At 40.8% G+C, this 144179-nt stretch overlaps 3 protein-coding genes across 5 annotated transcripts; 2 read left to right on the top strand and 1 right to left on the bottom strand.

Moving 5' to 3' along the window:
* Positions 1-33212: 33212 nt before the first annotated feature.
* On the bottom strand, positions 33213-71894 carry LOC129828689 (myomesin-2-like). The gene is made up of 36 exons (XM_055889826.1): positions 71484-71894; positions 69817-69928; positions 66910-66967; positions 66181-66335; positions 64201-64287; positions 62825-62913; positions 62290-62340; positions 61483-61647; positions 61201-61362; positions 60138-60279; positions 59646-59845; positions 59489-59542; positions 58364-58491; positions 57878-58061; positions 57428-57602; positions 55619-55740; positions 53952-54139; positions 53464-53590; positions 52979-53160; positions 52781-52895; positions 51955-52117; positions 51464-51570; positions 51051-51095; positions 50409-50545; positions 49794-49938; positions 49632-49694; positions 48915-48982; positions 48570-48683; positions 40460-40547; positions 40317-40355; positions 39680-39785; positions 38586-38749; positions 35894-35930; positions 35624-35646; positions 35473-35528; positions 33213-34353 (listed from the first exon to the last, which is right to left on the bottom strand). Exons 2-36 carry the CDS (start codon positions 69906-69908, stop codon positions 33892-33894), a joined length of 4293 nt encoding a protein of 1430 aa, XP_055745801.1. The 5' UTR covers positions 69909-69928; positions 71484-71894; the 3' UTR covers positions 33213-33891.
* A 2368-nt stretch (positions 71895-74262) lies between these two features.
* On the top strand, positions 74263-83529 carry LOC129828688 (ribonuclease T2-like). Its single transcript, XM_055889825.1, has 10 exons — positions 74263-74551; positions 79840-79923; positions 80234-80288; positions 80423-80472; positions 80628-80685; positions 80817-80881; positions 80995-81108; positions 81231-81276; positions 81858-81929; positions 82175-83529. Exons 2-10 carry the CDS (start codon positions 79847-79849, stop codon positions 82367-82369), a joined length of 732 nt encoding a protein of 243 aa, XP_055745800.1. The 5' UTR covers positions 74263-74551; positions 79840-79846; the 3' UTR covers positions 82370-83529.
* Positions 83530-83612: 83 nt separating this feature from the next.
* Positions 83613-140096, top strand: LOC129828687 (ribosomal protein S6 kinase alpha-2). Of its 3 annotated transcripts, none has more exons than XM_055889823.1 (21): positions 83613-84184; positions 106061-106177; positions 106473-106554; positions 107315-107395; positions 109281-109360; positions 112149-112255; positions 113422-113459; positions 113605-113747; positions 118974-119044; positions 119183-119271; positions 119981-120045; positions 120460-120562; positions 122217-122350; positions 126681-126806; positions 127185-127274; positions 130726-130884; positions 132491-132652; positions 132733-132809; positions 133854-133971; positions 134153-134290; positions 134765-140096. In XM_055889823.1, exons 1-21 carry the CDS (start codon positions 84101-84103, stop codon positions 134888-134890), a joined length of 2190 nt encoding a protein of 729 aa, XP_055745798.1. In that variant the 5' UTR covers positions 83613-84100; the 3' UTR covers positions 134891-140096. The 3 variants fall into 3 exon arrangements, with proteins under 3 accessions (XP_055745798.1, XP_055745799.1, XP_055745797.1); XM_055889822.1 differs by lacking the exon at positions 83613-84184 and adding an exon at positions 100346-100913; XM_055889824.1 differs by lacking the exons at positions 83613-84184; positions 126681-126806; positions 127185-127274; positions 130726-130884 and adding an exon at positions 100345-100913.
* Positions 140097-144179: the final 4083 nt, after the last annotated feature.

Genomic DNA, 144179 nt, shown 5'->3' with positions numbered 1-144179 from the left:
ATCAGAGGGCAGAGCGGGATTTCTTATAAGCGTCTGGATTAGAGTCCCGCTCCTTGAAAGCAGCAGCTCTAGCCTTTAGCTCAGTGCGGATGTTGCCTGTAATCCATGGCTTCTGGTTGGGGTATGTGCTTATGGTTACTGTGGGGACGACGTTGTCGATGCACTTATTGATGAAGTCATTGACAGATGTGGTGTACTCCTCAATGCCATTGGAGGATTCCCGGAACATATTCTAGTCTGTGCTAGCAAAACAGTCCTGGAGCTTAGCATCTGCTTCATCCGACCAATTTTTTATTGATCTAGTCACTGGTGCTTCCTGCTTTAATTTTTGCTTGTATGCAGGAATCAGGAGGATGGAATTATGGTCAGATTTGCCAAATGGAGGGTGAGGGAGAGCTTTGTATGCATCTCTGTGTGTGGAGTATAGGTGGACCAGAGTTCTTTTCCCTCTGGTTGCACATTTAACATGCTGATATAAATTTGGTAAAACTGATTTAAGTTTCCCTGCATTACAGTCCCCGGCTACTAGGAGCGTCGCCTCTGGGTGAGCGTTTTCTTGTTTGATTATCGCAGACTACAGCTCATTCAATGCTATATTGGTGCCAGCCTCTGACTGTGGTGGTATGTAAACAGCTACAAAGAATATAGATGAAAACTCTCTCGGTAGGTAATGTGGTCTGCAGCTATCATGAGAAACTCTACCTCAGGCGAGCAATAGCTCGAGGCCTCCATTAGATATTGTGCACCAGCCGTCATTTACAAAAATACATAGACCGCCGCCCCTTGTCTTACCAGACGACGCTGTTCTATCCTGCCGGTACATCGTATAACCAGCCAGCTGTATGTTGATATTGTTGTCGTTCAGCCATGACTCCGTGAAGCATAAGATGTTACAGTTTTTAATATCCCGTTGGTAGTTTATTCTTTCCAGTAACTCGTCCATTTTATTGTCCAAAGATTGCATGTTTGCTAGCAGAATTGAGTGAAGTGGGGGTTTATTCGATCGCCTCAGACTTCTCAGAAGGCAGATCACTGTGGTCGGGGCCTGTTCCCGAGGGGCCGTATATCCTCCGCCTCGGGCTCGTCAGAGTAGTGAAAGAAGAAAAAGGATTCTGCTAGTCCGTGGTGAGTAATCTCAGTCCTGATGTCTAAAAGTTATTTTCGGTCATAAGAGACGGTAGCGGCAACATTATGTACAAAAAGAGTAAAAGAATAAGTTACAAACAATGCAGATAAACGAACAAAAACACAATCGGTTGGGGGCACGTAAAACGTCTGCCTTCTGCTCCGGTGCCATCTTAAGGCAATGCATCCCAGTGCTAGAGGATTAACTACAGACTTGGGTTCGATCCTGGTCTGTATCACAACTGGCCGTGATCAGGAGTCCCATAGGGCGGCACACAATTGGCCCAGCATCGTCCGGGTTAGTGGAGGGTTTGGCCGGGGGGCTTTACTTGGCGCATCGCACTCTGGCAACTCCTTGTGGTGGGCCGGGCGACTGTAGACTGACCTCGGTCGTCAGTTGAACAATGTTTCCTCTGACACATTGGTGCGGCTGATTTCCGGGTTAAGCGGGTGGGTGTTAAGAAGCGTGGTTTGACTGGTCATGTTTCGGAGGTATGACTTGAACTTCGCCTCCCGAGCCCATTGGGGAGTTGCAATGAGACAAGATCGAAATTGTGGAGAAAAAGGGGTAAAATATATACAGTGGGGCAAAAAAGTATTTATTCAGCCACCAATTGTGCAAGTTCTCCCACTTAAAAAGATGAGAGAGGCCTGTAATTTTCATCATAGGTACACTTCAACTATGACAGACAAAATGAGAAGAAAGAATCCAGAAAATCACATTGTAGGATTTTTAATGAATTTATTTGCAAATGATGTTGGAAAATAAGTATTTGGTCAATAACAAAAGAATATCTCAATACTTTGTTATATACCCTTTGTTGGCAATGACAGAGGTCAAACGTTTTCTGTAAGTCTTCACAAGGTTTTCACACACTGTTGCTGGTATTTTGGCCCATTCCTCCATGCAGATCTCCTCTAGAGCAGTGATGTTTTGCTGGGCAACACGGACTTTCAACTCCATCCAAAGATTTTCTATGGGGTTGAGATCTGGAGACTGGCTAGGCCACTCCAGGACCTTGAAATGCTTCTTAAGAAGCCACTCCTTCGTTGCCCGGGCGGTGTGTTTGGGATCATTGTCATGCTGAAAGACCCAGCCACGTTTCATCTTCAATGCCCTTGCTGATGGAAGGAGGTTTTCACCCAAAATCTCACGATACATGGCCCCATTCATTCTTTCCTTTACACGGATCAGTCGTCCTGGTCCCTTTGCAGAAAAACAGTCCCAAGCATGATGTTTCCACCCCCATGCTTCACAGTAGGTATGGTGTTCTTTGGAAGCAACTCAGCATTCTTTGTCCTCCAAACATGACAAGTTGAGTTTTTACCAAAAAGTTATATTTTGGTTTCATCTGACCATATGACATTCTCCCAATCTTCTTCTGGATCATCCAAATGCTCTCTAGCAAACTTCAGACGGGCCTGGACATGTACTGGCTTAAGCAGGGGGACACGTCTGGCACTGCAGGATTTGTGTCCCTGGCGGCGTAGTGTGTTACTGATGGTAGGCTTTGTTACTTTGGTCCTAGCTCTCTGCAGGTCATTCACTAGGTCCCCCCGTGTGGTTCTGGGATTTTTGCTCACCGTTCTTGTGATCATTTTGACCCCACGGGGTGAGATCTTGCGTGGAGCCCCAGATCGAGGGAGATTATCAGTGGTCTTGTATGTCTTCCATTTCCTAATAATTGCTCCCACAGTTGATTTCTTCAAACCAAGCTGCTTACCTATTGCAGATTCAGTCTTCCCAGCCTGGTGCAGGTCTACAATTTTGTTTCTGGTGTCCTTTGACAGCTCTTTGGTCTTGGCCATAGTGGAGTTTGGAGTGTGACTGTTTGAGGTTGTGGACAGGTGTCTTTTATACTGATAACAAGTTCAAACAGGTGCCATTAATACAGGTAACGAGTGGAGGACAGAGGAGCCTCTTAAAGAAGAAGTTACAGGTCTTTGAGCGCCAGAAATCTTGCTTGTTTGTAGGTGACCAAATACTTATTTTCCACCATAATTTGCAAATAAATTCATTAAAAATCCTACAATGTGATTTTCTGGATTTCTTTTTCTCATTTTGTCTGTCAGAAAGAAATGAGGGGGAGGGGTGAGATCAGCAAATACCACCTACCAAACAGGTGCAATTTGTGAGCACGACGCTCCTGTGGTAAATCCTTTGATTCAGCAGCAAATTGTCTGTCAGAACCTGCATTAGATTTTCTGGGACCATGGCATTGTGGTTCTAATACTGTCCTATACATTCAAGGTGTGAAATCATATCCATAATCTATACACCAATGCCTGAACGTAAGCCAAAATGCAGGCCCCCCCCTCTCCCCCCCATGAATGTATTATGTTGCGCTGTTAGTTCAGTCCAAATCAGATAGTGAAAAAAAATCTAGGGAAACATATTGGAGACCACACAATGGGAGACCACACAATGGGAGACCACACAATGTTGACATCAGTCATGTGGATATAATACAAATGCTAATACATAATCTGTGTCCTTCCCAATACATTAGAATAGGATTTAAAAACAGGATGTTAGAGATTCACTACCGCATGAAAACCAATGACGACACAGACATTCTAATGATTTTGTCTCAAAATATCCTTTTGAGCACCAGGGAAGAAGTGAGAGAGGGAGGCCAATGTGCTTCAACTCTGCAATGAACAACTTTGTGGTGCATCAACTCTCCCCTTACAGAAAAACCACATGAATTTCACGTGTTATAAAACATGTTTTTATGTGATCACGCAATATTATGTGAAGTTAATGTGATAACAAGTGACATCATGTAAAGCAACATGTGATAACATGAAAATATCACGTGGAGTGTTCCAAAAACACGTTTTCACATTATTTCACATGTGAAATTTCACATGAAAGGGCAAGGGGGATACCTAGTCAGTTGTACAACTGAATGCCTTCAACTGAAAGGTGTCTTCCACATTTAACCCCTCTGAATCAGAGAGGTGTGGGGTGCTGCCTTAATCAACATCCACGTCTTCGGCGCCCGGGGAACAGTGGGTCAACTGCCTTGTTTTCAGGGGCAGAACGATAGATTTTTACCTTGTCAGCTCAGGGATCCAACGCTCTAACCACTAGAAATCATGTGATGTTCCACATGTGAAATCATGTGGTTTTTCTGTAAGGAGATCATTATACAGTGAAGTATATACTGTTAGGTTCATGGCTCAGACTTTCTCTGACCTTTCATCCAACACCAGCCATGATTGCATTTAGAGTGACTAAGTGTTATTCAATGGATTTCTATGGGCTAATATCAGTAAGGGCACATTCGGTGTTTATACTTACAGGGGTCCTACAATTCAAAGTCAAATAGCTAAATTATCCTTGGTATGGCCATCTTAAAATAAGTCCATATGTTAGCTTAGTAGAAACCCAGCTTGGCATAATTAGACCTTACAGGGTTAAGACCACCTAATTACCTTAATTGAATTCATGAAAGACCTGTCATTAGAATAGCACAATCGAAGCTGAATGTAACTTGATTTTCCCACCTCTTTTCCACAGCCTTTTAGGTCTACCTTAAAGACAGGCCAAAATATCAGTGTTTTGCATCTGTAGTCTGTATGCTATTGTATAATGGATGTTATTAAAAGCCTAATGCAACCAATTAACACGTGAGTCTTAGATTTTGCTAAAGGTAATATATTTAATGACAGGACTTAACAAATAACACTATTAACAGCAAATATCATATTATATAAATACAAATATGTATGTATGTTAAATTATGTCATCAAAACGCAATGCATGCCGTATGTTTCAACTTCTTTCTTAACTACAGTAGAATGCAGCACTTGTAAGAGTCATCTTGAGAGAGAGAGAGAGAGAGAGAGAGAGAGAGAGAGAGAGAGAGAGAGAGAGAGAGAGAGAGAGAGAGAGAGAGAGAGAGAGAGAGAGAGAGAGAGAGAGAGAGAGAGAGAGAGAGAGAGAGAGAGAGAGAGAGAGAGAGAGAGAGAGAGAGAGAGAGAGAGAGAACTCTTCCGTACTTCGGTACGACACACCTTGTATTTCCACATCACATCGACAGCTATTTTAAGGTATTGACCTTTGTTGATGTTTTTTCTGCCAAGTGCTCCAGGCTTCAGTTATTGAGGGCGGTCGCGTGTGTTTTGGAGAGGAAACAGGCTCTTGGGCATGAGTGTCTCTAGTAGTCTTCTTGGCCCCCCTTGTCCCCAACAGGGCCACGCTGCTGCTCCAGCTAGCGATCATGCATAAACATCGGCATACAGTAGCCCAGAGATGTTTGCATGCTCGGAAAGAAGAGGCTGTAGGAAAAACAAACCTACACTGCATGTCCTACCTTTCAAAGCCAAGTTGACCTACCAGTGGGTCAACTTGACGTGATGATAAATGTGTCTTAACAACTGCTTAACTGTCTGCAGCTTTGAAAATGAGCCAAGAGCAAGACCAATAGTTGTATTGTTATGCCTTTCAAGCCACCAAGATGTGCATAAACTTACCTCCAGAAGATGAGAATCTTGAGGGATTGTGAATGGGACTCTAAGGTGTTTACACAGGCAGCCTAGTTCTGATCTTTTTTTCACTAATTGACCAATCAGATCAGCTCTGAAAATTATCTGATGTTAAAATATCTTATGTGATTGGTCAAAAGAACCATTAGTGGAAAAAAGATCAGACTGGGCTTCCTGTGTAAAAAGTTTGTAGTGTTGTTTATGTGGAGGCGATGGTGGTGGCATGTACATGTATTGCCCTGAAAAAGCAAAGTGCCCAGTGGAGAATATTCCTGGACATATCACTGTTTAGACCAAGGCCCTGAACGCTTTTTTGGAATATAGAGATAAAGCACTAAACCGTAAGATGGAGGTTAATGAGTATGTTGGTGAGGAAGCCTGTACATTAGAAAGCACCTGTGAAAGTTGATGATGCCGCTTTTAACCTGTCGACATGAGGCAATATTAACAACACTTAACGATGGAATTTAGAAATGCCCAATTGTGCCTACCCTGCAGTGAATACTGAAGAAAATTACACCCAATGTTTGTACCTTCCTGTGTTGATGATAAAGGACACGGTACACTACAGAATATACTCTCCCAGGAATTTCAAGGAGACCTCGCAGTGATTCTCTGTCACATTCATCTCCAGCATGCTGGCTCAAAAAACCTTGGTGATCTGGAGGTTAATGCATTTTCTAAGCCAGGACTGTGTTGTTTTCACCTCCTTGTTGAGACACAACAGGGACACGGCCAAAGAAAGCAAGAATGATGATGTGTACAAACAACATGAGACCCTACTCTGAATGACACCCTTATTGATAATATTTTTACAAATTCTTTGAATAATGTGGCTAATACAGGTATACTTTATACTGACATTTCTGACCACATTCCAATTTTCCACTTCTCTTTGGCAACTGAAAATGAACCAATGGGAATGATTAGTAGCATTAAATGTAGAATATTTAACAAAAGTAATTGTGAGCGCTTAAAGATGTTGATTGATGATATTTCATGGGAAAATGTTCATAATCAGGCTGATGTGGAGTCTGCTTACCAGACTTTTCGCTTTCAACTCTGTATTTCACCACTGCTTTCCCTTAGTTAAACCATGTAAGAGACAAGCAGAAGGGTTCTGGAAACCTTGATTGTATAAAATCCTTAAATAATATAAAGTAAACTTGGAAAGTCATCAAGCAACTGTTGAGTAAGAAAACAGCATCTACAACTATTCCATTTAAATGTATTGTTGGAAATAAGACCTATAGGGATGCTGATGTTAGTTCATGTGAATTTAATAACTTTTTGTGAAATGTGGGTTCCTCTCTGTCAAAGACAATTTAGAAAACTGATTGAAATCCCTTGGATTACATGAAGGGACATTTCCCTTCTCTGCTTCAGTGTGATCCTTCTGATATTATGGAGGTGATGGAGGTAATTGGTAACTTCAAGATATCAGCAGCAGGTCATGATGACATTTGTGCCTCTTTGGTGAAATCAGTGTCTTCCTCGATCACTAAGCCTCTAACGTATATCTTCACCAAATCTATGTAAACTGGTATTGTTCCTAAAGATTAGAAAAGTTATCCCCCTCTATAAATCTGGGGATCCAAGATATTTTACAAATTATCGGACAATATCTGTAGTACCATGTTTTTCTAAAATCCTCAAAAAATTGGTGTATAAGAGAATGTTGAAATATTTAAATCAACACTGTATTCTATATGATCACCAATATGGTTTTCGTAAAAAATACTCCACAGATAGGACTCTTTTGTAACTTGTGGATAAAATATTTTCAGCCCTTAACAAAAATGAATACGCTCTTGGCATCTTTTTAGATTTATCCAAAGTGTTTGACACAGTTGATCATGTAATATTACTTTCTAAATTGCATTTTTACAGTTTTCATGATTATACATATAATTGGTTATATAATTAGGTTTATGAGAACAGATAGAGAACAATTTGTTTATGCAAACGACTGTGCATCTACCAGGGCCAAGATATCCTGTGGTCTCCTACAGGGTTTGATAAGTGGACCTTTGTTATTCCTAATCTATATAAATGACCTTGCTGCTGTGTCTTCTACTGTACTTCCCACTCTCTTTTCTGATGATACCAATTTGATTTTATCACACAAGAATATTGATTCACTAATTAATGAAGTCAACTCAGGCATGGACACATTTTCTGAATGGTTCCAGATAAACAAATAATCTTTAAGTGTTAAAAAATCGAACTTTATTGTATTCAATAGTAAAAATAAGAAATATTGTAAAAAGCCAGAATCTCAATTGGTGGGAATGAAATGGAACAAGTCACATCCACTAGATTCCTCTGAGTTCTAATTGATGAAAAGTTATCCTGGAAAGATCCTATTCATTTTGTCTGCAGCAAAGTGATGAAATCGGCTGGTGTCATCAGAAAGATTAGTGGTTTGGTTCATCAGGCTTTCTTCCTAACTCTTTACTATAGCTTAGTTTACCCATATCTCATTTACTGTAATATTGTCTGGGCCAGTACATGTGCCTCCTATCTACACAAATGACTTGTCATACAAAATACATGTGCTAACCCTTCAATGGATTCTACACAACACAAGACACTGTGATAACCTTCACACTCCCCACTGCCGCACCTCACATAGTCAATTCTTTAACATATACAAAGGTACCATGCTCTGGAATTCTTATCTTCACATTGCCAAAACCTCATCATCCCTCAATAACTTCAAGTGAAGACTGGGGGTCAACCTGATGAACCAAACTACTAAGTAATCTCCTCCATATAGCCCAACTGTCACACACTCACATCCACGCAAGCACACACACTTAAACAAAACATGGGGGGAAAAATGGAATGCTTAGCAAGATGGGAAAATTGTCTAATTCACATACTTATTAAGAGAACATCCCTGGTCATCCCTAATGCCTCTGGTATGGTGGACTCACTAAACACATGCTTAATTTGTAAATTAAGTCTGAGTGTTGGAGTGTGCCCCTGGCTATCTGTAAAAAAAAAAAAAAAAAAAATGTTGCCGTCTGGGTTGCTTAATACAAGGAATTTAAAATGATTTATACTTTTACTTTTACTTTTGATACTTAAGTGTATTTTAGCAATTACATTTACTTTTGATACTTAAGTATATTTAAAACCAAATACTTTTAGACTTTTACTGGGTAACTTTCACTTTTACTTGAGTCATTTTTATTAAGGTATCTTTACTTTTACTCAAGTTTTTCTCCTCTTTGTCTGCCTCTTCAGTCCAGAGTGCATTGTATGGTGCCAATGGATGGATGTTGGGATTGTCAGATTGTCAATCTGCAAATTGAACATGGTGAAATTGTAGACTCCTAAATTGATAGTGCAGTTTATTTGGCCGATTTTACAGCTAACTAGCTACTTCACATGCTGATATGAGTTTGGTATTATTGAGTGTGTAGCTATGTTTGATACCTAACTACCTAGCTATCTATCTAGCTAGCTAGCCAGCCAGCTCTTAGAGAGAACTTTGCATTGTAGGTTTTGTAGTCAACTTGAGCTGCAACAGATTTCCACAACAATTTTCACATTTTGCTACCAACCATATTATTTTACTTTTTATTGAATGTTTATTTAACTAAGCAAGTCAGCTAATATTTGTATTTAACTGGGCAAGTCAGTTAAGAACAAATTCTTATTTACAATGATGGCCTACCCTGGCCTAACCCTCCCCTAACCCGGACAATGCTGGGCCAATTGTGCACCGCCCTATGGGACTCCCGATCACGGCCAGTTGTGATACAGCTCGGGATCGAACCAGGGTCTGTAGTGACTCCTCAAGCACTGAGATGCAGTGCCTAAGACCGCTGCGCCACTCGGGACAAAATGAAACATTTGTTCACACAAAATATTGCTCTCACATGTTAGTGTTATTTAACACTGTAAATTATAGGAATTGGTGGTTTTGGGTAAATTTTTCCTTTAAGGCATGTAACAAACTTGAACTAAACTCAAACGAATCGTTGCTTTTAAGGCTATAGTATTTGAATGTAGAATAGAATTGCTGCAGCATGTTTGTATAGAGGAGGGAAAGAGGGAATAAATACATTAACAAACAGCAAAACGGGAATGTGTTCAAACTGTTCCAAAATGACTGGAAAGCAGGGGGAGCACAGGGGGACTGCGTGCCACATTGTGCCAGCCTGCCTGTCTCCTGATAAAGCCATTGTCTGTTTATCTTTTGGAATTAGTTCCAAAATGGGCCTGGCTGAGGTGACCAATACGCAGTCACAATACAAAACTTAACTCCATGCCCCGAGGGCTGCTGGGACAGGAATTCCTCCAGCTGCCACCACACAAGAGTTGACGCTGAGTGTGTGCCAGCCATTAAATGGATCCTAATGCTGGGCGTGCTCAGGGGGATGAAGATAACAGTAGCATGCTAAAAACAACAACAACATAGGCAATGGCTTTGTGAGAGCTAAACTGTGTGTGTGGATATTTCCCCTCATTATTGTGCAAATTTTCACACATTTTCTCCCTCCATTTTTTTATGTCAATACTTTCTGGTGCACATCTGAAATAGGCAGCAGCACATTTAAACCGATGGTGTGTTTGTGGATAAATATTACAGCTGAATGAGGAAAAGGTTTTAGTAAATCAAATCATTTTAATGCAACATGAAAACAATGCATTTAACCATGTTGTATATAATCAAATACGGTAAACATTTTTCTGTCCTTTTTTCATTTCTGTCCATGCCAAATCATTATAATTTTCTGGGACGCTCTACTACTAAGTGTGAATATACCTAGTGGCAAATCTTTCTGTCCAACCTGTGAGTGATCATTATCATTCATCTGTCAGTAATCCCATGTCAGAGGTCTTCATCACCACGACAGGCCGCCTATCGAATTCCAGTGGATAATGGGAAACCACCTCACACATGGTAAATAACTTGCTAACATCGGATAACATTCATACTCTATATTGGGAATCTCTGAAACTCACTTAGATAATTCCTTTAATGATACATCAGTAGCAATACAAGGATATAACATCTAAATAACAGACAGGAATGCCTATGGGCAGGTGTTGCTTTATATATGCTTTATGTTCAGAGACATATTCCTGTAAAGCTTAGAGAGGACCTCATGTCTAATGCTGTTGATATCACACCCTGATCTGTTTCACCTGTCTTTGTGCTTGTCTCCACCCCCCTCCAAGTGTCGCCCATCTTTCCCTTATCCCCAGTGTATTTATACCTGTGTTCTCTGTCGGTCTGTTGCCAGTTTGTTTTGTTTCATCAAGCCTACCAGTGGTTTTCCTGTGCACCTGTCTTGCTCTAGTTTTCCCGGTTTTGACCATTCTGCCTGCCCTGACCCTGAGCCTGCCATTCTGTACCTTTCAGACTCTGCTCTGCCTGGCCTTGACCTGTTTGCCTGCCACCATGTTTTTGTAATAAACCTTTGTTTCTTCAAAACTGTCTGCATCTGGGTCTTCTCCTGAGCCTTGACAGTACGAACTGGCCATGACGGACCCAGCAGACTCGAACCAGCTCCGCAACGCCATCTCCACCATTGGAAGGCACGAGGTGTTGCTCCGTGGTCTTATGGAAGGGTTCCAGACCTTGGCTGAACACCATGACCGTGCATTGAACACATTGCTGGAGCAATTCCGCAGGTTGTCTGTCAGGCAGCCTACCACGACGGTAACCTCCCAGCCCCCCAGTAACCCGGCTGTTAGCAGCGCCGCCACCCTTGTTTCCTGAAAACCCTGCTTACCTCCCCCCCGTTTTATCATCCCTTTCCCCATCTCCAAGATTATTAGCCCTTCTGCTGTTCGTTCCTTTTCATGTGTCTAGTATTAAACCTATGTCTCACAGCCCTTTGTCTCCTGTTTCAAGGCCCATCCCTCTCCCCCGTCTCAGACGGCCAACTGGCATACACGGTGAGGTGCCTCCTGAAGGTTTGACCGCAGGGCAGGGGATTCCAGTACCTGGTTGACTGGGAGGGTTATGGCCCGGAGGAGAGGTGCTGGGTCCCTGCTAGGGACATCCTGGACCCATGCCTCATTGCTGAGTTCCAACGCCGGCCCCCAAGGTCAACCAGGTATGCGCCCAGGTAGGACCCCAGGTTGCGCCCTTAGAGGGGGGGTACTGTCACACCCTGATCTGTTTCACCTGTCTTTGTGTTTGTCTCCACCACTTCCAGGTGTTGCCCATCTTTCCCATTATCCCCAGTGTATTTATACCTGTGTTTTCTGTTTGTCTGTTGCCAGTTCGTTTTGTTTCGTCAAGCCTACCAGCGTTATTCCCATGCTCCTGTCTTTCTCTAGTTTCTAGTTTTGACCATTCTGCCTGCCCTGACCCTGAGTCTGCCTGTCGTTCTGTACCTTGTCACACCACCCTGGATTACTGACCTCTGCCTGCCCTGACCCTGAGTCTGTCTGTCGTTATGTACCTTTCGGACTCTGCTCTGGATTACTGACCTCTGCCTGTCCTGACCCTGAGTCTGCCTGTCGTTATGTACCTTTCGGACTCTGCTCTGGATTACTGACCTCTGCCTGTCGTTTGCCTGCCCCCTGTTTTTGTAATAAACGTTTTTGTTACTTCGAAACTGTCTGCATCTGGGTATTCTCCTGAGTCTTGACAGTTGAAGTGTTGTGGTTGCAGGTTCAAGTGCTAACAGTCAGTATCTGGATAATATGTGTGCAATGCTTGATAATGTGTGTGATGCTAACAGAGGTCTATTTTCTGGGTGACCTGAATATAGACTGGTTTTCATCGGCCTGTCCGCTCAAGAGGTGGCTTCTTACTGTAACCGGTTCCTGTAATTTGTCTCAGGTTATCTATGAATGAGTGTTTACAAGAACTACATCATCCATGTGTATTGGTCACATTTTTACAAATGCTTCAGAACTACTAAGCTGACATATGGAATTGTTTTAAGATGGTTATACCATGGATCTTTTAGCTACTTGATTTTGAATTTTAGCACCCCTGTAGGTATAAAACAAATATCTATTGAATTTGGCCTTTACTACTATAGCCCATAGAAACACAATGCGTAACACATTCATAAATGGCAAAAACGTATGATTATTTTTTGCCATGTCTGTCCTATATCTAGGAGATATAAGAAAGCTCAGGAAACATTTGTCTTTTTTTGGACACATATTTAACCCTTTATTTTTTGGGGCACAAAACTACTTAGACACTTCCATTCATTTGTATGGGTTACCTTCAGACAAGTCCATGACAATTGTGGGCACCATGTTCATGAGTTTCATCTTTCCATAATAGTCATATCAGTTTGTAGGCCAAACTGTTCGGACGCTACAGATGTTTATGTGAGAAGAACAATTTTCGAGATGTCATGGTCTGACAAACACCGTTGTAGCTCAGCCAACTTTGAGACGCAGCCCATGCAGAAAACATAACTCTAGCTTAAACGGACGGATTTTGATTGGGATTTTTTTTATTATGACTTAAGGATTTATTAACAAACTGACTGTTAGAACTGTTAAGGATTGATGAGGAATTTAACCATGTTATAGTTGAGAGAGATCAAGCAAAAGGAGTGGCAAAGTAAATTGAGAAATGATGTGACTAACCTGAACAAAAAAAAGAAACTGTATGAAACTAAGAAATTATGGAAAGTGTAATGGAAAAAAGATTTGGAGTACATTAAATGAAATTATGGGCAGAAAGACATTCAAATCCTATTTCATTGAATCAGAAGGCTCATTCATCACAAAACCTTTTGATATTGCCAATTTTAATGGCTATTTGGTAGGTAAAGTGGGCAAACTCAGACATGAAATGCCAACAACATTGTGAGCTATCATATTCATGCATAAAAGACATAATAGTTAAAGAAAACATACATTTTGAATTCTGTAAAGTTATTATGGGAGAGGTGGAAAAATGATTGTTGTCCACCAATAATGAAAAAACACCTGGTATTGACAACTTGGAAAGCAACTGAGAATGGTAGCAAACTATATTGCCACTCCTGTTTGTCATATCGTTAATCTGAGCCTGGAGAAAAGTGTTTTTCCTCAGACCTGAAGAGAAGCTAAAGTAATTCCGCTACCCAAGAATGGTAAAGCGCCCTTGGCTGGTTCTAACAGCCTACCAATCAGCTTGTGTTTGACCAGATACATGCTCTTAGCAAACTTTGGGGAAAAGTTGTTTGACCAGATACAATGCTATTTCTCTGTGAACAATTTAACAAGACTTTCAGCGTGCTTGTAGAGAAGGGCATTCAACGTGTACTGCACTGACAAAAATGACTGATTGGCTGAAGTAAATTTATCAGAATAAGATTGTGTAAGCTGTATTGTTAGACTTGAGTGAAGCCGTTGATATTATTGATCATAATCTGTTATCGGAAAAATGTATGTCATGGTTTTACATCCTCTACAACGGGTTGGTCAAAACAAGCATTGTGATTGGTTGAGACACGTTATAAGCCATACTATAAAAACGGTTTAGCACGGAAGTAAACATTTTCTTAACGAGTCAGATAATAAGTTGCATGGACTCACTCTTTGTGATATAATAGTGTTTAGCATGATTTTTGAATGACTACATAATTTCTGTACCCCAAACATACAATTATCTGTATGGTCCCTCAGTCGAGCAGGGAATTTCAAACTCAAACACAAAGAGCAGGGAGGTTTTCCAATGCCTCTCAAAGAAGGGCAACTATTAATAGATGGGTAAAAATAAAAAAGCAGACAATGAATATCCTTTGAGCACGGTGAAGTGATTAATTTCACTTGGTGTATCAATACACCCAGTCAAACACAGATTCAACTACAAAGACCAGGGCCTGGTGGCATACTGTAAAACATCTTCATTGAATCCCTTAAGGGTTTACCTTAAGTAATGACTGTTGCATAGAGCCCCACAAACATTTATTTAGCTACGGGTATCATTTAAGGGTTTTACGTTAGTTTGAAGGCATTTACGGCAAAGAAAGAGTCTCTGGTTACCATGAAGATGATTTTATTCACTGAATGAATGTCTCCTCAAGAATTGGCATTTGTTTTGGGAGATTGCAGGACCTCGCCGCCCGGCCAAACTGAGCAATCGGAGGAGAAGGGCCTTGGTCAGGGAGGTGACCAAGAACCCGATGGTCATTGACAGAGTTCCAGAGTTCCTCTGTGGGGATGGGAGAACCTTCCAGAAGGACAACCATCTCTGCAGTACTCCACCAACCCAAGAAGACATGAGGCTGTAATCGCTGCCAACAGTGCTTCAATAAAGTACTGAGTAAAGGGTGTGAATGCTTATAACAATGTGAAATTTCAGTTTTTTTATTTTCAATAAATGTTTTTTTTAATCTAAAAACCTGTTTTTGCTTTGTCATTATGGGGTATTGTGTGTAGATTGATGCGGGAAAACAAATGATTTAATCAATTTTAGAATAAGGCTGTAGTGTAACAAAATATGGAAAAATTAAGGGATCTGAATAATTTCCGAATGCCCTGTGTATATATATATATATATATATATACTGTATATATATGTATATATGTATATATATGTATATATATACATATATATATACACAGTGCATTCGGAAAGTTATATATATATATATTCTGTAATGTTAATGTTTTAAATGTATGTAAATTGTAAAAAGTATTTTCGTCTGTAATGTGTTTTTTGTTATGTGTTGGACCCCAGGAAGACTAGCTGTCACCATTGGCGTTGGCTAATGGTGATCCTAATAAAAATCATAAGTGTAGTCACTCACAAACCTCACACAAACTCTTATCCCTCTGTTAGCCCTCTGAGCAAATGAAAAAGCATTAGCATGGAAAAGCCATCTCACACATTGCGGCTAAGCGTAGCCACTCACAAACCTAACACCTATTCATCATATCACATTGGCCCATTCCTCTTTGATCTCTGTAATGCCGTTTTACTTGAATCCTATAGAGACTACTGTCTCCAACCATTATTTTACGTGAAAAGCCTGCTAATAAACGCATCTGCTTAGTGTCTCAAGGTATATCCACAGCTGTTCTGCTCAGCATCCTGCCATGGTGGAGGGAGGCTTTTGTTTTGGATGTGTAAGTAGGACAACTGTGAACGGCTCATTTCAACACAGGTTTGACTGCCTTTTCCCCCCTCTGTGCTCCTGGCATATGAAAGGCTGCCTAGCTGATAGAGACGACGACCCACATTGTTTAATCCCCTGTATTGTGTAGCAGTGCTGGGAGGATTCGGAAAGCGGCAAAGCAGGGGAAACAATGGTGCAGGACATTCTCCATTGCTACACTCTTAGAAAAAAAGGTTCTATCTAGAACCTAAAAGGGTTCTTCGGCTATTTCCATAGGAGAGCCCTTTGAAGAACCCTTTTTGGTTCCAGGTAGAACCCTTTTGGGTCCAGGTAGAATAATTTTTAAAATCAAAATGAATTGGTCACATACACAGATTTGCAGATGTTATTGCAAGTGCAGCGAAATGCTTGTGTTTCTAGCTCCAACAGTGCAGTAATAATACCTAGCAATACAAAACAATACGCACATAATCCAAAAAAGCTATGTTCCCTTACTGATGTCACTTGTTAAATCCTCTTCAATCAGTGTAGATGAAGGGGAGGAGACAGGTTAAAGAAGTATTTTTATTTCTTGAAACAATTAAGACATATATTATGTATGTTTACCATTCAGAGGGTGAATGGGCAAGACAAAAGATGTTAAGTGCCTTTGAACGGGCTATGGTAGTAGGTGCCAGGTATCGCTTGTTTGAGTGTGTCAAGAATTGCAACACTACTGGGTTGTTTGAGTGTGTCAAGAAAAGTCCCCCACCCAAAGAACATCCAGCCAACTTGACACAACTGTGGAAAACATTGGAGTCATCATGGGCCAGCATCCCTGTGGAATGCTTTCGACACCTTGTAGAGTCCATGCCCTGACGAAATGAGGCTGTTCTGAGAGCAAAAGGGGGTGCAACTCAATATTAGGAAGGTGTTCCTAATGTTTTGTACACTCAGTGTATATATAATGGTGTGCATATACAGTACTACCTTTTTGTACTGAATTCAAGGTGTTATGTTTGGGGAAAATCCAATACAACACATTACTGAGTACCACACTCCATATTTTCAAGAATAGTGTTGGCTGCCTCATGTTATGGGTATGTTTGTAATCGTTAAGGACTGGAGAGTTTTTCAGGAATAAAAAGAAACAGAATAAAGCTAAGCACAGACTAAGTCCTAGAGGCAACATTACTTTAAAATGGCTGTCTAGCAATGATCAACAACCAACTTGACAGAGCTTGAAGAATTTTTGTAAGAATAGTGTGCAAGAAAACATTGTACAATTCAGGTGTCCAAAGCTCTTAGAGACTTAGACATATTTACAGCCGTAATCGCCGCCAAATATGATTCTAACATGTATTGACTCAAGGGTGTAGATGTGTGAGAAAAAACATATTTAATACATTTTGAATTCAGGCTGTAACACAGCAAAATGTGGAATAAGTCAAGGGGTATGAATACTTTCTGAAGGCATAATTGGCCTGGCCTACTCCAAAATTAAACACATTTTAGTATTCGCCTTTCAGTGTGTACTGTATTATTATGCATACTGGATGGACTGGTTACCTTATGCTCCAAACTTTATATCCATGAGTCTGGGAAAGAATGTATAGGTCTACTGTAGGTGATACTGTTGGTTCCTTGGTTGTGCAAGGTGGCTTACAGTTAGTCTACAATTATAGCGAATTTTTATTTGATTTTGAATAGCCTAGAAATAGGGAATTTGTTATATTTTCATAACTAATAGGCTGACACATTACCTTTAGCAACAGAATCTCACCCTCTTGAATTTCCATCTCCTTCTCTCTCTCCTTCATTCCTTTCTCAAGCATGCAGAGAGAGGGGCTTTCAACATTTTAATTAAATATGTTTAGTTGTGAAAATATATTACTATCGATGTCCCTAACAGATCTCACTTGGTTTCCCAAATTAAGCACTGGGTAGCTGCGGGAACAAGGTTGGAGAGCCCATGGCATACAGAGTTTGGGCAGAATATCACCTATCGCGCAGTGAGAGGCTGCATTCTCCTCAAACAGTGGTTGATGCATGGAGTAAAATAACCAGAGTAGCCTACCCAGCATGATTGAAAAACGAACAAGCGGGAAAGCGGCCTTCATTCGCTATTTGAGTGAATATGGCTGACATCTTTTTCCCCTGCTCCTGTCCAGTTGATAATGGAGCATTCTAAAACAAAACAAATTTTACATATTAGTAAAGACAAGATTCAATTGAGAATAGTCTGATGGGTAAAAATATGATCACCTGATGAGAGAACAGAATGTGCAGCCTGAGGCAAGTGTAACTGCGGTCCTCCTCCTCTTCAACCGAAAAGGAGGAGTAGTGAGGGAACCAAAATGCAGCGAATGTTGAAGACATAATTTATTAAACAAGACGGGAAAAAACACGAAACGAAATACACTTGGATAAACTAACAAAACAACAAACGGTGTAGACAGACCTGGACGACGAACTCACATAAACACGAAGAACGCACGAACAGGGAAAATAGCCTACACATAAAAATGACTAAATAACAAAACAAACCGAACAGTCCCGTATGGTGCGACAAACACAGACACAGGAGACAACCACCCACCACGAACACTGTGAAACAACCTACCTAAATATGACTCTCAATTAGAGGAACGCCAAACACCTGCCTCTAATTAAGAGCCATACCAGGCAACCCATAAACCAACATAGAAACAGAAAACATAGAATGCCCACCCAAACTCACGTCCTGACCAACTAACACATACAACAAACTAACAGAAATAGGTCAGGAATGTGACAGCAAGGAACAGAGAGCAAGCTTTTTTTGTGACTTTCTCAAATCATCAGTAGCCTTCAGTCGCACCATGCAGCCCATATTTGTTTTGATTTCTAAGACATTCTAATGTTCATGTCATTCACAACTAAAGTTGAGAAATAACTCTAAATCTAGGGTTTAGGACCTGTTTCAAATGCTAACTTTTATGCTCAACATAGCCGCTTCAAATGCGCACTCGCTCCAGAATGGGAAAAATATCCTTATTATTTTATTCAGCTAAGTTCAATTATATTATTCTTACTATAAAATCACATAATATAAAATAATGGCACAGGACTTATAAGTATATCTTGTCTGCTAAATGAACAAGCCTACAACCTATGGCATGGCGCATAGCCAGATAGTCTAACATACAGTAGGCCAACTCATATTCTGTTCTTCTGAAGTATATTTTCTTCATATCATAATTTCTTTAGACCTGCATGAATTCAATAATGGTTTTATTGTGATGGTGTATATTACATTGATTTATTCAACTTTTTTTAATATAGATGTTCCAAAGGTTCGCATCAGTGCCTTGTATGCATGGAGGCCTGGAGATGCTTAATGTGTTTATGTTAATTAACAGTCATATAACAGACTCTTATCCAGAGCAACTTAAAGTAGTCAGTGCATACATTTGAATTCATACTGGTCCCCCATAGGTATCAAACTCACAACCCTGGCGTTGCAAGTGCCATGCTCTACCAACTGAGCCACACAGGACCAATTACCGTAAGACCGGCAGGCTTTTGCAAAGCAATAACTGGCTGACCAAATTTCATGACTGCCACAGCCGTAGGGGTGAACAGGCCGTGGCTCAGGAGGCTGAGGTCCTTGATGATATTCTTGGCCTTCCTTTGACACCAGGTGCTGTGGATGTCCTGGACGGCAGGCAGTGTGCCACCAGTGATGCATTGGGTCACTGGAGAGCCCTGTGGTTGCAGATGGTGCAATTGCTATACCAGGCGGTGATACAGCCCAACAGGATACTCTCAATGTTGCATCTGTAAAAGGCCAAGGCAAATTTCTTCAGCCTCCTGAGGTTGAAGAGGCGCTATTGCATCTTCTTCACCACACTGTCTGTGTGAAGGGACCATTTCAGGTCGTCAGTGATGTGCACGCTGAGGAACTTTAAGCTTTTGACCCTCTCAGCTGCGGCCTCTTCAATGTGGGTGGGTGAGTGCTTGTTCTGCTGTCTCCTATAGTCCATGATTAGCTCCTTAGTTTTGTTGAGGGAGAGGATATTTTCCTGGGCTCTCACTTCCTCCCTGTAGACCACAGGTGTCAAACTCATTCCACGGAGGGCCGAGTGTCTGCGGGTTTTCGTTCCTCCCTTGTACTTGATTGATGAATTAACATCACTAATTAGTTAGGAACTCCCCACACCTGGTTGTCTAGGGCTTTATTGAAAGGAAAAACCAAAAACCTGCAGACACAAGGCCCTCCGTGGAATGAGTTTGACACCCCTGCTGTAGACTGTCTGGTCGTTAATCAGGCCTACCACTGTTGTGTTGTCAGCAAACTTGATAATTGAGTTGGCCACGCAGTCATGGGTGAACAGGGAGTACAGGAGGGGGGCTAAGCACGCTCCCCTGTGGGTCCCCCATGTTGAGAATCAGAGTGGCGAAGGTGTTATTACCCAATTTCACCACTTGGGGTTGGCCCGTCGGGAAGTCCAGGACCCAGTTCTGCCGGCAGCCTTGCGAGGCTTAACACGCTTGACTTCTTTGGGCTGCAAGCCCGAAGCCGGGCACAATATGACAACAGCCACTTCAAGTGCAGGGCGCGAAATTCAAAATATATTTTTTTGAAATATTTAACTTTCACACATTAACAAGTCCAATACAGCATATGAAAGATAAACATCTTGTGAATCCAGCCAACATGTCCAATTTTTTAAATGTTTTACAGCGAAAACACCACATATATTTATGTTAGCTCACCACCAAATACAAAAAAGGACAGACATTTTTCACAGCACAGGTAGCATGCACAAAGCCAACCTAACTAACCAAGAACCAACCAAACTAACCAAGAAACAACTTCATCAGATGACAGTCTTATAACATGTTGTACAATAAATCTATGTTTTGTTCGAAAAATTTGCATATTTGAGGTATAAATCAGTTTTACATTGCAGCTACCATCACAGCTACCGTCACAAATAGGACCGAAGCAGCCAGAGTAATTACAGACACCAACGTCAAATACCTAAATACTCATCATAAAACATTTATGAAAAATCGATGGTGTATAGCAAATTAAAGACAAACATCTTGTGAATCCAGCCAATATTTCCGATTTTTTAAGTGTTTTACAGCGAAAACACAATATAGAATTATATTAGCTTACTACAATAGCCTACCACACTACCGCATTCATTCATCAAGGCACGTTAGCGATAGCAATAGGCACGTTAGCGATAGCGAATAAACCAGCAAAAGATATATAATTTTTGACTAACCTTGATAAGCTTCATCAGATGACAGTCCTATAACATCAGGTTATACATACACTTATGTTTTGTTCGAAAATGTGCATATTTAGAGCTGAAATCAGTGGTTATACATTGTGCTAACGTAGCATCTTTTTCCCAGAATGTGCGGATATTTTTATGGCACTCAACTATTCTGACCAAATAACTATACATAAACGTTACTAAAAAATACATGTTGTATAGGAAATGATAGATACACTAGTTCTTAATGCAATCGCCGTGTTAGAATTCTAAAAATAACTTCATTACGTCATCCAGCTTAGGTATAGCGAGAGAGTACCCAAAATCTGGGCGCAAACGACTATTTCACATGTTCGACAGATATATGAAATAGCATCATAAAATGGGTCCTACTTTTGATGATCTTTCATCAGAATGTTGTACAAGGGGTCCTTTGTCGGGAACAATCGTTGTTTGGATTTAGAATGTCCTCTTCTCCAGTCAATTAGCACGGAAAGCTAGCAAAGTGGCGCGAAGCTCTCCTTCCTGAACAAAGGCACACAACGCAACACGCCTAACGTCCCGAAAAAATGCAATTATCTAATAAAACTATATTGAAAAAACATACTTTAAGATTATATTGTCACATGTATCAAATAAAATCAAAGTCGGAGATATTAGTCGTCTATAACGACAGCTTATCAGAAGGCAAAACCAGGTCCCTAAACGCGCTCTCCAGAAAAAAGGAAACTGGTGACACGTCATGCCGAGAGCTTTTATTTGACCCCAGATCAAGTTATACACTCCATTTCTTCTCTCACTGCCTGTCGACATCTAGTGGAAGACGTATGAAGTGCATGTATTCTAATAAATATCAAGGATATTTATAGGCAGGCCCTAGAACAGAGCATCGATTTCAGATTTTCCACTTCCTGTCAGGAAGTTTGCTGCAAAATGAGTTCTGTTTTACTCACAGATATAATTCAAACGGTTTTAGAAACTAGAGAGTGTTTTCTATCCAATAGTAATAATAATATGCATATTGTACGAGCAAGAATTGAGTACGAGGCCGTTTGAAATGGGCACCTTTTATCCGGCTACTCAATACTGCCCCTGCAGCCCAAACAGGTTAAGTGACTTACTCACATCGGCCATGGAGAATGAGAGCACACAGTCCTCGTGAGCGACGTAGACCTGTGTTGGCGGTTTAATATTGTTTTCCTTGTCCGGGAGCGATGCGTCAGTGTCCGCGACATGGCTGGCTTTCCTTTTTTACTCCGTGACTATCTGGACTCCCTGCCACATATGTCTCGTGTCTGAACCGTTGAATTGCGACTTCACTTTGTCCCTGTACTGTCGTTTTGCCTCTTTGATTGCCTTACGGAGGTCATAGCTGATCTGTTTGTACCCGTCCATGTTCCCAGTCACCTTGCCGTGGTTAAATGCGGTGGTTCGCACTTTCAGTTTTGCGCGAATGTTGCCATCTATCCACGTTTTTTGGTTTGGATACGTTCTAATCCTCACAGTGGGAACAACATCCTCTATGTACTTCCTGATGAACCCAGTCTTCGGGTCAGTGTATACATTGATACTATCCTAAGAGGCGACCCAGAACCTTTCCCAGTTTGCGTGATCAAAACAGTCTTGAAGCGTACATTCCAATTGGTCAGAACAATGTTGATCAGTCCTTACCACACGTGCTTCTTGTTTAAGTTTCTGCCTATAGGTGGGGAGGAGCAGAATGGAGGCATGATCTTATTTGCAATCCCTGAAGGGAGAGTAGCAATGATCCAGAGTTTGTTATGCGGGTATAGCACAGGAGATGTGTTGATAGAATCCTGGTAGCGTTTTCCTCAGATTCCCTTTACTAAAGTCCCGAGCTATAATAAATGTGGGCTCCGGATATGCGGTTTTCAGTTTGCACATACTGTAGTCCAGTGTAGTTCGTTGACCCATAAATGGTTCTACCTGGAACCAAAAAAGGTTATCCTATGGGGACAGCCGAAGAACCCTTTTGGAACCCTTTTTTCTAAGAGTGTAGACTTGTCTTCTTTCCTGCTGTAGATTGTCTCCTCTCGCACTGCTGCAATGTCTGTTCCACATGATGTTATGTTATTTGCTGGAGAGCAAAGTCTGCTTTTTTATCATACTGTATAAAGGATCATAAACAAATGCAAAGGCTGAGACTGAAGGACTTTATGATTCTCAACTTACATTTTAGTGAAACATAAGTACACATTAATCTGTTACATTGGTGCTAGAAAGTTATTTTTCTTTATGACCCCTCAACTGAAGGAGAATTTCCAGATTAATAGCAAATAATCCTCCTATCCAAAGCCTATATATTACCACCACAAGGGAAATAGGCCTAAATCTAATAGAGGAAATCCACTTTGGTGGTATGATATTGTTTAATGCAATTACCATCATACTTGAAAACAAAGCATAATTGGTTTCTTTCATCAATCTATTGAACTGCAACAGTTTAATCAGTTGGGCCTTAAAAGTGCTGTAGTTGCTGATTCTTGAATTACCCATCTGAAATATGCACACTCCCAAAAGCCTAAAACACTGTCTGAATATTGGCTTCATCAAATCCTGTAAGGTTCTTTATAATACAGGGTCAATATGATGGGCAGAGTGAATGAGCTGATGTAAACAAAGAGTAGAAGAAAACATGAAAATACAATTATTTAATATCAATTACAGTATGATGATGACTCGTTTATATTCCGCAGGGGATTAATTAGATATCACATTTAAATAACTACAGGGATATTAACGTCTTCAGGTGTAGCTATTGATCATCCAGGCATATTATTGTCTCACAAAGGATTCCTTTTGTTCGTGTCTTAAAATGTTATTTTGGCGGAGGTCCGCCTGTCTGAATTTGGAGAATAAATGTGTCAATGACTCGTGAATTGTTGATTCGATTTTTCTCCACCCTGCTGTGTTGAACACTTTAATCTGTTGCTTTCACTTCTCAAGTCTCGCCTTTGGAGACCTTGGGTAGGTCTATTACAATAAGACTTTAAATAATTACAAGAAAAGCATTTAGCAATTTGTAAAGTCAAAGAATTTCAATGTTTTTGAGGACATTTGTTCTTCTCATCTTTGGATCAGAGAAGTAGTTGTAGTGATTTAGCTAGAGAGGGTGAGTGTTACCTACCCCTTGACACTGATGGAACATGTCAGCAAAGTGCACTGGCCCCATCCCTGTAGGCGCTATGGTGCTGCCAAAGCTTGTTTGCAGTATGATGTTCAAACCATATTTGAACAATGTTTTGAGCAGACCTCATAAGTCTCTATAAAAAAAAGTCTGTGTGCATTCCCTTTGACTGTAGCCTAGTTTATCCCTGTTTTTTACTAGATGTAAAGGTTCAAGCCAAGAAAATACTTTTTAATCTGGCACTTTTTTTCTCCCTTTCTTTCTTTTTTCCCCCTCACCAGCCAAGATAACAACCCAATGAAGCTCACAGCAGGGACTGGCAGATGACTGTTAAAGGAATAAATAGGCTTACTGTGGCGCCCCTTCTGTTCGGTGGCAGAAAAGAGAGGTTAACGGGGAGGATGGGGCGACTGAACATCTCTGAGCAACAAAATAACAGCTGAGATAACTGCTCTCACTCCTACCTTTAAGGATACTGAACTTCTATGTCACTAGTAAGGAGGCGCACTTCTTTGACCACTTACTGTAGTTTCAGTTTCAGTATCATTTTCTCTTGTCTGCCAATTGTTCCCACCTGGGGGCGAAGATTAGATCTCCGGAATGTGGATTAACTTGCATCGGTTGTTCATCACACACCCCAACTACGGGAAGTTCAACTTTCTGGACAAACTCTCTACAGTAAGTGAACCGCAGAGAGTTTGATGGTGTGTTTGGACCTCATCTTCCTCTAAGGAGCCTCTTTTGCCCCTGCCCCACTGTGGATCATCTAATTTTTTCTCAAAGCCTCTGGAACTGTCTCTGTACGTTTCAGCTGGTGCTGATATTGGTATCCCTGACTGCTCAAGTCCTTGTTACCTCATTAAATTAGTGGTAAAGCTGCAGTATTCAACAATGGTATTGAGCAATGGCTGGGCACACCATAAATAGTGATTTTCCCTCTTATAAACACCCTCAAACTGTCCTTTACTTGGAGGTGAACTCAAATGGATGCTGGGGTTACTGTTATCGATACACTGCAGATAGCCCTGCAAATTAAATGATCAACAGAACAAAAAACATGGCCATTAGGCGTGTGTTTGCAGATGGTAAATCCCAGTCACCTGGTGTGTAGGCCTTTGTTCCTGGAGAGGAGGCACAGCGAGATTAGAAGTGCAGTAACCGTGGGAGACCGCTCTTTGCCAAGCCAGACATGATGTCAGCACGTCGCTGGCTGAGAACACTGTTAAAAATCCCTAGAGGTGGCCGCTTGGAGCACAGGACTGGAGGCTGTGTCAGGTTTGATTGGCTCTCCCCTGAAGGCGATGGTTGCATGTTACATCAGCAGTTGCCGTTTGCACATTGAAGGGGAGTGTTCTGTTTGCCTCAGCATCGGGGATCCACACAACAGCACCACCCACCAACACATTATTTCGTGTTTATCTGTTCAGGAATCTTTACCTTTTCACTCCTATATGGCTGGGTAGAAGTTTATCTTTGTTGTTTAACTTTTGAGTAACATTTAAAGTGTAGAAAAAAACAGCTATAATGATTTACTGCGGACCATTAGAATCAGTATTTCTCTCAAGGTAAAAACAGAATAGGATCAATAGCTGCTAGCCATAAAGGTAAAAACAGAATAGGATTAATAGCTGCTAGCCATAAAGGTAAAAACAGAATAGGATCAATAGCTACTAGACATAAAGATAAAAACAGAATAGGATCAATAGCTGCTAGCAATAAAGGTAAAAACACAACAGGATCAATAGCTGCTAGCAATAAAGGTAAAAACAGAATAGGATCAATAGCTGCTAGCCATAAAGGTAAAAACACAACAGGATCAATAGCTGCTAGCCATAAAGATAAAAACACAACAGGATCAATAGCTGCTAGCCATAAAGGTAAACACACAACAGGATCAATAGCTGCTAGCCATAAAGGTAAACACACAACAGGATCAATAGCTGCTAGCCATAAAGGTAAAAACACAACAGGATCAATAGCTGCTAGCCATAAAGGTAAAAACACAACAGGATCAATAGCTGCTAGCCATAAAGGTAAACACACAACAGGATCAATAGCTGCTAGCCATAAAGGTAAACACACAACAGGATCAATAGCTGCTAGCCATAAAGGTAAAAACACAACAGGATCAATAGCTGCTAGCCATAAAGGTAAAAACACAACAGGATCAATAGCTGCTAGCCATAAAGGTAAAAACACAACAGGATCAATAGCTGCTAGCCATAAAGGTATTGTACTCATGGTGGTTAAATGCCTCAGACTGGTTAAATGCAGTAACATCGGCTACTATAGGTTTGAGGAACGGTGAACTCATCTGATGTCCTCCTGAAACAGTCACCACAACACCGCATCTTTATAAACAGGAGTGCCCTAGAGTTACAACACCACACAGGAACAGTATAAAGCATTCCCATATAATATCATTGGTCAACAGAATCTGAGCACAAGTAAATCCTATAAATAATCTCGCAGAGAGGAATCGTTCTTTTCATGGTGACCATATGGCCAATTAATTATGAGATGCAGAGCATGTCTTAATGAGATAAAACCTTGGCTTTTCCTTGGGATATTCAAAAGCTCTAATACTTCAGATGCAACATCTCAATAGTGTTCGTTTTACTATGTCACCTTCACTTGAACATGTTGAGTCTAGTTTCCCTAGAGGATATCTAATAATTGTCTCAACTCTTCTCCTGTTATTGCGTGTGTGTTGTTTGTGTTCTGTGACTATCCCTAACCTGAAATCGTTTAGAAAATATTACTCATCAAGATTTGCTACTCAACTTGTCAGTATGGTTCCAGGTCAGTATGGTTCCAGGTCAGTATGGTTCCAGGTCAGTATGGTTCCAGGTCAGTATGGTTCCAGGTCAGTATTGTTCCAGGTCAGTATTGTTCCAGGTCAGTATTGTTCCAGGTCAGTATTGTTCCAGGTCAGTATTGTTCCAGGTCAGTATTGTTCCAGGTCAGTATGGTTCCAGGTCAGTATGGTTCCAGGTCTGATCCTGTAGACTGGACCTGTATGGGTGTTTTAGGGTCCCAGTCTATTCTCAACAATCCCAGACACTAAAAAGGAATCCCCAAAATTCGACCCATTATTCATGTGTACTGAACTATTGGGAATTTTTGTATTTTGGCCTTTTATTCTTTCCATTTTATCACTTTTGAAACCATGCATTGATACAGAGGAAGAAGCTTCAATCTATTTTGCCATAGCTCAAAGAACTAGAGCCATGTCACTGCTTGCTGGCATATTTCCATTAGCATGCAGGGATCAAATCCCCTTGAATGGGTGAGGGATGTGCACCATTGAAGCGCTGTTGAATCATTTAAATTGGTTTGAAATGCAACAGGGAACTCGCCAGTGATTCACCTCAAAGAAAACTTTGGTGAGTTGAACTACGATGACCTTGACTCATAGAGAGGTAACAGCATGTCCAGGTATGCAAAGCACAGCTCAATTTCAGCTTTGGAAATAAGACACCCCGGCAAAAATATTCCAATGAAGTAGGTCTCTATAAACAACATCAAACATGATGTAATAAGTGGGTATGACCACAAAGCCACCCCAAGCACCAAGTGTCCCTGCACCCCTTGAAATTCCTGACATGTTGTTGACAAAAATCTAATTATAAAATAATTTTGTTAATACCTCACTTGAAGTGGTCTGAAAGAGGGCATTTATAGCAACCTGACATGATCCTCTTATGTTAATACAAAGCATCAACGTTTCTGGTTTCCGATGAGCTTTCACAACGGTTGATGTGATGTTCTGGCATGTTAACAGTACATTACCTCTGTCAAAACAGTGAGGCGATGTGCCACCTCAAGACTGAACAGAATCCAAGTACCTTCGTCTGCATCCCTGCATCAGTCAACTCTGCTTCGGTCAATATATTGTCTTGAACAGTAACGTTCAGCAAAGACAACAAACTGATGAGAAAACATCCCATTGTTAGGTAGTGTGCCAGTGTCTATTAATATTAAGGAGAGTGCAGAGGTGTCACTCTGAGCACTCATTGAAACTGGTCAAAAGTCCCTCAACTTGATACATTTAAAAATAAATATAAGATTTACAAAGAATAAATGCTAAGATATTGACTTTGGGGGGGGGGGGGGGGGGTAGTGTATGAACTAAACTCAGTAAAAAAAGAAGTGTCCCTTTTTCAGGACCCTGTCTTTCAAAGATAATACGGGAAAATCCAAATAACTTCACAGATCTTCATTGTAAATGTTTTAAACACTGTTTCCATGCTTGTTCAATGAACGATAAACAATTAATGAACATGCACCTGTGGAACGGTCGTTAAGACACTAACAGCTTACAGACGTTAGGTAACTAAGGTCACAGTTATGAAAACTTAGTACACTAACGAGGCCTTTCTATTGACTCTGAAAAACACCAAAAGAAAGATGCCCAGGGTCTCTGCTCATCTGCGTGAACGTGCTTAAGGCATGCTGCAAGGAGGCATGAGGACTGCAGAAGTGGCCAGGGCAATAAATTGCAATGTTCGTACTGGAAGACAGCGCTACAGGGAGACAGGACGGACAGCTGATCGTCCTCGCAGCGGCAGACCACGTGTAACAACACCTGCACAGGATCGGTACATCCAAACATCACACCTGCGGGACAGGTACAGAATGGCAACAACAACTGCCCGAGTTACACCAGGAACGCACAATCCCTCCATCAGTCCTCAAACTGTCCGCAATAAGCTGAGAGAGGCTGGACTGAGGGTTTGTAGGCCTGCTGTAAGGCAGGTCCTCACCAGACATCACCGGGAACAATGTCGCCGATGGGCACAAACCCACCGTCTCTGGACCAGACAGGACTTGCAAAAAGTGCTCTTCACTGACGAGTCGCATTTTTGTCTCATCAGGGGTGATGATTGGATTTGCGTTTATCGTCGAAGGAATGAGTGTTACACCGAGGCCTGTACTCTGGAGCGGGATCGATTTGGAGGTCCGTCATGGTCTGGGTCGGTGTGTCACAGCATCAACGGACTGAGCTTGTTGTCATTGCAGGCAATCTCAACGCTGTGCGTTACAGGGAAGACATCTTCCTCCCTCATGTGGTACCCTTCCTGCAGGCTCATCCTGACATGACCCTCCAGCGTGACAATGCCACCAGCCATACTGCTCGTTCTGTGCGTGATTTCCTCCAAGACAGGAATGTCAGTGTTCTGCCATGGCCAGCGAAGAGCCCTGATCTCAATCCCATTGAGCACGTCTGTGACCTGTTGGATCGGAGGGTGAGGGCTAGGGTCATTCGCCCCAGAAATGTCGCAGGAACTTGCAGGTGCCTTGGTGGAAGAGTGGGGAAACATCTCACAGCAAGAACTGGCAAATCTGCTGCAGTCCATGAGGAGGAGATGAACTGCAGTACTTAATGCAGCTGGTGGTCACACAAGATACTGACTGTTACTTTTGATTTTGACCCCCCCTTTGTTCAGTGACACATTTTTCCATTTCTGTTAGTCACATGTCTGTGGAACTTGTTCAGTTTATGTCTCAGTTGTTGAAACTTGTTATGTTCATACAAATATTACACATGTTAAGTTTGCTGAAAATAAACGCAGTTGACAGTGAGAGGACATTTATTTTTTTGCTGAGTTTATATGCCTCTAATGGACTGTGAGACTTTAGTATGCAGAGGCCCTGCCATGTCATTTCACGGTGCAGAGTGGACCAGCTTCAAAAAGTATAATGTGATTGCCATCCTCCCTGGACTGTCATTAAATCACCTTGGAAGTACACTACTGGTCAAAAGTTTTGAACACCCACTCATTCAAGGGTTTTTCTTAATTTTTGCTATTTTCTACATTGTAGAATAATAGTGAAGACATCAAAACTATGAAATAAAAACACATATGGAATCATGTAGTAACCAAAAAAGTGTTAAACAAATAAAAATATAGTTTATATTTGAGATTCTTCAAATAGCCACCCTTTGCCTTGATAACAGCTTTGCACACTCTTGACATTCTCTCAACCAGCTTCATGAGGTAGTCACCTGGAATGCATTTCAATTAACAGGTGTGCCTTTTTAAAAGTGAATTTGTGGAATTTCTTTCCTTCTTAATGCGTTTGAGCCAATCAGTTCTGTTGTGACAAGGTACGGGGGGTATACAGAATATATCCCTATTTGGTAAAAGACCAAGTCCATATTATGGGAAGAACAGCTCAAATAAGCAAAGAGAAATGACAGTCCATCATTACTTTAAGACACGAAGGTCAGTCAATGTGGAAAATGTCAAGGACTTTGAAAGTTTCTTCAAGCCCAGTCGCAAAAACCATCAACTGCTATGATGAAACTGGCTCTCATGAGGACCACCATAGGAATGGAAGACCCAGAGTTACTTCTGCTGCAGAGGATACGTTCATTAAAGTTACCATCCTCAGAAATTCACAGAATTCACAGAATTCAAATAACAGACACATCTCAATATCAACTGTTCAGAGGAGACTGTGTGATTCAGGCCTTCATGGGCGTTGACCAGAAGTTGACCATTTCTGTCTATTTTATAAAATATCTGTAAAATTATGTACTTGTCCTATAACACAAAATATGTTTAAGTTAAATTGCACGGTGTGAGAAAGTAGCCTTCCATTGGTTGAATCAACGTTGTTTCCACATAATTTCAATGATATGACGTTTAACTAACGTGGATTAGACGTTGAACTGACGTCTGTGCCCAGGGGGCTATGTTTCAGACGTGTGCAGCATTACAAAATTAACACTGATATGATTTATCTTCTTTATAGAGTATCAGTTCTGTAAGCCAGTTACTTCTATCAAATAACACTGATGTCTTTCCTGGCATGTGCCAAGACGAGGGTCTAAATCCTCCATTGTCTGTATCTATCCATCACTATGGATATTAAAAAAGGTTCTGGGACACTTATCGTAGAAGGAAAAAGGTATTAACCCTGGTGTCCTGGCCATATTCCAAACCAGATTTACTGACCACATAGTCATTCCCTGTGATGACTACACACAGTACAGCCAACTCCCCCGTGGGCAGGTGAACAATACAATACAATAAATCAATTTCAAATTTAAATACAATACATTGACGTATGCAGCAAAGCAAAGCAAGGCATAGAATTAGCTATGACTTTACATGTAGTCAGATCCCAAAAAATCTGGTCAAGTTCACAATATTAAGACTTATCATTTCAAAATAGTTTGTCGTTTTGCTGTTGTATTTATGAAAGACTGTTGGCAGCATTCCTTTGTTCTGTATAGAGAAAGTTAGCATTTCATCAAAGGGATATCACCCACACTCACTTTATCTGAAAGTGAAAAATGCCTCCAATGATAACAATGGCAGTTTCTACTTCAAAGTAATCTCAAATCCTATTTTCTTTACTCTCATGTGCCGAGAACCAAGAGATACTTCTGTTCTAAACCGAACTGTATCACAGACTCAATATAAGTTACTACAGTAGATATGCTCTCTTTGTTTTCGGATATTAAGTCAAAGAACACATATGGCCATTTTGAAATCATTGATAATGACCAGTCATCAAAACAATTTAGTAGCACCAAATTGTATGGTACAGGAAGGACCAGGTATTTACTTGATTTAAATAAAATTAAGAAAATATATAATAAAATTGTAATTATACATGAATAACATGGATTATATATTTGTTTCTTTGGGATTGACCCAGCACTGTTTCGTCACAGGTAGTTACCAATTGTGTTGTAAAATGACCCAGAAACAACCCAGTGTTAACACATACTTTCCTGGTAAACACTTGGTAAATATCAATTTAAGCGGAACCATTAAGAATAAAGTGCTACCCACAATTCTTATAGATAATTCCCATATTCCCATATTTTTGGTCAGCAATCACTTGTGTTTGATGATTGTGTCTGTTGAAAAAAATAACCATTCCAAATGTAAAAATGTATGATTTAAACATTTATGATTTAATGTGCTTATCTTCACGTTTGTTGAATAGCCCCTTTGGGAGCAGCAATTACATAAATCCCTTGCTTTTGTGTGTATTTGGGGTGGTAATTTGTCCACAATGTTGTTTTGTAATTCATCCACCCACAGCAAATCGATGTATAAAAGTAAGCCACATGATTCAGTGTCTTGACTGGTGGCTCCTATCGGGTTTAGTGGTTGTACATGGGCTGTGACTGTATGAAGCACCAGTGTCACCATGTGGTCATGTGTAATGAAATAGCTATTCAAAACTGTATTTCAAGGAATGGCTACAATATTATACTGTATTTGACTTGAAATGCACATTTAGGTTATTGATGGGATTTAGAAAATACAGTTCTTCAGCTTGTCCATTTAGCCCGTTTGCGAGTAGCAATAATCAATATTATGAGCATTTCTCAGGGGACGACTTTTGAGTGATAGAGGGGAACTACAATACGTACTGAGTTGATTGATATAAGTTGCTATGGAAAACTATGATTTATATAGGAAATAATGTTCAGTGATTAAATATGTGTGATTTAATTCAAGTCACATGTAGAATGATTTCAAAAGCTAAATAAGACCAATTTCCTCCATTTTAATTATTCCAATCAAATCCCAACTCCAGTGTAATGATTACTGGAGCCAGTTTATCACTGAAATTAGAAAAAACTGTGCCGTTGAAAATTAACTTTTTGACAGAATAGGGCTTTGAAGTATGTCAAGCTGAAACAGTTTATCAACTATGAACTCGGAAAAAGCACACAACCCAGAAAGTGTATGATGCAAATAATTAATTGGCTTGCACTCATATTTGGCTTTTTGAATTGAACATACTCAATTAGGTTAGGAGTACACAACATGAATAAAGTGAATTCCATTCCCGCCAAAACTAGACATGTGATTGTGATTTATTAACAATATCCTTGTGGAGATACTTGATTAACAACTCCTATTGAATAGTGGGGAATCTGATGGCAAGTTGTCAGTGGGCAAACAGCCATAGGTGCTCCATATACATGAATTGATTTGTGGAGTTGAAAATGAAAGTGGGCAAAGAGGTAGTGAAAAGTGCTGATGTGATTCAGATCGGCCTATAGCCACTCTAATCGCTTACATATTTTACATTGCGACTGCATTCAGACACCTTGGGTGAGTGTACGCTGGAACCCAACAGTAAACAGCTCAGGGACCACACAGTGAGAAGTGATTTTTGCTCCTTTTTATTAGCACAAAAGCAGGCGGAGACATGCGGCGGCGAGAAGGGTAACGTGATTTATTGGGGACAGTGACTAGAATCGCCGCGCCTGCCGCTGTGGGCTAAGTGGAGGTCCAGCACTTTGGGGTTATCCATCCGTAGGGACAGCCAATACCTCAACATTGCACCAGCTAATTGAAAGTGCAGCTTTTAAAACAGAGATGTAATAAACTAAACATCAAAGCTGGTCAATTTTTACCAAAGCGCCCAAAGTGAGACAGAGACAAGTTCATTCTAAGGATTCCAACATTAAGACTAGATATCTCTCATTTTTCACTGGGGGGGTTGTCATCAAGGTTTACTAAGCTGAAAGTGCCTTCTAATGCAACATACATTTTTGGACTTGTAAATTAATGACATATACCTGATTCTCGATGAAAATAAATTATAAATGCCTCATGATATTAGTTTAACTGTCATAACCTATCAAAACCCAAAAGCTTGTTTTAACACTGTATAACCAGGCCCATCCCATAGCTTTTTACCAAAACAGAGGCGGGGTGTTGCTATGTTATTGTTTCAATAAAGGATTCTAGCTTTAAATAAAGTTATATTTCATGACTCATGCAAAAATATCAATCACTTTTCATTGTCTTGTCTCTCTTTGGAATTTAAGTGCTTCGGTTGTTTACTTTCTCTTTGTTGGGGTAGGGGACTTCATGCTACGAGCTGGGGTGGGAGACTTCAGTCCCTTAGGAGAGGTGGGGGACTTGGCACCGGCTGGAGAAGAGACATGGGAAGGAGCTGGGGAAGGGGCAGGGGTGACAACCTTGGGACCTGGGATCTCAATAGGACGTTTAGGTGGGATGATGGACTTGGGCGTTAGCGTTGGTTTGGCCTGTGGAATCGTGTCTCCATGCTTGTAGGCGCTCACAATGATATCCACGGACTCTCCTCCATATTTGTTCTGCACCGTCATAGTATACCTGCCACAGTCTTCCAGGGACACACGCTTGATGGTGAGACTGGCGAACTTCCCGGACTCGAGGGACACCAAGTACTGGTCATCGGTATACACCTCTGCACCATTTTTTAACCAGGTGACTTGAGGTTTGGGGTCACCGCACACTGTGCAGGTCAAACTCAGTGTCTACCAAGCAGGGCAAAGGAATTGAAACACCGTTGGTTACCAACACAGATATAACAGAAGAAGATGGAATGTTGGAGTGCTGTTGTTTGATTTAATCAGAGTTTACTATGCTTATCGTGTCTTGTTAAATCCCTAGTCTCTCCCCTCTTGCAGCCCCAAGGTAAAATAACCAATCACACTACAAACAAGCGTGTGTAGTCACTTTGGAGAGAGGTGCAGTTAGTGACCTTTACAAGTAGCTCTATTCTGCTATTATGCAAACCATATACCTCTATGACATGTCTACACAATATTCCTATCATATACATCACGCTGCATGTGTTTCATAAGGACCCCAGTTTATGTTTTTCCCGCAATATATCATATGCTGTATGAAATCTGACATGAGGTGCTGTGAAATGCAATATAACAATCTTCCACCTAAGGGTGATTTTCCAGTGCTGTGCAGTGCTGTAAAGTACTTACCGTAAGTAAAAAATACTTTAGAGTACCTCTTAAGTAGTTGTATTGTATTACTATTTCAATTTTAGACAACTTTTACTTTACTACATTCTTAAGGAAAATGATATACTTTTTACTCCATACATTTTCCCTGACACCCAAAAGTACTCTACATTTTGAATGCTTAGCAGAACAGGAAAATGGTCCAATTCACGTACTTACCAAGAGAACTTCCCTGGTCATCTCTACTGCCTCTGATCTGGAGGACTCACTAAACACATGCCCCTGGCTATCCATAGATAATAAATAAACAAGAAAATGGTGCCATCTGGTTTGCTTAATATAAATAATTTGAAATTATTTAAACTTATACTTTTGATACTTAAGTATATTTTAGTAATTACATTTAAAACCAAAACTTTTTTACTTTTTCTCAAGTAGTATTTTGCTTGAGGAGTTTTCAATGACTTTGACTCAAGTATGACAATTGGGTACTTTTCCCACCACTGATGCTGTGTATAATGCAACAGTAGGTTACAGTGGACATCAGCTGCGTCCATCTGGTTATGATAGTTGACACTGACCTTCGCAATGTGTTAAACCATGTCTGGTTACCTGTTCTAGTGTTAAATATATTCCCATCATTGTATTCAATTGCAAAATTAAAAGGTAAATTACCTTCTTCTCCATGATGGTAACAACATCAGGGAGACCGCCCAGCACTTTGCCACGGTCTAAAAATTAAGATATTATATAATCACAATATTGTCCGAATCAGAAAATTCCCACAGAGCCACAATCTAGCATTATGACAAGAGAATGTACTCACTGGCTTCAGCATATGCTTCCACCCTGGAAAACAAGAGACAAATGGCAGTGAGTTCATTAGCACAGTGAGCCTTGGTATATTTCACCCCAAGACTGTGACTCAATACACATGCTCTGCATTACCACAATACATTAACACTATGTAGGAATTCAAGCTGTGTTTTAGCTGTATAGAACATTAAATGTATATAGTATTATTGACCTGCATACATGTGCATGAAATAACACAGAAATGAATACACTGAACAGATTTATGACGTGATTATCTTACTTGAGAGTTGTGAATTCCGCAAAGGCTTTATCGTAGGCTGTGAAAAAGAAAGAAAATATTGGCTTTTCATGCATGTAATAATTAAACCGCTCTAATTACATTATTTATTATTTATTATAGTTAATTATGCACGATGCAATGCGGAGTGCCTGGACACAGCCTTTAGCTGTGCAATACCGTGCAGCCATATTCATTGACCTGGCCAAGGCTTTCGACTCGGTCAATCATCGCATTCTTATCGGCAGACTCAACAGCCTTGGTTTCTCAAATGACTGCCTCGCCTGGTTCACCAACTACTTCTCAGACAGAGTTCAGTGTGTCAAATCGGAGGGCCTGTTGTGCGGACCTCTGGCAGTCTCTATGGAGGTGCCACAGGGTTCAATTCTCGGGCCGACTCTTTTCTCTGTATACATCAATGATGTCGCTCTTGCTGCTGGTGACTCTGATCCACCTCTACGCAGACGACACTATTCTGTATACTTCTGGCTAACTATGTGTGTGTTAACTAACCTCCAGATGAGCTTCAATGCCATACAACTCTCCTTCCGTCGCCTACAACTGCTATTAAATGCAAGTAAAACTAAGTGCATGCTCTTCAACCGATCGCTGCCCGCACCTGCCCGCCCGTCCAGCATCACTACTCTGGACGGTTCTGACTTAGAATAAGTGGGCAACTACAAATACCTAGGTGTCTGGTAAGACTGTAAACCCTCCTTCCAGACTCACATTAGAATTGGCTTCCTATTTCGCAACAAAGGATCCTTCACTCATGCTGCCAAACATCCCCTCGTAAAACTGATTATCCCACCGATCCATGACTTCGGCGATGTCATTTACAAAATAGCCTCCAACACTACTCAGCAAATTGGATGCAGTCTATAACAGTGCCATCCGTTTTGTCACCAAAGACCCACCCGACCTGTATGCTCTCATTGGCTGGTCCTCGCTTCATATTCCTTGCCAAACCCACTGGCTCCAGGTCATTTCTAAGTCTTTGCTAGGTAAAACCCGCTCCTTATCTCAGCTCACTGGTCACCATAGCAGCACCCACCCGGTAGCACGCGCTCCAGCAGGTATATTTCATTGGTCACCCCCAAAGTCAATTCCTCCTTTGGCCGCCTTTCCTTTCAGTTCCCTGCTGCCAATGACTGGAACGAATTGCAAAAATCACTGAAGCTGGAGACTCATATCTCCCTTACTAACTTTAAGCATCAGCTGTCAGAGCAGCTTACAGATCATTGTACCTGTACATAGCCCATCTGTAAATAGCCCACCAAACTACCTCACCCTCATATTGTTATTTATTTTTTGCTCCTTTGCACCCCAGTATCTCTACTTGCACATTCATCTTCTGCACATCTATCACTCCAGTGTTAATGCTAAATTGTAATTATTTCGCCACTATGGCCTATTTATTGCCTACCTCCCTAATCTTACCTCATTTGCACACACTGTATGTAGACTTTTCTATTGTGTTATTGACTGTACGTTTGTTTATTCAATGTGAAACTCTGTTTTGTTGTTTGTGTCGCACTGCTTTGCTTTATCTTGGCCAGGTCGCAGTTGTAAATGAAAACTTGTTCTCAACTGGCCTACCTGGTTAAATAAAGGTTAAATAAATAAATAAATATATATTGGCAATATATCACAAACCCCTGAGGTGCCTTATTGTTATTGTAAACTGGTTACCAATGTAATTAGAGCAGTTAAAATACACTTTTTGTCATACCCGTGGTATACGGTCTGATATACCACGGCTGTCAGCCAATCAGCATTCAGGGCTCAAACCACCTGGTTTATAATTAATGTTACACCATACAAAACCCATGTTGAAGTGTAGATGGAGTAACCTACTTTCTTTCTATTGCTGTTCTTACTGGTACTTGTCTTGGAGACATAACAGCAGAAACATATCGTACCTCATTATTGTAATGTTGTTCTGTTTTGCCTGAAATAGCTCATCCTCGCTCACTCATTACTGTTTCCAGCCCACACATCGCATGACCTGTCAGGGACCAGCCCTTGATTATGTTTGTCATCAAACAGTCTGTTGACTAACTGAAGTCTGAGCCAGGATTGCACCTTTGATATTGTTGTTCCTGTTATTTCATCCACCGGATTAGCCTAAATATGCTGCTTGCTTCTGTGTACCCAGCTGCAGAGATGCCCTTTTCTTTGTATTATAAATGTAGAAGTCAGTGTGAAACTGGACACTGCGTGGGTTATTCTAAGACTGTGGCAGGAAAACAGTAGTGGCCAATAGTTGGAGGTGGTATGATAAAAACTACAACAGTTTTTAGTAGTTGGTCATTTTGATAAAGATGCGCAGTGTTCTCATTACTGTGGTCCAGCTGAAGACTCCACCTCATTCATATACTGCCAGAAAAAATGGTAATGATATACAACCTCTGTTATTTTCAACATTTAGATGTTAGGTACACACACTAATGAAGACTGGTCTGGGAATCCAATGCATACGAATGAATGTGAATATCTAAAATGATGAACTCAATTGATCAGGTGTATAATTTACAGGTTACCATTATCCTGGTATTGTTCTTGAGGTTCATACATGCTGAATGTGCTAATATCACTACGTTCATGTGTTATGCTATTTGCAAGACTGAAGGAGAAGTAGGTTGTTAAAGTACAAGTACGACGGCATATATACTGTCTAAATCATTTGGCTTACCGTGTCCAGAGAGGTCGATGGTGCGAGTATAGGTCTTATCCGTATCTATTATCTGGATGTGGTAAAGACCCTTATCCCTGTCTGTGGGTTCAATGATCTCCATAGTGGCCATGGCTGGGGTACCTCCAATACGCACCTTCTCAGAGTGAGAGAGTTTCCTTTCCCTGGAATGGTAAAGGGGAGGAACAGATGGAGCATAATAATTATTGTTTTGGGATTGAAAAAACACTGCTATTGAAGGTATCCATTGTGTTGGGTTGAGTAGGCCCCTAAAGAGCAGTCAATGAAAAATTGTATAAACTCTAATTCACAGGTAGCTCAATGAGGACCTAATTAGGATCATACAAACATAACATGAAATTGTGATTGATTCTAATAAAAATGGTAGAATTTCCTAATTTCTCTCATAATAAGTGTCATTTTCTAGTAGTTTATCAAATAATGACCAGCTGCAGTTGCCTTTCTGGACCATTTGAGCATCATCATTATGTTATTTATGTGCCATGGCACTCTTGGCAGGCAGGGAGGACCTGAAATTTGCCAAGCTCAAATTTGTGAGGAATCATGGGAAATGGTGAGCTTTGTTCAGTCATTGCGTGTGAAATTGTTGCCGTGCTGTGAAACATGCTCCCCTTGTCTATACCATGCACGCCAGAAGAAGGAAAAACCCGAAGCAGCTACTTCAAAATGTTCATACAGGGATTAGAAGACCCACGCATGGTTAGCTGAAACTGGTTTGCCTTACACAAGCTGCTGTAACCGATGACTTCCCACAAGTGTTTTTTGTATTATCCTGTAGCTATTCTGTTAGGTAGGCCTACTAAATATTTCCTTAGGACAGAGCATTAGTGACAGTTGATATTTGTTTTGTATTGTTTGTGTGTGAATAAAGGCTCTGCTCTCACTGTTGTTTTACATTTTTACTAAAGAGTCACAATTTTAGACAAAATCTAAAATCATGTTTACATGCCTAGCTCATGTTACGCCTTGGGATAAAACCTTGTGTGGATTATATTTACATGAACATTTCCATAATTTCAAATTCTCTGCATAATTTAATAAAATAAATAAGTAAATACATAGCATATGCTTACACGTGCAGCCAGTGGATTTTCATCTCCTCTGTGTAGTATTTCATGTGGCATTGGAGCTGAATGCCTGTTGCTGTGCAGTGAATTGCCAACTCAGCTGCAGAGGATCCTGGTGAGCGAAAAGGAAAACCCAAGCGTCCTTTAGTGTACATATGCTGACATATATGTTCTATACGTCTCTTAAATTAATAATATATCTTCTTAGATAGACACAACTTGGTGACTTGCTGTGGTTTACTAATTGGTTGGCCAGTGAAGGGAATTGGAAATCAGCACAACAAATGCTGTAATGGGGATATGATTTCAGGCTAGGACGACAGGTACAGATGTGTTACTTCAGCCCAGTTCATGAGGGTAGAGTAACAAGACCCTTGATATGCCCACTGGCTGTGTAATCCGCCTCATTAGTTTTGCTGCACTGATTTAGCTGCACTGAGAAAAACCACAGAACTGTGTGAGGAACACATTATCTGTAATCTAACTATCAAATCCAACTGATTTATTGCCCTGGTTGAATAATGAGTAGAATAAACTGAAATAAGTTTTTAAAAGTATGTTAAAGCATGCTAAGATATGCTAAGTATACTAAAGAAGGGAAGTGGCAATCAAGCCAGCTAAACTTGAAGATATTAGTACCTACCAGCAAGTTTAGAAAGCTTGTTGATAATTTCATCAAAAGCTGTAAGAGAAATGTTGATAGAACAAAATTACATTCAAAGTATGTTCACAGTAAGACAATATATTTCACACACAACATGGTATAATTTTGATAATAATATTTACCATGGCCAGATATTTCAATTTGGGACTGATCCTTTCCTCTGTCGTCACTGATGGTAGCTTTGTAAATGCCAGTGGAAGCCTTGGAGAACTAGGTCGGATAAAAAACACAATTTCAGGAATCAAATTAGAATAGATATGTCTCAAATTAGTAGATATGTCTCAGTAGATAGGCCTCAAATTCGAATGCAGTAGATATGCCTCAAATTCGAATGCAGTAGATAGGCCTCAAATTGGAATGCAGTAGATATGCCTCAAATTAGAATGCAGTAGATAAGCCTCAAATTCGAATGCAATAGATAGGCCTCAAATTCGAATGCAGTAGATAGGCCTCAAATTAGAATGCAGTAGATATGCCTCAAACTCGAATGCAGTAGATAGGCCTCAAATTAGAATGCAGTAGATAGGCCTCAAATTCGAATGCAGTAGATATGCCTCAAATTCGAATGCAGTAGATAGGCCTCAAATTGGAATGCAGTAGATATGCCTCAAATTAGAATGCAGTAGATAAGCCTCAAATTCGAATGCAATAGATAGGCCTCAAATTCGAATGCAGTAGATAGGCCTCAAATTAGAATGCAGTAGATATGCCTCAAACTCGAATGCAGTAGATAGGCCTCAAATTAGAATGCAGTAGATAGGCCTCAAATTAGAATGCAGTAGATAGGCCTCAAATTCAAATGCAGTAGATAGGCCTCAAATTCGAATGCAGTAGATAGGCCTCAAATTAGAATGCAGTAGATAGGCCTCAAATTAGAATGCAGTAGATAGGCCTCAAATTAGAATGCAGTAGATAGGCCTCAAATTCGAATGCAGTAGATAGGCCTACCCTCTGTAACAGTAGCACTGACCACGTAAACTTCATTAACTTCCTTACATTGAGATTGGAATTCTTTTGCTTTAGTCAATTTTGGTTCATACAGTGTCTCTAACCACATTTCCATCCACAATGTTTACATGAGTAAAGTCAGACCGTATTTAAAAAAAACAGCCGTGATGGAAACAGGAAGTTCCAGTACAATTTTATAAATGCTGACAGATCATTTGTTAGTTCAACATTGGTGCTTTCTTTTTCTGCTGGTAAAATGTACCACGCAAAAAATGGCAGTGGAAGGCCTTTATGCGCAAATATTGATATAATAACCATCATATCGAAGTATCATCACGTGATGATATGGTATATAGTCACCACTTCTCTCACTACGACTTGGGAAACCATACAGGTTATAAGGCTCCAGATGAAATCAGTTATGATGAACTTCACAGGGTGGTGAAAGTGCACAGTGATGAGTTTGATGCTGCTTTCAATAAATACCAAGGGTCTTATTCTGATGAGATGGTATTGATGCTTGACTGCCATTTGATAAATACAAATATTCTCGTTCTTATCCATAATAATCTTCTCATGTAGACTAGCCTACCCGCACTGTATCTACAAGCTGTTGGCTAGTGTGCACATGCCAAGACCAGAGTAGACACATTTGCTATTTAATGCAATAGTTTTTGTGACAAAACTATCGCTAGAGTTGTAAATACAATGGAAACACATTGAACGTTACATTTTTATTTGGTACATGACAATTGAAGCTGACTTTTATCTGCAACGAGTCAGTTTGGTGGAAACATACCACAGGTGAAAAATATTTTTTTCTTTATGCAGAATTTTGAATATTCGCATGAAAATCTATTGCCAATTGGATGCAAACCTAGCTATTGTCTCAATTTAATTTAATTTTTCTCACCACTTCTGGCATTTACATGTGGCCAATGTCAAACAGGCTATATATCAAGCACAGGATCAGAGTAACCTCTTCCATCTCATAGCTTTGTGAGGACAGAGTACGATTGCAGGGTGTGAATATTTATAATGGCATAATTGGAAGTGACTGCTTTCTATGACAGTGGCGCTTTACTGAGGATCGAGCTGCTTATCTTCTTCCCCTCAGGGTTATTCCTCTTGTTTCCTATAAATGACTGGTGCCCCTAGGACCTCAAGTCAAAATTCACCTTGACTGCACCTCTTACTTCCCTTACATTACATTACATCACAGTACATTACATCACAGTACATTACATCACAAATGTTTTGGTGGCTGTTTGTCTCGTGTCTTATTGTGTGAAACAGTGGAGGCTGCTGAGGGGAAAATGGCTCATAATAATGGCTTGAACGGAGCGAATGGAATGGCATCAAACCATGTGTTTGATTTATTTGATACCATTCCACTCATTCCGCCCCAGCCATTACCATGAGCATGTCCTCCCCAACTAAGGTGCCACCAACATCCTGTGGTATAAAGCGTAGGAACTGACAGCATGACTGTGTAGGCGGATAATACCCTCCTTCAACACAGACAAGGGTAATACAGAGTATTAGTATGACTAACTTTGGCTTGGCCTGATTGTGTCTAGATGATATGGAAAGTCACAGGACTGCTCAGAATTGTACTCAACAACAATTCTGTTCTCAATGACTGCCTTCAGATTTCCAGCAATGAAGTCATAGGATGAATGTGCCTAACCCGGGTTTACCAGACTGCAAGGTCCTTTTACTGTAGACTATTATCAAAACTACTGGGTTTCCAAGAAATGTAATTGTGCTTCTGCCTATTGTCCACATACAGTAACACCTGCTATTATATGTACAGGTAACTGCCAAAATAATGGAAGCACTTGAGTAAATGAGTAATGCAAAGTATATTGAAAGCAGGTGCATCCACACAGGTGTGGTTCCTGAGGTAGTTAAGCAATTAAAACATCCCATCATGCTTAAAAGCTCTGCATGGTCAATCTGATGTCTGCAGTGGCTGTACAGAATGGCGTCACATCCCTCCAATAGAGTTCCAGACACTTGTAGAATATATGCCAAGGCGCATTGAAGCTGTTCTGGCGGCTCTGGTGGCTCGTGAGAGCCCAACACTCTATTAATACACTTTATGTTGATGTTTCCTTTATTCTAGCAGTTACCTGTCGTTTGTTCAATCTTTATACAACAGGTGAGTCTAATCCTGAATGCTGATTGGATAAAAGCGCATTCCAGCAGGTGTTATTTCAATAATTTACCACCGGCTAAATCTATGACGTTAAAATGCCAATATATATATATATATATATATTTTTATGTTTAAAACATACATTATACTTGCAGTGAAGCTGCTCAACAGCTTCATCACATTAATCATCTAACCGACTCCCACCCAGAGCGACACACAGAAGCAACCAGGGTGGCTGCTGAGGGGAGGATGGCCCTGGTTGCTTTTGTGTGTCGCTCTGGATGGGAGTCTGTTAGATGACTAATGTGATGTAGTTGTTGAGCAGCTTCAGTGCAAGTATATTGTATGTTTTAAACATGGATCGATGGAAAACTCAGTACTTTGTTAAAGCACCTTTGGCAGCGATTACAGCATCGAGTCTTCTTGGGTATGATGCTACAAACGTTGCACACCTGTATTTGGAGAGTTTCTCTCATTCTTCTCTGCAGATCCTCTCAAGCTCTGTCAGGTTGGATGGGGAGCGTCACTGACCAGCTATTTTCAGGTCTTTCCAGAGATGTTAGATCGGGTTCAAGTCCGGGCACTGGCTGGGCCACTCAAGGACATTCAGAGACTTGTACCAAAGCCGTTCCTGCGTTGTCTTGGCTGTGCTTAGGGTCGTCGTCCTGTTGGAAGGTGGTCCTGTTGGTCTGATGTCCTGAGTGCTCTGGTACAGGTTTTCATCTAGGATCAAACTCCAAGCGGGCTGTCATGTGCCTTTTACTGAGGAGTGGCCTCCGTCTGGCCACTCTACCATAAAGGCCTAATTTTTGGAGTGCTGCAGAGATGGTTGTCCTTCTGGAAGGTTCTCCTATCTCCACGGAGGAACTCTACAGCTTTGTCAGAGTGACCATCTGGTTCTTGGTCACCTCCCTGACCAAGGCCCTTCTCCCCCGATTGCTCAGTTTGGCAGGGTGGCCAGCTCTAGGGAGAGTCTTGGTGGTTCCAAACTTCTTCTATTTAAGAATGATGGAGGCCAATGTGTTCTTTGGGACCTTCAATGCTGCAGAAGCTCTCAGAGCTCTACAGACAATTCCTTCGATCTCATGGCTTGGTTTTTGCTCTGACATGCACTGTCAACTGTGAGACCTTATAAAGACAGGTGTCTGCCTTTCCAAATCATGTCCAATCAATTGAATTTACCACAGGTGTAGAAACATCTCAAGGATGACCAACTGAAACAGGATGCACCTGAGCTCAATTTCGAGTCTCATAGCAAAGGGTCTGAATACTTAATGTAAATAAGGTATTTCTGTTTTTCATTTTTTATAAATTTGCAAAAATATCTAAAAACCTGTATTTGCTTTGTCATTATGGGGTAAAGCTGTAACGTAACAAAATGTGGAAAATGTCAAGGGGTTTGAGTTCTTTCCAAAGACACTGTACAAAGAAATGTCAATTGAAAAAACGTCAAACAAAACGAAGTGCAGCTAGTTTGCAGTCTTTACAGCTTCAGTGTTTGAAGCTCGTCGTTACTCTGGACCCTGATCTCTCTTTTGACGAACATATCAAGACTGTTTCAAGGACAGCTTTTTTCCATCTACGTAACATTGCAAATATCAGAAACTTTCTGTCCAAAAATTATGCAGAAAAATTAATCCATGCTTTTGTTACTTCTAGGTTAGACTACTGCAATGCTCTACTTTCCGGCTACCCGGATAAAGCACTAAATAAACTTCAGTTAGTGCTAAATACGGCTGCTAGAATCCTGACTAGAACCAAAAAATTTGCTCACATTACTCCAGTGCTAGCCTCCCTACACTGGCTTCCTGTTAAGGCAAGGGCTGATTTCAAGGTTTTACTGCTAACCTACAAAGCATTACATGGGCTTGCTCCTACCTATCTTTCCGATTTGTTCCTGCCGTACATACCTACATGTACGCTACGGTCAAAAGACGCAGGCCTCCTCATTGTCCCTAGAATTTCTAAGCAAACAGCTGGAGGCAGGGCTTTCTCCTATAGAGCTCCATTTTTATGGAATGGTCTGCCTACCCATGTGAGAGACGCAGACTCGGTCTCAACTTTTAAGTCTTTACTGAAGACTCTTCAGTGGATCATATGATTGAGTGTAGTCTGGCCCAGGAGTGTGAAGGTGAACGGAAAGGCTCTGGAGCAACGAACCGCCCTTGCTGTCTCTGCCTGGCCGGTTCCCCTCTCTCCACTGGGATTCTCTGCCTCTAACCCTATTACAGGGGCTGAGTCACTGGCTTACTGGTGCTCTTTCATGCCGTCCCTAGGAGGGGTGCGTCACTTGAGTGGGTTGAGTCACTGACGCGATCTTCCTGTCTGGGTTGGCGCCCCCCCTTGGGTTGTGCCGTGGCGGAGATCTTTGTGGGCTATACTCGGCCTTGTCTCAGGATGGTAAGTTGGTGGTTGAAGATATCCCTCTAGTGATGTGGGGGCTGTGCTTTGGCAAAGTGGGTGGGGTTATATCCTTCCTGTTTGGCCCTGTCCGGGGGTATCATCGGATGGGGCCACAGTGTCTCCTGGCCCCTGAGTTTTTCCTAGCCACCGTGCTTCTACACCTGCATTGCTTGCTGTTTGGGGTTTTAGGCTGGGTTTCTGTACAGCACTTTGAGATATCAGCTGATGTAAGAAGGGCTTTATAAATACATTTGATTTGAAGTGATTGTGTTAGCTGTGTTGTTGGCTAGCTCCTCTGAACAACAGTGTCCTGAAGAGATATTATATTTTCTATGCTAGGCGAAACCGCACCTCAATAGCTCATTGTTATGGGTGTATCCAAATAAATGTCACTAGAAAACTGCTTAAAACCTGTTGAGGATGGGGGCGCTGTTGTGACTATTTATGCTAATTGGGTAATTTTTGAAACGGCTTCCCACAAAATCCTTGATCGTACAATATGCATATTATTATTATTATTGGATAGAAAACAGTCTATAGTTTCTATAGGAGTTGAAATTTTGTCTCTAAGTGGAACAGAGCCCATTCTACAGCAATTTCCCTGACATGGAGTCAGATTTCAGAAATGTTGGCCACTGTCAGTTAAAAGGGCACTGTTATTGCTATGACTATATGGACACTGCTTACGTCTTCCCCTGGATGCCTTTACGTGATGACGATTTCAATGGGGTCGATTGCGCGTTCACAGGCCCTATAAATTAAAAAACCCTGTAGCTAGCAAGTCTTTTCTTGGTGCGTAACGCGCGTGGAGGACACCGACCCGCTCCTGTTCCAAGCGTTAGTTTAGCCTGTTATATTTCTCCGGTCATCTTTTTACTCGTTATAGGAGTTAAAAACATCATAAGGTAGTTAATTTAAAGCGTTTTATAGCAATTTATATCCGTTTAGTGCGATTTTGGGACATTTATTTTTGAAACGATGTGAATAGCTGGGCACGCTTTTCAGTTCATCCCGAACGCAGTTGGCATTTCCACATGGCAAGAGGACAGCTTTCCACCAAAAGACGATTACTCCCAAGAAAGGATCCTTTGCCCAAGATACTGATGGAAGAACAGCTCAAAGTAGGACATTTTTATTATGATAAATCGTGTTTCTGTCGAAAAATGTTAGTGGCTTAGGACGCCATGTTTTTTGACGTAGCTTCGCTTGGCGCAAACTGTATTGAAAAGTAAGGATAATTTAAAAAATGTAATTCCGCAATTGTATTAAGAATTAAATTGTCTATCAATCCCTGTCCACCCTATATTTTTTAGTCACGTTTATGAGTATTTATGTATAAGAGTAGATCACTGTCTAAGTGGCGCAAGGACATTTTCTGACCAGCTGAGCTACATTTCACATTGTCTAACCATGATTTTGGTGGCTAAATATAAACATTTTCGATCAAACTCTATATGGATTGTGTAATATGATGTTACAGGAGTGTCATCGGAAGAATTCTGAGAAGGTTAGTGAAAAAATTTATATCTTTTGGCGATGTTGACTTTTATCGCTCACTTTGGCTAGAATCAATGCTGGGCTGCTATGTGCTATGTGCTATGCTAATATAACGATTTATTGTGTTTTCGCTGTAAGACACTTAGAAAATCTGAAATATTGTCTGTATTCACAGGATCTGTGTCTTTCGATTAGTGTATGCTGTGTATTTTTACGAAATGTTTGATGATTAGTAGTTAGGTAAACACGTTGCTCATTGTAATTATTCTAGTCCATTTGTGACGGTGGGTGCAATTGTAACCTATGCCATCTACCTGAAATATGCACTTTTTTCTAACAAAACCTATCCCATACCATAAATATGTTATCAGACTGTCATCTGATGAGTTTTTTTGTTGGTTAGGGGCTATAAATATCTTAGTTTAGCCGAAATGGTGATAGCTACTGGTGTTGGTGGACAAATAAAAGATGGTGGATTATGCTAATGTGTTTTTAGGTAATAGATGTACATCTTTACATATTGTGTCTTCCCTGTAAAACATTTTAAAAATCGGACATGTTGACTGGATTCACAAGATCTGTGTCTTTCATTAGCTGTATTGGACTTTAATGTGTGAAAGTTAAATATTTAAAAAAAAATTTTTTTTTGAATTTCGCGGCTCTGCCTTTTCAGTGGGGGTGGGGGGGGTGTGCCGCTAGCGGCACGCTCATCCTAGACAGGTTAAACAAATGCAGCTACTTTTGTTATTCTTTTTTTAACGTTTGACGTGACTCTAAGTTAGTTGTAGTTGGCTAGCTAGCAAGCAGTATGGCAATGGAAAATTTAGAACGAATGTCTGGGTCGCGTCCATAAATACAGAACAAAAAGACTGAACGACTGGGTCGCGTCTCTGGCAACCGAACCAATAGAATGAACAACCAGCCGGCTTGGGTAGCAACCCTAGATTTGTGTTGGGACTATATCTTGTGGAAGGATGAAATAGTATTCATAAATTAATCTAAATAACGTTTTTTAATGAAAATATGTCAATCATTATTAGAATATGTTGGTAACCTCTTGTATAAAAGTCATCATGTCCTTGAAGCCGGTGTTTGGAGGATATATTGGCACGGTTCGACTTCGTCTCGGGCCTGACAACACCCGTGCCAATATATCCTGCAAACACCGGCTTATCGGGCATTATCACTTAATTAGAAGGTGTGTGTCTGTGTGATACAATTACCAGGGAAATAGGAAGCTTGCAGGATCCAGATGCCAGATTGACTGGCCCTTCAGGGGTAATCTCAACGGCATCCTTAAACCAGTGCAGCGCAGTTTCCTTCTTCAGATTATCCACCTGCATTATGAAACAACAGAACCCATAGCCCACAGGTAGGTGAACCAGCCCAAACAAAGACGCATGCCTGCATTACAACAACACCATCTGTCAACGCAGGAGAACAACGACTGAGGTGAATCATGCTGACTGTGTTTGTCGTTTAGATTGGCAGTAGCGATAACTCATGCCATCATTTCCATTTAATCTCTTGGCTTAATCTAATTGTACTTTCAGTGAATGTTTAATTACCTTGCAGATGAGTGCCACAGAGCAGTCATCCCCGACATGGACTGACAAAAACTCACTGAAGTGGGGGCCTGGAAAGAGGGCAAGAGAGACAGTAAGGGTGGGAGGGAGAGAGGGGGGGATAGAGGGAGGGAGGGGGAAGAGCGGGCATATGAAGGCCAGATTTCATCAATTGTTTTGCTAATAACACCCTCGTGTCCTTGTAATATTCTTGTAACAATGGGTGGCTTATGGATTTGCAGGTCTGATAACAGTGTGTGGCTGCCATAAATAATGTCAACCATTTTGAAGGAATAAATCATTTTAATATCAATTCATCATCTTAGTACTTGAAATTCATACCTAATTTAAATATTACTCTAAATTTTTTCCCAAACACTAGAGGACTGCATATTGAATTTCCCAAACACTAGAGGACTGCATATGGAATTTCCCAAACACTAGAGGACTGCATATTGAATTTCCCAAAGACTAGAGGACTGCATATTGAATTTCTCAAAGACTAGAGGACTGCATATTGAATTTCCCAAACACTAGAGGACTGCATATTGAATTTCCCAAACACTAGAGGACTGCATATTGAATTTCCCAAACACTAGAGGACTGCATATTGAATTTCCCAAACACTAGAGGACTGCATATTGAATTTCCCAAACACTAGAGGACTGCATATTGAATTTCCCAAACACTAGAGGACTGCATATTTTGAAACACTGTTACCGTCTTTCACTCTGACGTACTCGCTCCTTTGGTGTTCTGCGTCAGCGAGAGCTGCCTTGAAATCTACAACCCAAAAAAAGTGATACAGGGGATAAGTCCTGGATTCCTCATGGAGCCCTACCCTGGATTAGAGCACAACCCCCACAGCAGACAGGCTCTCACCAGCTCCAATAAGCACCAGAGAGGACTGTCCTCTGGCTTTGCCATCCTCGATCTGAACAGTAAAGGTGCCCTCGCTATCCTCTGTGAAATGATCCAGCACAAACTCAATGATGCCAGCCTCCACGTCATGACTCGCATGATTTGGCTGAGAACACAGAAGAAGACACCAAGAAGGTTTACATGAGAGGACTCTATTAAGTGAATGTTGAGGAATCGTAATGGGCGAATCCAATAATGTGGTTATGTTGTGTAATACACTCTAGTCTTGGCTTAAAAGTCTATTCATGCCATGACATAGTGATGATAGAGTAGAATGTCTAGTACAAAGAGAAAAAAAGTTGTCTGTGCAAGTCCATTGTGAGTTCAATTACAGTGTTGTGTCCGAAACTACACCCTATTTCCTGTATAGTGCACTACTTTTGACCAGAGGCCCATAGGGTCAGCCTCCTAGGCCTCTAGTCAGGAGTTGTGCACTTTATGCCAAAAAGGTGTCTAAAGATGTGCACTAAATAAGGAATGGGGGTCAAAAGTGCACTATGTAGGGAATAGGGCACCATTTCGGACAAAGACAGTGTGTCGGTTTAGAGTTGACAGGAATAAGGAGGAGAGTCTTACATTAGTCGGTGAGAGTTCATTGTTGTTAGCTAAGAACTTATAGGTGACAGCAGAGGAGATGTGCTCAGCCTGTAGCCAGAAGCGCATGCGGCCGCGCTCCAGAATCTTGTAGGCCAGCTGAGTCTTTAGAGGGATCACTGTGGAAGCAGAAACAATAATGGAAGAAGGTGATGCAAATAGAGGTAGGTTTTGTGATAGAAATGGGATTTGTTCAAAGGAAGACATTGCCCTTCTCAAAACATAAGAATAAGCTGTGATGAACCACATGCTAAAAACGTTGATGAGCAAAGGCTGACAAAAACTATTTTCTGGGATTAACAGTTGTCTCCTCTATGTGGTTTACATGGAACTATATGGTTTACATGAACCCGCATCACCACGTGTGTGAGTATATACCCAATATTCAAGCAAAACAAAACTAAGATTATTGACCTTTTACCCTAAGCCGTGTATTCCAAATTGTTATTTGATGGGAACCAAAAATTAATGAGAGTGAAAATAGAAAATGACCTGACAAAGATCCAACTCTGATCTTTTTTGTGTGTCTGATTAAATCACAATGGGAACATACCAGAGTCGCGGACATTCCTTTTCTTTTTGAAAATAGAAAAGCCATATTAAATAATTCAGAACAAAACCTACCTGGGTGTCGAATACCATAGCTCTTTGCCAGCATTTTCTCCAGCTCTGTAATAGAGGTAAACAAGGGAGAGTGTATTTCAGTATTGTAATGATCCAATATCATCCACAGCGATTCCTTTTTACATGGAACTTCATCATACACTTCAACAGTAACAGTTGTCTGCACTGCACAAGACCAGACATGCATGTCCTGTATCACGTCATCATGTCATATTTATGAATAACAGTGAAAGGCACCACTATTGTTTCTGACTCCAACATCTGCCGTATAACGACATGCTGTTATGTCGATTTAGATGTACTAGTACAGTATGCATGCATGTATGGACTAAATCTATTTCATACCGTGATCCTGAATGAGGGTTATAAATAAGTAACCTCCTGTTTATGATCTACCCCCAGCCAGGGCCTACCGTCGGCATGGATTTCATGGCTGGCAGAAACACCACCAGTGTTAGTTACAGAAACGGAGAAGCAGCCCACATCCCCCTGGTCTGGGTGCTTGAAAATAAGCTTAGAGCTAGAAAGAAAGGAATAAAGGCACACCATTGGATAATATAGAAATAAAAACAGCCACACCTTTGGATAATATATAAATAAAAACAGCCACACCATTGGATAATATAGAAATAAATCAATAAAGGCACACCATTGGATAATATAGAAATAAATCAATAAAGGCACACCATTGGATAATATAGAAATAAATCAATAAAGGCACACCATTGGATAATATAGAAATAAATAAATGAAGGCACACCATTGGATAATATAGAGTCCAGGAGATAATGAGCACATCAATGTGAGTATATTACACACTTCTGAATCACTACTGAGAACTCTTGAACCTTTTGTTTTGTTGAAATATATTTGATCTGTTGACAAGTTTTTGTGCATAGCTTACATATTGCCCTCTGTTTTGATGACAATGCCTTTGGAGAAGTCAGTGATTTCCTTGTAGAATTTCTTCCACACAAAGTGGGAGCTCTCTGTAATTTGACAACTTTCAAATGACAGGATGAAGTCACCTGACTCCTCGTCCACTGTGCAGGTCATCTCCTGGGCACCTTTTGGAGTGACAAAGCAAAGAGTGAAGTTGACAGGCAACAGCAATAAACATCTGGGAGTGCAGCATCCTAGAGATGTGTGTTTTGGTACAGTCATAGTAGGGTAGTACAGCATCCTAGAGATGTGTGTTTTGGTACAGTCATAGTAGGGTAGTACAGCATCCTAGAGATGTGTGTTTTGGTACAGTCATAGTAGGGTAGTATGTTCATTATATGTTCAGAGACTATTTCTGCATTTATGTTCTGCATCCTCTGTTGAATGAATACCTAGAGAGTTGTGAAAATGACTTTTCTCTGATCTCAACCAGCCTTGTGCTTGAGTCACTGATATCCCTGTAGAATACAACACTGCCCTCTGCAGGTCGCCTGATGGTCTGCACCTTCTCACTTCAACAACTCTACCGAGCTCCATATGAGTCATCTATTTTTCTCTACTCCCACGTCGTCCCAATGTTCCTTATCGACAGAAGCACAGACTACCCCTCCTCATAACCCTGTCTAGTGTACTACACACCCTGTGGTATTACTCTCCTAATCTAAGTCCCATTTTAATGGGAATCCTGACCCAAATAAACATTCTCTGTGGAACACACTGAACGAATGCTGCTCTGCTCTAAGCCACATTGAAGCGCAGCGTAGGGAATTGTGTCTGTCCAACAGTACCTTCCACTGCTTTGGCAACCACAGGGTTAGAAGCCAAGGAAGGCTTGCCGGCACCTTCAGCGTTTGCTGCGCGCACTCTGAACACATAGGACACTCCAACCTCCAGCCCAGTCACCTGAAAAGGAGGAGGACTGTCAAACGTACCAAATAGGCTGACACATTGTCATAACGCAGGTATTCTATGAATACTCTCTGTACCTTGTGGTAGCGGTGACTGACAGCGTGGCTCTCGTTGGAACAGTGCCATTCATCTGAGCCTTTCTTTGCAAAGTCAACAAAGTAGCCTGTGATCGGGCTGGTGCCTGTGTAGACGGGAGCCTTCCACTCCACCACCACAGAGTCATCACGGATCTCGCAGAAAGTCATGTCATAGGCTGGACCTGAAATTCAGAGTGCAGTTAATGTACAAAAATGACAGACAAGCAGTTCTTTATGTCAGACGTAAGTCAGAGCACAGACGTCAGACTGTGTAATGTCTGTGCTGCTGTTTTAACGATTGATGTTGGAAGTGGTACCGGCGATAAGCTTCTGCTTGAATACACCTATTCCATAATTATGAGATATGCATTAATGGTTTAATTATGCAACGGTATTTGCATGTAAAATGATCTTCACTTCTTTGAACTGTGCACACTTCATCTTTAAAATAGAAACTTGTTTTAGAGAGGTTTTCGGTACTGTACCTGGCTCGGGTATGGTCCAGGCATCACAATGGAAGGCCTTGCTGGGGGCAGAGGGGGCACCAAGACCAGCAAGACTTCCACCATACACCATGAACTCATAGACTGCACCTGCACTCAGATGTTCAACCTGTGGTTGTGAAGGAAAGCACTAAAACGGTTACGACTAATTGAACTGCATAATAGATTCCATATGATCCGACACTATCTACACTAAAGGTGCTATCTAGGACCTTAAAGGGTTCTTCGGCCGTCCCCATTAGGAAAACCCTTTTTGGTTCCAGGTAAAACCTTGTTTTGTTTCCCTCTATGGAAAGGGTTCTACATTGAACTGAAAAGGGCATGGAACCAAAAAGGGTTCTGCAAAGAGTTATCCTATGGGGACAGCCGAAGAACCCTTTTAGGTTCTAGAAAGCACCTTTTGTTCTAAGAGTGTATAATCCTAACCATTACAGATGTGTTTAGCTGACAAAGGTTGATCAGATTTGTACCTTGAACAGCCGCTCTTTGATTGGTGGGATGTTGATCTCTTTCCATGTGTGTTCTCCGTGCCTGTGTTTGTCAATGTAGTATTCAACCACCGGAGAGCCACCGGAGTGGACTGGGTGCTTCCAGTTCAGAACCATAGACTCTCCGTCACAGGCCAGCAGAGCGATGTCATATGGAGCAGAGGGAGTCGCTGCAAACAGAGTTTACAAGTGTCTTAAACATGTATCATGATTAGGGCCCTGTTTTTTGGTTAATCATGTCACATGACCTGGATTGGATATACAGTGGGGAGAACAAGTATTTGATACACTGCCGATACACTGCCGATTTGACAGGTTTTCCTACTTACAAAGCATGTAGACGTCTTGGCCATTGTGGAGAGGTTGTTTTAGATTCCGTCTCTCACAGTTGAAGTGTAACTATAATAAAAATTACAGACCTCTACATGCTTTGTAAGTAGGAAAACCTGCAAAATCGGCAGTGCATCAAATACTTGTTCTCCCCACTGTATAGCAGGGTTCTCTACACATAAAGGTTCTATCTGGAACCAAAAAGGGTTCTTCGGCTCTCCCCATAGAAAAACTCTTTGAAGAACCCCTTTTGGTTCCAGGTAGAACCTTTTTGGGTTCCATGTGGAACCCTTCCCACAGCGGGTTCTACCTGGAACCTAAAATAGTTTTACCTGGAACCAAAAAGGTCTATCCTTTGGGGAAAGCTCCAGAACCCTTTCAGAACCCTTTTCTACGAGTTTAGGGTTATGGTTGTTAAGGCTTTCGGTAGCATGAATAATAAATACATTTTAGTGCATAATGGCGCCAACTAGCATGTAGCCTAGCGTTTCATTGCTCCTATTGCTCCTATAAGTCACTCTGGATAAGAGCATCTGCTAAATGTAAATATGATCATTGTTGTTAAGAAACACTGCAATCCACATAGCTTGGAGTATCGTCAATGAGTTTAAAAATGTATGATTTGATGAAACAATCTGCAGTTGTTGGTTGAATGTCCCAAAGGAACTCTACGAACCAATGGTTTGTTTTTGACTCAGATTGCCTAAATTATTCACATCATTTGGACAAGGAGAAAAGTACACGATGACAGGCTCAAATCCAATAGGCTCCCAGGCTGTCCTGCTGAAACGTGTGAATAGGAAGAATGACGGTCCTCTTCATTTATTGGAGACATTTATTTAATGATACGATGCTTGTGATGATATAATCATTAGATATTCAGCCGACTTAAGGCATCAAAGTTAGATGCCTTTGTGTGTCTTACTTCTGGACGGCTACCAACGGCCTTGAAGAAAGTCTTGACAACATTGCTACAATTTATTCACTGTGATCATTCACAGAGAAAAGAGCCTCCAGCTAAGCACAGTGGGTCGCTAAAATTTAGTATTTGCAATTTTCTTCTTTGTTACTGTTGCTACGCCATATTGAATGCAGCACTTTTTCCACCTGGTTGGAATCTCGACAAATGACAAGTATATTCTGTCTGCTCTCTGTGTGTGTGTGTGTGTGTGTGTGTGTGTGTGTGTGTGTGTGTGTGTGTGTGTGTGTGTGTGTGTGTGTGTGTGTGTGTGTGTGTCTGTGTGTCTGTGTGTCTGTGTGTGTGTGTCTGTGTGTGTGTGTGCGTGCGTGCGTGCATGCACGTGTGTGTCCATACTCACTGAGTGCAGCTTTGACAGAGAGGGGGGAGGACTCCTGTGATTCATCACTAAGACCCAGCTCATTGATGGCTTGCACACGGAAAGCATATGTCTCACCAGTGGTCAAACCTTGAACCACAAACCTAATCAAAAATAGCAAATGATGAAAAAATATCAACACATTATGATGAATGAAATCACACTTCAAATAATAAGTAGAGTGCCTTGCAAAAGTATTCATCCGCCGTGGCGTTTTTCCTATTCTGCTGCATTACAACCTTTAATTTGAATTGATTTTTATTTGTATTCCATGTAATGGACATACACAAAATAGTCCAAATTGGTGAAGTGAAATGAAAAAAATTACTTGTTTCAAAAAATTATAAAAAATTAAAAACTGAAAAGTGGTGCGTGCATATTTATTCACCCCCTTTTCTGTGAAGCTCCTAAATAAGATCTGGTGCAACCAATTACCTTCAAAAGTCACATAATTAGTTAAATAAAGTCCACCTGTGTGCAATCTAAGTGTCACATGATCTAAGTATATATACACCTGTTCTGAAAGGCCCCAGAGTCTGCAACACCACCAAGCAAGCGGCACTATGACGACTGAGGAGCTCTCCAAACAGGTCAGGGACAAAGTTGTGGAGTAGTACAATTCAGGGTTGGGTTATTAAAAAATATCAGAAACTTTGAACATCCCACGGAGCACCATTAAATCCACTATAAAAAAATGGAAAGAATATGGTACCACAACAAACCTGCCAAGAGAGGGTCGCCCACCAAAACTCATGGACCAGGCAAGGAGGGCATTAATCAGAGAGACCAAAGAGACCAAAGATAACCCTGAAGGAGCTGCAAAGCTCCACAGCGGAGATTGGAGTATCTGTCCATAGGACCACTTTAAGCCGTACACTCCACAGAACTGGGCTTTACGGAAGACTGGACAGAAAAGAGCCATTGTGTTAAGAAAAAAATAAGCAAACACTTGGTGTTTGGTGTTCGCCAAAAGGCATGTGGGAGACTCCCCAAACATATGGAAGAAGGTACACTGGTCAGATGAGACTAAAATTCAGCTTACTGGCCATCAAGGAAAATGCTATGTCTGGTGCAAACCGAACACCTCTCATCACCCCGACAACTCTATCCAATTCCCAGTCCCTGACGATGTTTTTCATCGTCAGGGACTGGGAATTGAAGGAATGATGGATGGCGCTAAATCCAAGGAAATTCTTGAGGGAAACCTGTTTGTCTTCCAGAGATTTGAGACTGGGACGGAGGTTCACCTTCCAGCATGACAATGGCCCTAAGCATACTGCTAAAGCAACACTCGAGTAGTTTAAGGGAAAACATTTAAATGTCTTGGAATGGCCTAGTCAAAGCCCATACCTCAATCAAATTGAGAATCTGTGGTATGACTTAAAATTGCTGTACATCAGCGGAACCCATCCAACTTGAAAGAGCTGGAGCAGTTTTGCCTTGAAGAATGGGCAAAAATCCCAGTGGCTAGATGTGCCAAGCTTATAGAGACATATCCCAAGAGACTTGCAGCTGTAATTGCTGAAAAAGGTGGCTCTACAAAGTATTGACTTTGGGGGGTGAATAGTTATGCACGCTCAATTTTTCAGTTTTATTGTCTTATTCTTGTTTGTTTCACAATAAAAAATATTTTGAATCTTCAAAATATTTGGATCTTCAAAGTGGTAGGCATCAAATGACACAAACCCCCCAAAAGTCCATTTTAATTCCAGGTTGTAAGGCAACAAAATAGGATAAATGCCAAGCAGGGTGAATACTTTAGCAAGCCACTGTACATGACAGAATACATACTTGTTGTTCTTGTGAGGTTTGTGGTTCGCTGAAGCCCAGTCCTTGGAGCCTTTTACACACACATCAATGTAGTAGCCAATAAGATTATTAGGCTCCTTGGGTTCAGCCCATTGGATAAGAAGAGATGTATCAGTCTCTCTTGTGGCAACCACCTGACCAGGAGCGGAGGGGACCCCTACAGTAGATTAATAAGGCATGGTTAATGTCTAAAGCAAAAGGTCAACTATCTATAACTTACTTTAAATGAAGGACAATTTTTTTTGTTGCTAAATCTGTAATATGGGCGCAAATGACTTTTTGAAAAATGTTCCAGAGTAACTTTTTTCAAATTCTACCCATGACTATTGCTATGCTTTGCAGGGAGTTTGATATTTAGAGAAAATACTTGAGAACAACCTTGCAGAGGACTTTAAGAGACAGCTATAAAGCCACTGAAGAGGACCTTCTTACCGCGCAGCTCTTGAGTCTGAATGGGCTCTGTGGGCTCAGAGGCTTCACTGGTGCCGTACATGTTTGCAGCCAGCACGCGGAACAAGTACTGTTTTCCTTCAGCCAAATCGAACACGGCATAGCGAGGAGATCTCACGGGTACCTGAGTGTTCACCCTCTGCCACGCACCGCTCTCGGCCAAACACTGTGAGGGAAGAGCCCCAAAGACAACATTTACACTCTGTAACAACATCCACAGATACTGTCAAATGCAATGGAGAAGAAGACGTAACCCCAATTCATTCCGTTGACTTCAACCATTCATTCGATTTGAATCATGACCCTACTTGTAATTGCCCTTGATTATTCTATTGAAGTGGGATCCCGGAAAGATTTAATGTGTTTTAGAAGACACAAATCTAGTGATTCCATGTTGAAATGTGTCTCTATTCTGTTGCTGCAAAGTTTGGGTAAAAAAGAAAGGTGAGAGAGCAGAGAGAGACCAACCTTCTCAATATAGTACCACACTGGGGCCTGGCCCCGATAAGGAGCAGGTTTCCAGCTGAGGACAACATATGTTCGGTCGGTCTCTGAAGCGTGCAACTTGGAGGGGGTTCCTGGTACTTTCTTCCCATCTACGGACACAAGACATCACAAAGAATTCACAAACAGTTTTTTGCCCAAGTGGGAGCATTCCCCCGAGTTGTCTATACACATACAGTACCAGCCAAAAGTTTGGAAACACCTACTCATTCAAGGGTTTTTCTTTATTTTGACTATTTTCTACATTGTAGAATAATAGTGAAGACATCAAAACTATTAAATAACACATATGGTATCATGTAGTAACCATTGTTTCAGTTACTACATGATTCCATATGTGTTATTTCATGTATATACACTTTTTAATGTTTTTTTTTTTTACTTAAATATTAAAACATACAGTCTACTTGCAGTGAAGCCGCTCAAGATCTACATCCCATTCAGTCATCTAACAGACTCCCATCCAGAGCGACCCACAGAAGCAACCAGAGTCAACTCAAGGGCACGTCGTCAGATCTCCCATAAGGTTAAAAATGGGGACCAGAACCAGCGACCTATCAGCCACCGGCCCAAGCTCCCAACCGCCAGGCCACCTGCCCTCCAAGACCCCCCCCCCCCCTCGAGAAAAATGTAATTAAATAATTCCATTATTGCTAAATATTAAGACAGAGAGCAGCTGATGAGTAGCCTAGCGGTTAAGAGCATTGGGTCAGTAACCAAAAGGTTACTGGTTTGAATCCCTGAGCTGACTGGGTAAAAAAAACTGTCAATGTACCCTTGAGCAAGGCACTTAACCCTAATTGCACCTGTAAGTCGCTCTGGATAAGAGTGTCTGCTAAATGACTAAAATGTAAAAGAGTAATGTGACAGTTGTTGTACAGATGTTAGGCATGGTACAATGTGAGGGCTAATAATATGGCAATATTGTAAAGGGGGAGTTGGACCTCCTTTCAGTGTCTGATGAGGTATACAGAAATAAGCATAGAAAAGTAATATCATGACTTCTTAGAAGAACATCAAAGATTGTTGCATTAAACTAGTTGATCGAGATTCAAGGATCCCCATACGTCATAGAAAACCATTTAGTACCTTCAACGTCATCGTGGTAAATTACAACGTCAAGTTTTCCACCCAACTTGATGTCTGTCAAAACAAAGATAAAAACATAAAAGTATATACATTTAATTTGATTCTAGAGAATACATGAACTCACAAGGTAAAGTTTAAGATGTCATCACCACATTACCATGGAGTGTTTCAAATTCAGTGGGGTCCAGGGCGGCGATGGGGTCAGACATTCTGGAGGGCTTGCTGATGCCGTGTGAGTTTATTGCCCGCACACGGAAATAGTAGGAGTGGCCCTCGAACAGGCCAGGCACAGGGTATTTACAGATCTTAATGGGGGAGTCATTGCACTGCACCCAATTTTCAGTTCCAGTTTCACATCTGAAACAAAATGAGGAAAATTGGTTCATCTCCCCAAATCCATCTCTGAAGAGGACATTTTGGCTGATATAGCTACATTATCCTGTCACCAGCTATGAACAGTGGTGGAAGAGTATAGGTTGTAATTTTCAGATTTGTCTCCAATTTGGAGCCTAGATTTTATGTGATTATAGAAGAAGAAAAATGAAAGTTTATAACGAGTTCCTGATGTTTTTCCTGATCAGATCATGGCATCTGTAAAAAGTAGCTGGAAATATTCACATTTGATTCCCATTTCAACACCTTCCGTTACCTATCTACAAAGTATCCGATGATGGGGCCTTCAGTGGTGGTGTTGGGAGGCTTCCAGGAAACGATGACATAATCTCTGTTGGCGTCATGGATCTTGATGTCCATAGGGGCACCTGGAGCTCCAGGCACTGGGGGAGGACCATCTGGCACAGGGACACAAAGCAAGTCACATCTTCATACTCTGTCAAAGTACATCGTGCCATAGCCAAGTATTAAGGTCGTCACTAGTTACTACATCCACAAATGGCTAAACACTGCTTATTTCTACAGTTTATTTTCTTTAAATCTGACCTAACCCTAACATTAACCATATGCCTAACCCTAACCTTCAATTAAGACCAAAAAGCTAATTTTTTAATTCATGAATTTTTACAATATAGCCAATTTTGACTTTGTGGCTGTTGTAACTACTGACAACCCTGTATTTAGAGAGTTGGGCCAATGCGGTTTATGAATTGTGATGCATTTACATGACACTATAGAAAATATATGGCAGCCATGTTAGCTCCCCATTGACATTACATGGGAAATATTTAAACAATACTAACTGAATGTCTAGAACTAGAACAACATTCAAAGTTCAAAAATTCAAAAATTATATTCCAAAAGTTGGCTTCACTCTCTATTCTAAAAGTTGGCCTAACTGTAAATATATGGCTTTGAATCACACAATACCTGAAACTCCCTGTGAACAGAACCATTAAAGGACCAAATCAGCTTTTTTGAAAGATATCAGAATATTACTGACACTACAGTTTTAAAGTAGCTGCATTGCTGGTACACACAGAGGGGGTATAGCTACAAACAGGGGCGCAACTTTGGTTTTAGATATATATTTTTTTCTATCCAGTTGTATAAACACTCCAAACAGCCTACCCGACCGCTTAGAGGCGTCCGCATGGTCCTAAAGCAAACCATTGCCTAGTTTTGTATCACATTCCAATGATAAAACTGGGGGGGGACAAAAATGCAATTTCAGAATGTGGGAGTGACATGTCCCCCCCCCCGTCCCCAGTGAAAGTTGCGCCCCTGGCTACATTTCTCAAAGTTAGTTGTTGTTTTACCTGCACAGGAAACAAATGCACTGTGGACAGCATCTCCCCCCTTTGTAACCATACGGAGTGAGTAGACACCCTCATCATCCTTGTTCAGGTGAGGCAGGGTCAGCTTGGTCTCGCCTCTAGCAGACTCTATCTTCACCCACTTGGAGTCTGACAGCCGATGATCTGACACAAAAAAAACAGCAACATTAAAAGTGAGAACCTGTCCGTAGCTGAAGTTACAAAACTGGCCTAGTAAATCGTCTGTTATTGAGAGCGTTATGATCGTAAGAGAAAATGTGATACCGTCTCTGAACCATTGAGCTTCAGGCTGCAGATTGGCTAGGTTAGGAGTAGCGGTCATTGTGGCGGCCAAGGTGACCGTGTCTCCCTCTGTTCCAAAGACCGAGCCAAAAGTCTTCAGGAAGGTGATGTTGATCTTGGTGTATTTGATCTCCGGCAACATGGGAACTGCAGAAGACAGTAAAGGAGGACATACTTACAGTATTATGACTCTATTTCAGTAACATCATTATAGAGCACCATGATCACAATTATATTCTGCAACCATGCAATTACATACACTTTGATAGAGATTTTGAAGATATTGTGACAGTCTGACAAAAACGATCTATGTACCTCAGCATATTCATACCACTTAAATAGCACTCTCTGTCTCCTATTCTCTTTTAAAAAAAGACAAAAGTGCAACTGATGTTGTGATTAATATATACCAGAGGAGGCTGGTGGAAGGGGCTATAGGGTGACGGGCTCATTGTAAAGACTGGAATGGAATTAATGGAACGGTATCAAGCACATCAAACATTTGGAAATAAATCAAAAACAACATTCTTCTCATGCGTTAACAAAGCATGTTTGAATTGATATACCTCCTACAGTAGTTTATGTTTGTCTCTCACTATAGTACAAAACATTGTTGTGTTGAGTACATTGATTCATATGTAGGCTACATCTTTACAATTCAAGAAGAATGAGGCCCTATTCAAGCAATCCCCAGTGATTGGATTTGACTCAACGGTGCTCAGAATCTACTCAGAGGATAAATTAAGTATCAGAGAGAATACACAGGACAGTTGTGTTGGGTGGACTTACTTGTGTAAGGAAGCCATGCATAGGAAGATGAATGGCCTTCGTCTCTGATCCCTGCAGAACAGACATATTATACACACACAATCACTACACAACAATACACCATCATGTTGTATGATTATGGTATAAATCAAGTAATTACACATACTCTTTCCATTTAAAGGGGCAATCAGCAGTTGCTACATACATTTTTGGACTTATAAGTTATATGACTTCTAACTGCCTCATGAGCTTAGTTTAACTGTCGTACCCCATCAGAACCCAAAATATAATCTTGTTTTACGCCAATGTTTCAAAACGTGGTTAAAACTATAATTGTGATATCATGGATGTTCAGTCCATGCATCCATAGCTCTGTCTATGAATTTGAGATATTACATTTCTCCAGCCCCATCCCTCAACTTCTTAACGCAACAGTAGTGGGGAGTATGCTTTATTATTGTGTCCACTGCTGATTGGCCGTTTAAATAAGCCTTATATTAAAAACAATGCACTGACAAAATATGTATACTGTGTGTTTTTGCCTTGCCAGACTTACTCTTGACAATGACAGAGGCTTGAGTAGAGACCTGTCCATGAATGTTACCAGCCACAGCAGTGTACTGCGCAGTGTCATCAGTTTCACACCTATAGTGAATACCGGAAGAATACATATTGGAAACTGTACATGAACAAACATAAACATCTCAGCAATACTTAAAGCTAAGACTTTTATCTATTTATTTTTGTATGTGGATTTATTATTTATTTTTGATTAATTGACTAACCACCAAACATCATTTCATGAGTTGAATTCACAGGATGGTAAACTTTCAAAGGATGATAAATGATGTAGATTATGCAAATTGCTGTTGACTAAATTAATACTGTGAAATATCAAGACACAATCCTCATTTGAAATGTTGTTATGGCTCTATTAATGCACAATATTGCACAGCAAATAAATACAGAACATTTAAATACTTTTCTAGCGTCGTATCTTGACCTCTAGAACCACACAGTCAAGATTATGGCACACATTATCAAACGTTTTGAACTCAGGACAGGAGAATAATTCTATGCAGGGGATGAAGAAAAAAACAAGTCCATGAATTCTTCAGGAGATATTCAACATGAGAGGCTTTTAAATATGAATGGCAAACATCTGAAGATTCAAGGGGGGAGAGAAGGCTGAGAATAGTGACAGATATCAGACCTTGACCCTGCACACACTATTTTAAAGCTGTCCACACTCACTTTCCCTCTCTGTCTCCAAACCACGGTTGTTCTCATTGAGTGTGAAAGGGTTTGAACACTGGGAGAATACAGAGTGGCATTTCTTTATTGAGACCTTTCATTTTGATTTGGAGAGGCAAAAAGTGCTTTGAGACTTGAGAGGGGATCTAGCCTTGGTGCCCCTGACACTCTGACAGCGAGGGGATGCAGGGCTCTTTAAGGAGCTCCAAGATCCAATGACACAGAGCTCAGCACTTCGCTATGAACAGCTGACGAGTCCTCAAGATGAGGGCGGCGCCCAGGAGGGCTTTTGACTAAATTGGAAAAGCTCCACCGCTACAGCTCCACCATTCACAAGAGTCCCTTTTGTGGGCACTCGTGTGTTAATTAAGTTAACATTAAACACTGGGATTGTCAGTGAAATGCAGGGAGGCCACAGTGAAAATCCCCAATGTTCCAGGAGCAAAGTCATGATATTGTATCAGATTTTTTAAATGGCCGCTATAAGCTACCGTGATGGGATAATGTTTTGTGGACAAATGGATCTAAATAATAAACAACTCAAATCAATGAGAACATGTGCCTTCCCTCATTGTTTTACCACTGACGGTGTGCATCCATTGTGCCTCCTAATGTCTGAAAGACATAGACTAGCTATAGCTAGTAAACCAAAAAAATCCTACCATGAGAATAACTTACTTGGCAATCTCCAGGGTATGAATTCCAACATTGTCCTGCACATTGTATTTAATTGATGACCTGTCAATGCTGACACCATCTTTATACCTGGAGAGAAATCAAGTAGAAGTGGTTGATGGTGAATCTTTCAGTTGGATGTGGTAACACAAAAGTGACCACGTGTGCAGAACATTGTGATCAGACTGTGTATTACCAGAGAGTCTAGCTCACTGAATATGCTACTCTGGAAATTCCTTTGGTTTCTACTGAGTTAGGTACATCAGTTTTGAGTTTTTCTTGCATCTTATTTGTGGAACAATCTTCTTAAATGTGATGCTCTGGTGCCTCTATGGTGATTCAGAAGGTTGACTGAGGACCTTATTACTGATGAATGTGATGTTCTGGTGCCTCTAGGGTGATTCAGAAGGTTGACTGAGGACCTTATTACTGATGAATGTGATGTTCTGGTGCCTCTAGGGTGATTCAGAAGGTTGACTGAGGACCTTATTACTGATGAATGTGATGTTCTGGTGCCTCTAGGGTGATTCAGAAGGTTGACTGAGGACCTTATTACTGATGAATGTGATGTTCTGGTGCCTCTAGGGTGATTCAGAAGGTTGACTGAGGACCTTATTACTGATGAATGTGATGTTCTGGTGCCTCTAGGGTGATTCAGAAGGTTGACTGAGGACCTTATTACTGATGAATGTGATGTTCTGGTGCCTCTAGGGTGATTCAGAAGGTTGACTGAGGACCTTATTACTGATGAATGTGATGTTCTGGTGCCTCTAGGGTGATTCAGAAGGTTGACTGAGGACCTTATTACTGATGAATGTGATGTTCTGGTGCCTCTAGGGTGATTCAGAAGGTTGACTGAGGACCTTATTACTGATGAATGTGATGTTCTGGTGCCTCTAGGGTGATTCAGAAGGTTGACTGAGGACCTTATTACTGATGAATGTGATGTTCTGGTGCCTCTAGGGTGATTCAGAAAGTTGACTGAGGACCTTATTACTGATGAATGTGATGTTCTGGTGCCTCTAGGGTGATTCAGAAGATTGACTGAGGACCTTATTACTGATAAATGTGTTTGTTTTTTATGACCATGTTCTACTTTCTGCTTGCATTTTGTATTTATATTTTGATGTGTGTATTTTCTGTCATTTGTGTAATTCATGGCTCATCTGTAAACGAGACCTTGCTCATCATGACTCCCTGATCAAATAAAGGTTAAATAAATAAAGCTGGTAAATTGGGAGCATATTCAGTGTGCAGGCCTCTCTGTTATTTACAAGTTTACATCTTTAGCCCAGCACCTACGTTTTTAAGGATGTTCGTAAAACCACAAACATTTCTATAGACTGTGTAATCAGTCTGTACCTTTGTCATAGCAGGTACCTAAAGTGGTAGCAGGTACCTATAGCAGGTACCTAAAGTGGTAGCAGGTACCTATAGCAGGTACCTAAAGGTACCTACATTTTCACCATGTTTATCAATGAGTCAAATCTCAGGAATGGAGAAAAAAATACATTTCTACAGAGACAGTGACAAGTTTAACTATGCTGACATCTTAGCCTCAACTGAAATCAAACACCATCAATCATCTGTAAAACGTTGACCATTATTTCACTCCCATAGAGGGAATGAGAGAATAGCACCAGGGGAACAGTTCTCCCTTTGTGCTACACTCTTAGAAAAAAAGGTGCTGTCTAGAACCTAAAAGGGTTCTTTGGCTGTTCCCAGAAGGAGAACCCTTTGAAGAACCCTTTTTGGTTCCAGGTAGAATCATTTTGGTTCCATTTAGAACCCTTTCCACAGAGGGTTTTACATGGAACACAAAATAGATCTACCTGGAACCGAAAAGGGTTCTACCTAGAACCAAAAGAGGTTCTCCTATGGGAACAGCTGTAGAACCCTTTTGGAACCTTTTTTTTCTAAGAGTGTACACCAATACAATAACATTTGATACCCATAGATAAACCACTTAGACTAAATCCTTACCATTTCACAAGTGGGGTAGGGTAACCCTCGACCGTACAGTATAGTTTCACAGGAGTGTGCTCCCAAACGGTATGGGATCGGAGCGTGGTCAGGAATTGAGGACCCCTGATCATAGACTCCTCACGAACGTACTTCTCAACCATCTTCTTCCGCACCTGAAGACAATATGGACATGTGACATTTTTACAAAATATGAAGCCTCATTAAGTTTTCGTCAATATCCTTTTCACCATACTGAGCCAAGCCGAGCTGAGGCGACCTGTACTGCGCTGGCCTGGTTATGCATGCAACATACAAATGTAGGATCTTAATCTGAGCCAGTTTGCTACAACAGGACAATAATCCTGCAGCAACAGGACATTTTAATTATTACGTGGATTATAATTAATGGATTTAAAAAATCATAAGGGGAAATCAAATCAGCAAATTGAAATTACAAACTTCAGAAGTCTTTTTAAACCTAAAATACACTACAAGTTTTACATTTCCTGAAAATTCTCCTGTAACAGGGTGATCAAATTAAGATCCTACACCGGTAGTTGCTCGAACCGTGCTAGAGAGGATAATGTGAATAGAACATATCGGAGCCTGTACAGTACGGGTTGGTTCAATACGGTGAAAAAATAACAAGTCTTTTGCAGATCTGATACTAAATATTTCCGCTCGTCTTTTTCAAAATACATTTATAATTATGGTGACATCTCCCAACAAGACAGATAAGGACCTTACCACTCCCTGGATTCTTGTTTCTTGTTTGTGATGATAATCGTCCTCCACAACCTCAGAGCTATATAAACAAAACAGACATAGTCAAAGCATAATTTACAAAAGGTAAAAGCAATTCCAAGTTCACTATTTGTTGGGCGTTTACGAAGTCAACACAAACAAGTGTAAGCAGCTAATTATGTTCAAGCAAACAAGCATTTAGGACCAAATCTACATTAAGTAAGGCTCACCGCAGTGAAAAGCCTCTAAGCACCACAAAAAACACCTATGTTAAGTCTAACCATAACAACCATAACAACTAAAGGATGTGCCATACATACAGTAAGCATCTTTGCTACATTTTAATAATCAGCTCATTGCTGAGTAAATATTGTTGGAAAGCTAAAAAGCACTTCATTTGCATCAAAAGCCCTCTCTCTAATAAAATCTAATCACATATTTAGCAGATGTTATTGCGGGTTTTGCAAAATAGCTTCATGTTGACAGTTTTCTGATTGCATTTCTGTCAGATTATCTAGTGTACTATTTCTTGGGGATGAATTATCAGTCTGTGCATACCTGACAAAATAATCATACAAGTGTCCACAGGTAATATAGATGATCAGAGATTAAATAGATGAAACAGGGTACGATCCATAGACTGTATGGTTCAGATGTTGGATGTGAATTTGAGCTAATTTGATTCAGCAGGAAAATAATCCTGCAGCAACAGGAACATTTTAATGATTATGTGGATTATAATTAATGGACATTTTTGTATACGTTGATACATTTTTCGTAAATCAAGTCTGAGACATTACATGACCAAAGGTATGTGGACACCTACTTGTCAAACATGTCATTCCAAAATCACGGGCCTTCCCCAAACAGTTGCCTCAATGTTGGAAGCACAGCATCGTCTAGAATGTTGCCACTATGCATTGGGGCAGGTAGCATTCTCCTGGCTTCTGCCAAACCAAGATTCGTCTGTTGGACTGCCAGAGGGTGATGCGTGATTCATCACTCAAGAGAACGCGTTTCCACTGCTACAGAGTCCAATGGTGGCAAGCTATACACCACTCCAGCCAACGTTTGGCATTGCTCATGGTGATCTTAGGCTTGTGTGCAGCTGCTCGGCCATGGAAACCCATTTCATGAAGCTGCAGATGAACAGTTCTTGTGCTGACGTTGCTTCCAGAGGCAGTTTGGAACTCGGTAGTGAGTGTTGCAACCGAGGACAGACGATTGTTACGCGCTACGCTCTTCAGCACTAGGTCAGCACAGTCCCGTTTTGTGAGCTTGTGTGGCCTACCACTTTGCAGCTGAGCTGTGGTGCCACGTTGAAAGTCACTGAGCTCTTCAGTATGGGCCATTCTACAGCCAATGTTTGTTTATGGAGATTGCATGGCTGTGTGCTCGATTTTATACACCTTTCAGCAACAGGTGCAGCCAAAATAGCCAAATCCACGATACGTTTGTATTTGTACTGTATTTCAAAGAGGAAATTACAAACTTCAGAAGCCTTTTCAAACCTCAACTACACTGCAAGTTTTAAATGTTTTGCATTGGAGGAAAGTTCTCCTGCAACAGGGTGATCAAATTAAGACTCTACATATGTACAAACTAATGTGAGTGTCCTGTCTCTAGTACTGACATAGATTTTTTTACATTGTGTCATTAAGCAGACCCTCTTATTGCGAGCAATTTACAGCAGTGAGTGCATATATTTTCTTACTTACTTACTGACTTTATTGTCCCAACGGGGAAATGTTGTTGCAGTGTCATGTACACATTTAAAGTGGCGTTTAAATACAAAACAAAATTGACAATACAGCTTTCATAACAGTTACATACCAATAAAAAACAAAAACAAATCAAAGACTAGCCTGCTGGCCTTACTGAGTCGTTAGGAACATTAGCCCGAGCTATTTAGGAGGGATATCACACCTGGCACAAATTATTGTCTAGTTCTGTTTTTCCTGCTGAGGGGTGCCCTGTATCTGCGCCCAGAGGGGAGTAGTTCAACGTATGGGTACAGGGGGTGGCTTGGGTCTAAAATGATTTTGTGAGCCTTGGTGTACCAGCCTTACTGGTACCCCAAGGGAATCAAACCCACAACCCTGGCGTTGCAAGGACCATGGTCTACTAACTGAGCCACTGTTGATCAATACACAATGCACAAATCAACACACCCCTCATTGAAGGCAAATAAGCTAAAGGTGTATTACAGAGAAAACCGTTCATTGTACATTGGCAGCTGCATTAGCAGCAGCTAATGGGTATCCATAATAAATACAAATACAAATTGCAAGACAGTGTAGCATGTGTCTCCAGTTTACAGAAGAGAATGTGATCCAGTGATGTAATAGCAGTAGGATGGTTGCATAGTTACATGAGATTAGGCAATTAGCAGGGAACCAACCTGTTAGTGAGTTACAAGTGCTCTCTCCAGGTGTAAACTTACCCACTGTTAAAAGCCCAGCTGAATACACTAACTGCCATTTGAAACTGTACACCCAGGGCCAGATATACTTTATGTATTTACACCAGTGCTTTATCCTCAGCGGGGAATAAAGACCCGAAACAAATAGTAGAGGAAAAACAGTTAACTGTCTTAATTTACATTGAATCTAAATATGCTAAATAAGCTCTACAATTTGAATGCATTATTCACTCTGGTAAATAGCAGGTGCAAATTATACTCCTGTGCAAAAAATGTGTAAATCTGGCCACCAGTTTCCAAACCACATGGGCTACATTTACACAGGCAGCTTAATTCTGATCTTTTTTTCACTAATTGTCTTTTGACCAATCACATCAGATCTTTTCACATCAGATCTTTTTCAGAGCAGATCTGATTGGTCAAAATTGAGTTGCCTGTGTAAACGTTTCAAATGAAGCATAGGATTCCTATGGGCCCATCTTCCTTACCTTGTATACTGCTTTGCTACAACCTTAGACTGTGCACTGTGGTAGTCGTGGCTGATGTGCACGTGCTTGTGTCTGGCAACTGTTGCAGCCATAGTTGATCACTTTTAATGACCTGTGATTGAAATGACGAACACATAATACATAACACGTATTATATTGGCTAATAGTAATATAATAGCTACCCATAGACGTATAGTAGTTGTATGACAGAAACAAACCATGTTAATGTAGTTTTACAATGCAATGCAACAGATCCATAGCTCCTCTGGCTTTTTGATCCTCTGATGCATTTCAAGGCACAATATGTAGTACAGTATGTCCTTAGGTATTAGCACAATGAGACAGATATTCACTAGTTTGTTCCCATTGGAAACAACAGGCTGTGGTCTATCTTGGTTTAGTTGTAAAAATCTTTGGTATTAGTGCCTGTGAGGTTACAGACACTGGGCGTCAAATTCCATCAAACCTGCAGTGCAAGGGGAAACATTGTGCCTGTTCTGATGTAATGGAACAGTCTGAGTTATGGGTAGGAGAGATAACACCTGTTCTGATGTAATGGAACAGTCTGAGTTATGGGTAGAAGAGATGACCCCTGTTCTGATGTAATGGAACAGTCTGAGTTATGGGTAGAAGAGATGTCCCCTGTTCTGATGTAATGGAACAGTCTGAGTTATGGGTAGAAGAGATGGCCCCTGTTCTGATGTAATGGAACAGTCTGAGTTATGGGTAGAAGAGATGGCCAACTGAAAAGTAAATTAATTGGGGGTTTAAAATTAGAGGGGGGGGGGGGGGGGGCTTAGAGCTAGTTAACTGCAAATAAAGGTTCCATGAATGTTCAGTTATTCCAGTTGCAGTGCGTTCTGTGTGGTGCATACATTGGATGTATCTAACGTATGCGTAAAACTGTATGCGTAGATGGCTTGACAGAAAGCAGAATGGTAGCAGGTAGCAGAAGCAGAATGTTGAACTTTTGTTGCACACATATCCAGATGATGCTGCACACCATTTTGCGTAAGACACTGTAGGTGTGATCAAGGCGTTAGTTTTGAATAAGTTCTTTGAATATGGACATAGTTGTAATATTCTATAGGCCTATGGCAGCCTTAAATTCCCACAGTCCTACACAGTTGCATAATGCATCTCAACAATTGGAATAGGTTTACAATCAAATAACAGGAATGAGCTTTTTGACTTTTCTATCCTATTCCCTATATTCATGTATCTGCCAGGTTGAGCTAATTTATAGAATACTTCTCAAGTATAAAGCAAAAGTGCTTAACATCAGACATTCAAGCACCAGATATATCAACCCCCCCCTTGACACTTGAACTCCTGAGCCACATTTCTCTGCATATAGCAGACATATAGTCAGCTCTTTTTTATAGAATGAATTTTAAAAGTCCATATAAACTGATTTATTAGCATGCCATCAGAGCAACATTATGAGATCAATAATATAAGTCCCCAAAAATATTAAAATGAATATTGCTAGATAATATCCTTTTATGTCACGTCAAGGTCTAGGCAGTAGGCACTAATTAGGTAATTGGACTAATACATCTCCACATTCTGATATAACCAATTCCCAAGCGCACATTCCTCAAATCAGCACCTGTCAAAAAAAATCAAGGAATCTGTAAGGGAAGGCGATAATAGGCCTGACTTACCCCAAGAGATTACACGAGTTGAAAGCAGAGGTGGGTCAGCCGTAACAGGCTTGGAAGTCACTCGCTGATGAAAACAAAAAATGACCCACAGAGTGCAGCAACTCTCAGCATCCCATTTATGGATAGGCATATGACTATATATAGCTTTTACATCAACCCTCAACATCATTTCTTACTTGCAGTAGGCTAGGCTACATATCATGCAGTGTCGGTGCTTCTTTGCTCACTGTATAGGTTATTAAACATTTATTCCAGTTTGCAATATTTACAAAATTTGGCCTGAGCACAATGTGTCCAGTTTACTTCATTTAAATAATGTCATACTTCTTTCAACTCTAGCCTCTATTTAAGCAAGAATGCATTTTACGCTACAATTTTAAGATTTTCAAATTATTTTAATATTTGTTATTTATTTTAGCGTTAGGCTATCTTAATGCATTCTTGCTTTGCTCTATGCTCAACTGAAGGAACCAAGACGGAATCTTAAGACAACCCCTGAAACCTGAACTGTAGCCAGCACTATTTTTAACGGGAGATTGGGTTAGGAGTCAACAGTGTATATTCCTAGGCTATTCCTGCCAATAGCTCCAGAGCAGAGGCAATGTCACACAGCTTGTTAGCTTTATGCAAACATTATTAATCTATTAGTTAGCTTAAATGAAAACAACAACGGCTCATTCATAGCCTTCTGTCATAAATAACATTGTAAAAAATGTGTGCCAAGCCTGCCCATTTGTTATAGAAATATTAAAGAGATACATGCAATTGCAATAAACAATCAAACGTTTTTGTTTGTTTTTAATTCAACTGTGTGGCCCAGTGTAATGTCATGATAGAAGTCTGTGTTTAATATTCGTGGCGAGTATGAGCGCCTGTGGGGTATATATGGTTCATGGCTAGATGGATTACAGTTTATTTAAAATTGACATCTAAGGTTTACTTGTTTTGCATTTTAGCTAACCCTAACATTTTTCCTAGCCTTAACCTAATTATCCTAACCTGCTGCGTAAATTCTCCTAAACAGCTACGAAAAGTAAAGTCTGGTGAACTACCATACAGGCTGCCTGCTACAAAGATACGTGTAACGCCCCACCAAGAAGACTGTCAACCAAGTTCAGGTTGTCATGCTGCGTCACAGAGTTGCTAAACTAATCGTCACGCAAATCCCTTCTCAAAGTCAGGTTATGAGTCGAAAAACTTGCCTATTTTCCTCTGAAGTACATAATCTCACGTTTCCAAAGCTATACGGCATTACATAGAACACATTATTTATCTCACATCTCGGAAAAGATTTGTAATGTTGTACTTCTTGTTCACGAAATGCGTCCAAATGTTGGTTTTTTGAGTTTGCGCCAATTGACTCCATTAACTCCTTGAAGGGGGCGATCTTGTCCCAGAATGCACCGCGCGGCCCCTTGACGACGCATGTGAAACGTACACAATGAACCCTCTAATACATTTCTAATGGAGTTGCCCATCTTCTCAAAAGTATTGTAACGACCCTGGGGTTATAAGCGCGGATATCGACTCTGCCGCTTGAGCATGCTTTTTGGGGGCACAGTCGATATCGCGCTGGATTTCGGACTAGAAGGTTGAGGGTTCGAGACATACTCCTTGCTGTTTCATTACATTGGTGTCAGGAGGTGTCAGGTGTCAGAAGCTGCTTGCTACATTGCATTTCTCACATGATCTTGCGTGACTTCAATTTTCTACACGAGACTGTGCTCGGGACACTTTACACGACACTTCGATAGGAAGTGATTTTTGTAGCATTGGAAGGATAGCATTTTCGCTAACACTAAACCTTTTCCTAAATTTAACGCCAGTCTCCGAAACTTCTACATTCATTATCATAACCTTCCTCTTAAATTCTCCTAACCTGCTACGAAAAAGTAATTTCGGTATCGAAGTGTCGTAAAAAGAGTGTTTCTCCTGACAGGAGACCGTAAGACCAGCTGTCATTATTGAGTTAAAGTAGATTCCTTAACAGAAAATGACTCGAGTAAAAGTGAAAGTCAACCAGTAAAACACTACCCGAGTAAAAGTCTAAAACTATTTGGTTTTAAATATACTTAAGTATCAAAAGTAAATGTATAAATAATTTAAAAATCCTTATATTAAGCAAACCAGACAGCAAAATTCTCGTTTTTTTATTGATGGGTGGACAGGGGCACACTCCAACACAGAGACATAATTTACAAACAAAGCATTTGTGTTTAGTAAATCCGCCAGATCAGATAGAAGGGATGACCAGGGATGTTCTCCTAATAAGTGCCTGAATTGGACAATTTTCCTGTCCTGTTAAATACTTTTGGGTGTCAGGGAAACTGTATGGAGTAAAAAGTACATCATTTTCTTTAGGAATGTAGTGAAGTAAAAGTTGGCCAAAATATAAATAGTAAAGTAAAGTACAGATACCCCAAAAAACTACTTAAGTAGTACTTTAAAGTATTTTTACTTAAGTACTTTACATCATTGCGTGAGACTCAGCTCTGTTGCAGGAAAACAATTTCACACTTTCATTATTGTAGGCTACTACCAGAGACAGTAGAGAAAGCGAGACATCCACACATTTTTTCAGTTCAGAGCGTGGCTATTCTGGTCTACATATTGCCCCTGCCACCTTGAAGGGCTGCCCATTATATCACTGGCAATTTTTTCTGGCAATTTTGGCAATTTTTTCTGGTCGGGCGGGGAGGGTGGGGAGAGCTGGGAAAGGATAATAAATAGACCAGAACCATTGGTCTTACACGGTAAAGCAAGCTCACGTGAGAGAGGGAACGCCTACTTACAGAGACAGGAACCGTGAAAAATGTTTACAATGGTAAACTGCCTGAGTAAGACATCTTCATTTATCCACCATCTCTTCTACCTCCAGACGTCGAATCGTCGTGGCTATCTAATTTGAAACTATAAGTGATACTAGTGAGATGTCATATTGCTAATCTATAAAACAATATAAATATTTCCTCATCTAAATGGTCCTTCCAAACTTCTAGTTGTGTATACGCCAGGTTACTGTAGCAGGGTTTTACATCGATCCACAAGAACAAAAGAACAAAACACAGGTAAGAACTTGTTGTGTCACTCGTAGGCTATATTGAAAATGTACCCAATAGTCTAGGTTACGTGTAACCAGCTGGAGACAGTGATTGTAAAATAATGGCAGTAACCCATAGCCTTCTATTGTGCACGCTCAAGTTGCGCTCCCCCACAACGACGGTTTACACGGAGTTGCGAAACAGGCTCGATTATTTGACTTGACAGCAAACAGTGGCGCTGATGGGCGCAAATATCAGCTCAATAGTATCTGGCAAGCACCAATGTAAAAATCACACCATTTAAACCATTGTAGCCTATAACTGTTATTACATATGCTATATAGACTAAAATTAAACATTTATATAATAGGCTAAAAACATTTAAGTCAAGGGCGAAATTGTGGTGTAGGTATTGGGAGGGTGGGGGGTTGGGTTTAAAACCATTTCCTGTAATTCTGCACAGTTTGACATGACTTATCATGCCTCTCTTGAGGGCTATATGAATGGGGTATTTTGAAAACACAATATAAGTGGAAGGCGAAGTAGTCACCATCAATAATGAAGGTATTTCAAGGCAAATATTAAGACGTAAAATATGAAGACTGAGTTGTATTATAATGATCCTGTAAGGACCGACGCTGGAGTAGAGAAGCAGGTACGGGGGAGTCAAACATTCAATTGGAACAGACATGGAACAAGCATTAGCAGCATTAGCACAAGGACATATGACAATCAATGCTGAATCGGGGAACAGACATATAGGGGAAGTAATGACAGAGGTCCAGGTGAGTCCAATAATCGCTGATGGGCGTGACAGGGGAATGCAGGTGTGTGTAATGATGATGGCAGGAGTGTGTAGTTTTGTTATAGTTGAAGTCGGAAGTTTACATACACTTAAGTTGGAGTCATTAAAAGTTGTTTTTCAACCACTCCACAAACTTCTTGTTAAAATACTATAGTTTTGGAAAGTCTGTTAGGAAATCTACTTTGTGCTTGACACAAGTAGTTTTTCCAACAATTTTTTACAGACAGATTATTTCACTTATAATTCACTGTATCACAATTCCAGTGGGTCAGAAGTTTACATACACTAAGTTGACTGTGCCTTTAAACAGCTTGGAAAATTCCAGAAAATTATGTCATGGCTTTAGAAGCTTCTGATAGGCTAATTGACATCATTTGAGTCAATTGGAGGTGTACCTGTGGATGTATTTCAAGGCCTACCTTTCATATCATTACCTCTTTGTTTGACATCATGGGGAAATCAAAATAAATCAGCCAAGATGTCAGAAAAAAAATTGTAGACCTCCACAAGTCTGGTTCATCCTTGGGAGCAATTTCCAAATGCCTGAAGGTACCACGTCCATCTGTACAAACAATATTACGCAAGTATAATAATATACACCATGGGATCACGCAGCCGTCATACCGCTCAGGAAGGAGACGTGTTCTGTCTCCTAGAGATTAACATACTTTGGGGGCGAAAAGTGCAAATCAATCCCAGAACAACAGCAAAGGACCTTGTGAAGATGGAGGAAACGGGTACAAATGTATCTATATCCACAGTAAAACGAGTCCTATCTCAAAATAACCAGAAAGGCCGCTCAGCAAGGAAGAAGCCACTGCTTCAAAACTAACATTAAAAAGCCAGACTACGGTTTGCAACTGCACATGGGGACAAAGGTTGTACTTTTTGGAGAAATGTCCTCTGGCTGATGAAACAAAATAGAACTGTTTGGCCATAATGACCATTGTTATGTTTGGAGGAAAAAGGGGGATGCTTGCAAGCTGAAGAACACCATCCCAACCGTGAAGCATGGGGGTGGCAGCATCATGATGTGGGGGTGCTTTGCTGCAGGAGGGACTGGTGCACCTCACAAAATAGATGGGAGGAAAATTATGTAAATACACTGCTCAAAAAAATAAAGGGAACACTTAAACAACACAATGTAATTTCAAGTCAATCACACTTCTGTGAAATCAAACTGTCCACTTAGGAAGCAACACTGATTGACAATAAATTTCACATGCTGTTGTGCAAATGGAATAGACAAAAGGTGGAAATTATAGGCAATTAGCAAGACACCCCCAATAAAGGAGTAATTCTGCAGGTGGTGACCACAGACCACTTCTCAGTTCCTTTGCTTCCTGGCTGATGTTTTGGTCACTTTTGAATGCTGGCGGTGCTCTCACTCTAGTGGTAGCATGAGACGGAGTCTACAACCCACACAAGTGGCTCAGGTAGTGCAGCTCATCCAGGATGGCACATCAATGCGAGCTGTGGCAAGAAAGTTTGCTGTGTCTGTCAGCGTAGTGTCCAGAGCATGGAGGCGCTACCAGGAGACAGGCCAGTACACCAGGAGACGTGGAGGAGGCCGTAGGAGGGCAACAACCCAGCAGCAGGACCGCTACCTCCGCCTTTGTGCAAGGCGGAGCACTGCCAGAGCCCTGCAAAATGACCTCCAGCAGGCCACTCTGCTACCCCACGGCAAGCGGTACCGGAGGGCCAAGTCTAGGACCAAAAGGCTCTTTAAGAAATTCTACCCCCAAGCCATAATTCTGCTGAACAATTAATCAAATGGCCACCTGGACTATTTACATTGCAAGGGGTCAGTGCTCGACCCCTTTGTTTTTACACTGCTGTTACTCACTGTTATCTATGCTTAGTCACTTTACAAATGACCTTGACTAACCTGTACCCCCGCAAATTGACTCAGTACTGGAAACCCCCTGTATATAGCCTCATTATTGTTATGTAATTTTCTTGTTACTCTTTGATTATCATTATTAATTTGTGGTAACTATTTTCTTTACTCTATTACTTGAAATGCATTGTTGGTTAAGGTGCTTGTAAGTAAGCATTTCACAGTAAGGTGTGTTGTATTCGGCGCATGTGACATAACATTTGATTTGATTTGAATTCAATTGATTGGACATGATTTGGAGAGGCACACACTTGTCTATATAAGGTCCCACAGTTGACAGTGCATGTCAGAGCAAAAACCAAGCCATGAGGTAGAAGGAATTGTCCGTAGAGCTCAGAGACAGGATTGTGTCAAGGCACAGATCTGGGGAAGGGTACCAAAACATTTCTGCAGCATTGAAGGTCCCCAAGAACATCATTTTTAAATGGAAGAAGTTTGGAACCACCAAGACTCTTCCTAGACCCGGGCGCCCGGCCAAACTGAGCAATTGGGGGAGAAGGGCCTTGGTCAGGGAGGTGACCAAGAACCTGATGGTCACTCTGACAGAGCTATAGAGTTCCTCTGTGGAGATAGGACAACCATCTCTGCAGCACTCCACCAATCAGGCCTTTATGGTAGAGTGGTCAGACGGAAGCCACTCCTTAGTAAAAGGCACATGACAGCCCGTTTGGAGTTTGCCACTAGGCACCTAAAGACTCTCAGAATGCTCAGGACCTCAGACTGGGGCGAAGGTTCACCTTCCAATAGGGTCGTTGCACTAAGCACACAGCCAAGACAGCGCAGGAGTGGCTTCTTAACAAGTCTCGGAATGTCTTTGAGTGGCCCAGCCTGAGCCCGGACTTGAACCCAATCAAACATATCTGGAAAGACCTGAAAATAGCTGTGCAGCGACGCTCCCCATCAGGATCTGCAGAAAAGAATGGGAAAAACTCCCCAAATACAGGTGTTCCAAGCTTGTAGCATCATACCGAAGAAGACGTGAGGCTGTAATCGCTGCCAAAGGTGCTTCAACAAAGTACTGATTAAAGGGTCTGAATACTTATGTAAATGTGATATTTCTATTTTTTTATTTGTAATAAATTTGCTAAAATGTCTAAAAATCTGTTTTTGCTTTGTCTGTATGGGGTATTGTGTGTGTGTGTGTGTATATTTATCAGGGGGAAAAAACTATTTAGTTCATGTTAGAATAAGGCTGTAAAGTAAAAAAATATATATAAAAAGTCAAGGTCTGAATACTTTTTGAATACCAATATGGGTGTCCACATTCCAAATGAGTGGTTTTGGCTATTTCAGCCACACCGTTGTTGACAGGTGTATGAAATCAAGTACATAGCCATGCAATCTACATAGACAAACACTGGCAGTAGAATTGCCTGTACTGAAGAGCTCAGTGACTTTCAACGTGTCACTGTCATAGGATGCCACCTTTCCAACAAGTCCGCTTGTCAAATTTCTCCCCTGCTAGAGCTGCCATTATTATGAAGTGGAAAGTTCTCGGAGCAACAGCGTCTCAGCCGCGAAGTGGAAGGCCACAGAAAATTACAGAACGGCACCGCTGAGTGCTAAAGCCCGTAGCGCATAAAATATCATCTGTCCTCGGTTGCTGCAATCACTACCAAGTACCAAACTGGCCCCGGAAGCAACGTCAGCACAAGAACTGTTCGTCGGGAGATTCGTGAAATGGGTTTCCATGGCCGAGCAGCCGCACACAAGTCTAAGACCACAATGCGCAATGCCAAGCGTCGGTTGGAGTGGTGTAAAGTTCCCCGCCATTGGACTCCGGAGCAGTGAAAACGCGTTCTCTGGAGTGATGACTCGCGCTTCACCATCTGGCAGTCCGAAGAATCTGGGTTTGACCGTTGCCAGGAGAACACTACCTGTCCCAATGCATAGTGCCAACTGTAAAGTTTGGTGGCGGAGGAATAATGGTCCGGGGCTGTTTTTCATCGTTCAGGCTCCTTAGTTTCAGTGAAGGGAAATCTTAACAATACTGCATACAATGACATTCTAAATTATTCTGTGCTTCCAACTTTGTGGCAAGTTTGAAGGACCTTTCATGTTTCCGCATGACAATGCTCCGTGTACAAAGCGAGGTCGGTACAGAAGTGGTTTGTCGAGATTGGTGTAGAAGAACTTGACTGGCCTGCACAGAGCCTTGACCTCAACCCCATCGAACACCTTTGGGATGAATTGGAACACCTACTGCAAGCCAGGCCTAATCGCCCAACATTAGTGCCCGACCTCACTAATGCTCTTGTGGCTGAATGGAAGAAAGTCCCCGCCGCAATGTTCCAACATCTAGTGGAAAGCCTTCCCAGAAGAGTGGAGGCTGCTATAGCAGCAAAGGGAGGACCAACTCCATCTTAATGCCCATGATTTTGGAATGAGAGGTTTTATTTTAAATACATTATTGTGGGGGACGAATCAACCTTTTCTGAATATCCCTTGTGGTAATTCCACCTATGATTTAAGTGGCATATACAATTGAAGTTGTAGGCGTTATAATTGTAAGAGTTAGCCTACCAACAAAGATATAAGGCCTACAGATCATGTCAATCCAGCTATGGTCCAAAATCGACCTATCCTAATGGTATGTTTTTTTTGTTTCAGCGTAAACATGAAATCTTTGGCGCTTGTTGTCCTGCTGTGCTTTGCCTGCGGTCTGATGTCTTCCTCATTCGTACTCGCGTCGCCGTAAGTACTGGTAGGCCTGTCTGTCTGGTTAATGCACTGGTAGACGAATCTGTCTGGTTAATGGCCTCTGTATCAAGCCATTCATTCCAAAGTAAGTATTCTTTTTGAGACAACAGCTCATAGGTCAGCGTGAGGCAGCTCGGATCGATTCCCCCAACCTTCCAAACCCAGGACACTCTAACCACAGGGCCACTGAGTTGGTGTCATTCCGTAGCAGGTCTCAATGCAAATTAAAGGCCATTAAATGAGTGAGGCACTTTGATCATGCTAATGTTACTATTTTATTGAATGTAACTCTGCTTTATTTCAGGCATATGTGGAGTAGGTTGATCCTAACTCAACACTGGCCAAGCACATTTTGCAGTGTAAGCTACTTTATGGTTTGATAGCATAATAAACTCTACGTATCATGTGTTGATCTGATTGTATAATTGATACAGTGGCCATAAGTTTCCAGATGTGCCACCTTGTATGACAAAATAAACATTTTGACATGCAGATGGAACACTGTGATCCTAAATTTGACTACTGGACTTTGCATGGACTGTGGTAAGGATGACTTAATAATATTCAGCAAAAAATAAAGCACTGAAGATGCTGCCTTTGCCCGCAACCCAATCATCATGGTTTCTGAGTTTGAGTGACAAGAAACTGTCGTGGACTCTTATCTTTGTACACATTTGACCAATGTCTGTGTCTTACAGGCCAGATAAAGGCCAGGAATGCAATTCATCTTGGCACTTCAATGTAACTCTAATCCAGGTATGTTCTGCTGGGGGAAAAAAGATACATTTTGCTTATTCGTGACATTTTTTTTTATTTTGAAGTCAAAAGTCAAGTGTTTATAATTTTAAAAATTAAGAGAAATGTTTGATCGTGACTATGTTTTACAGGACCTACTTCCAGATATGCAGAAGTGGTGGCCGGATCTTATAACTCCAGCATCCTCTGAATTCTGGTCTGTTCTAATTTTCTATTTTGTATAAGTACTTTACTCCAGGTCATTGTTATATTTTCAGGTAAGAAGATTTTCCTAAACAAATGTTAGCACATTTGATCTTCTATTTACAGGCAATATGAATGGCAAAAACATGGAACGTGTGCTGCAAAAGCAGAGTCCCTAAACAGTCAACACAAATACTTTGGCAAAGTCCTGGAGCTGTATCACACATTAGACCTTGATGGGTAAGTGTACTGAAATAACAATAGAGTATCCTCATGAAACATGTGGGATAATATATGGTCTGTATACCCTGAAGCCTGATTTATGTTTCTACTAGTTATTTATACATTCTTTATGTCTTCAGAGTGATGAAGAAATTTAACATTGTGCCCTCGGAGACTTACTATGCGGTAAGTACATCATTATTACTACGTTACCAAGGACAATGGCATTTTGCACTGATTAAATTGCTGTATGTTTAAAGTTAGACTTAAAGAACGGCAAGTATTTTTGCGTCATATCAAGAAACATACTATACTGTTTTAAATGAAACCCTGTGTTATAGGAAACCCGCCATAGTTTTTAATTTACTCCAAGTCATTTGACTTACTGTTCCTGTTTACAGATGTAGGATCTTGATTTGAGCCAGTTTGCTACAGCAGGAAAATAATCCTGTAGCAACAGGAAATGTGAATTATTATGTGTAATTAATGGACATTTTTGTAAGGGTTGAGACATTATTCGTAAGGGAAACTCCAAGTCAGAAATTTCAAAGTGGAAATTACAAACTTTAGAAGCCTTTTTAAACCTCAAATACACCTCACATGTTGAAGTTCTTGCGTTGCAGGAAAACTTTCCTGCAACAGGGTAATCAAATTAAGATCTTACATTTGTACTTAGCTACTGTCAGTGAAATGACTCCGATGTGTGCATGCATCCAATAGCGTGTGATGAATACTCATGGTTAAATGTACTACTTCTGTGTTTTTAGTTTGACCACATCGAAGGAATCATTCTCAACTTCTACAGTGTGAAACCAAAGATTCAGTGTATTCATCCAAAGGTATCATGTTTTTTTACATATTTTTATTTTGGTAGAATGCAAACTCAAGCACTAGTTATTGAATTTGCCTACAGGTTTTCTTTGAAGAGTAGAGGATTATGTGGATTGTGTACAGTTTTTGTATTTAGAATACATTTCCTTAATCATTCTACATAAATAGTGTTTGTTTCACACAACTAAAATGTTAAATCATGAATCCCAACCCTGAATGGAGACCATATCACTAAGTTCTTTCTTGTTCACAGGGTGGGAAGGTGCAAGTCTTGGGCCAGATCGAGATCTGCTTCAACTCAGACTTCCAACTTGCCAACTGTGAGCATTCTGAGACAGACACTCTGAGACTAATTGACTTCCTCAATGTTAAGGGTACAGAGTTTAGTGTATGTGACCATGCCACACCTGTCTACTACCCTCCCCTTAAGGGGAAGCCATCAATGTAGTGGCTAGTGAGGTCTGGTTACAATATAATCAGTCATATCTCACATGGAACATACTCTTCAAAAAAGGATTATTCAGCTGTCTCATAGGAGAAACCTTTTTGGTTCCAGGTAGAACCCTCTGTAGAAAAGGTTCTACATGGAACGCAAAAGTGTTCTACTTGCAACCAAAAAGAGTTCTTCAAAGGGTTCTACTATGGGGACAGCCGTAGAACCCTTTAAGGTTCTAGATAGCACCTTTTTTTCCTGAGTGTAGATACAAGGTTCTACTAAGTGTGAGTTAGCTCAGAAATACTATACTGGACTACTAAAAACACAACTGTTTCCAATTGAATTTGTCTACTACTATTTTGATCTGTTTTCTGTGTTTTCTGGCATTCAAACTTAAAATTTTACTGCTTGATTCTTAGAAGCAGGTTGATCATGTTTTAACTCAGGGAATAAATCAGCTTTTAATGATAACATTCCTGAAGGCCTATACTTCCTATATAATGCTTTATAAATATTTTATACGCAAATGGCATACTAAGAGTGATATAAGGTCCTTAAATCTTGTGCTTTGCCAAATGTGTCATACAAATATATAAAAAATGTTTTATTGACACATACAACAAATAGGTACAGTGAAATGTGTTGTTTTACAGGGTCAGCCATAGTCAGATTTTTCACCTTGTCACCTCAGGTATTTGAACACGCGACCTTTCTGTTACTGGCCCAACGCTCTCACTGATCATAATAACCCTAATGCCACCAGTAATATAGTATGACATTTGCTTTTAAATTGTTTAAAGTATGGTCCTACTTTTTGTCAAACTAAATCTAATGTTCAATGCACGGTTTATGAAGTCTTTTCACTGCCTCCATTACTCTTTAAAAATGTTTTGATGTAAAAAGTGTTGAGTTATTAAGATTGTGTATGGTGGTGGTTAAAACCCATTGGTTTACATTAGTAATGCCATCTCCATAATTTGATGGAATGATGATCATGATTTAATCAGATATACTTATTGTATCTGAAACTGATGTTGTTTCTGCTGTTAAGTTAGTTAGATTTCATTTCAGTTGTGGGATACGCTTTGGTTTTAAATGGTGGCTTTATTTGATATGGTTCCGATCCTCTGTAATTTTTACTGACAATTAATTAAATACATGTTTCTATTGCAGCAGTTGTACATCCTTTTTACCCCTACAATTTGCATTTTAGTGAATCCAGGTAACTAGTGTACTGTGTAAGTCTGCACATTCAACTACATGCCACAAGAGGTCAGGAAACGTCTACACAACACCAATGGCCAACAGAGGCAGTATACCTGTCTTACATTGTCTAGCATTGTTCAGTCTGTTACAATAAATTACACATTTAAAGAAATGTTATATCCACAAAAAGTATGACATGATATAAAACTCCATGTCCAGGCACTCAAATGCTGATGAGTTTGACTTAAAATCATGTATATGTACATATACATATTTATATTTGTCACACACTCTTCACCAACTTAACTGCAGATGTATAGTCAGTTTATTAGAACAAAGATGATTGCTACTCCATCTTAACTGTCTCCTGCGCAAGAAGACGTCTAAATCATTTTTGTTAATGAAAGCTATTTACTATAGTGGTAGAATAGCAAAGCTGGTGGTGTATAGGCTAGTTATACCATACAGTCAAGCCCTTGATCTTTCCTCTTGACAATTTACCTTGTGTGTGTGAGATTTATTGGGCTGTTGGAGTACATGAGACATTGTTCTTTTTACAGACCTGGGCCTCATGCAAGGCATGGAAACATACTGAAGAGCTTCATCTGTTTGTGGCCGGTGGTAAGTAAAGCTTATTTTTACAAGAAGTATTTAAACTTTTTTAAATAAAAGGGGTTTATCAAAATCCTGGGACGGGATGTTAAAATATACACACAATAACTTGTCTAACTTACATGTCATCACAGTTTAGTATTTCCCTTGCAAATTTGAACTGCAATTGACTCCCTGACCCCAAAATAAAACTTTTAATGTTGTATTATGGGCCTTGGCTGTCAGATATAATGAATATTATGTGTGGTGCAATCAGTTTTATGTAAGCTGTTGTAGTAGGATAAGAGGAAAGCGGTTATAGCAGGGGTGTAAAACATACGGCTGGGGATGGGTTCCAATCCAGCTTGTGTGTGTGGTTTGAGGGTTTTTAATTTTTAAAAGATTTATGGGAGGTGTTATGGACACAATATACTTTACTGTAGAAATTATAATGGTTCTACATTCATGCAGTTTGTGTGTCCAGCTCACTAATAATAACCTAAATAAAACTAGACAGTAAAGGAGCACTGAAAATATAACCAAAATATAACCGAATGCGTCCCCTGCGTAAAATTAGTTTTACACCCCTGGGTTATAGTGTCAATGTAAAATCTCATTTGCCAAGAACAGGAAAAATCAAATAGGTGTAGGGGGAGCAACAGCTGCCTCAGTTGCTATTAGACACACACAGTGAGATCCATGCATCACTCCTAAAGTGGTTATTGAAGTCGCTTAACAGTGGTAGTCAGGTTGATTCTTCCTGACTGAAAACTCTCAGCTGCATCACTGTTACCTAATTGGTAACCAGGCCCATTTGAAATGCATTTCATTCCTCTTCTCTCCTTTTGAGAGGTTAAGTGTCTTATGTCCTCAAGTCAATGGAGACAGCATGGGATAGTCACCCACACAAGAGCACTCATGGCCTCATTCCTCAGCTCCTCTATAGCCAGGGTGGTTTCCTCTTGGTAACGGTCCTAAGCCAGATCTCATCTCGGTAACGGTCCTAAGCCAGATCTCATCTCGGTAACGGTCCTAAGCCAGATTTGTTACGTTACAACCTTATTCTACAATGGATTAAATAAAAACAATTCCTCATCTACACACAATACCCCATAATGACAAAGCAAAAACGTTTTTTTAGATTTATAAAAAAAATAGGTTGTTTACATAAGTATTCAGACCTTTTGCTATGAAACTAGAAATTGAGCTCAGGTGCATCCTGTTTCCATTGATCATCCTTGATGTTTCTACAACTTGATTGGAGTCCACCTGTGGAAAGGCACACACCTGTCCATATAAAGTCCCACAGTAGACGGTGCATGTCAGAACAAAAACCAAGCCATAAGGTTGAAGGAATTGTCTGTAGAGCTCCGAGACAGGATTGTGTCGAGGCACAGATCTGGGGAAGGATACAAAAACATGTCTTCAGCATTGAAGGTCCCTAAGAACATAGTGGCCTCCATCATTCTTAAATGGAAGAAGTTTGGAACCACCAAGACTCTACCTAGAGCTTGCTGCCCTGCCAAGCTGAGCAATCAGGGAGAAGGGCCTTGGTCAGGGAGGTGACCAATAACCCAATGGTCACTCTTATAGAGCTCCAGAATTCCTCTGTGGAGAACCTTCCAGAAGGACAACCATCTCTGCAGCACTCTACCAATCAGGCCTTTTATAGTAGAATGGCCAGATGGAAGCCATTCCTCAGTAAAAAGCACATGACAGCCTGCTTGGTGTTTGCCAAAAGGCACCTAAAGGACTCTGACCATGAGAAACAAGATTCTCTGGTCTGATGAAACCAAGATTGAACTCTTTGGCCTGAATGCCAAGCATCAAGTCTGGAGGAAACCTGACACCATCCCTACGGTGAATCGTGTTGGCATGCTGTAGGGATGTTTTTCAACGGCCGGGCCTGGATTATTCAGGATTGAGGGAAAGATGAACAGAGCAAAGTACAGAGAGATCGTTGATGAAAACCTGCTCCAGATTGCTCAGGATCTCAGACTATGGAGAAGGTTCACCTTCCAACAGGAACACGACCCGAAGCACCCAGCCAAGACAATGCAGAAGTGGCTTCGGGACAAGTCTCAATGTCTTTGAGTGGCCCAACCAGAGACCGGAGTTGAACCCAATCGAACATCTCTGGAGAGACCTAAAAATAGCTGTGCAGCGACGCTCCCCATCCAACCTGACAGAGCTTGAGAGGATTTGCAGAGAAGAATGGGAGAAACGGCACAAGTGAAGTTGCGCCAAGCTTGTAGCATCATACCTAAGAAGACTCAAGGCTGTAATCACTGCCAAAGGTGATTAAACAAAAGTACTGAGTTAAAGGTCTGAATAAATATCTAAACACTTGTTTTTGCTTTGTCGCTATGGAGTATTGTGTGTAGATTGAGGGGGGAAAACAATTTTATCATAACGTGGAATAAGTCAAGGGGTCTGAATACTTTACGAATGCGCTGTATGTTTTTCCAGCAGCATACTATGATTGATCATGTCAAAAGCTGCACTGAAGCTTAACAAAACCGCTCCCACTATTTTTTTATTATCAATTTCTCTCACCCAATCAGTCATTTGTGTATGTGCCATGTTGTGAATGTCCTTCCCTATAAGCGTGCTGATAGTCTGTTAATTTATTTACTGTAAAATAGTATTGTATCTGGTCAAACTATTTTTTCCAAAAGTTTTCTAAGTGTTGGTAACAGGCTGATTGATCGGCTATTTGAGCCAGTGAAGGGAGCTGTACTATTCTTGGGTAGCGGAATGACTTTTGCTTCCCTCCAGGCCTGAGGGCACACATCTTTTGTAAACTTAGATTGAAGAGGTGGCAATATCGTCCGCTATCATCCTCAGTAATTTTCCATCCAAGTTGTCAGACTCAGGTGGCTTGTCATTGTTGATAGACAACAATAATTTTTTCACCTCTTCAGCAGTCACAAAATTACAATGCTTGTCTTTCATAATTTGATCAGTTAAGCTTGGATGTGTATGTTTGGAATTTTGTTCCTGGCATGTCATGCCTAACTTTGCTTTTCTTGCCAATTAAAAAATAATTAAAGTAGTTGGCAATATCAGTGGGTTTTGTGATGAATGAGCCATCTGATTTAATGAATGATGGACTAGGAGCTGAGTTTGCCCTTTTACCCCAAATTTCATTTAAGGTGCTCCAAAGCTTTTTGCTGTCATTCTTTGTTTCATAGTGTAGTTTCTTCTTCTTTTTATTCAGTCTAGTCACATGATTTCTCAATTTGCAGAATGTTTGCCAGTCGGTTATACAGCCAGACTTTGTTGCCGTTCCTTTTGCCTCATCCCTTTCAACCATAACATTTTTCAATTCCTCATCAATTCACCGGGATTACAATTTTGTCATTTTCTTAATGGGTGCATTCTTATTAGTAACTGGAGAAAGCAATTCCATAAATGTGTCAAGTGCAGTGTCTGGTTGCTCATCATTACACACCACAGACCAGCAAATATTCTTTACATGATCAACATAGAAATCACTACAAAACCTCTTGTAGGACCTCTTATACACAATAATAGGTCCAGCCTTTGGAACTTTGGTTTTCCTGGATATGGTAATATTGTGATCACTATAACTGTTGGATTTGGATACTGCTTTACAGCAGATTTCTCTATCACTAGTAAAGATGTGGATGATTTCATTCTCCTCTATAGCCAGGGTGGTTTTCTCTTGGTAGAGGTCCTAAGTAAGATCCAGTCAACTGGCTTTTAATCAGTGTGAATTCATGGGAGCTGGTACCAGAGGTAATGGCTGATAGCAATTCTGTCTGCTGTTGAAAGCAATCATTTTGTAATTCACTCATCTGTGGTAGATGAGAGCTAAGATCCTGTGTTGGGTCTGCCCTTCTTCCTGTGAGGGCAACTGGGCCGAAAGGAAGTCATTTCACCTTGAGTCATCGCTGGTTCTCCCTGACCAGAGTGAGCAGTAAAAGTAAGGCTGAGTTCATCTTCGCCTCGTTGACCGAAGACGAGGGTCCTTATGAAGAGCTCCTGAATACACCAGAGGATATTATAATATAACAGTATTTGTGTTTTATATGGTGAGTGTGTGATATTCTTTATTATGACTTAGTCGTATGAATGTAAGAAAAACAAGTGGATACATAGTGATAGTATCCAGCTCTCTAATGTAATGATGTCTAATCTGCATCAATAGAAAGGATGAGTTTGGAGGACTTGTACAGAGAACTATATACTGGCTAACTGATGTATATGCAGTTTAGCAATTTCGTCATGAATTTTGTTCTGGAGGCAGCTCTGCAAAGTGGTCACTAGCTGGCACAGCCACATTCATAAAATGTGATTTTAAACCTAACCTTAACCACACCGTTAACCCTAATGCCAAACTCTAACCTTAAATTAAGACCAAAAAGCTCATTTTTGTGTAGATTCATTTTTACATTATAGCCAATTTTGACTTTGCAGCTAGCCTATCGAAGGGGACATCGCTCAGTTCTGCCTCCAGGACAAGACTCATGACAGTAAATGTCAAGCTGCAATGTATACAGGTGTTGTTAGTAGTCCAACAAAAGTGATGCATGCAGAGTTCCTATATATGTCATTAAGCAGCTGTGTAGTCCCCAAAACCACACAACCCAGAAATGCATTAATGTCCAGTGCTCAGTCTGTCCTCCTAAATCTAGTTAAATTACATTAATCCTTCAGCGATACACCAGTCAAACACAATAAGAGATCTGCTGATTTTCAGACAAATCTCTATTTCCCAGGAAATGACACTGATAAAGAGTGCCACTGGATAGCCTGCGTTATCAGCCTTCACCAATGCATTTTATGGTAGTGAGTTGATTAAATCTATAATTGCAACTCACCTATGCTGTGATTAGAAATATGAAGTAATATTTTATCGTCAGTCATCTAAGGAATCACAATATTTCAAGGAAATTAATAAATACATGATAAGATCTTGCTACTAGTATACCTCATTTGTGGGGCTTATCTAGGAATATCCAGGTGTAAGATGCTGTATTAAATGTGTGCAGCTACACAGGTGAGATGAAGGGAGGCATATCTTTTCACAGCAGACCTATAAACACAGCCAGGGTGACCACTGCTCCATTACTCACTCTCCAGAGAGCTGAAAGAACAGGAGACAGACATGAAGACCAGACAGATACGGGCGGCTGACATTCTGGGTCCTGATGGATTGCTCTCTATGGATCACAGCACCCCTGGCTTTGGGTGAGATAAGCTTAATCAGCCACGAACCTGGCTACAGCCCAGATACTTCTGCAGCTCTGTATCTCTGTCTCCAAGCATTCTATAGCTCGTATTTCCCATGCCTAACTACAGTCCTTCCAGCCATTTAGACACAGCAAAGCAGTACCTAGGCAAGGTTTTGGACCGCACTGATAACCATGGCATTTCTCATTAATGTGCATCCTGATGTTTGAGGGTCAAGGCCGGTCTTGCGGGATAATTACGTTTTACTTACGTAAAAGACATTTCTTTTCACGTGAGTGAGCATGAACAATGGCTCAAATGATGTGCTCAGTGAATATATATTAAGGTACCTTCTTAAACAAGAAAAATGTTAAGCCATACTCTGTATCAGAGATTTGACACATTTATTTTAATTCATGTCTACCTCTAACAAGGAACAGTATTATGACTTGGTAATTCAATACAGTTTAGGTGAACGTCAAATCCTCTGAAGGAATATTTAAATCTATAATACGATTTAAAGAGTACAGTAATGTGGATATACTACTACAATCCTCCCATGTCATAGTAGTTGATTTATGGTATGATTTGAACATAAATGTAAGGTTCTGATATACTGTATAAAAAATAAAAATATCAGCATTACCGTATGTGCAGGCTAAGGTTCAGATCTACTACTGTATTCAGGCAGTTATTATGCTTCAGCTCCATGGGGACCGGTGCAGTATGGGGACCGGTGCAGTATGGGAGACAAACATAATCTGTTTGAAAGATCACTTGATTTCTTTCTGCTAATTTCTTTGTGCTAAACAGCTGTGCATTGGTCTGTAATACAGATATGTGCCTTTTAGTTATGCTCGAACCCTGTCCTTGTGTAACTGTTTGATTTCTCCACCTGCCCGCACTTCCTATGTCACTCCAATGCTAATTATCTCTGCATACTGCATAGTAAAAACTGTTCACACTGCACTATACTATTTATGGGGAATTATGCATTATAGTTTACAATTGGCTCATTCATCCCCCTCTCCCCTGTAACTATTCCCCAGGTCGTTGCTGTAAATGAGAATGTGTTCTCAGTCAACTTACCTGGTAAAGTAACGGAAAAATAAAATAAAAAAATAGTTTGTCCTGTGTAATCCTCTGTTTAATCATTAATGTGATCAGAAGATTAATTGATAGTTTCAGTCAGTGGCAGTTGTGACGTTTAAGATGAGGGAGCATGTTCTTTTTTTTATGAGCATGGTCTTATTTCTATTACAGCATATTGGATGACTGTCATTCATATTCCATTCACCCAGCTCAATGTAACATTGATAGGTTTAGGCTACTACATGATGTTCAAATTTACCCTATACCTATCATAAGGTTGTGACAATCCAGCCTATGAATGAAAGTTTACAACGTAGGTGCACACAGGTTGAGAGACAAATTAGAGTAATTTTTGTCAATAGGGGGGCGCCATTTCGACTTTGTAAAAATTCGTTCCCAAATTAAACTGCCTCGTACTCAATTCTTGCTCGTACAATATGCATATTATTATTACTATTGGATAGAAAACACTCTAGTTTCTAAAACCGTTTGAATTATATCTGTGAGTAAAACAGAACTCAAGTTGCAGCTAACTTCCTGTCAGGAAGTAAGAAATCTGAAATCGATGCTCTGTTCCAGGGTCAGTTTATTAAATTGCATGTTATCTATGAGTCGACATGCACTGCATACGATTTCCCCTAGATGTCAGTAAGCAGTGAGAATTGGAATGGTGTTGCTAGGCAGATCTGACGCCATATAAAGGCTCATGGAACCGGGGGTGCACTCTTTTCAACGTTCGTCATGGCACAAAGGAGGACCTCAGGATGGCATTCTGAAAAGCTCTCTTTATAGGCCTTAGATATATCCGGCTCTGATTTTATTCGATATAGGTGTTAAAGACATCATAATGTAGTTATTTTAAACCGAGTTATATCAGTTTATATCAGTATATTGCGATTTTCAGATATTTCTTTGTGCTGCGTTATGAAGAGTTGGGCACGTCTGGGCCGCATAGCTAATGTTTGCTGCTAATTCCTAAGTTGAAGACGGCAATCTACAACCGAGCAACGATGATTCTGGACAAAGGACCACTTGCACAAGATTCCGATGGAAGCTCATCAAAAAGTAAGAACTATTTATGATGTTAATTCGTTGTTCTGTTGAAAAATGTAAAACTATTATTCCGCCACTAATTTTGGTGCGGTCTCGCTTTAGCGCACGCTGTATGTCGTAGTAACATTAATTTTAAAATCTAACACAGCGGTTGCATTAAGAACTAATGTCTCTTTCATTTGCTGTCCAACCTGTATTTTTTAGTCAAGTTTATGATTGGTTATTGATTAGATTAGGTGCCTCTCCCAAGATTTCTCCCGACATTTTGTTGGCAGCTTGGCTACTATTCTCATTGTATAACCACGATTTGTGCTGCTAAATATGCACGTTTTCGAACAAACAATATATTTATTGTGTAATATGATGTTATAGGACTGTCATCTGATGAAGTTTTGAGAAGGTTAGTGAAAAAATTAATATCTTTTGCTGGTTTATTCGCTATCGCTAACGTGCATGAATCAATGCTGCTGTGTGGTTGGCTATTGTAGTAAGCTAATATAATGCTAAATTGTGTTTTCGCTGTAAAACACTTAAAGAATCTGAAATATTGTCTGGATTCACAAGATCTTTGTCTTTCATTTGCTGTACGCTGTGTATTTTTCATAAATGTTTTATGATGAGTATTTATGTAATTCACGTTGCTTTCTGTAGTTATTCTAGTTGCTTTGGTGAGAGTTGTGATGGTGGCTGCAATGTAAAACTATGATTTATACCTGAAATATGCACATTTTTCAAACAAAACATATGCTATACAATAAATATGTTATCAGACTGTCATCTGATGAAGTTGTTTCTTGGTTAGTGACTATTTATATCTTTATTTGGTCGAATTTGTGATAGCTACCTATGCAGGAAAGAAATGGTGGAGAAAAAAAAGTTGTCTTTTGCTATGGTGGTTAGCTAATAGAAATACATATTGTGTCTTCCCTGTAAAACATTTTAAAAATCAGAAATGATGGCTGGATTCACAAGATGTGTATCTTTCATTTGGTGTCTTGGACTTGTGATTTCATGAACATTTTATTATATGATATCCCTGTGGCTTTAGGCTAGGCTATGCTAGTCAGCTTTTTTGATGGGGGGGATCCCGGATCCGGGTTTGTGACTCGTTAGAGGTTTTAAGGTGACAGACAGCGACACATTCAATACTGCCTTGCACACTAGCCTGCAACTAGCTGATCTAGGGTGTAATCAATAGACCAACAGTTACAAACAAGAGTTTTTATTGGACAAATTCAGGTATGTTTATCCCTGTTTCGTACCGTTTGCTTCTATTTTAAGAAATGTTGTTCAACATAATCGGAGGAATGAATACACCCCTGATCACACGCAAACACAGTTCACAATCATAGCAGCCACATACAAACGGCATGATCATTTTGCTCGTTTTAGAATTCCTTCTCGCATCTATTCGCTCTCCGTCCTCTCACCTTTTCCCTTTGCTTGTGGACCTCAGTGCACAACACATCAGGTGGTTAAATCAATGAGGCACTGAAATTAATGTTTTTCTTATTGAAAATCTATTTCCTTACTAATGGGTGTCTAGGTAGTGCAAGATTTAGTTTTGGCTGGCACACAACCTCGTCACTGATTTCTATTAGTTTCCTTTATTGATGTTGATTTGTATATGTCATAGTCTGATCCTAGAGGAAACATGCACCTAATTATTATCAGGAGGCACAGCACTTGTACCCTTATAGAACCTCAGACTGGGGGTGAAGATTCACCTTCCAACAGGACAATGACCCTAAGCATACAGCCAAAACAAAGCAGCAGTGGCTTCGGGATAAGTCTTTGAATGTCCTTGAGTGGCCTAGCCCGATCCTGGACTTGAACCCGATCAAACATCTCTGGAGAGACCTAAAAATACCTGTGCAGCAACGCTCCCCATCCAACCTGACCAGTGCTAAAGAGGATCTGAAGAGAAAAATGGGAGAAACTTCCCAAATACAGGTGTGACAAGCTTGTAGTGTCAGACCCAAGAAGACTTGAGGCTGTAATCGCTGTTAAAGGTGCTTCAACAAAGGGTTTGAATACTAATGTAAATGTGATATTTAACTTTTTATTTATTTAATAAAATGTCTAAACCTGTTTTTGCTTTGTCATGAGGTATCGTCTGTAGATTGATGAGGGGGAAAAAACAATTTCATCAATTTTAGAATAAGGTGTTAACGTAACTAAAATGTGGAAAAAAGTCAAGGGGTCTGACTACTTTCCGAATGCACTCTAAGGCTACAAAAGGTGGACTTTTTGAATGGATGGTGTAGACTTTCTATAGGCACTATATTTGAAGAAGTTGCTGACGTGACAGTCTCTTCAGTTTATTCCAGAAGTTTTGAATTGTAAAAATGCAATGCATACTTGGGAGGAGCATGGTTTAGGATCCACAGCTTGATGTACTGTACTCGCCTTATTGGATGTGATCGATGTGTCTTGGCAATGTAAGTATAGTAGATAAACCCTACTGGTGTTGTGTGGAACCTATGAGGAAGTGTTTGCATGATAACTCCCACATTCCATCTGTGTTCTCAGAGTGAGATCAAGTCCAGTATAATTACATGCTGTCCTAATGGCTGCTGTACAAACTGAAGTGATGACTGAATTGTTTTTTACACCCCCTGAATCTAAAATGAAGAATTTCCACATAGCTTGTCTTCTTGAACAGATGCTTAGAACATTATTTCAACTAGGCAGATTTACTGTAATAGGGGGAACAGTGCTGCATCATGAATCCCAGTCAGATATAAGACACCAAGATGGTTCAATCCATTCCAGGTAAATTACTGTATGGAAAGCGGGTATGTCAATACAGACATGGTAAAGCTTTTTGAATGATATCCTCTGGGGTTTTTTGTGAAACCGACAGCAACACTTTTGCTATACAGTTGCTCTAAAGGGAACATTTTAGGTGCTTATATCCACTAAAGCAGGTGTAACCGAAGAACGATATTTGTCGGGGGTCCGGAACATAATTGTAATAATTTGTACACTGCAAATAGACCACCAAAAAAAGTGATTGTATTTGAAAGTAACAATAATGTTATACTTTGATTACATTGAGACACGAACGAGTCTCTTTTTCTTCTTTTTTGTGGGAATACTTCGGAACAGATTTCCTAAATTAAACACATTTTTAGCTGAATTACTGGTGATTTTACAGTCTTTGTTTTATCAAAAACTACAATCCCTGAACACTTTGGGAGGCATAAAGAATCCATATTCAAGACATCAAAGCCTATTCTTTGAAGTCTTGACATTGTCATTGCAAAATAAGGTGTTGACTTTTTAAAGTGGGTTTACATTTCAAATCCTGACATTGTTTTGAAGTGCCACCGGTACTTAATATAGTCACTGCAGTGACTCTCCATAGATATGAATGATTGGTTTTGAGACCGTTATTATCTTTGTCAGACAGTACTCCATGACAATCTAATCTAAAGCGTGCATTCCGACTTTGGCTTTTTCTCGGTATGATGTTGTGTGCCAGTGCCACATTTGTGGATGACTCATCTCGTTATTTTAGCATTTCACAGATATTAACATACGGACAGATTCTAGCAGGATCACTTAGATGTATCTGTTTGTACTTGCAAATATCACACCGACCAGGGCGTAATAAATTGCAGTCAATCCCGCAGATGGCCAGAGGCAGAGATAAGTCATGCATTGTGATGTTCAAAGGAATTAGATAATATGGAAATGTTCACATTTACTGTAGACAGACCACCTGCAATGTATGCAAGCCTTGTCGACAATAAAAGTATGGCTATGCTTTAAACGAACAGCAGCTGTAGAAGCTGACTAGATGTAAAAGCTTTATGGAACAGAGTACTAGATTTGGTCTTTGTAAACTGCAATAATTTGTTCACCGTAAGATTTGGTCAAAATGTCAAGATTCTGAAACCTCTTAAGGATCCGCCCCTCATTTTCTATTTTCGCCTAAAATGACATACCCAAATCTAACTGCCTGTAGCTCAGTCCCTGAAGCAAGGATATGCATATTCTTTGTACCATTTGAAAGGAAACAGTATTTGAAGTTTGTGGAAATGTGAAAGGAATGTAGGAGAATATAACACAGTAGATCTAGTAAAAGATAATACAAAGAAGAAAAAAAATTGTACCATCTTTGAAATGCAAAAGAAAGGCCATAGTGTATTATTCCAGCTCAGGTGCAATTTAGATTCTGGCCACTAGATGGCAGCAGTGTATGTGCAAAGTTTTAGAATGATCCAATGAACCATTGCATTTCTGTTCAACATTTTGTATCAAGACTGCCCAAATTTGTAATTTGTTTAACTTTTCATGTTCAAAATTGTGCACTCTCCTAACACAATAGTATGGTATTCTTTCACTGTAATAGCTACTGTAAATTGGACAGTGCCGTTAGATTAACAAGAATTTAAGCTTTCTGACAATATCAGATATGTCTATGTCCTTGGAAATGTTCTTGTTACTTACAACCTAATGCTAATCTCATTAGCCTACGTTAGCTCAAACGTCCCGTAGACGGGACACCAATCCCAAAGAAGTTTTAATTTACAGGTGTATGGAAAGGTGTATGGAAAGTTGTGTATGTGCTCTGACAGCTTCTGGTGTCCTGTCCTCCCAAGGCCTCTGGATCAGGGATAGATCAGAGATGTCCTCCCAATGCCTCAGAATTATGTACAGTATATAACTCATTATTCTCAGAGACATTGTCCCCTTTATGAGAACGAAAGCAAGCATCCCTATAAGGCCGGTAACAACCGTTACCACTGTTTGGTTGTACTTCTGATTCAAGTGCAATCTAATCCCACCAGTCCCAGACATAGGCAATGTCTGGATGTTCATATAAGCATTTTGCAGTGCATGCTCTGATGAATGTGGAACATCTGAGTGTTGAAAAAAATGAAATCCACTGTGCACTGGGTATTTCTCACCTTGTTACCTCCAAGCTGCACATGCAGAAGGAGACATTTTTTTAAATATTTGAAGGTTTCAGTGAGGGTGACTATGTAAGCATCATCAGATTTGTACATACATTTCATCTCTCCTTGTTTAGAGCATTGGTTTAGGTACCACTTTAACCAGCTGCAAAGACAGTCTCACTAATGTAGGCCTAATGCATGATTTCATAAACAATCTCTACACAGTAAGCCTATTCAAAGTTGTTTATGTATTTGTAATTGCCCTGTGATGACCCTCTATAGACACAGGTCATTGGGTTAGGTTGTAGGCCTCTATAGAGACAGGTCATAGGGTTAGGTGATAGGCCTCTATGGACACAGGTCACAGGGTTAGGTGGTAAGCCTCTATAGAGACAGGTCATGGGCAGAGCCAGCTCCAGGCATAAGCAACATAACTGGTCGCTTATGGCCACCTAGGCTAGGGGGCCCCTGACAAAAAAAGTAAATAATAATAATATTTTAGGAACTCAGTCGGGTTCTCAACTTACTATTGAGAGTTAGAATAGTAGAATACACAGGGTGCAATTTCTAAATTTGGTGCATCAGCAGTTTCTCTCTTATGTCAGTCACTGACAATCACTCAATTAGCATGTCAGCAAAAACATTTTAGACTGGTAAGTTAGTCTAGCCAGCTATAGTGCCTTCAGAAAGTATTCATACACCTTATTCAACATTTTGTTGTGTTACAGCCTGCATTCAAAATGGATTAAATATTTGTTTTCTCTCACCCATCTACACACAATACCCCCATAAACCCCCAGATTCTTTTGCACATGTATTGAAAATAAAATACTGATATTTAATTTACATAAGTATTCACACCCCTGAGTCAATACATTTTAGAATCACCTTTGGCAGCGATTACAGCAGTGAGTCTTTCTAGGTAAGTATCTAAGAACTTTGCTAACCTGGATTGTGCAATATTTAAAAAAAATAAAAAAAAAATCTTCAAGCTCTGTCAAGTTGGTTGTTGATCATTGCTAAATAGCCATTTTGAAGTCTTCACATAGATTTTCAAGACGATTTTTAAGTCAAAGCTGTAACTAGGCCATTCAGGAACATTCAATGTCATCTTGGTAAGCAACTCCAGTGGATATTTTGCCTTGTTTTAGATTATTGTCCTGCTGACAGGTGAATTTGTCTCCCAATGTCTATTGGAAAGCAGACTGAACCAGTTTTTCCTCTAGGATTTTGCCTGTGCTTAGCCCTTTGCCTTTTTTGTTTTATCTTTAAAACATTCCCTACTCCTTGCATATGACAAGCATACCCATAACATGATGCAGCCACCACCATGCTTCAAAATATAACGAGTGGTACTCAGTGATGTGTTGTTTTGGATTTGCCATAAACATAACGCTTTGTATTAATTTCTTTGCCACATTTTTTTGTAGGATGCATGTTTCAGAATATTTTATTCTGTACAGGCTTCCTTCTTTTCACTCTGTCATTTAGGTTAGTATTGTGGCATAACTACAATGTTGTTGATCCATCCTCAGCTTTCTCCTATCACTGCCATTAAACTCTATAAGTGTTTTAAAGTCACCATTAGCTTCATGGTGAAATCCCTGAGTGGTTTCCTTCCTCTCCAGCAACTGAGTTAGGAAGGACGCCTGTATCTTTATTGTATTGATGGTGTATTGATACACCATCCAAAGTGTAATTAATAAATTCAACATGCTCAAAGGGATATTCAATATCTGCTTCTTTTTTTTTACCCATCTACCAATTGGCAGTGGTGGAAAAGGTACCCAATTGCCATACTTGAGTAAAAGTAAAGATACCTTAATAGAAAATGACTCAAGTAAAGGTCACCCAGTAAAATACTACTTGAGTAAAAGTCTAAAAGTATTTGGTTTTAAATATAATTTTGATACTTAAGTACATTTTTGCAATTATATTTACTTAAGTATCAAAAGTAAAAGTATAAATCATTTGAAATTCCTTATATTAAGCAAACCAAAAGGTACAATTTTATTTTTTAATTAAGGATAGCCAGGGTCACACTACAACATGCAGACATAATTTACAAGCATTTGTGTTTAGTGAGTCCGCCAGATCAGAGGCAGGATGACCAGGGATGTTATCTTGATAAGTGTGTGAATTTGACAATTTTCCTTTCCTGTTAAGCATTCAAAATGTAGAGTACTTTTGGGTGTCATGGAATATTTATGGAGTAAAAAGTACATTATTTTCTTTAGGAATGTAGTAAAGCAAAAGTTGTAAAAAATATATATAAATAGCCAAGTGAAGTACAGATACCCTAAGAAAACTTCTTAAGTAGTACTATAAAGTATTTTTACTTAAGTACTTTACACCACTGCCAATAGGTAACCTTTTTGCAAGTTATTGGAAAACCTGCCTGGTCTTTGTGGTTGAATCTGTTTGAAATTCACTGCTCAACTGAGGTAGTCATTCAAAAATCATGTTAAACACTATTATTGCACACAGAGTGAGTCTATGTAGCTTATTATGTGACTTGTTAAGCAAATGTTTACTCCTGAACTTATTTAGGCTTGCTTTTCATTTTTTATTAATTTGTAAAAGTAAAAAAAAAACATAATTCCACTTTGACTTTATTGGCTATTCTGTGTAGGCCAGTGGCACACAATCTCAATTGAATCCATTTTAAATTCAGGCTGTAACACAACAAAAAGTGGAAAAGTTCAAGGGGTGTGAATACTTTTTGAAGGCGCTAAGTGTAACCGATGTGAAATGGCTAGCTAGATAGCGGTGGTGCGCGCTAATAGCGTTTCAATCGGTGACGTCACTCGCTTTGAGACCTTGAAGTAGTGGTTCCCCTTGCTCTGCAAGGGCCGTGGCTTTTGTGGAGCGATGGGTAACGATGCTTCGTGTGTGACTGTTGTTGATGTGTGCAGAGGGTCCCTGGTTCGCACCCGGGTCGGGGCGAGGGGACGGACTAAAGTTAAACTGTTACATAAACATGTAGTAATCTTGGTCAAATACTGACCGGGCATGCAGGGCAGGTGCCCAGCGGAAATATACAGTTAGGAGATGGTTTTCCGTCTACCTTCGGGAAGAAGTCACGGTCCCAAAAAAATCATGACATTTATGTACATTAACAGAGCATGTTAATTTGAATCATTTATGAACTGTAATATTGGAGCAGTTTATTATCAGTCGGTTTCAGTATCTTCTTCTCGGCCATGTTGACTAAGGCTCCGTTGATTGTGTTAGTCACTCTCACTCTGATATCATTAACATGACATAAGTCTTGAGAAATGTGTAGAATTGCAAGAAATTTGTAACAAAATTGCAAACATTTCTCTCCGCCCCATGGCAAATGTGTAGCATTGCAGAAAGCTTGCTTTAAAACTGCTAACAAAATATACTCCCCATGGCTAAATGTATAGAATTGCAGGAAATGTACGGTAAAACATTTTTCTCTCCACCTTGAAAAGGGGGGCCACTAAAAGTGTGTGGGTGGGCAACCAAATCTTGTTTAGGGCCCCCAAAAGGCTAGGTCATGGGGTTAGGTGCTAGGCCTAATGGAGCTTTCTCCTAATGGCTGCCATATTAATAATCTAATGCACATTATTTAATAATCTAATGCACATTATATAATGAGCTAGTCCTCAGAGGTCAATTAGGATTCTCAATGCACACTATCAAGATCCAGCTTTACACAATGGGTTATTCATTTCAATTGACTGATTTACCAACAAAATGTAACCCATGGGGTACACACGTTATATTACAGGCATCCTAAACCTGGTTTGCCTTTTCTTAACCTAATCGGCTTCTTATAACCATTTTTTAAAACACTACCACACATTCCCCTGTGGTCTATGCATCCCTAACATGCCTGATGATGACAGATGAGACCTCAGCATTTCACTGGGCATCATACCAACATTGCATGCTGCTCTCTGCAGTGTCCACCATCATGAACATGTGGATTAGCTGCTCTAGTTTGATCGAGAAGGGGAGTTTTCTACTAGACTACCAACGTCCTGTTTGATTGGGCGCGAAAAGAAGAATCCGAATGTTGAGGAGGAGGAAGGGAGCCATCGCTCGCCTCACATTGCGTCACTCACTGCACGTGCTGATTCAGCGGGACGCAAGGGATAGCGGCGGGTGCTGAGGACACTCGCCAGAATCACTGCTGCTTGGATGCCACTGTCAAATCAAAGCATTGCGCGCTAGCAAGGAAGGACAGACACTGCGGTGGTGTCAACCGTGACCAAATCGCAAAGGTTTTCCTGGTGGCTGTTTATCTGCCGTATCGGAAGTATGGATTAGAAGTGACTAGGAGGACGCTTAATCCCTTTTTTTTGTTTACTGATATATAGTTGTTGAGCAAATATAAACTGCCAGGGCTGATCTGAAATGCAGATCTGAAGCAGGGCGCAATGGACACGAACATGCGGAAATTTACAGTTAGGAGATGGTTTTCCGTCTACCTTCGGAAGAAGTCACGGTCCAAAAGCTCGAACCTCTGCAGATTGGAGGTTAGTATATTGTTGTGTATTGCTATTTTGTGTCACGTGTGTGCGCCATAACGTAGAATAATTGTTTGCTAATGGTGTGATTCAACCACTGCTGTCACTAAATTATATTGTGGTAGGCTGTTTTGTGGAACCTTACAGGTGTTGTTTTGTTATACACCTGCCATAATATTTTGACAAGCTTTATAACCTACCATTGCGCAACATTTTCATGCTAAAATGATCATGTTGAATTCTGTATAGCCTGGTATTGCTGTGCCACAACAAGTCTGAATCTGACAGATAGGCCTACAGGTGTTCCCGCCTTTCTTGCACAAACACCTGCACTTGTCTTGTCCTACTAGCACTGACTTTGCTGATAGCTGCTTTATTCAGGAACGTTTTACTTACTATGACTGTGAAATGTTGTTGTCTGTACATAGCTACCTTAAAATGAATTCAATCACGATACCTGAGTATGTTTCCTGTAGGCTATTCTACTATCATGAGCCAAATTATATTTTATGGACTACGTTGCTTTGCTTGTTGAATAAATTCCCTGCCACGCTCTGTTGATTTGTAGCTACTTTTTACATTTTATTTAAAAAATGTTACGTCTAATATAGGCCTAATGCGTTCTGGGTTTGGTGTAGCTAGGCCTATTTGCTTATGAGGGACATTTTTTTAAACTTATGTGGGCTACTTTTATTGATTCTTGAAGAATATAACTTATTTTGCCTCATGAGCTGAGTTCAACTGTTAACCCCCATCAGAATCCAAAATAGAAACTTGTAAACAATGTAATCAAAGCTATCATTTTGATCTAATGGAGGGCCAGTCCTTGCATGTGTAGCCCCATCTATGAATTTGGGAGAGGTTCAATTTCTCCAGCCCCATCCATCTGCTGTTTACCCGCTTTGTTATTGTTTTAACAGCAGATTGACCCTTTTAAAATAATTAATTATTTATTAGATTTGGACGAAAATTTTGAATCATGAAAAGAAGAGAGCAGTAGACTGATTTCCAATGATCTTCACTTTATTCTGTAGGCTTAGTTTTTTTTACAATTTACAAAGGGGAATTGGAATCCATAGACACACCTATCCAATCCAACCACGACCCAGGAGATTGTAATCTTCACCTTTTGATTCACCATATTGCAAAGCTACCTGGACACGGTCCTGTTCAGCGGCCATGGGGCTGAATTTGCAATCAGTCTTTTGTCCATTTGCGTTGATTGCGGTACTGTCCATGGTGCTGAATGTTGGCCAATGGTTAAAGGCACAACAAGGGATTCCCGCATATTTAACTTCTAAAGGGGTGGAAACACAGTATATCCTATTAAATTACTATGGGTGTAAATCTGTACGATACAATACCATACAAATACTTGAATGATAATTTACATGTAAATTCATGTTTGCGAAGTTGACATGCAAATACACGAAACAAATTCTCTATCCCAATTTAACCGCATACCAATCCTCTTTTTCTACGTGTTGTAGAAACAGTTTCTAACCGCTGTGGACACTTTGTCATTCAATTTTGTCCTTTCTTGCTGAGCTTTCAAGTAACTTGCTGTTAAAATGACCAGTGGTGACATACCTGCCTCAATGAATTCAAAGTTAAGACCTCATAAGAGGGTCAAAGATTCTCAAAGTGTGGTTACGCAGACCCGGGAGCAACTGTGGCCCCTCATGATGAGTTTAGAGTTTTTGTGGCCCCCACTTCCATCAAAGTTGCCCATCCCTGGTGTAAACATTGCTTGGGGGTTATAGATATGTCACTGCTTGTGACTGTGTTACAGAATGCTTCTATGTCTGTGTGCAGTTATCAGTAGCAATGAGATTCACTTTGACGGCTCTTTGTAATCCTTTCTGACTGTGTCATAACAAGATGTGCAGACCGACCAGCCTCTCTGAGATAATGTTCCCACTGGCTAGAGACGTCATTTCAATGTCTACTTTTGATTTACATTTGGTTGAGTTGTCAACTAATGTGAATTCAACGTGAAACCAAAACATTTCATCATGTCATTGGATTTAGGTTCAACATTGTGTAAAAAAAGACGAAATTCCCTTAAGTTGAGGACTTTTTGCAAATCCAATCAGTTTTCCATCACATATAATTGTTTTGTTGAAATGTTGTGGAAACAACGTTGATTCAACCATCATGTACAAAACCTCAATCCACATTACACACGAGACATAATATTTCAAACTAGGTTCCACCAAACATTTCATCAGTCTGGAAATCATCTGCAATACACTGAGGCATACTAAGCATGATTAACTTACTGTACATACAAATAAATATATGGAGACAATAGCTGATGGATTTAGATATGAGAGTGCTCGTGACATCATGGGGTATGATTGCCTCATGAGTAATCCTGGCTGTATCAGGAATCGCACAAGAAATTGATGCTATTTAGCAAATCGCTAAGTGATTTTCATTATATTGTCATTGTCATTATTACATACTTAATTCATATATGTTTGGATGAAGACACCCTTGTAGCTAGATGTCATTAAGAAAACATATGGTTTAGTCCTGAGACTAGGGTCTTTACAGATGTGTGGCACTGACCAACTCAATCAGTTAAAGGTGGCGCCAATCAATATTGAGGCCAAAGAGGTATTGCAGTCAGCAAATCTATTTTAAAGGCCCAGTGCAGTCAAAAATGTGATTGTCCTGTGTTTTATATATATTTCCAGACTGATGTTGGAATAATACTGTGAACTTGGGTAAATTATGATAATGCCCTTTTAGAGCTGTTTGAAAAGACTGCCTGAAATTTCAGCCTGTTTTGGTGGGAAGGAGTTTTGGCCTGCCTGGTGACATCACCAGGTGGTAAATTAGTTAATAGACCAATAAGAAAGAGTTCCAAACCTCTTTGCCAATAACAGCTAGTTTTCAGTTATCCCTACCGACTCAGACCACTCCCAGACAGTCCTAGCAAAATTCTTACTTGAGAAATTTCTCTTTGCTAGGAAGCTACAGTATTTTTGATGATTTTTTTTTACTATTTTAATTGAAAACAACCACAGTAAGGTACTTAATTCTTACCCAGAAATGATTTGATATTGAGATAAAAACGTCTACGTTTGACCTTTAAGTACCCAGGCCCATGAAATTAAGAACGATTCTGGAGGTCAGAGTTTTCTTAAGGAGGAAGAATCTGGCACTAAGTCAGGTAGAGACTCATAGGACTGTCTGACTGTTTTATTCCATTATACTGAGATTATTAATGGGAGAGATGAACTGCTGCAGTAACATTTACATTCCTACTTTGACATGGAGTAGGGCAGACTACTTCTAAATAGGAGGATCAGACTTTACAAACAGCATGAATGGGATGGAATGCATGGTGATTTGTCTGCAATAGTAAACTGTTATAGCTGCTATCAGAGTTGACATTAGAACTAGCAAGCTACTATTGAGGGGGAGCATTTACCAGATGTTTTTATCCATGTGGACCATGTAGGAATCATACCCACAATTATTGTATTGCAAGCACCATGATCCAACTAACTGAGCCATTTTGCCAAGTTTACCTTTTCAGTCAAAGAGATTTATTTAGAAATACACACCATCATAAGCTGTTGACCCAGATAACAAACCGTGTTATTCAGGATACACTACGCAGCATGTCACGCTGTTGTCCATGTTTATTGGCAAAGAGTAGTAATTGGACAAGGGTTGTTTATACTTTTGATTCAATAAGATAATCATCACTAGAGTTTATTTTCAAAAAGACTGATTTAACAACCGACTGATTTGGATACTGTAAAAACCTACTAGTACTACTTGGTAGACTCCCCTCACAGGTAGATGTTTCATTCTATTCCGTTCCAGTATTTTAGAATAGTGTGAAATACTGCTATGTGGAACTAGGCCAAATCCTTACTTTCTTTCTGATTTGTAGGACTATTGTTGCTTTTTCTTCCCCGTAACGTTTGTTTGATCTTTAGGATAATAATAGCCATTCACTGTAGTCTAAAATTGTATCGTTTTCTACCAATTGTTCTAAATCAATCACAGGTGTTTTAACTAGTATGAATAGATAGTGTACTGGTTAATGTGGGATATCACTGCTTGTACAAGGCATCATGACTAACTGCAACCGCCGTTCTTTTTCCTCAGTTTGAACAGCAGAGTGTTGAGGTGTTGGAGGTTTGGATAGGATGAAAAGCCCACTGTCTCTATGGAACTGACACGTTGAATAGCTACAGATGGACTGGGAGCGTTTGACATCCCATTGTTTCATGTATTAGCTTTTATTTTCTAGAGCCCCCACAGAGGTCATCCTTAACCCATTGATTCTTGAAAATCCACATGATACATGATTTTCTTCCTTTTCAATGCTGTGTTCAACATGGTATAGAGGAGGAGAAGCTATAGATTAACATACATCAGAGGAGACAAATCTGCATGTGTGGATTTGAAAAGCATCCTTTTTATTCCATCCCAACAACGTTTTGTATACAAAGGGTTATGTGACTGTTTGTTGTATTTGTTTTGCTGTGAGTGAGAGAAGTCGGTTTTACCAGGCTCTCAGCTGTGTCAGCGTGACAGATTCTGCATCAATCAGCGACGGTCAGGGCAGGACTCTCACATGCTGTGGTCGGCACATTTCAGAGGCACGCCATGAAGACAGCATTAATAGCCAGAGCGCTCGCTCTACTGCCAGCCACACAGCCCCACTCACGCAAAACGTGCTCACACTAATCTCCCCTGACACGAGGGGAACAGGATGGACTACTGGCTGGTTCTTATTATACCTCAGTGGTTCTGTGGCCAAGGTCACTCTCTGATTGGTAGCCTACAACACCTGTTTCAAACCCTCCTTTTGTTACTAGTTAACGTGGATATGTGTGGACATTGAGGATACTAAGGGCAGAGAATGTGGTAGCACTGTTCTATCCTCATAGTCATGCCTAGTTTCTTCTGGTTATTCTGGTCTACTCGTGATGCTGGCTATGCCATCTCAATTCGTCATTAAAGTTGACTAGTCTCTGTTGGCTCTGATAAAATGGGACTTTCCCAGGTTGGACATCTGTCTAAATCCCTCTCTCTGGCTCTCCCGGTGTCTCTGGAACAACACGGGTGTTCTCTCTTCCTGGCGTCACTTGCTTGGTTTGATATGTGGGCCATTTGCTTCCCTGCAGGACGATGGCATCCTGAAAGAGATTGACATTAGCCAGCACACCAAAGAGGGATTTGAAAAGGCAGACCCCTCCCAGTTTGAGCTGCTGAAAGTGCTAGGCCAAGGCTCCTATGGAAAGGTAAGCATATACCTTGATTAAGGTGTTTGGATCTACAGTATGTTATACCTACTCTGTGTTGTATGTGTACTATACATTTGTGACCCTTTCCCCTACTGTTCAATCTGACATTACTGTTACTTTTGCAATCGGCTATTCAGATATTTTTGGGTGTGTGTATTAGTATTGTATTAGAGAGACATACTACTGCCCTGTTGAAGCTAGTAACATAAGCATTTCACTGCACCTGCTATAACACCTGCAAATCTGTGTATACGACCAATCAACTTTGATTTGATATTAATCTCATCCACAGGTGTTCCTGGTGAGAAAAATCAGAGGCTCTGACAGGGGACAGCTTTATGCCATGAAAGTGTTAAGGAAAGCAACGCTAAAAGGTACTTATTATGATACTTTCGAAGAGTTGTATGTTTTTCATCAGCCCAATCTTGCTAAGATCGATTATTGCAGTAAACAGACATGATCAGGGTATGATTGATTATTACAGTAAACAGACATGATTGAAGTCCCTATCCAGACTAACAGTTTTTTTCTACATAAGTAAAAACATATATATTATGTTTTCTATACTCAACAAATCTCAGTCAAAAACATTACTTTTTTTAATCAGCTCTAAAAAATGAAGTCTCAGGAAATTGAGATGATGTCCTCCTTGCTTACATAATACAGCTGCAGGAGTGTCCTCACTGCAAAGCAGAGAGCCATTGCAATAGGAAACTGGCATAATATTCTGCATTGCAGTACAGGTGCTTGAGGGGAGGCTTCCAGTGTTACGATTTTAACACAAAATAATTCATAAGGAAGTAGCTCACTTCCATTTCACAGGTGACATAGGAAGAAGGCTTAGGTAATGCAGATAGATTAGCAGAAAGCAGCTGTCTATATTATACTACGATGTTCCCACTGCAGGACCAGATAAGTGGCTGACTAGTGAGGGAAATGCCTGGTTAGGAGGTCTCATAGTTTCAACAGCTTTGACAATATAGAAATTCGAACCCGAGGTATTTTATACAGTATCATCGGATACCGGCCCAACTGTAAGGGTTTGAATATATATAGCTTTCGTCAACATCTATTCAGTTCTACAAGTATCTTAACTCATTACCACTACTTTGATATGCTTTGTCTGTTTTTCAGTCCGGGATCGGGTGCGGTCCAAAATGGAGAGAGATATTCTGGCTGAAGTCAATCACCCGTTCATAGTCAAACTCCATTACGGTGAGCTCATCGACGCAACCATGTTCTGACTGGCACACATACATAGAACAGACACTGACATGTCTAAACTGAAAACCCTGTTTTTAAAACAGGCAAATAATTATGTAACCAGATTGTCTTTATTTAGGTGTTGTTAGAATGGGTCTGCCCTCAGACATCAGGCAGAAACACATTTTGATATTAAATGTAGTTGGATCTTGCATTGAATAACTCTCCAAGCATTTTATAAAGCTTGGCACGTCCCTCTAAACATTTCAGTGACGTCTGGAGCCCTTCAGACAGCGAAAGCTGTCACTCATCTCAAAGCACCTCACCTCCTTGTTTATCAGCATGCTCTGAGTAATTCCACAGCAGCCCCTGGTAAACAGAGAGTATTGCTCTGAGTAATTCCACAGCAGCCCCTGGTAAACAGAGAGTATTGCTCCGAGTAATTCCACAGCAGCCCCTGGTAAACAGAGAGTATTGCTCCGAGTAATTCCACAGCAGCCCCTGGCAAACAGAGAGTATTGCTCTGAGTAATTCCACAGCAGCCTCTGACAAACAGAGAGTATTGGTCTGAGTAATTCCACAGCAGCCCCTGGCAAACAGAGAGTATTGCTCTGAGTAATTCCAAAGCAGCCTCTGACAAACAGAGAGTATTGCTCTGAGTAATTCCACAGCAGCCCCTGGTAAACAGATAGTATTGCTCTGAGTAATTCCACAGCAGCCCCTGGTAAACAGAGAGTATTGGTCTGAGTAATTCCACAGCAGCCCCTGGTAAACAGAGAGTATTGCTCTGAGTATTGCCACAGCAGCCCCTGGTAAACAGAGAGTATTGCTCCGAGTAATTCCACAGCAGCCCCTGGTAAACAGAGAGTATTGGTCTGAGTAATTCCACAGCAGCCCCTGGTAAACAGAGAGTATTGCTCTGAGTATTGCCATAGCAGCCCCTGGTAAACCGAGAGTATTGCTCTGAGTATTGCCACAGCAGCCCCTGGTAAACAGAGAGTATTGCTCCGAGTAATTCCACAGCAGCCCCTGGCAAACAGAGAGTATTGCTCTGAGTAATTCCACAGCAGCCTCTGACAAACAGAGAGTATTGGTCTGAGTAATTCCACAGCAGCCCCTGGCAAACAGAGAGTATTGCTCTGAGTAATTCCAAAGCAGCCTCTGACAAACAGAGAGTATTGCTCTGAGTAATTCCACAGCAGCCCCTGGTAAACAGAGAGTATTGCTCTGAGTAATTCCACAGCAGCCCCTGGTAAACAGATAGTATTGCTCTGAGTAATTCCACACAGCCCCTGGTAAACAGAGAGTATTGGTCTGAGTAATTCCACAGCAGCCCCTGGTAAACAGAGAGTATTGCTCTGAGTATTGCCATAGCAGCCCCTGGTAAACCGAGAGTATTGCTCTGAGTATTGCCACAGCAGCCCCTGGTAAACAGAGAGTATTGCTCCGAGTAATTCCACAGCAGCCCCTGACAAACAGAGAGTATTGGTCTGAGTAATTCCAAAGCAGCCCCTGGTAAACAGAGAGTATTGCTCTGAGTATTGCCACAGCAGCCCCTGGTAAACAGATAGTATTGCTCTGAGTATTGCCACAGCAACCCCTGGTAAACAGCGAGTATTGCTCTGAGTATTGCCACAGCAGCCCCTGGTAAACAGAGGCACTCAACAAGCCAAATAAAGCAATACTAGAGGAGGAGACCATATTATCTGTTGTCTATTTACATTTTTATCTCAAAATTAGACCAGGAAATAAATATTTCCCTTGTCACGCATGCCTTGAAGCAGTACAACCTCTCACAAAAGTCTAATTCACATTTAGAGTGTTTTCCTTTTATTCCATGTCATGTAGCGAAGGATAATATGTGTTGAGTGACCATTGTGATGTTGTTTTGGCCCAGCCTTTCAGACGGAAGGGAAGTTGTATCTGATTCTAGACTTCCTCCGAGGGGGAGACCTCTTCACACGGCTTTCCAAAGAGGTCAGTCATGTTACTCACTGTGCGGGCTTACTGCTCCCTAATTCACTGTTTTATTAATGCGTTCAATCACCACATGATGTATTGTGTCCAATCAAAAACACCTTTTGACCAATGGGTAAAAAAATAATGTTTCTATCATAATCAGTTCAAAAGTTATTAGAATTGTTACCCTTGTAGGATGGCCAATATTAGGATGACTAAATGAATGGAGGCCACATTACAGTCACAGCTTGGCTGGATGCTGTGCGAGAATTAAGGCTAACTGACAGGCTCACGGTTGAACTCGTCATCTTTCTTCTCAAATTCGGAGGGCATAAAACAATATAGAGGTAAGATAGATATCGATTTTGAGACATGACATGGTATTTTCATATTTTAGTATACGGTTTCCATAATAATGCAACATTTCTGTTCTTTTTGGAAGAGTTCTGACAAAAACAAGCGTATCTCTGTGAAATGTCAACTGAACACTGAGCGTACCGCAATCATTTTATTTTCAAAACCTTTTACATTTAATTAAGCTTGTGTCATGGTAATTTTGACTTTTTGCAACCCACGGAAACAACTTTGCAGACGACCACCACAGCAAATCCTAAAAGGTTGCTTCGAGAAAGCAGCAGCGCTCTGATTATAATATAATTGATTATAATTACTGCATCATTAATCAAATTTCACGCAATCAGTTCACACAATCAATCTCCAATTGACTTGGGCACATTTAGAATGCTAAGTCTCTTGGTGCACATGTCCCTGTGATTGAATGGGTACAGTATATTTCGAGTTATTCTCAATTTGTGTGATACATTTTTATTTAATTGGTCACTAATGTGTCAACAGCCATGGTAATTTGACTAATAGAGTAAAAACCATTCCAACATGTTATTTCTAAATCATGGCCCTTGAACTATCAATGTATAGGTTTTCTTGCCTTTATTGACAACAACAACAAAAAAGCTCTAACCACTAGGCTACCTGCCACCTCTATGATTGGGTCCAAACACACTCTGAATGATATTGGTTTTGCCTTAATTGGTTTTGCTTTAATCTTGCTATTCAGCATCTCTGAATGTCCATGTACTGTTTACAGAGTGAGCTGAGAGAAGAACTTCACTAATAAACAGTGTTTTCAAGTGAACAACCCAGGTTTATTATTATTATTTTTGACCAGTCCTTTAATCTTGACATTTCTCATGCTCTTTCACTCAACTTAATTGCCTGTTTGCACCAGTGGGCCAGACCTCATCGCAGGAACAACCTCAGTCCCGATCAGTCAGATTACAATATCTCCTCTGTTCTGTTGATTCATTACTCCTGAATCCATCCACTAACCCAGGGATAGTCAAGCCATGGCCCGCGAGCCCATTCAATCTGGCCCGCGGCGAGTGTGAGTAAAAAAATAAATATATATAGTACCAGTCAAAAATAATATATTTGGGGGGGTTCAAAAACACTCCAGGCCACACGTGAAGGTCTACAACTAGATAGAAAGTGTGTAGAAATGCTAATGGACCGATTATATTTTATATATCTTCAAATAACTACCCTTTTTCTGGCCTACAAATTGATTTGGACAAACAAATCGGTCCTAAAAACAATGTGCAGCCTTCCGTTGCATTTCGAAATCCCAATGTGGCCCACAAGTAAAAATGATTGCCAACCCCTACACTAGCCCATATAATAATACTGCTATTATGAATACATTATAGATAACAGTGCCTGTGATGGACTGGAGGAAAAACAAGCATTTTCTTTATTTAGCTTCCTTGCTTATCTTAATATCGATTTAGTGACTCATATTTCCAAACCTCTCCTAGAGTACCCCCAGCCATTCTACTTATTTGTTCATTTCCAACTGGCACACCTGATCCACCTGGTCAACTGATCATCAAGCCCCTGATTGGTTGAATCGGGTGTGCTAGTAGGCCTACTGGAACAGATCATATATAATGAACTGTTGGGGTACTTGAGGGGAGTTTTACCAAATGATTAAGTGGATGGAGATTATTATTGCAGAATAAAAACAACCTGCTGTCCGGATAATAGACCACCAACTTTAAACGCATTCATCCACTCACCCATGCTTCCTAAAACTACTGCCTCTGCTGTGTCATCGTGACTACTACCAATTCTGTAAATGATAACAACTGGAATAAAGTTGAACTTAATCTGTAAACAATTTGTCTCTTTGGATTTAAATTTGCTCTACTGGGCAGAGAGACATGTGGGAATTGAGATGTGAATTAATTATTGCTGGTCTTGGAAACAGTCATCTGGAGCAGCTAGCAGATGCACGGGTGCTGGCGGGATCTTGTTACTTTAACGGCAATTCAATTTTCTCCTTGGCACCGCAGGGTTTATTCCCCAAACAAATTCTATTTGGGAGCTAAATCAATCTTACTGTGGCTAACATGAGCTCTGTAGTAAACAAGGAGAGAAGTCAACAATCCATGCTCCGACTGAGGAAACTTGGCAAAGGTTCTATGACATCCTAAATGCAAATATTTTGGGTGAGTTTCCAAGCAGCTGGCTTTGTGATCAAGTTAATGAGTTTCAATATGAGTTCAATCTGTGGCTAGTGCTCTTGTTTTGCTCAGGCTAACTGACATTGGAATAATGGAAAACTGTCTGTTAAATTTGATCTGTTTAAAACACATCAATGTAGGCTACTCTTAGGTTTTAAAAAGATTATCTTTCATGTTCACAATCATATATAACGTGTGTACTGTTTGCATATTGTCAATGACTCATGAACTGTCACTGGTAGTCTTTCTCCTTTGTCCATTTGCAGGTGATGTTTACTGAGGAGGATGTGAAGTTCTATCTGGCTGAGCTGGCCTTGGCCTTAGATCACCTTCACAGTCTGGGCATCATCTACAGAGACCTCAAACCAGAGAAGTAAAACACTTGTACACCCACTGACTGTACAGTGCCATAGACTACTTCTCTGTTCAAAGACCACCTTTTGTGGTCCTGACTGGCGCATTTGGTAGAGCGTGGCACTTGCAAAGGTTGTGGATTCGATTCCTGCTGTGTTGAGCCATACCTAATATGTATGCACACATGACTGTAAGTTGCTTTGGATAAAATAATCTGCTAAATGGCATATATTATACCGTTTTTACGCATCTGAGCGCTCAAATACACTGTTTCTTCATCTCAGAGATTTATGAATATTCTGATTGGGAATGACCAAGCACATAACTGCGTTGGATTACTGGAGCACCATCTGATTTGATATCATATAATACTGATCCAGGAGTTGAAACAAGGTTGCTGCTCTGTTTTGCTGCCTTCTCCGGGCCTATCAAAACAACTACATGTCTCTGGTGCAATCAAGGCAGCATCTGTCTGTCTCTTTTCCGTGAGCACATCCTTCTGTTTATTCTGAAAGGGCTATCAGAGGGCTTTTACAGTTGATGGAAACGTTTGACGACCTCCCAATGCATCAGTCAAGGAAACGTTTGGGCCCTTGAGATGTGAAAAGTGTCCACTTTTCCATCAAGCTCTATTTTTCATTTTTTCCATGTTAACAATGTGGAATGCAGGACTAGTAAATTGGCTCTCAGGGGGATTTGATGAGAGGAAATAAATGAAGAGCTCTCAGCCTGCTCCTTGATTTCTCTCCAATGGGAATAATTGATGCGTGAAGGTGTCACGTCTTTGCAGGTTTAATTTTATTTACAAAAATATATGTCATTAGCACATACTCTTATCCAGAGCGAGTTACAGTAGCGAGTGCATAGATTTTTCCCATACTGGTCCTCCCATGGGAATTGAACCCCCACATTGCAAGCACCATGCTCTACCAATTGAGCCTCAGTGGATTTGCAGTGGGCCTCCTTTTTTGAAGGGCGAGCTATTCCCAGCTTTACTGTTGATGATTAATGACAGCAACCCAAGGGCAACAGTGTGCTGTGCACAAATCCATTTGTTCTAACAAACAAACACTCAATAAATGTGTGGGTGACATGTACTGTGCAGAGAGGTGTAAAGATTTTATATACAGTATTTCTATTATCCAGATATGCTGTATATTGATGTCACATTCCTTCCCTCTACAGTATCCTTCTTGACGAGGAGGGGCACATCAAGATTACAGGTGACTAAAAACTGTTTTGAAAAGAGATTAGTAACATTAGTAGTCCCTTGGAATAGCAGTAGTCTCTCTTCTACATTGAATACATTAAGCCCATTGCTGGTGGCCATTTTCCTCTGTCTTTAACATCAGTCCCTTTGTGTTTTAGATTTCGGGCTGAGTAAAGAGGCAACAGACCATGACAAGCGAGCGTACTCCTTCTGCGGGACGATAGAGTACATGGCCCCTGAGGTGGTCAACAGAAGAGGACATACACAGAGTGCGGACTGGTGGTCATTTGGCGTCTTAATGGTATGGACCTCCCTCCCTTTCTTTTGATAATGCATTACACACATATTATAGCTATTGGTTGGCTGCAATGTTGCTGTAACGCAATCTCCAGGGCAGAGTTTCATATAGTAAAATTACGCTTGCATCCAGTATGTAGACGTAGCACTACGCATACAGCCTGTACGACCAGATGTGGTATCTTAATTTGATCACTTTGTTGCAGAAAATTCTCCTTCACAGCAGGAACTGCAAACTTTTAGTGTATTTCAGGTTTAAAAAGGCTTCTCAAGTTTGTAAATTCCACTTTAACTTTTCAGACTTGATTTGCCCTAACGAAAAATCTACCCTATAAAAATGTACATTAATTATAATCGACCTCAAAACCTTAAAAATAAATAACTGTTCCTTTTCATTTGTATTAGCATTTAGCATTTTCACTTTTTGTATTTTTTGGAGCATAGTTTAAATTAATGATATTATTTTTGCATCTTGGCTTCCTTGTAAACTCTTTGAACTCTTTACAGATATGTTCTCTCCCACGCACTGGACGCCTTTCGTTCTAGCCTGTGCGCAAACTCTCATACTTGCTTTTTACTTCCCATTAATTATAATCCACATAATAATTCACATATCCTGTTGCTGCAGGATTTTTATTCCTGCTGTGGGAAACTAGCCAAATTAAGATAGTACATCTGTATACTCCAAATGTGGATCTTAATGCATCACGCAAAAGAGACATAATAATGACTATGCATACCGGTATGGTAGTAGTCCACTACTACGACGTCATACACTCATCTCTTCAGTCCTCTTAAATTAGAAGATGAATGGGCCTCCCGGGTGGCGCAGTGGTCTAGGGCACTGCATCGCAGTGCTAACTGCGCCACCAGAGTCTCTGGGTTCGCCCCCAGGCTCTGTCGCAGCCGGCCGCGACCGGGAGGTCCGTGGGGCGACGCACAATTGGGCTAGCGTCGTCCGGGTTAGGGAGGGTTTGGCCGGTAGGGATTTCCTTGTCTCATCGCGCTCCAGCGACTCCTGTGGCGGGCTGGGCGCAGTGCGTGCTAACCAATGGGGGCCAGGTGCACGGTGTTTCCTCCGACACATTGGTGCGGCTGGCTTCCGGGTTGGAGGCGCGCTGTGTTAAAGAAGCAGTGCGGCTTGGTTGGGTTGTGCTTCGGAGGACGCATGACTTTGCGTCCCAAAACTTTTGGGAATTTGTGCTACAGGATGCACATTTCTGTTTGAAAAGGCTAGCCTTTGCTTTGTTAACTGACTATGTATATTGGTTCCTAACTTCCCTGAAAAGTTGCATATCACGGGGGCTATTCGATGCTAATGCAGTACGCCACAGGATGTTTTTGTGCTGTCAAGGGCAGTCAAGTCTGGAGTGAAGCAAGGGCTATATTAGTTCTTAGTTTAATATTTTTTGAATGGAGCATGCTTATTTAAGATGGTGAGGAAAGCACTTTTAAAGAATAACCAGGCATCCTCTACTGACTGGATGAGGTCAATATCCTTCCAGGATACCCGGACAAGGTCGATTAGAAAGGCCTGTTCGCTGTGGTTTAGGGAGCGTTTGACAGTGGTGAGGGGTGGTCGTTTGACCGCAGACCCGTTACGGACGCAGGCAATGAGGCAGTGATCGCTGAGATCCTGGTTGAAGACCGCAGAGGTGTATTCAGAGGGCAGGTTGGTCAGAATGATATCTATGAGGGTGCCCGTGTTTACGGATTTAGTGTTGTACCTGGTAGGTTCCTTGATCATTTGTGAGATTGAGGGCATCTAGCTTAGATTGTAGGATGACCGGGGTGTTAAGCATATCCCAGTTTAGGTCACCTAACAGTATGAACTCTGAAGATAAATGGGGGGAGATTAATTCACATATGGTGTCCAGGGCACAGCTGGGGGCTGAGGGGACTCTATAACAAGCGGCAACAGTGAGAGACTTATTTCTGGAAAGGTGGTAGTAGCTCAAACTGTTTGGGCACATACCTGGATAGCATGACAGAACTCTGCAGACAATCTCTGCAGTAGATTGCAACTCCGCCCCCTTTGGCAGTTATATCTTGGCAGAAAATGTTGTAGTTGGGGATGGAAATGTCAGAATTTTTGGTGGCCTTCCTAAGCCAGGATTCAGACACGGCTAGGACATCAGGGTTGGCGGAGTGTGCTAAAGCAGTGAATAAAACAAAAAACTTAGGGAGGAGGCTTCTGATGTTAACATGCATGAAACCAAGGCTTTCACGGTTACAGAAGTCAACAAATGATAGTGCCTGGGGAATAGGTGTGGTGCTGGGGTCAACAGGGCCTGGGTTAACCTCTACATCACCAGAGGAGGAGTAGGATAAGGGTACAGCTAAAGGCTATAAGAACTGGTCGTCTAGTTCTTTGGGAACAGAGAATTAAAGGAGAAGATTTCTGGGCATGGTAGAATAGATTCAGGGCATAGTGTACAGACAAGGGTATGGTAGGATGTGAGTACAGTGGAGTTAAACCTATGCGTTGAGTGATGATGAGAGAGTTTTCGTCTCTGGTGGTACCAGTTAAGCCTGGTGAGGTCTCCGCATGTGACGTGGGACAAAAGAGCTATCTAAGGCATGTTGAACGGGACTGAGGGCTCTACAGTGAAATAAAACAATAAGAACTAGCCGAGACAGCAGTAGACAAGGCATATTGACATTAGAGAGAGGCATAAAGCAATCACAGGTGTTGATTGGGAGAGTTAAGACAACAACGGGTAAATGGCGATGAATGGGCAGAGCGGGTCAGTTGTGTACATACAGGACTTGAGTTCTCAAGGCTGGGGCCGACAGATAAACAAAATGAGGTACCGTGTTATTGAAACAGTCCAGGGGGCATCAGCTGTGTAGCCGAGTGATCATAGGGTCCAATGAGCAGCAATAGGTGAGTCAGGGAGCCGTTCGGTAGTCACTACTATGCTAGGCGAGCGGGACATGGTACAAGTGTTTTCTTTTTTTTAAGCCCATAACCGTGTGTGAGGTGTATATTTTTGTTTCAAAGTAGATTTGTTTAAGACTACCAAGAAATACTCTGTGTGACCTTGATTTAGCCCACTGCAGTAAAAGGCAAAAAAAACAAGGGTCTTCCTCTAAAGAACAAGGGACTGCCTCTAGTTCTCCACTTCCTCTAAAGAACAAGGGACTGCCTCTAGTTCTCCACTTCCTCTAAAGAACAAGGGACTGCCTCTAGTTCTCCACTTCCTCTAAAGAACAAGGGACTGCCTCTAGTTCTCCACTTCCTCTAAAGAACAAGGGACTGTCTCTAATTCTCCACTTCCTCTAAAGAACAAGGGACTGCCTCTAGTTTCTTTATAATTCCTTAATGGTTTCAAGGCCCAATACTTTAGTCTCACGTTAAAACCAGATCAATACAAACATTGTCAAATGTATTCATTTAGGGACAGAATTTGGGCCTAGTATTGATTTTGTGCTCTATTTAAGAATCCTATTCTGGATTTTCAATTTCTTTACCTTTGATATTAAACACTGCATTGTTGAGGAAGAGCTTTAAAGTAAGCATTTCACTGGACTGTTTACACCTGTTGTATCCTGTGCACGCAAAAACATTTACTTTGATTTGATTTTATAACACAAGCTCTGCTCTCTCCTAAAGAAACGTACCAGGCACTCTTACTGATTTCACCTGGCTCTCCATCTGCAGTGCTAGAAGAAGAGCATGTGTAGTAGCTGGAAAATATTATTATTCCTATATCATGCCCTAGTATATATAGTGAGTTAGCCAGCCAAGATGTGTTACATAACTACCTGACTTGATATGCCAAACACAGAGTCCTCAAAGCAAACAGCAATTGTGAGTCATCTGTGACACTGCGGACCTGGACAGCTCCTCAACTTCCCTCATTTCGTACAGCAATCATCAGGAAATGAAAAGTCATTGCACTGTAATGTTTTTTTTGTAACACTTGACGTACGAGAACCATATGAAAATAGAAATAATGTAGACAGGAAAATCGAATTTCCTCTAGAGCAGAGAAGAGCTGGTTCATTTATGTAAATGAAATCTGAGTTGAGCTCAATTCAAACTGATAAGGGCACCCTGGCTGTGGGGGATTGTTTTTGAGGAATCAATCAATGATGTAGCAGAGGCACACAAACACACACACAGCAAATGTACTTTGTTTCAAGTATTGTCAGATGATTATATTGTCAGAAAGCATTGAGCCATATAATGCTCAACACGTGAGCATGGCCGCTTGAATTTGTATTCACACTCGCATACAGTTGTAGAATCCTAATTTGACCTATATTGTCACAGCAAAATAATCTTGCACCAACAGGATTTTAATGTTAAATCCATAATGTTGCTTGATCGGTGGTTAGGCTATTAGCTGGCTAAAAGTAGGCTACATGAAAAGTGCAATACTGTTAATATAACCATGTGTGGGTTTTCAGTGAGTTTATGTAAATAATGAAGCAAAAGAGCGATCAAATTAAGATCCTACATCTGTAGATTAAATGTTACATAAAGGGATACATAAAGACAGGAGCTAGCATCAATGCAAGCTTTTAAAGTTGAGTGCTATTGCACATTCATTTTAATGGTTGAAGAAATTGAAAACAGTTTGATTGTAGTATTTTCAGCATTTTCACAGCTTTCCTGTGTAGCTCAGTTGGTAGAGGATGGTGCTTGCAACGCCAAGGTTGTGGGTTTGATTCTCATAGGGGACCAGAATGAAAATGTATGTCCTCACTACTGTAAATCACTCTGGATTAAGAGTGTCTGCCTAAATGTAAGTAGAAGCTGTCCAAATTGTGGTGAAATACATTAGTGTCACGCCCTGACCATAGATTGCTTTGTATGTTTCTATGTTTTGTTTGGTCAGGGTGTGATGTGGGTGGGCATTCTATGTTGTATGTCTAGGTTGTCTGTTTCTATGTGTTTGGCCTAGTATGGTTCTCAATCAGAGGCAGGTGTCGGTCGTTGTCTCTGATTGGGAGCCACATTTAGGTAGCCTGTTTTCTTTTGGGTTTTGTGGGTGGTTGTATCCTGTGTTAGTGTTTTCACCATACGGGACTGTTTCGGGTTGTTGGTTTGTTTGTTCTTTTGTTATTTCGTTCAGTGTTCTGTGTGATTTATTAAATATATTATTATGGACACTTACCACGCTGCATATTGGTCCGATCCTCATCAGACGAAGAGGACGAAACCCGTTACAATTAGATTGATTTGTAAATTACCACTGACATTGTTTATCTTTGATTTCAGTTTGAAATGCTGACAGGATCTCTACCATTTCAAGGCAAAGACCGCAAGGAAACAATGGTCCTGATACTGAAGTAAGATACTATACTGACAATGTCTATGGCAACTACCCCAGGAAGAGTAGCTGCTGCCTTGCCAACAGCTAATGGGGATCCCTATATATGAAATAATAGTTTTTTCTGTGAAATAACTTATTTTCATCTGTTTTGTAGGGCAAAACTTGGCATGCCGCAATTCTTAAGCCCAGAGGTGCAAAGTCTAATACGGGCCCTCTTCAAAAGAAATCCTGCCAATAGATTAGGTATGTAGTCAAGAGCATTACTAAAATGTGTAATTTCATATGATCCATTCTATTTATCAATTGAAAGACAAATTCACAGCATTAGATCAACCTTTATTCGTGTATTATATGGGACACAGTAGACAGCATTGAAATCTGAATCTTAACTCATCTTCACATTAAGGGTTTTCAGGATAGTGCAGGCTAGAGGGCACAGTTACTGTATGTTTTCTCTTACCTGTCGGTGGAAGCTGGTTGGCCAGTGGTGGGATTGAATATAACCATATGAATCACTTCCTCCATGATTTATAAGATGGAGAGTAATGTCACCGAGAACTCTTCAAGCCGGAGTCATTCTTTATGTATGATTACGGGAAATATGAGTCATAATTTACCTAAAGCTGAGAGGTTATGTGTTATATGCATCTATATTAGCCTTTATAAGACATGTATATGAGCCTTTATAAAGCATGAATATGTGCCTTTATAAGGCATGTATGTGAGCCTTTATGCATTACTGCATAGGGCTTATATGTTATGCAGCCACCACTGGAGACCCTAGTTAAATAAAATGGTCTAGAGAGTGTAGCTAATATTACCCATAATATCCCATGTTCTCACTGAATGAGCAGAGATACTTGAGATATAATTTTAGTAAGTGAGAAATTTACAGCCCAGTGAAGCTAGAAAGAGTATTCAATCTAAATGTCCTGGTGTATTTTACTGTTAGGTGCTGGACCAGATGGCGTCGAGGAGATTAAAAGGCATCATTTCTTTGGAAATATAGATTGGAATGTGAGTACAATGCTTCTCGTAACCTTTTCTAGAAATCATTAAAGGCAAAGATGACCATCCATTGCTTTTTGATATGTCCTGAGGATTTCCTTTTGGATTGTTGTACTTTCATACAAGAAGTAGGGGCATTTTACCTCAGACTTTGTACCTACTGAGTAGAGAGGGAAGAAAACAACAAGATACTTGAAAGCTTTCTTCTTTCCAAGATGACAATTTTCTGTACAGTATTTGGGTTGAAACATAATCTATTTTTACTCTCAGAAGTCACTGACCTATTTCTCTTACCTTTTTTTGGTTGCCTTACTAACAGATCAAGCAGAGACATATCAAATCACCATGGATTAAATGTAGCTCAATACTAAATGGGAAAATTAAAGTAGCATTTTACCTTTCCCCCTCATGGTGAAACCACAGAAGCTTTACAGAAGAGAGATCAAGCCTCCATTCAAACCAGCGGTGGGCAGGCCAGAAGACACCTTCCACTTTGACCCCGAATTCACCTCCCGCACACCAACAGGTGATTAGTAATTGTAGGTGAAGTAGTTCAGCCCGTTGGCGTGTGTGGTGTGCATTTGTTTGTGTGTGTGATGTTGCCACATAATTTAATTAATCATGATGTTATGTTTCATTTCATGCTGTTTGCTTCACTGTTATGCTGTTTACTCAAAATAATAATTTCTCCATGCATCTGTGTTCCACTCACAAACTGACATCAATTTGCTATTAAATTACTGACAAATAACCCCCTCTTTTATATCGACATAAAGTACACTTCTATATCGACAAAGTCAACCAGCCACAACCCTCTGAAATGATTATATCATTCAATGAGTGCAGTTACATGCAAACAAAAATCTGATTATTGTGAATAATCAGATTAATATAATAGTTTGACTAAAACGTTTGCATGCTTTGCAAGAAAATCGATTTTCCTAATAATCCTGTTTCCATGGACACATCTGAAATCAGACTTCCTGGTGGGACTTAAATAAATGCAGAAAATCACCAATCAGAATCAGCGTTCTACCATGTTATTTTTCTGAAGCATATTTGATTCTGAGTTCGGACATATAAAGTTTAAATGTGAAAACCATTCATTAGATGCGTACTTTCAGTTTTTCCAAACTCACTTCACTCGCGCAGCGCAAAAGAAGGCTGCTCATGCTAACACATGGCCATATCAAATCCACTGATACAGTATGCTAACACATGGCCATATCAAATCCACTGATACAGTATGCTAACATGTGGCCATATCAAATCCACTGCTACAGTATGCTAACACATGGCCATATCAAATCCACTGATACAGTATGCTAACACATGGCCATATCAAATCCACTGATACAGTATGCTAACACGTGGCCATATCAAATCCACTGCTACAGTATGCTAACACATGGCCATATCAAATCCACTGCTACAGTATGCTAACACATGGCCATATCAAGTCCACTGCTACAGTATGCTAACACGTGGCCATATCAAATCCACTGCTACAGTATGCTAACACGTGGCCATATCAAATCCACTGCTACAGTATGCTAACACATGGCCATATCAAATCCACTGCTACAGTATGCTAACACATAGCCATATCAAGTCCACTGCTACAGTATGCTAACACGTGGCCATATCAAATCCACTGCTACAGTATAACTCTGATTTAAAGCATTTACATGTACAAATAATTTGAAAGAGTGCTCAGAACCAGGCGTTTTAATCGCTGTACGCTTACTTCGATTATGACTTTATGCCGATTTAAGATAAGCAGAGTAAGGTGTTTACATGACTAATGCTATATTCGGCCTACTGCCATAATCAGTTTAATGTTGAATTATTAGTGTGCATGTAAACGTACTCAATGAATCACAGTTCATGTGCAAAGGAAATTTGGTACAAAAGGACCAATATTTAACCTCGTGTATATATCAGCTGTTAGTGTGCAAAGTCAGAGATGGGTAGCTGTACATAAAAAAGACCCCCTAGGCCACATCTGTACACTACAATGGGACTGTCCCTCAAAAGTAAACTCATGATAAATGACATTCAATCAACTGATGTAATGTTCCAGTTGCTAATATGTCCATGTTCCCATGTCTGTCCTGTTCTCCCATCAGACAGTAGAGGTTGTAACAGGTTCTGTACCATCTGTCACCTTCTCCCGTCAGACTCGCCTGGCCTCCCTCCCAGTGACAACACACACCAGCTCTTCAGAGGGTTCAGCTTCGTGGCCACTAATCTGGACCAGGACCAGTCCATTGCTGAAATACAGCAGAACTCAACTGTCAACCCTATTGTACAAGTGAGTATGCTAGAGGGAGAGGACTAAATAACTCAGGTGTACAGCTCCTCCATCAACCATATAGACTTATTAAATAATCAAAGGAATATTTGAAACAATCAAAAATATCAATATTTTTTTAGATAATATCCTTCAGGCAATTGTCTTTTTATATATATTTTCAATTTTCCATTAATTAAATGTAACCACCAAATGGACGTTGGTGTCTCTATAGTCTCAACTTCAAGGGGAATATCAAGCCTTGTTTTTGAAAGTCTATATGTACAAATGAAGAAGAAATCAGTATGATATCAGGAAGGAACCTCATGGGGATGTCCTAGCATTACATCAGAATACATTAGATTAACCACTTTTGATACTCTATTCAGAAAGTGTTGTGTAAAGGTATTAAAGGCCTATCAAACATCAAAACAACTCATATTCAATGGTCTTTTCTGATTATCTGCTTCATGTACACTGCTCAAAAAAATAAAGGGAACACTTAAACAACACAATGTAAATCCAAGTCAATCACACTTCTGTGAAATCAAACTGTCCACTTAGGAAGCAACACTGATTGACAATAAATTTCACATGCTGTTGTGCAAATGGAATAGACAAAGGGTGGAAATTATAGGCAATTAGTAAGACACCCCCAAAAAGGGAATGGTTCTGCAGGTGGTGACCACACACCACTTCTCAGTTCCTATGCTTCCTGGCTGATGTTTTGGTCACTTTTGAATGCTGGTGGTGCTCTCACTCTAGTGGTAGCATGAGACGAAGTCTACAACCCACACAAGTGGCTCAGGTAGTGCAGTTCATCCAGGATGGCACATCAATGCGAGCTGTGGCAAAAAGGTTTGTTGTGTCTGTCAGCGTAGTGTCCAGAGCATGGAGGCGCTACCAGAAGACAGGCCAGTACATCAGGAGACGTGGAGGAGATCGTAGGAGGGCAAAAACCCAGCAGCAGGACCGCTACCTCCACCTTTGTGCAAGGAGGTGCACTGCCAGAGCCCTGCAAAATGACCTCCAGCAGGCCACAAATGTGCATGTGTCAGCATATGGTCTCACAAGGGGTCTGGGGATCTCATCTCGGTACCTAATGGCAGTCAGGCTACCTCTGGCGAGCACATGGAGGGCTGTGCGGCCCAACAAAGAAATGCCACCCCACACCATGACTGACCCACCGCCAAACCGGTCATGCTGGAGGATGTTGCAGGCAGCAGAACGTTCTCCACGGCGTCTCCAGACTCTGTCACGTCTGTTACATGTGCTCATGTGCTCAGTGTGAACCGGCTTTCATCTTTGAAGAGCACAGGGCGCCAGTGGCGAATTTGCCAATCTTGGTGTTCTCTGGCAAATGCCAAACGTCCTGCACGGTGTTGGGCTGTAAGCACAACCCCCACCTGTGGATGACGGGCCCTCATACCACCCTCATGGAGTCTGTTTCTGACCGTTTGAGCAGACACATGCACATTTGTGGCCTGCTGGAGGTCATTTTGCAGGGCTCTGGCAGTGCACCTCCTTGCACAAAGGCGGAGGTAGCGGTCCTGCTGCTGGGTTGTTGCCCTCCTACGGCCTCCTCCACGTCTCCTGATGTACTGGCCTGTCTCCTGGTAGCGCCTCCATGCTCTGGACACTACGCTGACAGACACAGCAAACCTTTTTGCCACAGCTCGCATTGATGTGCCATCCTGGATGAACTGCACTACCTGAGCCACTTGTGTGGGTTGTAGACTCCGTCTCATGCTACCACTAGAGTGAGAGCACCACCAGCATTCAAAAGTGACCAAAACATCAGCCAGGAAGCATAGGAACTGAGAAGTGGTCTGTGGTCACCACCTGCAGAACCATTCCCTTTCTGGGGGTGTCTTACTAATTGCCTATAATTTCCACCTTTTGTCTATTCCATTTGCACAACAGCATGTGAAATTTATTGTCAATCAGTGTTGCTTCCTAAGTGGACAGTTTGATTTCACAGAAGTGTGATTGACTTGGAGTTACATTGTGTTGTTTAAGTGTTCCCTTTATTTTTTTGAGCAGTGTATATCATTCATATAAATAATTGATACCTTTTTTTGGTGCTTCAGGGAGACCTCTTTCCTTTGGACTGACAACTACCACCCTTACCTATCAGCTTAGTATCAACTACCACCCTTACCTATCAGCTTAGTATCAACTACCACCCTTACCTATCAGCTTAGTATCAACTACCACCCTTACCTATCAGCTTAGTATCAACTACCACCCTTACCTATCAGCTTAGTATCAACTACCACCCTTACCTATCAGCTTAGTATCAACTACCACCCTTACCTATCAGCTTAGTATCAACTACCACCCTTACCTATCAGCTTAGTATCAACTACCACCCTTACCTATCAGCTTAGTATCAACTACCACCCTTACCTATCAGCTTAGTATCAACTACCACCCTTACCTATCAGCTTAGTATCAACTACCACCCTTACCTATCAGCATAGTATCAACTACCACCCTAAACTATCACCATACTATCAACTACCACCCTTACCTATCAGCTTAGTATCAACTACCACCCTTACCTATCAGCTTAGTATCAACTACCACCCTTACCTATCAGCTTAGTATCAACTACCACCCTAAACTATCACCATACTATCAACTACCACCCTTACCTATCAGCTTAGTATCAACTACCACCCTTACTTTGGGGCGGCAGGTAGCCTAGTGGTTACCTGCCGAAAGGTTTCTGGATCGAATCCCTGAGCTGACAAGGTAAAACATTTGTTGTTCTGCTCCTGAACAAGGCAGTTAACTCACTGTTCCCCGGTAGGCCGTCATTGTAAATAAGAATTTGTTCTTAACTGACTTGCCTAGTTAAATTAAAAAAAACAGCATTGGATGAATTCAATGTATTTTATGTGGTGACAGTGGTGAGATGGATGATAGTGATCCCCATGGTCTTCTGTTTTAACCATCTCAGCCACTGCTCCAGAGAAGGCCTCTCGTGTCCTGCAGTGCACAACAACACATCCACTCACATGAATAACAGCATAAGTGATTCTACCAGATGGTTCATACCTGAGTGAGAAAGTCACTCACCAGAAAGGCCTCCCAGTGCCCTCAGACCTCAGCAAAGCATATTGATTTGTGGTAGCACATAGTTCCCTCGATGACATCATGGCCATGTGCGCTCTGCCGTGGCAACGCTCTGGGAACATTTTGATCCTCTGCTTTTTCCATTGTATTGAACAAGTGAGGTTAGAAGCTGCTGCAGTGTGGATGAATGAGCCAACATCTCTCATAGAACACAATAGACTAGCATGGAATGTCCTGCAGACCACAAGGTGAATGTGTGAAACCAAGAGAGACTATTACTGTAGTGATGTGTGAAACCATGATAGACTATTACTGTAGGGATGTGTGAAACCATGATAGACTATTACTGTAGTGATGTGTGAAACCATGATAGATTATTACTGTAGTGATGTGTGAAACCATGATAGACTATTACTGTAGGGATGTGTGAAACCATGATAGACTATTACTGTAGTGATGTGTGAAACCATGATAGATTATTACTGTAGTGATGTGTGAAACCATGATAGATTATTACTGTAGTGATGTGTGAAACCATGATAGACTATTACTGTAGTGATGTGTGAAACCATGATAGACTATTACTGTAGTGATGTGTGAAACCATGATAGACTATTACTGTAGTGATGTGTGAAACCATGATAGACTATTACTGTAGGGATGTGTGAAACCATGATAGATTATTACTGTAGGAATGTGTGAAACCATGATAGACTATTACTGTAGTGATGTGTGAAACCATGATAGACTATTACTGTAGTGATGTGTGAAACCATTATAGATTATTACTGTAGTGATGTGTGAAACCATGATAGACTATTACTGTAGTACATTCACATTTTCAGTTCACTTTTCTTGCTCTCGTTTGTGATTTGACATACAGCCATGAAAGAAGAACACTTCCTAAATCTCCACATGTAAAGTGATACGTCACAAGAGAAATGAGAAATGCGACCAAAGTGCACTCACGCAGAAACACTGTTCACCTAGAATGTTCTTCAAGGACCATTCTTACCAGGGGAATCATTTGATAGATCTGTTTTGAAAACCAGTGTGCTCCATTTTGCATATGAAATAGGCTTCCCCTGGATATGTCTGGGGATTATAGAAGGATTGATGGATTCCCTAGTCTGCCAGAGCAGGATTATAACATGAGCGAAGAGTAAGGAAGTTTGTTGACAAGCTTACTGGAGCATGATTATGACCAAAGGCTTTTATGTAAAATATGCTTAAACGTATTTGTGATGGCTGGACATGTTTGTCATTTCAGCAACTTCATGGGACCAACATCCATTTCACAGATGGGTATGAGGTAAAGGAGGAGGTGGGCTTGGGGGCGTACTCTGTCTGCAAACGATGCATCCACAAAATCACCAGTGTTGAATATGCTGTCAAAGTAAGTGAACCGTATGGGTAGATTTTTCAAGGGGAATATTTATGTATAGATCATTTCCTTCTCTAAGAATGATAAACTATTTTCACGGCTCGTCAGTTACATGAAACAGCACCATATACAAAAAGGGACGTTACGATCACTACAAGGATTCCAGGTTGATGTACGACCTTTAATTATTGCAGCCTTGTGATGTACTGTATGTAGGCTACCCATTGCACTTCAACAACTATGAGCCTTTCAACTATAATATAGTCTCCCTTAGGATGATTCACGCAGCAACAATGCTTCTGTATGTTGTGCAGACAATGCTCTGAGTCACACATTTTATCACGAGGGAACCAAGCAGTTGTAATTTAACAGGGGGTGTGTCTCTTTCAGATCATCGACAGAGTTAAGAAAGATCCATCTGAGGAAATTGAGATTCTGTTGAGATACGGGCAGCATCCAAACATCATCACACTGAAGGATGTATGTCATCATTCAATGACTCCCATACACACGCACATGCTGAAAGCCCTCCATAAGGGCAGAGAACCTTGCCAGTTTGCATACCTAAGAAACAATGTGCCCCTGCAAACTTCATTGAATTTTCACTGACCCTAATATTTCATTTGATCTTCTACAGTTGAAGTCGGAAGTTTACATGCACTTAGGTTCGAGTCATTAAAACTCGTTTTTCAACCACTCCTCAAATTTCTTATTAATAAACTATAGTTTTGGCAAGTCGGTTAGGACATCTACTGTGTGCATGACACAAGTCATTTTTCCAACAATTGTTTACAGACAGATTATTTCACTGTATCACAATTCCATTGGTTCAGAAGTTTACATACACTAGGTTGACTGTGCCTTTAAACAGCTTGGAAAATTCCAGAAAATTATGTCATGGCTTTAGAAGCTTCTGATAGGCTAATTGACATCATTTGAGTCAATTGGAGGTGTACCTGTGCATGTATTTCTAGGCCTACCTTCAAACTCAGTGCCTCTTTGTTTGACATCATGGGAAAATCAGAAGAAATAAGCCAAGACGTCAGAAAAAAAATTGTAGACCTCCACAAGTCTGGTTCATCCTTGGGAGCAATTTCCAAATGCCTGAAGGTACCACGTTCATCTGTACAAACAATAGTACGCAAGTATAAACACCATGGGACTCAGGAAGGAGACGCTTTCTGTCTCCTAGAGATGAACGTACTTTGGTGCTAAAAGTGCAAATCAATCCCAGAACAACAGCAAAGGACCTTGTGAAGATGCTGGAGGAAACAGGTACAAAAGTACACTGCTCAAAAAAATAAAGGGAACACTTAAACAACACAATGTAACTCCAAGTCAATCACACTTCTGTGAAATCAAACTGTCCACTTAGGAAGCAACACTGATTGACAATAAATTTCACATGCTGTTGTGCAAATGGAATAGACAAAAGGTGGAAATTATAGGCAATTAGTAAGACACCCCCAAAAAAGGAATGGTTCTGCAGGTGGTGACCACAGACCACTTCTCAGTTCCCATGCTTCCTGGCTGATGTTTTGGTCACTTTTGAATGCTGGGGGTGCTTTCACTCTAGTGGTAGCATGAGACGGAGTCTACAACCCACACAAGTGGCTCAGGTAGTGTAGTTCATCCAGGATGGCACATCAATGCGAGCTGTGGCAAAAAGGTTTGCTGTGTCTGTCAGCGTAGTGTCCAGAGCATGGAGGCGCTACCAGGAGACAGGCCAGTACATCAGGAGACGTGGAGGAGGCCGTAGGAGGGCAACAACCCAGCAGAAGGACCGCTACCTCCGCCTTTGTGCAAGGAGGTGCACTGCCAGAGCCCTGCAAAATGACCTCCAGCAGGCCACAAATGTGCATGTGTCTGCTCAAACGGTCAGAAACAGACTCCATGAGGGTGGTATGAGGGCCCGACGTCCACAGGTGGTGGGGGTTGTGCTTACAGCCCAACACCGTGCAGGACGTTTGGCATTTGCCAGAGAACACCAAGATTGGCAAATTCGGTACTGGCGCCCTGTGCTCTTCACAGATGAAAGCAGGTTCACACTGAGCACATGAGCACATGTGACAGACGTGACAGAGTCTGGAGACGCCGTGGAGAACGTTTTGCTGCCTGCAACATCCTCCAGCATGACCGGTTTGGCGGTGGGTCAGTCATGGTGTGGGGTGGCATTTCTTTGTGGGGCCGCACAGCCCTCCATGTGCTCGCCAGAGGTAGTCTGACTGCCATTAGGTACCGAGATGAGATCCTCAGACCCCTTGTGAGACCATATGCTGACACATGCACATTTGTGGCCTGCTGGAGGTCATTTTGCAGGGCTCTGGCAGTGCACCTCCTTGCACAAAGGCGGAGGTAGCGGTCCTGCTGCTGGGTTGTTTCCCTCCTACGGCCTCCTCCACGTCTCCTGATGTACTGGCCTGTCTTCTGGTAGCGCCTCCATGCTCTGGACACTACGCTGACAGACACAACAAACCTTTTTGCCACAGCTCGCATTGATGTGCCATCCTGGATGAACTGCACTACCTGAGCCACTTGTGTGGGTTGTAGACTCCGTCTCATGCTACCACTAGAGTGAAAGCACCGCCAGCATTCAAAAGTGACCAAAACATCAGCCAGGAAGCATAGGAACTGAGAAGTGGTCTGTGGTCACCACCTGCAGAACCATTCCTTTTTTGGGGGTGTCTTACTAATTGCCTATAATTTCCACATTTTGTCTATTCCATTTGCACAACAGCATGTGAAATTTATTGTCAATCAGTGTTGCTTCCTAAGTGGACAGTTTGATTTCACAGAGGTGTGATTGACTTGGAGTTACATTGTGTTGTTTAAGTGTTCCCTTTATTTTTTTGAGCAGTGTATATATCCACAGTAAAACGAGTCCTATATCGACATAACCTGAAAGGCCGCTCAACAAGGAAGAAGCCGTTGCTCCAAAACCGCCATAGAAATGCCAGACTACGGTTTGCAACTGCACATGGGGACAAAGATTGTACTTTTTGGAGAAGTGTCCTCTGGTCTGATGAAACAAAAATAGAACTGTTTGGCCATAATGGCCATCGTTATGTTTGGAGGAAAAAGGGGGAGGCTTGCAAACCGAAGAACACCATCCCAACCGTGAAGCATGGGGGTGGCAGCATCATGTTGTGGGGGTGCTTTGCTGCAGGTGGTTACTGATGCACTTCACAAAATAGATGGCATCATGAGGAAAGACAATTATGTGGATATATTGAAGCAACATCTCAAGACATCAGTCAGGAAGTTAAAGCTTGGTCGCAAATGGGTCTTCCAAATGGACAATGACCCCAAGCATACTCCCACAGTTGTGGCAAAATGGATTAAGGACAGCAAAGTCAAGGTATTGGAGTGGCCATCACAAAGCCCTGACCTCAATCCTATAGAACATTTGTGGGCAGAACTGAAAAAGCGTGTGTGAGCAAGGAAGCCTACAAACCTGACTCTGTTACACCAGCTCTGTCAGGAGGAATGGGCCAAAATTCACCCAACTTATTGTGGGAAGATTGTGGAAGGCTACCTGAAACATTTGACCCAAGTTAAACAATTTAAAGGTCAATGATTCCAAATACTAATTGAGTGTGTGTATACTTCTGACCCACTGGGAATGAGATGAAAGAAATAAAAGCTGAAATAAATAATTCTCTACTATTATTCTGACATTTCACATTCTTAAAATAAAGTGGTGATCCTAACTGACCTAAAACAGGGATTTTTTACTATGATTAAATGTCAGGAATTGTGAAACACTGAGTTTACATACACCTTGGCCAAATATATTTAAACTTCTGACTTCAAACGTATGTCCTTATTGGATTTTACTAGCCACTGTTTGTTGGCTGTGAGGTCTAGACTAATGTAGTCTTTGGCTCATAAATACCTCCACTTGGTATTAAAATTTATTTTTGGCCCCTAGGTCTATGATGATGGGAGGTATGTGTACCTTGTGATGGAGCTGATGAGAGGTGGGGAGCTGCTGGACAGAATACTCTATCAGAAGTGTTTCTCTGAGCGAGAGGCCTCTGCTGTTCTCTGCACTATTACCAAGACAGTAGAGTACCTTCACTCACAGGGGGTCAGTATCATTTATGTACGGGTACAGGGGAGTATCTTCACTCACAGGGGGTCAGTATCATTCATGTACAGGTACAGTGGAGTAGCTTCACTCACGGGGTCAGTATCATTCATGTACAGGTACAGGGGAGTATCTTCACTCACGGGGTCAGTATCATTCATGTACGGGTACAGGGGAGTATCTTTACTCACGGGGTCAGTATCATTCATGTACGGGTACAGTGGAGTACCTTCACTCACGGGGTCAGTATCATTCATGTACAGGTAACTGACAAAATGAAGGAAACACCAACATAAGGTGTCTTAATAGGGGGTTGGGCCACTGCGAGCCAGAACAGTTTCAGTGCACCTTGGAATAGATTCTTCTTGTGTCTGGAACTAAATTTGAAGGATGCGACACCATTCTTCCAGGAGAAATTCCATCAGTTTTGTTGATGGTGGTGGAAAACGCTGTCTCAGGTGACGCTCCAGAATCTCCCATAAGTGTTTCAATTGGGTTGAGATTTACTGAGTTACTGAGACACACACACCCTGATGCTCCTTTGAGACCCCTATTTCAAAATCACTGAGATCTCTTCATTTTTCAAATCAAATCACATTTTATTTGTCACATGTGCTGAATACAATGGGTGTAACTGAAATGCTTGTTTACGAGCCCTTCGCAACGATGCAGAATTTAATAATAATACATAAAAAAACAGTGACACAAGGAATAACATTAAATAAACAAGAATGGAGCTATACAGGGAGCTAAGAGGGAGTACCAGTACCAGATCAATGTGCAGAGGCAATAGCTATATACAGGGAGTACCAGTACCAGACGAGGTATTTGAGGTAGATATGTACATGAAGGCAGGGTAAAGTGACTAGGCATCAGGATAGATAATAATAAGGTATTTGAGGTAGATATGTACATGAAGGCAGGATAAAGTGACTAGGCATCAGGATAGATAATAATAAGGTATTTGAGGTAGATATGTACATGAAGGAGGGATAAAGTGACTAGGCATCAGGATAGATAATAATAAGGTATTTGAGGTAGATATGTACATGAAGGCAGGATAAAGTGACTAGGCATCAGGATAGATAATAAGAGGATAATATAGAACAGAGTAGCAGCAGCAAATGATGTGTATATGTGTGTTTGTTGTTTCGGTAATGGTGTCTGTGTGTTTGTGTTCTGTCGCTATGCGTGTGTAGTGAATGTGTGAGTGTGTCAGTGTATTGTGTATATAGTGTGTGTATATAGAGTCTTGGGAGTGTGCACAGAGTCACTGCAAGATAGGGTCAATGCAGATAGTTAATTAAATGGTTACCCGGACTATTTAGCTGTCTGGCTATTTAACAGTCTTATGGCTTGAGGCTAGAAGCTGTCTCAGCACCTGTTGGTCCGAGAGCCAATGCGCTGGTACTGTTTACCGGACGGTAGCTGAGTGAATAGTCTTCCTCTGGCCTTCCTTCCTCTTCTAGCCATGGTAACCAAAATAATAGGCTACTAGGCATGTTTTATACATGACCCTAAGCATGATGGGAAGTTAATTGCTTAATTACCCCAGGAACCACACATTCATACCATAATTCCTATTAGCTTCTCTGTTTTGTCATAGGTGGTACATCGAGACCTGAAACCAAGCAACCTCCTCTATGTGGATGAAACGGGAGATCCTGAATCGATCCGAATATGTGATTTTGGGTTCGCCAAACAATTAAGGGCGGAAAATGGTCTCCTCATGACGCCCTGTTACACAGCAAACTTTGTGGCTCCAGAGGTGAGGAGACATTTGATCTTATTTATTTCAAGTACATCCCTATATTGTGATGTGACACAGATTGACCATGTCTTTCATAGGTCCTGAAGAAGCAGGGGTATGATGCTGCTTGTGACATCTGGAGTTTGGGGATCCTACTCTACACTATGCTCGCAGGGTAAGCCTAATTCACTGGTTTATTTAAACCTGGCAGGGTAAACCTAATTTCACTGGTTTATTTAAACTTGGCAGGGTAAACCTAATTTCACTGGTTTATTTAAACCTGGCAGGGTAAACCTAATTTCACTGGTTTATTTAAACCTGGCAGGGTAAACCTAATTTCACTGGTTTATTTAAACCTGGCAGGGTAAACCTAATTTCACTGGTTTATTTAAACCTGGCAGGGTAAACCTAATTTCACTGGTTTATTTAAACCTGGCAGGGTAAACCTAATTTCACTGGTTTATTTAAACCTGGCAGGGTAAACCTAATTTCACTGGTTTATTTAAACCTGGCAGGGGAAGCAACATTTGCACGTTGCTACTTCTCCTGACTACCACTGATTGAATGACTCATTTTTGGGACAGTGGAGGACAGATTACTTTCTAAACTGAGGTCGAGTCTGTGGTAGTCATTGTAATTGTACTCTTCACAAGCCCAAATCTCTCAGGACCTGCCCTGACAATTTAATGTCCCAGCCTGCGGCTCAGGTTTAAAATCTCTAATCAGGGCAAAGCAGCATTCTTTCACTGGGTGAAAACTGGTTGAATCAACATTGTTTCCATGTCATTTCAACTAAACAATTCAATGTGATGACGTTGAATCAACGTGGAAAACTGATTGGGTTTGAAAACATAAGGGAATTGGATCTTTTTTCAACCAACTTTTAACCTAAATCCAATGACATGGTGATTTTGTTGTTGTTTATTTCACGTTGAATTCACGTTAGTTGACAACTCAACGAAATGAAAATCAAAACTAAACGTTAAACTGACGTCTGTGCCCAGTGGTACACTGTTTAGACGCCATTATTCATATTACTTTTAAAAATAGCTCAGCCGAGGTATTGGAGAATCGCACCTCACAAACTCATAGATTTTAAGACCCCAAATTCAAACAAACCCACATACATCTTTCCCTACTGTGCAACAGTAAAGCACATTTATTACTGTAGAGCAGGGAAGTTTGATTGTCTTGTCCTTCTTCACTCTTGTGTTTACAGCTTCACCCCTTTTGCCAATGGTCCTGATGACACCCCGGAGGAAATACTGGCTCGCATTGGTAGCGGAAAATATGCCCTCACCGGCGGAAACTGGGATACGGTTTCTGATGCTGCAAAGGTGAGGTTATTTGTCCTTCATTAATAGAACATCACTGTTTATTTAATGATTAATAAATCCAGTTCACATCCAATTGTTGTACATGGAAGTTTGAAATGAAATCCCATCCACATTGGTTTAGCTGCAATGCTGCATTTCATACGGGTCCTAACTAGACTATTTCTGTATTGGGTTCCAATAGGACATAGTCACTAAGATGCTCCATGTGGATCCACACCAACGGCTGACGGCTCCCCGGGTCCTCAGACACCAGTGGATAGTCAACCAAGAACAGCTGTCTCAGTGTCAGCTCATCAGACAGGATGTACAGCTTGTTAAGGTAAAGAGGAAACCCTGATGAAAAGCCCAAACCTGACATAATGTAAGAAGCAACATCATCTGTACGTGTTGCCAATCTCTATTCTCGTAAAACAGACTGACAACATTGTTTCACCTTAGCCCAGCGGTTTGACTGGTTGACCAGGCTGGTCGATCTTTGTCACTAAGAAAATTATGCTAGCTAATTGTGATAGTTATTGTTTTGCATCACAAGCAACGTTGTCATCTAAAGCTCTCTGACTGATGAAAGGTCTCTCACACATGAATTATTCCTCTGTAGAAGTGCTGTTGTCGTTCTACTGCCACCTTGTGTACAGATCTACCATTACATGTAGAACTTTGCATTCTCTACGTCAGCAAAAGTAATTTGAAACCTGCTCAACGTTTCACACACTGTACTTGCTTTGCCCCCTTTAATTATGCAGTTTTAGAATATAATAACTTTATATACTTTAAGTGTTTTCTGTCTCCCTAGGGAGCAATGGCTGCAACATACTTGGCTTTGAATCGATCGCCTCTGGCCCCAAAGCTGGAGCCTGTGCAGTGTTCAAGTTTGGCCCAGAGAAGAGGAATGAAGAGACTCACATCCACTTGTTTATAGCACCGTCTTAGATGATTCAGGGACAGCTTGAAAATGGGGCAAGGTGCAATGACTTTCATCAGACACTGGTTTAAGTGCCCGTCCAAAGAACCAGGAAGTCTACAGTAGTGGGAACAAGGAGGAGCCACTTGTAACAAGGGGGGGAAAAATTGTAGAGAAGATGCATCACATTGTTGCACTAAGACAGGAATCTTTACAGATTTTAGATGCACTCGAAACAAACAAATGGTGGCATCGAAGACAAAGCAGAATTCTGTTAAATTGTTCTTAAATGTATCATTTGTATTGAAGAAATGTAACATTAATATATTTTATTTTATTCATTCATATTTGCCTTTTCATTTAGGTGGCATCTGAAACTGTTTGTTTGTTAAGTGACACCTGTGTATTATCTCGAGTATGTTTAGAATGATATTGTCTAGGAGACCAAGTAACCTTATGCAACGTTGAGTTGACACTTTGTCATAATGGCTGTAACAGAAAAGTCTAGAACAGCTTGTAGTTCATAACTACATGATACACATTTTACGAGATTTTATCGACAGCATCTGTATTTTTCCCTGTGTCTGAAAATAAGCATGTTGGTATGTTACTTTGCTGACACATTGTTCAGTCTAAAAGTTAAATTACAGCTGCTAAGGATATATATGTTGGTACATTTTGTAGCATTCCAGACATCCACAGTTATTATAGACATTAAAATAAACTGAAATAGCTGAATGAGTACAGAGTATGCACTGCATTCAGAAAGTATTCAGACCCCTTGACTTTTTCCAGATTTTGTTACGTTACAGCCTTATCTAAAATTGATTAAATAAATAAAACATCCTCATCAATCTACACACAATACCCGATAATGAATAGCAAAAACAGGTTTTTAGATATTTTTTTTGCAAATGTACAATTAAAAAAAACGGGAATACTTTAGTTACATAAGTATTCAGACCCTTTGCTATGAGACTCAAAATTGAGCTCAGGTGCATCCTGTTTCCATTGATCATCCTTGATGTTTCTACAACTTGATTGGAGTCCACCTGTGGTAAATTTAATTGATATGACATGATTTGGAAGGCACACACCTTTCTACATAAGGTCCCACACTTGACAGTGCATGTCAGAGCAGAAACCAAGTCACGAGGTCGAAGGAGGTGTTCGTAGAGCTTCGAGACATGATTGTGTCAAGGCACAGATCTAGGGAAGGGTACCAAAAAATATCTGCAGCATTGAAGGTCCCCAAGAACAAAGTGGCTTCCATCATTCTTAAATGGAAGAAGTTTGGAACCACCAAGACTTTTCCTAAAGCTGGCCACCAAGCCAAACTGAGCAATCGGGGGAGAAGGGCCTTGGTCAGGGAAATTACCAAGAACCCGATGGTCACCCTGATAGAGCTCTAGAGTTCCTCTGTGGAGATGGGAGAATCTTCCAGAAGGACAACCATCTCTGCAGCACTCCACCAATCAGGCCTGTATGGTAGAGTGGCCAGACAGAAGCCACTCCTCAGTAAAAGGCACATGACAGCCTGCTTGGTGTTTGCCAAAAGGCACTTAAAGGACTCTCAGACCATGAGAAACAAGATTCTCTGGTGTGATGAAACCAAGATTGAACTTTCTGGCCTGAATGCCATGCGTCACGTGTGGAGGAAACCTGGCACCATCCCAATGGTGAAGCATGGTGGTGGCAGCATCATGCTGTGGGGATGTTTTTCAGCGGCAGGGACTGGGAGACTAGTCAGGATTGAGGCAAAGATGAACAGAGCAAAGTACAGAGAGATCCTTGAAAACCTGCTCCAGAGCACTCAGGAACTCAGACTGGGACAAAGGTTCACCTTCCAACAGGACAACGACCCTAAACAAACAGCCAAGACAATACAGGAATGGCTTCGGGACAAGTCTCTAAATGTCCTTGAGTGGCCCAGTCAGAGCCCGGACTTGAACCCAATCTAACATCTCTGGATGTTAGAAGAATGGGGAAAATTCCCAAATACAGATGTGCCAAGCTTGTAGCATCGTACCCAAGAAGACTCGAGGCTGTAATTGCTGCCAAAGGTGCTTCAACAAAGTACTGAGTAAAGGGTCTGAATACTTATGTAAATGTGATATTTCTGTTTTTTCATTTCAATAAGTTAGCAAACATTTCTTAACCTGTTTTTCCTTTGTCATTATGGGGTATTGTGTCTAGATTGATGAGGGGGAAAACCAATTTAATCAATTTTAGAATAAGGCTGTAACATAACAAAATGTGAAGAAAGTCAAGGGGTCTGATAACATCCGAATGCACTGTCTGTCTGCATCAGTAGATGCTGCTGAAGGAGGACGGCTCATAATAATGTCTGGAATGATGTCATTGGAATGGTATTAACCACATGGAAACCATGTTTGATACCATTCCATTGACTCCATTCCAGCCATTCCTATGAGCAGCCCTCCCCTCAGCATCCTCTACTGGTCTGCATCAATCTATAACTTTCAGGTTGGTTCATAAGGTTAGACATACTGTAGTGTACAATATTTATTTTCTGTAGCTTACAGTTCAATATTATTTTCTTTGTAAAATCTAGTGTGCATTATGTTGGATGCTTTTGATAGTTTTGGCAATTTCTAACATAATATTCTACTTTTGTTTTGGGGAGTGGTACTGAAACAGACTCATTATAAATTGTCAATGCAAGTTATATTTCTTGTGTAAATGTGACTTAAGTTATTGTATCAAACAACTGTATATATTGTTTCTACATTATCCATTATGTTTGTGTATTAATGTATGTTTATGTCCGTTTGTTTTTATTTTTTAATACATGACATATTTAAGTGTTTTTACCTGATCTGAAGTGCACTATGTGTTAGGTAAATTACTTTTTAGAGGGATGTATTTGTTTTAGTAGCAGATACATTGGTATGCATTTATTAGCATTACCTTGTTTCCTGTCTGTTAAATAGCTAATTTGGGGTGGGGGGGGGGATATATCAACAAAGATTAATCTTAAAACATTATGGAACCAATATGAGTGGATTGATTTAGTGTCCATATGTTGAACACAGCATAAAACATATACAGTTGAAGTCAGAAGTTTACATACACTAAGTTGACTGTGCCTTTAAACAGCTTGGAAAATTCCAGATAATGCTGTCATGGTTTTAGAAGCTTCTGATAGGCTAATTGACATAATTTGAGTCAATTGGAGGTGTACCTGTGGATGTATTCAAGGCCTACCTTCAAACTCAGTGCCTCTTTGCTTGACATCATGAGAAAATCAAAAGAAATCAGCCAAGACCTCAGAAAAAAATTGTATACCTCCACAAGTCTGGTTCATCCTTGGGAGCAATTTCCAAACGCTTGAAGGTACCACGTTCATCTGTACAAACAATGGTACGCAAGTATAAACACTATGGCATCACGCAGCCATCATACCGCTCAGGAAGGAGACGCGTTCTGTCTCCTAGAGATGAATCCCAGAACAACAGCAAAGGACCTTGTGAAGATGCTGGAGGAAACCGGTACAATAGTATCTATATCCACAGTAAAACGAGTCCTATATCGACATAACCTGAAAGGCCGCTAAGCAAGGAAGAAACCACTGCTCCAAAACCGCCATAAAAATGCCAGACTACGGTTTGCAACTGCACATGGGGACAAAGATTGTACTTTTTGGAGAAATGTCCTCTGGTCTGATGAAACAAAAATAGAACTGTTTGGCCATAATGACCATCGTTATGTTTGGAGGAAAAAGGGGGGTGCTTGCAAGCCGAAGAACACCATCCCAACCATGAAGCATGGGGGTGGCAGCATCATGTTGTGGGGGTGCTTCGCTGCAGGAGGGACTGGTGCACTTCACAAAATAGATGGCATCATGAGGCAGGAAAATGATGTGGATATATTGTAGCAACATCTCAAGACATCAGTCAGGAAGTTGAAGCTTTCTTGCAAATGGGTCTTCAAAATGGACAATGACCCCAAGCATACTTCCAAAGTTGTGGCAAAATGGCTTAAGGACAAGAAGGTCAAGGTGTTGGAGTGTCAATCACAAAGCCCTGACCTCAATCCTGTAGAAAATTTGTGGGCAGAACTGAAAAAGCGTGTGCGAGCAAGGAGGCTTACAAACCTGACTCAGTTACACCAGCTCTGTCAGGAGGAATGGGCCAAAATTCACCCAACTTATTGTGGGAAGCTTGTGGAAGGCACCTGAAACGTTTGACCCAAGTTAAACAATTTAAAGGCAATGCTACCAAATACGAATTGAGTGGATGTAAACTTCTGACCCACTGGGAATGTGATGAAAGAAGTAAAATCTGAAATAAATCATTCTCTCTACTATTATTCTGACATTTCACATTCTTAAAATAAAGTGGTGATCCTAACTGACCTAAAACAGGGAATTTTTACTCTGATTAAATATCAGGAATTGTGAAAAACTGAGTTTAAATGTATTTGCCTAAGGTGTATGTAAACTTCCGACTTCAACTGTACAGTAGAATGCCACCTTGGATGCCTTTATGTTTATGGTTTAGGTGCAAATCAAGTAGTAAAGAAGCTGTGTGAAACAAACACCAGCAATCCCAACAGTGTTTTCAGTGTACCAACACAATGACATATTATAGAATTACAGGTTGAAAGTACACAGGATTCAGGAATGGTTTATCATTCAACTTAAGCACACAATGGCGCTTTAGTTGCTCCATAATAATAAGAATACGGGATAATATGACAAAACAGGTTCCATAGGATAAATACCACACACTTACCTTTAGAATATTTTCATAATTTCTAGAATATTTTCATAGATTTGACAGTACAACATGTAAAAAGCATTACAGCCTAATGAACAGTAAGCCTTAACAATTTCTGCTTTCACAAAGCTTAATTGAATAACTACTAAAATACAATATTAGAATCATAGAGTCACACAATAGATAACCTTGATCAATGACTCGCCTTGTGCTGCTGTGGCTTGTATATAGATCTGCATACTGAAGGTACTTCTGAGAAGATATTTATTCAAAGAGTCTCCTGTTCTGTGTTGTTCAGTCACTAAGCCCTCAAGTGAGGACACACTATTGTCTCAAACCCACTGTAAAGTAAGTAGCTAAAAAGTAACATTGTGAAACTTGTGTGCTAGTAGGACTGTACATACTGTATAGGTTACTTAACTATTTTCCTTGTATTGGCAGTGCATGCCAAAACTTTACAAATAAATCAAGTGGGAAAGAAACTCTGTTGTGTTGATATTTTGTGACGATAGTCTCAGGCATACACTCAGTGACCCTTATCAGTTTGTGGACAATTTCTGGTCCTGTGTGGTGTAACGGATGTGAAATGGCTAGCTAGTTAGCGGGTACGCGCTAGTAGCATTTCAATCAGTTACGTCACTTGCTCTGAGACTTAAGTAGTAAGGGCCGCGGCTTTTGTGGAGCGATGGGTAACGCTGCTTCGTGGGTGACTGTTGTTGATGTGTGCAGAGGTTCCCTGGTTCGCGCCCTTGTCGGGGCGAGGGGACGACGTAAAGTTACATCTGTTACAGTGGCAGGGTATTCGCAATGCAAGGGTGACTTCCCCTGGGGCTACCCATACACAAAAAATTATGCATACACTACTGTAAGTTGCTTTGGATAAAAGTGTCTGCTAAATGTATATTATTGTAATGACCTGACTAGATCATAAATGAACAATTGTCCAGACAGAGGCTTGAGTTTGCGAATTGACGGTTTATTAAACCAACTTTACACAGGCCACTGCTTGGGCCGTAGCACACGCCAAATAAATGACAGATAACCAACAAGCCAATCGTGACCTTCTCTTGTGAAGCCCAGACGTAAGAGAGAGAACAAAGGCGAAACCTGGTCTTAACTTCCAATGCTCCATCCCCCCCTCCACGCCACTCCGCCAACCGCCAGGATGCCCGGCATCAGGGCATTCCCGTGATTGGCAGATAGCAGGTTGATTGACATGTCGGACCCCGCGAACACTGGGTACTGGTCAGTACAACACAACCACCTACTAGCCTAACACATAACACACAGCTGTCTGTGCGGGTCGCTACATTATATTATTTAATATAATAATAGTATGCAGATTATTTTTCAAGCTAGGCCTAATTGAATGCAATTTTGGTTTACCTTCGCTAGAAACCTGGTTGAACCTCTTTCACAGTAACAAAAAAGAACAATGGGGGGAAATCGGTAGAACAGTTGCGCTGTGCTACTTCTCCTGGCTACCACTGATTGAATGACTCATTTTTGGGACAGTGAGAGGGACAGTGGAGGACAGATTACTTTCTAAACTGAGGTCGAGTCTGTGGTAGAGTCATTGTAATTGTACTCTTCACAAGACCAAATCTCTCAGGACCTGCCCTGACAATTTAATGTCCCAGCCTGTGGCTCAGGTTTAAAATCTCTAAACAGGGCAAAGCAGCATTCTTTCACTGGGTAAAAATAGGATGAATCAACATTGTTTCCACGTTGTTTCAACCTAAACATATAATGTGATAATGTCATTGTAAATAAGAATTTGTTTTTTTAAGGCCAGGCACCACAGGCAAAAATTTAGATTTTGCGTCCACCTGTCAATTTTCTGATTTGGGGATATTTTGCATAAAATGTCCAAATAAATCGGCAATAATGTAAATAAATACTTTATTTGTATCATTTTATCCCAACTCCGTCAACTACACCTAGCATTAATGTCGTTCTTGATAGCATGTTTCATGTAGAACTTCAACCGCTATTTTTAAATCTCTCCATGTTGAATCATATATCATTCAAAAGCTTGTTTTCCGGAGCATATCGTTAGCTAGTCCATAGGTGGCTATATCCTTTGTAGACGTAGTGCTTCGTGCTGAAAGATTAGTAATTTACTGACATTGGTTACTGGCATTTATAGGCCCTTTCCGGCAACCTGATTGATTAAAATGCCTCACGTGCCGCGCAGCTCTTCCTTGTTTGAAAATATCTCCCGCGAAGAATCAACGTAAAGAGAGACAAAATTAGTAAATCTCGAAGAATATAACTACAGTATGTGAATAAAAATAGGCGATCTCAGTTAGCCAATGCGAGAAAAGCAGTGAATGAAAGAAACAATGTGCCTGATCCGCCGATCGAGGCAGTGACACTACAGGTAGATGAGGAAAAGGAGGTAGCCCGCAGCAGCGCGTTGAGACGCAAATTAGTTGAGATGAAGATGCCAACTAGCAGCGATCAACCAGACAGCAGCCAGCCAACAGTGGCGTTTATTCCACGTCTCAAATAAACCAACTTGTACATGATTTGATTTGCCCTAAGTGTCTAAACACTGGACTGAAAATCACCATAGACTTCACCAACCAGTGATTGTGTAATTCTGTCATGATAGAATGTGCAGACTGAAGGTGATCGTGATGCATTTAGGAGGAGTGTTTACACTTCCTCCCGGCTGCAGGAGTGCTCCAGGGAAGATGTGGCATTTGATATAAATGTGAGGATGGTTCTTCTAGCCCACGATTTTGGACTTGGTTATGAAGCTCTAAAGAAAATAAGCAAAGTCCTAGCGATTCCTTCCTTGTGTCTCAGCTCATATCAGAGACATGATAGTAGAATGACAGGTAAATAAAAAGGGAGAGTAGCCCATTATTGTCAGGTGACTTGCTGTGTATAAATAATATTTATTTCCTTGCTCCAGCAAATGTATTCAAAGTTAATAAAACAGAGTGATAGGAAAACATAACTATACAATGAGATTGTCACATAGACCTACAGTGTCATAGGGCTGTAGCCTAATGTGATTAGTGAGAAATTAGCTTTACGTAAAGTAAATACATGCTGATATGCTAATATTTCGTCCTGCAGTTATGTCTGTAATGTCGACAGACATAATAAGTACTTTTTCCCCCCACTTTAGTTTCAGAGATGCAGAGAGGGCTACAGTCAATGGAGAGTGCTGCAAAGATAATTAGAAGAGCATAGGCAGATATAGACCCAGACATAGCAGAGTTACTGAAGGAGTATGAGGATACAGATATAGACCCAGACATAGCAGAGTTACTGAAGGAGGATGAGGATACAGATATAGACCCAGACATAGCAGAGATGCTGAAAGAGGATGAAGATACAGATATAGACCCAGACATAGCAGAGTTACTGAAGGAGGATGAGGATACAGATATAGACCCAGACATAGCATAGTTACTGAAGGAAGATGAGGATACAGATATAGACCCAGACATAGCAGAGATGCTGAAGGAGGATGAGAGTGTCATCATAGACATTAATGTATCCTTCGGTGGCACTTGGCACGAGAGGATTCACTTCCAACTACGGGATAGGTGTGTGCATTGGTGCTGGTATCAGCGACCCATAGAAAATGGTAAAGATCCTCCACCCTGTCACAAAAACCTTGGAGGCCATACATTTTTTAATAGAGAGGTTGCACAGAAAATGGTAGCTGTATATCATAGGATGTCAAATGATAACGTCCTCAAAAGAATGTAGCACGGAGGAACCTAGAATGCAAATGACTGTCAGAACTCTGTAATATGGTCGCGATGCCCCAAAACTGTCTTCGTGGGCAAAAGCCGCACTGACGGAGCAGCCAGTATGGCAGTAGCCACGTTCAATGATGGAGCCACTGCTATAACAATTGTGACGAACAAATTGTGGATTGACAGCACTTTGGTGAGACTGGAGCAGTCAGAGAGGAGTTGTGAGAGCTGATGCTGCTTCAATTGAGTGTTCCAAGCGCAGGTCCCATGATACAGTCAAGAAAGTAAATCGTCACCAGCAACAACTCAGAGGGGCTTACATATGGGGCAGGCTTGGCTGATTCATGTTCTGCACATTTCAACTGCCGTACAAAATCCTTGTATGTGACAAATTGAGCAAAGTGATATGAGAATTTGTCCAAAACTGCATATTTGTCCAACAGACCAGTATTCAAAGCATATGCTCTATTGCTTGAACCAAATGTATTAAACGTGCTAATGTATTTGTAAAATGTATATTTGATGTTTATTTGTCAGTTTAGAAGTGATATATGAATGAGTTTAATTATTGTAACATAAATGGTCATAGTTATGGAAAGTACATTTTAATTGCATTAGCCTATCTTTATCTGCCATTTTCTCAAAATGACATGTTCCCTGTGCGCCAATTCACTTAACTTAATCTTCAAAGGACGTACATTCCCTTTATTCCACTTTTACAGATGCTTTTCTTTTATATCTTGTGTTGTTTTGATTTTAAGTGTCATTGAATGTGTAAATTTATGCAAAATATGCATCCGTAATACATGTGAATAGTGTTTTTTTTAAATAATTCCATGAAAT

This window comes from Salvelinus fontinalis, chromosome 30 (genome assembly GCF_029448725.1).
Source record: "Salvelinus fontinalis isolate EN_2023a chromosome 30, ASM2944872v1, whole genome shotgun sequence".
Taxonomy (NCBI): domain Eukaryota; kingdom Metazoa; phylum Chordata; class Actinopteri; order Salmoniformes; family Salmonidae; genus Salvelinus; species Salvelinus fontinalis.
This window is presented reverse-complemented; position numbering and strand designations above follow the sequence as displayed.

Coding starts and splice junctions, on each gene's coding strand:
- LOC129828689 (XM_055889826.1), bottom strand. CDS start 69,908: ATGGCTGCAACAGTTGCCAGACACAAGCACGTGCACATCAGCCACGAC. Junction 66,968..69,816: donor GTAGCAAAGCAGTATACAAG/GTAAGGAAGATG, acceptor TTGTTTATATAG/CTCTGAGGTTGTGGAGGACG. Junction 60,280..61,200: donor TGCATTTGTTTCCTGTGCAG/GTAAAACAACAA, acceptor TCCCTGTGCCAG/ATGGTCCTCCCCCAGTGCCT.
- LOC129828688 (XM_055889825.1), top strand. CDS start 79,847: ATGAAATCTTTGGCGCTTGTTGTCCTGCTGTGCTTTGCCTGCGGTCTG. Junction 80,473..80,627: donor TGGACTTTGCATGGACTGTG/GTAAGGATGACT, acceptor TGTGTCTTACAG/GCCAGATAAAGGCCAGGAAT. Junction 80,686..80,816: donor TCAATGTAACTCTAATCCAG/GTATGTTCTGCT, acceptor TATGTTTTACAG/GACCTACTTCCAGATATGCA.
- LOC129828687 (XM_055889822.1), top strand. CDS start 100,815: ATGGACACGAACATGCGGAAATTTACAGTTAGGAGATGGTTTTCCGTC. Junction 109,361..112,148: donor TCACACGGCTTTCCAAAGAG/GTCAGTCATGTT, acceptor GTCCATTTGCAG/GTGATGTTTACTGAGGAGGA. Junction 113,748..118,973: donor GGTCATTTGGCGTCTTAATG/GTATGGACCTCC, acceptor CTTTGATTTCAG/TTTGAAATGCTGACAGGATC.